Source organism: Entelurus aequoreus, linkage group LG25 (assembly GCF_033978785.1).
Source record: "Entelurus aequoreus isolate RoL-2023_Sb linkage group LG25, RoL_Eaeq_v1.1, whole genome shotgun sequence".
Taxonomy (NCBI): Eukaryota; Metazoa; Chordata; class Actinopteri; order Syngnathiformes; family Syngnathidae; genus Entelurus; species Entelurus aequoreus.
Genome location: NC_084755.1, coordinates 18,810,785 through 18,954,963, shown reverse-complemented (window position 1 = coordinate 18,954,963; position 144,179 = coordinate 18,810,785). Strand labels below are relative to the sequence as shown.

The 144,179-nt window shown below is 39.6% G+C and overlaps 5 protein-coding genes across 7 annotated transcripts in view; 3 read left to right on the top strand and 2 right to left on the bottom strand.

Moving 5' to 3' along the window:
* LOC133642613 (adenylate cyclase type 9-like) overlaps window positions 1-16,006 on the top strand; it is a 99,009-nt gene extending 83,003 nt beyond the window's left edge. For both annotated transcript variants that reach the window (XM_062036908.1, XM_062036909.1), the window contains 8 exons: window positions 1,493-1,665; window positions 3,206-3,316; window positions 5,541-5,797; window positions 5,927-6,029; window positions 8,363-8,571; window positions 10,468-10,627; window positions 10,711-10,853; window positions 13,684-16,006. In XM_062036908.1, the coding sequence (XP_061892892.1) occupies window positions 1,493-1,665; window positions 3,206-3,316; window positions 5,541-5,797; window positions 5,927-6,029; window positions 8,363-8,571; window positions 10,468-10,627; window positions 10,711-10,853; window positions 13,684-14,950 (2,423 nt within the window). In that variant the 3' untranslated portion in view covers window positions 14,951-16,006. The remainder of the gene's footprint in view (window positions 1-1,492; window positions 1,666-3,205; window positions 3,317-5,540; window positions 5,798-5,926; window positions 6,030-8,362; window positions 8,572-10,467; window positions 10,628-10,710; window positions 10,854-13,683) is intronic.
* Window positions 16,007-27,227: 11,221 nt separating this feature from the next.
* On the top strand, window positions 27,228-104,756 carry crebbpb (CREB binding protein b). Of its 2 annotated transcripts, none has more exons than XM_062036760.1 (32): window positions 27,228-28,115; window positions 28,192-28,277; window positions 72,323-72,936; window positions 82,489-82,632; window positions 82,705-82,957; window positions 83,177-83,290; window positions 83,818-84,069; window positions 84,155-84,254; window positions 84,607-84,744; window positions 84,834-84,951; window positions 86,647-86,818; window positions 86,902-86,958; window positions 87,157-87,278; window positions 87,422-87,610; window positions 87,692-88,057; window positions 88,135-88,314; window positions 91,957-92,131; window positions 92,210-92,328; window positions 92,413-92,652; window positions 92,739-92,827; window positions 95,609-95,689; window positions 95,777-95,833; window positions 97,955-98,032; window positions 98,129-98,196; window positions 98,299-98,449; window positions 98,545-98,691; window positions 98,770-98,883; window positions 98,969-99,134; window positions 99,475-99,642; window positions 99,766-99,927; window positions 101,134-101,415; window positions 101,497-104,756. In XM_062036760.1, exons 2-32 carry the CDS (start codon window positions 28,193-28,195, stop codon window positions 103,825-103,827), a joined length of 7,332 nt encoding a protein of 2,443 aa, XP_061892744.1. In that variant the 5' UTR covers window positions 27,228-28,115; window position 28,192; the 3' UTR covers window positions 103,828-104,756. The 2 variants fall into 2 exon arrangements, with proteins under 2 accessions (XP_061892744.1, XP_061892743.1); XM_062036759.1 differs by having other exon boundaries at window positions 87,689-88,057.
* A 2,531-nt stretch (window positions 104,757-107,287) lies between these two features.
* On the top strand, window positions 107,288-130,861 carry trap1 (TNF receptor-associated protein 1). Its single transcript, XM_062036721.1, has 18 exons — window positions 107,288-107,519; window positions 110,391-110,561; window positions 110,647-110,729; window positions 114,760-114,900; window positions 117,798-117,869; window positions 117,956-118,116; window positions 118,215-118,324; window positions 119,127-119,200; window positions 122,418-122,573; window positions 122,659-122,779; window positions 122,869-122,938; window positions 123,237-123,384; window positions 126,533-126,718; window positions 126,788-126,926; window positions 126,998-127,083; window positions 127,149-127,294; window positions 127,366-127,438; window positions 129,736-130,861. Exons 1-18 carry the CDS (start codon window positions 107,402-107,404, stop codon window positions 129,835-129,837), a joined length of 2,157 nt encoding a protein of 718 aa, XP_061892705.1. The 5' UTR covers window positions 107,288-107,401; the 3' UTR covers window positions 129,838-130,861.
* LOC133642500 (MAPK regulated corepressor interacting protein 2-like) lies at window positions 129,995-140,112 on the bottom strand. Its single transcript, XM_062036722.1, has 5 exons — window positions 139,725-140,112; window positions 139,566-139,635; window positions 139,168-139,307; window positions 133,290-133,394; window positions 129,995-130,334 (listed from the first exon to the last, which is right to left on the bottom strand). Exons 1-5 carry the CDS (start codon window positions 139,777-139,779, stop codon window positions 130,264-130,266), a joined length of 441 nt encoding a protein of 146 aa, XP_061892706.1. The 5' UTR covers window positions 139,780-140,112; the 3' UTR covers window positions 129,995-130,263.
* A 1,935-nt stretch (window positions 140,113-142,047) lies between these two features.
* The window catches only part of LOC133642498 (dynein axonemal assembly factor 5-like), a 56,527-nt gene continuing 54,395 nt past the window's right edge, over window positions 142,048-144,179 (bottom strand). The window contains exon 13 of the mRNA XM_062036720.1: window positions 142,048-142,321. Within this exon, the coding sequence (XP_061892704.1) occupies window positions 142,170-142,321 (152 nt within the window). The 3' untranslated portion in view covers window positions 142,048-142,169. The remainder of the gene's footprint in view (window positions 142,322-144,179) is intronic.

Sequence of the window (144,179 nt, the reverse complement as noted above, 5' to 3'; positions counted from 1 at the left end):
GTAAAGTTCTTACTTATATCTGTCAGTAAACTTGCCATGAAAGCGCTAAAACATACCGGTGTAGTGAGTTTACATTATTCACCCTAGGAACTTTAGTTATTAGAGTTCCGGTCGGACGGAGATGCTGCTCCGTTATTGATGGAAGTAAAGTCTGAATGTCATTAAAACGGTTAGCTCCGTCTTTTGACACTTCTTCCACTCCCGTCCTTGCACGCTACATCGCTACAACAAAGATGACGGGGAGAAGACGCTGCCGAAGGTGAGCCACGTACCGTATTTTTAGGACTATAAGTCGCAGTTTTTTTCATAGTTTGGCCAAGGGTGCGACTTATACTCAGGAGCGACTTATGTGTGAAATTATTAACACATTACCGTAAAATATCAAATAATATTATTTAGCTCATTCACGTAAGAGACTAGACGTATAAGATTTCATGGGATTTAGCGATTAGGAGTGACATATTGTTTGGTAAACGTATAGCATGTTCTATATGTTATAGTTATTTGAATGACTCTTACCATAATATGTTACGTTAACATACCAGGCACGTTCTCAGTTGGTTATTTATGCCTCATATAACGTACACTTATTCAGCCTGTTGTTCACTATTCTTTATTTATTATAAATTACCTTTCAAATGTCTATTCTTGGTGTTGGGTTTTATCAAATAAATTTCCCCAAAAAATGCGACTTATACTCCAGTGCGATTTATATATGTTTTTTTCCTTCTTTATTATGCATTTTCGGCCGGTGCGTCTTATACCCTGGAGCAACTTATAGTCCGAATAATACTGTAAATAAGACCGCCCACAAAACGCTGCATCCGGAAGCTTGAAGATGATCTGTAAAACATCATCTATGCAACATTTTGACCAAATAACCACCATTGCAAGGAAGTGTTTTCCATTTATAAAAATAATATTAATATGAATCCTTTAATGAGCCCTATAATCCGGGCGCGTAATATATGAAAAAAGATCAAAAATAGACCATTCATTGGCGGTGCACCCTATAGTCTGGAAAATACGGTATACCGGTATATATTTTTTGACTTTTTTTAAAAAATAAATTAAATGTCATGTGTTTTTTTAGGACATGTGTGCATGTATTTTAGCTGAAACTGCGAGGTGGTACCAAAAACCGCAGTACTTGAAAGTTTGAAAAGAATTAGCATAAAGTATTCAACTATTTTTTTGCCCATCCAGGATGCGTTAGGACTACAAATATTTTGATAGCTTCTCTCCTGACAGAATGTGCTTGTGCTGTTAGCTGTTGTGTGATTCATATATGGATATAAAGTGTTTACGGGTGGGCGTGCAAACTTGAGTAAATCTTGCGATCGTGTATATTTATAGACTACACTACATGGCAGTGAGACCAAAGCTGCGTTGGATTTATGAGAGCCTTGGGTCTGAACAACAATGCAGTTCTGGCCTTTTTCCATCCAAGATCGATCTCTCAACATATCTTCATCTTATTTGTTGCATCCAGGGCTCAGAACCTACCTCATTTCTGTAAGGAAACCGGAGAAGCTCCCTCAATGTAGCTGCTCCCAGTTGGCCTTGTCCGGCTCTGAGCACACGAATGGCAAGTGTTGCATGCAGAGAGCGCACACCCCCGATGGAGCGCCTTCCGCCTGCAGCATTCCCCCAGATAGGAGCAAGGTGAGTTGAAAAAAAATAAATAACTCAACATGCAATGAAGCATCTGCCTTACAGGGTGAGGAAGTATTTTTTTCCAAGATTATTTTCACTCTTTGTTGAACTATCGCCTGAGGTAGAAAACTAAGCTGCATGTGCTCTTATGGTCTTTTTTGATAGTCATCTGTTTCTTTTTGTTTTTCTGTGGGTGTTGCAGAGGCTTTAATCATTTTTTTCTGCATACATATCTTGCATATCTCTTGTCTTGAGGGTGTGAAGAAGAAATAATTGGCATTTGTATTACCAGATGTCTTAAGTTATGCACTTCTCACATGTTTTTTTTTCATCAGGAGCCATGTGTGACGCATAATGTCACAGCACATTCTTTAATTCATGTTTTCCTCGATGAGCCGCTACTCCCCAGCGCTGGCAGCACTCATGCATCCCCGGACCATGATGCTGCCACCTGCATGCTTGGCATTTTCAGTGGCTAGTAAATCTATACTGTTATATAAATTGTACTGTATCCTATGTGGTTGTTTAGGGCAGTGTTTTTCAACCACTGTGCCGCGGCACACAGGCGTACCGTGAGATACAGTCTGTTGTGTCGTGGGAGATTATGTAATTTCACATATTTGGTTTAAAAATATGCAAACCAGTAATTATAATCTGCAAATAAAGTGCCGTTGTTGAGTGTCTGTGCTGTCTAGAGCTCGGCAGAGTAACCATGTAATACTCTTCCATATCAGTAGGTGGCAGCAGGTAGCTAATTGCTTTGTCAACGTTGTATCTATTGCTTAAAAAATAAACAAAAGGCGAGTGCCCCTAAAAAAGGCATTGAAACTTAGGGATGGCTATAGAAAAAAGAAACTAAAACTGAACTGGCTACAAAGTAAATAAAAACAGAATGCTAGACGACAGCAAAGACTTACAGCGTGTGGAGCAGATGGCGTCCACAAAGTACATCCGTGCATGACATGACAATCAACAATTTCCACACAAAGAAGGATAGCGTCCACACAACTGAAATAGTCTTGATTGCTAAAAGAAAACAGGTGCGGGGAATGTTCAAGGAAGACATGAAACTGACCTTAGTTACACAGTGATGGTTTTATTCAAAATTGATAAGTGTCATTCTTTAAGCAGGACGGAGTCTGTCTACATTTAAAACAAAATCCTCTCCTGAGCACCTACATTATTAAGCAAGCCCCCTCTGTCTTCTATGGCTCCTCTTTCAAGAGGCTGGTCTTTCTCATTAACATCCAAAGTGCAAAATCTCAAAAAATCTTATCCTTTATAGTCCCCCTAGTGCATCGAGTGCACACTATGGTGCCTCTTTTCAACTTTCTGACACACCAGGGGGCTGCAGTATGGATAGCTGGGTGGGGAAAAAAAGATCACTCATGCAGTAAAAAAAGTGTTTCTGCTTCAAAGCATTTCATTTTCTGTAGGGCCAATGCCCAAATACATATAAAGTTAAATACATCCAATGTTGTTTATTAATTATTTTTCACCTCTCCTACTGCATCCACACTGCACCCTTTCAACCTTTACCTCTCTGCAGCCGACGTGTCCATCTTGCAGTGTCATCCTAAAATCAGGGGATGATCAGGTTGTGGAGGAAGGCGAAGTGAACCATCGCTGCCATGAAGACATCAAGACAAGTAATGCCAAGGTCAGACATCATTACCTTGTTGTGAGCAAGAACATGGTGCTCCTATTAATTCTGGCTGGTATACCCATTAGTGTATGCCATTAAAAATATAACAAAAAATGTGTACAAATGATGATGATTATCATTATTGTTTCATATTTAAAAACATCACTTTGTATATTTATATGTATACATAGTGTGTATATGTATATATAATGTATATATGTAATGTAAAATGCATATATATGTATGTATATATGTATAAATATCAATCAAAGTCTCAAAGGACCGCACAAGCCACAACGACATCTATATTGTGTGTGTGTGTGTGTGTGTGTGTGTGTGTGTGTGTGTGTGTGTGTGTGTGTGTGTGTGTGTGTGTGTGTGTGTGTGTGTGTGTGTGTGTGTGTGTGTGTGTGTGTGTGTGTGTGTGTGTGTGTGTGTGTGTGTGTGTGTGTGCGTGCGTGCGTGCGTGCGTGCGTGTGTGTGTGTGTGTGTGTGCGTTTGTGCGTGCGTGTGCGTGCGTAATATATATATGTATGTATGTATATATATATGTATGTATATATATATGTGTATATATGCATGTATGTATATATGTATATGTATGTATATATATACATGTGTATGTATGTATGTATGTATGTATGTATGTATGTATGTATCTATGCATGTATGTATGTATATATATATATATATATATATATATATATATATATGTATATGTATGTATGTATTTATATGTATGTATGTATATATATATAATGTGTGTCAAAACGCATACACAAAGCGTATAAAAACAATAACATTGTGGAGAGGAAAAATGGCAAAAAACGGCACTTCTACTGTATAACAAAGGAGGCGAGTGACGTGCAATATGGAGGTATTTGGGCTTCAAAACTAACAATAAAGCTGACACTTTAAACAGGGAGGCGCCGCTCTGCAAGTGTTGCTTTGAAACATAACTCACCAAACGTAGCAATTAGGTAAACATTTAGATAATAAGCATTCAGATTTGCACAAGGATTTATAAAGAGTGACAGGTAATGATGTAGTTGTTAGACTTTTCCAGCTGTTCGGCTCCTATGCAGTCTGTAGTCGAGGAGCACAGGGCAGACGTTGGGGGTAACACCCTTCACTTTACCCGGCAATGGGTCTGTTAAGCTTTGCTTTTGGGTCACAGTGACGAGGCCGCCGAGTCATGATTATTATTAGTTTTGTAGGACACAACCTCACCCGTTCTTCACTCGACTGCGCAGTGCACAGTGCACGGGTTACCTCTCTCTCTTTACTCGCCCAATCGTTAACTGACATCACTAAGCCAACACGTTGCCATTCTCGCAAACACACATACGCTACTCTCATAAGTTAACAAGCTCTCCTGTTGTGCACATGTTTGATTGTTTGATTGAAACTTTTATTAGTAGATTGCACGTATGTACATACGTAGACATGCACACAGCTGCTTGGCCTGATATCAAATATTAGCGGAGTTAAAACCGCCCAATTAGGTTCAACTAATGCAAGTGAAATAACTGAATTTTGTAACAAACTCCTATAATTTATGTTTTATCTTTAACAATCTGTGTTATACCTGCTACATGGCTTATGTGTGTACTTTTATTCATAGTTTTGTTTTTAGTATTTACTATAATTGTATTTTTCTTAAATTCACAGACCAGGAGTGGCTACCATTAATCATGAATAATTTAATATAATGTCAAAGCTTTTTATTCTATTCTAACCTAATCCTTGATTATGGCAGACTATATGTACAATTGTAAATTGTTCTTTGAGTGCAATAAGAAAAGCAATAGGAAACTTATGTTTAATGTATTGTAAGATTGTATGTTAAAATTAAGCCAATATTGAAATTGTTTGTATTTCCCTTAATTTTGAAAAGTATCAATATACATAGAATATATTTTGATAATGATAACCCTAATGTCAAAGGGGAAGAAGGAAAAAAAATGCAACTGCAGTTGATTTGCTTTGGCAAACTTGAAGGTCAAAATCTATTCTATTCTTGTATTTGTTTAATGACAATCTATTCCTTTTAACTTATACTCTCTACAGCCTACTCTATTCATAGCCTATTGTATTCATATTATTATGTACACACTATCGTTTTTGTGGTACTCATTGGGCTAAAACTGGGACTTTGGGGACAAAATTCCATGCCATCTCATGTTTGCTGGTATGACACCACAGGTCCTTTAATCCTAGAATATACTTTTCTTCTCAGGACTCTTCTGGTCTGAAGTGTTCCCCGGTGGTCTCTGCCGGCCGCGGCCCAAAGGCCCAGAACGGTCTGCTGAGTCCCAGACTGGAACCTCTGAACAACAGCCAAACGTCGCTGTGCGAGATGCTGCAGGAGAAGGAGAAGAAGACGTGGGCCGGAGGAGCTATGGGCATGGATCACTCTGCCCTCATCCCTCTACGCTCTAAAAACTTCCGAGAGCGAAGCGATGCCCACTTTGTGGACGTCATTAAAGAGGACAGGTGAGACTTAACAAGAGCAAACGACGGTTGGAAGAGGCTGTTGAATAAGTGCATGTTATTATCCTCAGAGTGCACATTTTAATGGAACGTTTTAAGATCATTTTCAGTGATTTCCCCTCTCTTTGTCAGCCTTATGAAGGACTATTTCTACAGACCGCCTATTAACAAGCTGTGCCTCACCTTCTTGGATAAGAGCCTGGAGTCCACCTACCAAATAAGCTTCCAGGAGGAGGTGTGTATGTATTAGGGTTGTACGGTATTAAGTATCAATGATTGTCACACACACACTAGGTGTGGCAAAATTATTCTCTGCATTTGACCCAACACCCTTGATCACCCCCTGGGAGGTGAGGGGAGCAGTGAGCAGCAGCGGTGGCCGCGCCCGGGAATCATTTTTGGTGATTTAACCCCCAGTTCCAACCCTTGATGCTGAGTGCCAAGCAGGGAGGTAATGGGTCCCATTTTTTATAGTCTTTGGTATGACTCGGCCGGGGTTTGACAACCTACCGATCTCAGGGCGGACACTCTAACCACTAGGCCACTGAGTATACCGGTATTGGTATAGTACCGCGATACTAATTAATCATATTCTGTACTATACCGCCTCTAAAAAGTACCGGTTCCCCACCTCCCCGCCCCTCCGTCGTTGTCACGTCATGACATTGCTGGTTTACGAGCAGACGAGCATGTTCGGCAGCGCACAATCACGGAGTACTTACAAGTAGAGAGTGTGTAGACAGAAATGGGAGAACGGACGCATTTTGGCTTAAAAACTAACGATAAAGGTGAAGTTATAACACTGAAACACCCTCAGGAAGAAGTGCTTTAAGATTCAGCAGTGTTTTAGCTACTTCTAAATCACTAATCCTTGTCTCCATGGCGACAAATAAAGTATGTTTCTTACAAGTATCATCCCTGCAGGACGAGGAATAGCTAAACATGCTTCACTACACACCGTAGCTCACCGGTATCAAAATGTAAACAAATGCCTTTGGTGGATCTACACCTAACATCCACTGTAATGATACCAAGTACAGAAGCGTATCTAGTTGATACTACTATGATTACATCGATATTTTTTAGCATCACAAAATATTTTTTCGATTTTTATTTTTATTTTTTATTTATATTATGTTTATAAACTTAGTAAATATGTCCCTAGACACATGAGGACTTTAAATATGACCAATGTTTGATAATAAAGGTAAAGTATTGGTATTGTTTATTATCAATAGCACTATTTCTATTGGTATTCATATTGCTCCATTTTTAGTGTAATAATGCTCATTGTCATTTCTGTATTTTTATTTTTTTTATTTTCGCTAACTGCTTATTTGCTATTACCGTACTTTTACCATCATATTTGTACATGTCGTATTTGCTGATGTGGCTCTGTTGTTGTTGTTGTGTTTGCTGTTGTTGTTTTTGTCTCTCTGTCTAATCCCCCTCTTGTCCCCACAATTCCCTCCTCTGTCTTCCTTTTTTTCTCTTTCTATCTCCTCCTGCTCCGGCCCGGCTGCACCAAATGATAATATAAATACATTTAATAAAGTCAAAATACAAGTAAGGCAACAAGAGAAGTATCCTACACTTCTCTTTTGTAAAGTAAATCTGAACAGCCGATATGGGCAACTACATCTGCTATATGATTTGCCCGAGAAGCTGGGCAGGACATTATAAAACAATAAAATTAAAAAAAATATGACCAATGTATGATCCTGTAACTACTTGGTATTGGAACGATACCTAAATCTGTGGTATCAACCAAAAACTAATGTAAAGTATCCAAACAACAGAAGAATAAGTGATTATTAAATTTTAACAGAAGTGTAGATATAACATGTTAAAAGAGAAAGTAAGCAGATATTACCAGTAAATGAACAAGTAGATTAATCATTCATTTTCTACCACTTGTTCTTAATCATTTTGGACAAAATAATAGAATGATAAATGACACAATATGTTACTGCATACGTCAGCAGACAAATTAGGAGCCTTTGTTTGCTTACTTACTACTAAAAGACAAGTTGTCTTGTATGTTCACTATTTTATTTAAGGACAAAATTGTTCTTCGATTGCAATAAGAAACATATGTTTATGTACCCTAAGACTTTTTGTTAAAATAAAGCCAATAATGCACATTTTTTGTGATTCCCTTTTTTTAGAAAAGTATCGAAAAGTACCGAAAAATATCGAAATACATTTTGGTACCGGTACCGGTACCAAAATATCTGTATCGGGACAACGCTAGTATGTATCTGCACATATAAGCGTAAAATGTATGTTAAATGTGTTCCAGGACTGAATAATCTGACGGTTGTCATAGAAACATATGTGTTCTATTACCTCATTTTACCCCTGTATGTTTTTTTGTTTTTGTCCCTTTGTGTCTGATGGTGTGTGTCCTTTAACACCAAGACTGCAGCACAGAGATATCCCTGCAGGACTTAAGGCGCACAGTTTTTATGAGGTTGTAGTGCCCTCTGCTGGTGGAACATCAGAAAGGCGGTTTAATACATATGTTTCCTCATTTTATTTTGTATTCTGCTCCCGTTCTTCATCTAGGTCGAGGCCAAAGCAGCAGTGCAGACGTTTGCCAGCCCGATGTTCAGTTCCTTCCTGGACATGCTGCTGTGTTCTTCAGTGTTTCTGGCTTTGTCACTGGCCTGTTTTCTTCGCCCCATCGTTGCCCAGTTTAGTCCACCCGCACCAGCTCTCATTCTGACCGCTGTGGCCGCCTTGCTGGAGGCTCTGGCTCTTTTTTTTGCAATACGGTGAGGAAATATTACTCTGTTCTAGGTTTCTTCCCTCGAGGGAGTTTTTTTTTCTCGCTTCCGTCGCCAAATGATTGCTCATGTTGGGTTCAGTTGGTTCTCTTTAATGTATGAGGAGCGTGGTTCTATATCTGCTTTGAGATAACATACACTATATTGCCAAAAGTATTTGGCCACCTGCCTTGACTCACATATGAACTTGAAGTGCCATCCCATTCCTAACCCATAGGGTTCAATATGATGTCGGTCCACCTTTTGCAGCTATTACAGCTTCAACTCTTCTGGGAAGGCTGTCCACAAGGTTGCGGAGTGTGTCAATAGGAATTTGCCACCATTCTTCCAAAAGCGCATTGGTGAGGTCACACTTTGATGTTGGTCGAGAAGCGCTGGCTCTCAGTCTAGGTTCTAATTCATCCAAAAGGTGTTCTATCGGGTTCAGGCCAGGACTCTGTGCAGGCCAGTCAAGTTCATCCAAACTAGACTCTGTCATCCATGTCTTTATAGACCTTGCTTTGTGCCCTGTTCCCACAAGGTTGGGAGCATGGAATTATCCAAAATGTTTAGGTATCCTGGAGCATTCAAAGTTCATTTCACTGGAACTAAGGGGCCAAGCCCAACTCCTGAAAAACAACCCCACACCATAATTCCTCCTCCACCAAATTTCACACTCTGCACAATGCAGTCTGAAATGTACCGTTCTCCTGGCAACCTCCAAACCCAGACTGGTCCATCAGATTGCCAGATGGAAAAGCGTGATTCATCAGTCCAGAGAACACGTCTCCAATGCTCTAGAGTCCAGTGGCGACATGCTTTACACCACTGCATCCGACACTTTGCATTGGACTTGGTGATGTACGGCTTGGATGCATGAAGCTCTCTGCGTACTGTACGTGGGCTAATTGGAAGGCCACATGAAGTTTGGAGCTCTGTAGCAACTGACTGTGCAGAAAGTCGGCGACCTCTTTGCACTATGCGCTTCAGCATTCACTGACCCCTCTCTGTCAGTTTACATGGCCTACCACTTCGTGGCTGAGTTGCTGTTGTTCCCAAACTCTTCCATTTTCTTATAATAAAGCCGACAGTTGATTTTGGAATATTTAGGAGCCAGGAAATTTCACCACTGGATTTGTTTCTATGACAGTTCCACGCTGGAAATCACTGAGCTTCTGAGAGCGGCCCATTCTTTCACAAATGTTTGTAGAAACAGTCTCCATGCCTAAGTGCTTGATTTTATACACCTGTATTTTGATCATTTGGATGGGTTGCCAAATACTTTTGGCAATATAGTGTATGTTATGAATTGCCAACCATTCATTTTCTACGGCTTGTCCCTCTCGGGGTCGCTGGAGCTTATCCCAGCTGCATTTGGACACCCTGGACAAGTCGCCACCTCATCGCAGGGCCAACACAGATAGACAGACAACACTCACACACTGGGGGCCAATATAGTGTTGCCATTGGCACTATATAAATAAAATTGACTTGACTTACTTACAAGGCATGCTTGCAGTTTTGCAGACAATCATGGCACCCACCTGTTTTCAATTAGCTTGTTCCCCTGTGGGATGTTCCAAATAAGTGTTTGATGAGCATTCCTCAACTTTCTCAGTCTTTTTTGCCACTCGTGCCAGCTTTTTTTGAAACATGTTGCAGGCATCAAATTCCAAATGAGCTAATATTTGCAAAAAATAACAAAGTCTTCCAGTTTGAACGTTAAGTATCTTGTCTTTGCAGTCTATTCAATTGACTGTAAGTTGAAAAGGATTTGCAAATCATTGTATTCTGTTATTATTTACGATTTTACACGTGCCAACTTCACTGGTTTTGGGGTTTGTAGTAAAGCGCTAATGGTTAATCCCTACCGAAAACCCTGCATCCTGCTCTTCTCCAACTCAGTATGGCGTTCTACTTGGACAGTGCTCTGAACTGCACACGGACTCTGATGAAAGCGGTCTCGGGCTGGATACCACGTCACCTAATAGGTGCCGTCATGGTGTCTCTGCCTGCTCTGACCGTCTTCTCTCATGTCACCTGTGACATGCATCACTCCATTCAGGTTGGTTATTTGATTTCTTTGCTCCACTTGGTAGGTTTGTGTTCAATCTCCAGAATAATCATTATTGAAGTGTTTTCCCGCAGTTCACCATGTTCATCTGCTGCGCTGTCATCATAGCCATCATTCAGTTCTGTAACTCCTGCCAGCTCAGCCACTGGATGCGTTCGAGTTTCGCAACTTTAGTAGGACTGACGCTTCTTTCACTGCTCTTCACGCCTCTCTGCAGGTAGGACAACATTGGCAGACAAAGAAAACAGTGAAATTGCCGTAGATTTTGAACATATTTCTGTTGATATTGATAGTACTCAATGTATACTCAGATGAGATCCAATACCACACTGCAAAAAGTCAGTGTTCAAAAACAAGAAGAAAAAAAATACAAAAATTAGGGGTATTTTATTTGAACTAAGCAAAATTATCTGCCAATAGAACAAGAAAATTCGGCTTGTCAAGACTTTCCAAAACAAGTTAAATTAGCTAACCTCAATGAACCCAAAAATACCTTAAAATAAGTATATTGTCACTAATAACACTTTTCTTGGCAGAAAAAAAGAGACCTTTTTGCTCTTCACGTTGATAAATATTCTTAAATTAAGTAAATGCTAGTGTTATTATCTTGACATAATGATATGCGCTCGGCATCATGATTTTTTTTTCATGCTTGAAGTAAGAAATTATTACTTTAAAAAAGGAGTTTTATACTTGTGAGTGTTAATGACACAGCTTTGCACTAGTTGATATTCTAGTTTCAAGCATGTTTTACTCAATATAGGTCATCAAATCTCAGCAACAAGCTGTAATATCTTACTGAGATCATTTCGGACCAAAACCCTTAAAACAAGTAAAACACTCTAACATAAAATCTGCTTAGTGAGAAGAATTATCTTATCAGACAGAAAATAAGCAAATATCCCCCTTATTTGAGATATTTAATCTTACTTATATTTCAGTTTTTGCAGTGCAGAGCTGATGTAACTCGTATACGGTATAATTAAAGCCTGGGGGATGCCTGGTGGGATATACTGGAGTCATCTACAAGCGTGTAGTCTTAATTTAACAAACCAAAACATTAGTAAGGTCTCGCCTTGTACTATGCATTGCACTTGCATTGTAGGCCACATTCACCACAATAAACAAAATATTTATATTTAGATTGTAGAGTTCTACCATTGTTGTGTTTATTATGTTTTATTTATTCTAGTTTTGCTGCAAATCGGTTTTCCTGGTAGGTTTTATTTTCCCTGCTATTACCATAATTACAGTATTATTTAGAATATAGTTATGTAATTGTGTTGTATTTACTTATACCGCAACTGTGTGTGATTTAGTTTTTTAAATATTTAAAGGCCTACTGAAATGAATTTTTTTTATTTAAACGGGGATAGCAGATCCATTCTATGTGTCATACTTGATCATTTTGCGATATTGCCATATTTTTGCTGAAAGGATTTAGTAGAGAACATTGACGATAAAGTTTGCAACTTTTGGTCGCTGATAAAAAAGCCTTGCCTGTACCGGAAGTAGCGTGACGTCGCAGGTTGAAAGGCTCCTCACATTTCCCCATTGTTTACACCAGCAGCGAGAGCGATTCGGACCGAGAAAGCGACTATTACCCCATTAATTTGAGCGAGGATGAAAGATTCGTGGATGAGGGTGAAGGACTAGAGTGCAGTGCAGGACGTATCTTTTTTCGCTTTGACCGTAACTTAGGTACAAGGGCTCGTTGGATTCCACACTTTCTCCTTTTTCTATTGTGGATCACGGATTTGTATTTTAAACCACCTCGGATACTATATCCTCTTGAAAATGAGAGTCGAGAACGCGAAATGGACATTCACAGTGACTTTTATCTCCACGACAATACATCGGCGAAGCACTTTAGCTACGGAGCTAACGTGATAGCATCAGGCTTAACTGCAGATAGAAACAAAATAAATAAACCCCTGACTGGAAGGATAGACAGAAAATCAACAATACTATTAAACCATGGACATGTAACTACACGGTTAATGCTTTCCAGCCTGGCGAAGCTTAACAATGCTGTTGCTAACGACGACATTGAAGCTAACTTAGCAACGGGACTTCACAGAGCTATGCTAAAAACATTAGCTATCCACCTACGCCAGCCAGCTCATTAACACCCGTGCTCACCTGCGTTCCAGCGATCGACGGAAGGACGAAGGACTTCACCCGATCATCGATGCGGTCGGCGGCTAGCGTCGGTTAGCGCGTCTGCTATCCAGGTCAAAGTCCTCCTTGTTGTGTTGCTGTAGCCAGCCGCTAATACACCGATCCCACCTACAACTTTCTTCTTTGCAGTCTTCATTGTTCATTAAACAAATTGCAAAAGATTCACCAACACAGATGTCCAGAATACTGTGGAATTTTTCGATGAAAACCGAGCTTTTTGTATTGGATACAATGGTGTCCGAGTACTTCCATTTCAACGATTGACGTCACGCGCATACGTCATCATACATAGACGTTTTCAACCGGAAGTTTAGCGGGAGCACTTTATAAGTTAACCCGGCCGTATTGGCATGTGTTGCAATGTTAAGATTTCATCATTGATATATAAACTTGATATATAAAATCAGACTGTGTGGTCGGTAGTAGTGGGTTTCAGTAGGCCTCTAAGTACTTATTAATGCCTTATTCGGCATGGCCTTATTATAACCCTAACCCTGGCCCTAACCCTCTAACCCTAACCCTAACCAAATAACTCTAAATTAAGTCTTTATTACTTAGAATATGTTCCCCATACTAAAGTGTTACCAAAAACATACAACTTTGTCTTGAATTTAAAAAAAAAATGTTTTAATTTTTCACTAAAGAAGGGTTCGGTGAATGCGCATATGAAACTGGTGGGGTTAAGTACCTCCAACAAGGTTAAGAACCACTGGTCTACTGTGTACGCGCAACTGAAAAGCAACAGAACCAATAATAGCAGTAAGGAGCAAACTGTTCATTCAGCATTAATACCGTTGATGGGTTCACTGTAGAACGACAGAACAAATGTAACACGCATGAGTTTCACACCAACACTCTCCTACCAGGTCAGACAACCAGAGCAACCGCAGCAGCTCAGTCCTCATATCGGACAGCCAGACTGAGCCGCACCCGAAAGACCAGCTGGCCCTCGAGGCCTGCGTGGCTTTCTTCCTGCTCCTTCTCCTCGTCTGGTTCCTCAACCGGGAATTTGAGGTGAGTTACCGCCTCCATTACCGCGGCAACGTAGAGGCCGACCAACACCGCATCAAGATCCAGAACATGCGGGACCAGGCCGACTGGCTGCTCCGCAACATCATCCCCATCCACGTGGCCGAGCAGCTGAAGGTCACCCAGAGCTACTCCAAGAACCATGACAACGTGGGCGTCATATTCGCCAGCATCGTGAACTTCAGCGAGTTTTATGAAGAAAGCTACGAGGGAGGCAAGGAGTGCTACCGGGTCCTCAACGAGCTCATTGGCGACTTCGACGAGCTGCTGCGGAAGCCCGTCTTCGGCAATATTGAAAAGATCAAGACCATCGGCGCCACGTACATGGCGGCGGCGGGGCTGAACGCCCAACAGTGCGCGGAGGCCACCCACCCTCACACCCACCTCCGCGCCCTCTTCGAGTTCGCCCTGGAGATGATGCGCGTGGTGGACGACTTCAACAAGAACATGCTGGGCTTCGGCTTCAAGCTGCGCATCGGATTCAACCACGGCCCGCTCACCGCCGGCGTGATCGGAACCACGAAGCTCCTGTATGACATCTGGGGCGACACGGTCAACATCGCCAGCCGCATGGACACGACCGGCGTGGAGTGCCGCGTCCAGGTGAGCGAGGAGAGTTACTGCGTCCTCAACGGCATGGATTACGAGTTCGACTACCGCGGCACTGTTAACGTGAAAGGCAAAGGTCAGATGAAGACGTTTCTCTACCCCAAATGTGGCGACAACGGTCCCGTGCCTCAGTACCAGCTCTCGGTCTCACCGGAGATACGAGCGCAGGTCGACGGCAGCATCGGGCGCTCGCCCACCGATGAAATCGCCAGCATGGTTCCCGCAAGCGGCGCAGCTGCCAGCAGCACCATGGTCCCCAGCACCAGTGCTGGCTCCTCTATCAGGGCGGGGCCTCAGCGTCACCCCTCCACGCGGACGTGCCCCGCCAGGCGATCCGTGTCGCACAGCGGCCTCACGTCCATACACGCCGCCAACCCGGAGGGGCCGCCCCGCTTCGCCAATAAGAACCAGCTTGCCGTCTCATCGGCGGCGAAGCCTCCCCAAAATGTGACGAGCAGCATCCAAGAAGGACAGAGTGAATATGGTCCTAAGTGACTTTTAAGTGGCAGCACGGTGCCTCACAATACGAAGGTCCTGAGTTCAATCCCATGTTCTCCCCGTGACTGCGTGGGTTCCCTCCGGGTACTCCGGCTTCCTCCCACCTCCAAAGACATGCACCTGGGGATAGGTTGATTGGCAACACTAAATTGGCCCTAGTGTGTGAATGTGAGTGTGAATGTTGTCCGTCCATCTGTGTTGGCCCTGTGATGAGGTGGCGACTTGTCCAGGGTGTACCCCGCCCTCCGCCCGAATGCAGCTGAGATAGGCTCCAGCGACCCCGAAATGGACAAGCGTTAGAAAATGGATGGAAATAGATGGGTGACTTTAAAGATTTTTTTATCATACAAGCTTTTTAGTGCTGTGCAAAAGGCCAGATAGACCACAAAAAGGGCAGAAGAAAGAGAGCGACCCCATCGTCTCTCCCGCTGACCTACTTGATTATCTCTACCTTTAATCATTCTTTAGAAGTGCCTTTAGAGTAGAACACTGTCTAGACTCCTGCCTTTTCCGAAACACTTAAAAAGGGAACTGCTTTTTGTGGGCTTTACATTTTTTTTCCACCACTTTGCTTACCTTTGCCTTTCTGTGAACAAACAGACCTGACGTTGCTGGAAGCGCTACATCGCCACGGTTCTCGTGTAAGTACAATCTGCTCTTAAATTCAGCTTGTTGATGGAGAAAAGCGCCAAAGCCGTTTGTAAAAGCGCCGCGTCGATGGAGGAGGCGGAGCTGCATGCTTAATAATGTGTGATTGCATGTGTACGTACACGGCGTGGGGGTATTTGTGTCCGTCTTAAACAATACCAGCAGTAATGGGAAGCAATGTCAAGTAGTCAATTAACATGAAAAGAGACTGGATTGTGTTTTTAGTCACCTTGGGACTGAGAAAGCTACTCTCAGCTAACTTTAGCATGCTTGAAACAACACTATCCTAACCGTTTGTCGTCTGTGTAATCTATTTGATCAGGAACTTGAAGCTACGTTAGGAGTAGCATCATTTGGATCAGTGTTTTTCAACCACTGTGCCGCGGCACACTAGTGTGCCGTGAGGTACAGTCTGGTGTGCCGTGGGAGATTATGTCATTTCACCTAATTGGGTTAAAAATATTTTTTGCAAACCAGTACCGTATTTTTCGGACTATAAGTCGCAGTTTTTTTCATAGTTTGGCCGGGGGTGCGACTTATATTCAGGAGCGACTTATGTGTGAAATTATTAACACATTACCGTAAAATATCAAATAATATTATTTAGCTCATTCACGTAAGAGACTAGACGTATAAGATTTCATGGGATTTAGCGATTAGGAGTGACAGATTGTTTGGTAAACGTATAGCATGTTCTATATGTTATAGTTATTTGAATGACTCTTACCATAATATGTTACGTTAACATACCAGGCACGTTCTCAGTTGGTTATTTATGCCTCATATAACGTACACTTATTCAGCCTGTTGTTCACTATTCTTTATTTATTTTAAATTGCCTTTCAAATATCTATTCTTGGTGTTGGGTTTTATCAAATAAATTTCCCCAAAAAATGTGACTTATACTCCAGTGCGACTTATACATGTTTTTTTCCTTCTATATTATGCATTTTCGGCCGGTGCGATTTATACTCCGGAGCGACTTATACTCCGAAAAATACGGTAATTATAATCTGCAAATGTGCCGTTGTTGAGTGTCTGTGCTGTCCAGAGCGCGGCAGAGTAACCATGTAATACTCTTCCATATCAGTAGGGGGCAGCAGGTAGCTAATTGCTTTGTAGATGTCGGGAACATGGTTTGTCGTGATCACAATATGCGGGAGGCAGCATGCAGGTAAAAAGGTATCTCACGCTTAAACCAAAAATAAACAAAAGGCGAGTGCTGCTAAGAAAAGGCATTGAAGCTTAGGGATGGCTACGCAAAACGAAACTAAAACTGAACTGGCTGCAAAGTACCGTATTTTTCGGACTATAAGTCGCAGTTTTTTTCATAGTTTGGCCGGGGGTGCGACTTATACTCAGGAGCGACTTATGTGTGAAATTATTAACACATTACCGTAAAATATCAAATAATATTATTTATCTCATTCACGTAAGAGACTAGACGTATAAGATTTCAAGGGATTTAGCGATTAGGAGTGACAGATTGTTTGGTAAACGTATAGCGTGTTCTATATGTTATAGTTATTTGAATGAGTCTTACCATAATATGTTACGTTAACATACCAGGCACATTCTCAGTTGGTTATTTATGCCTCATATAACGTTTTATTTTAAATTGCCTTTCAAATGTCTATTCTTGGTGTTGGGTTTTATTAAAATAAATTTCCCCAAAAAATGCGACTTATACTCCAGTGCGACTTATATATGTTTTTTTCCTTCTTTATTATGCATTTTTAACATGTAAAGCGACTTTGGGTACTTAGAAAAGCGCTATATAAATCCCAGTTGTTATTATTATTATTATTATTATTATTATTTTCGGCCGGTGCGATTTATACTCCGGAGCGATTTATACTCCGAAAAATACGGTAATTATAATCTGCAAATGTGCCGTTGTTGAGTGTCTGTGCTGTCCAGAGCGCGGCAGAGTAACCATGTAATACTCTTACATATCAGTAGGGGGCAGCAGGTAGCTAATTGCTTTGTAGATGTCGGAAACATGGTTTGTCGTGATCACAATATGCGGGAGGCAGCGAGCAGGTAAAAAGGTATCTAACGCTTAAACCAAAAATAAACAAAAGGCGAGTGCTGCTAAGAAAAGTCATTAAAGCTTACGCAAAACGAAACTAAAACTGAACTGGCTGCAAAGTAAACAAAAACAGAATGCTGGACGACAGCAAAGACTTACAGCGCATGGAGCAGACGGCGTCCACAAAGTACATCCGTACATGACATGACAATCAACAAGGTCCCCACAAAGAAGGATAGCGTCCACACGACTTAAATAGTCTTGATTGCGAAAACAAAGCAGGTGCGGGGAATAGCGTTCAAGGAAGACATGAAACTGCTACAGGAAAATACCAACAAAAGAGGAAAAGCCACCAAAATAGGAGCGCAAGACAAGAACTAAAACACTACACACAGGAAAACACCAAAAAACTCCAAATAAGTCAGAGCGTGATGTGACAGGTGGTGAGAGTACACCTACTTTGAGACAAGAGCTATATTGATGCATGCTTGGTTATGGTTTAAATTCCTATCCAACAATTGCGGGAACGACTTTTTACTGTCAATATCAGCTACTGAGTTTCATTTTTTAAGGTTTTCTGCTGGTGGTGTGCCTCAGAAAATTTTCAATGAAAAAAATGTGCCTTGGCTCAGAAAAGGTTGAAAAACACTGATTTAGATTGACGAGAGAAAAACAGAACTGCCAAAGTTTTTTAGGGGTGATGCTGTGTGCTAGCTGACATAAATGACATGATCATTGTTATTGTAACAATATTGTTAGAATGGCTTTATACTTGTGATTAACACTGTAAATGCAAAGATGGTCTACCAAAATGTTTTTTGGAGTGTGGCAAAATATTATTATTATTATGATAAACAAAGCTAATTCAATGAATTGTGTGCTCTGAGGCAAAACAGTTAAACAGTTTTCCCTATTAAAATAGAAATCACTCTTTTTAACAAGTAAAAAAAAAAAAAGCTAACACAAAAAAATAAAAAAGCTCCTTCTTGAATTGAATAAGCGTGTAAATCCAACTGTAAGACGACCCTGACTATAAAATGGTATCTCAACTTAACCTGCGATGAGGTGGCGACTTGTCCAGGATGTTCCCCGCCTTCCGCTCGAATGCAGCTGAGATAGGCTCCAGCACCTCCGCGACCCCGAACGGGACAAGCGGTAGAAAATGGATGGACCTCAACTTAAAAGAGTCATACCAAAGACTATAAAAATGGGACCCAATACCTCCCTGCTTGGCACTCAGCTATCAAGGGTTGGAATTTGGGGTTAAATCACCAAAATGATTCCTGAGCGCGGCCACCGCTGCTGCTCACTGCTCCCCCCATCTCCCAGGGGGTGGAACAAGGGGATGGGTCAAATGCAGAGGGTAATTTCACCACACCTAGTGTGTGTGTGACAATCAGTGGTACTTTAACTTTAACTTTAACTTTAGGACAACAGCTGTCTCTAAGTTGCAAGCAAAAATTTGAGTCACAAGCATCCCCTCCATTAGTTAACGTAGCGAACCCAAAGCCAGTGAAGTTGGCACGTTGTGTAATTCGTAAATATAAACAGAATACAATGATTTGCAAATCCTTTTCAACTTATATTCAATTGAATAGACTGCAAATATAGGATATTTAATTTTTGAACTGAGAAACTTAATTTTTGCTTGCAAATAATCATTAACTTAGAATTTAATGGCAGCAACACATTGCAAAAAAGTTGGCACAAGCGCATTTTTACCACTGTGTTACATGGCCTTTCCTTTTAACAACACTCAGTAAACGTTTGGGAACTGAGGAGACCAATTTTTGAAGCTTTTCAGGTGGAATTCTTTCCCATTCTTGCTTGATGTACAGCTTAAGTTGTTCAACAGTCCGGGGTCTCCTTTGTGGTATTTTAGGCTTCTTAATGCGCCACACATTTTCAATGGGAGACAGGTCTGGACTACAGGCAGGCCAGTCTAGTACCCGCACTCTTTTACTATGAAGCCACGCTATTGTAACACGGGGCTTGGCATTATCAAGCTGAAATAAGCAGGGGCGTCCATGATAACGTTGCTTGGATGGCAACATATGTTGTTCCAAAACCTGTATGTACCTTTCAGCATTAATGGCACCTTCACAGATATGTAAGTTACCCATGCCTTGGGCACTAATACACCCCCATACCATCACAGATGCTGGCTTTTGAACTTTGCGCCTATAACAATCCGGATGGTTCTTTTCCTCTTTGTTCCGGAGGACACGACGTCCGCAGTTTCCATAAACAACATTTGAAATGTGCACTCGTCAAACCACAGAAAACTTTTCCACTTTGCATCAGTCCATCTTAGATGAGCTCGGGCCCAGGGAAGCTGGCGGCGTTTCTGGGTGTTGTTGATAAATGGCACCAATTAAATTAATTTCAACAAATTTCGTAAGTGTTTTGAGATAAGAGCATAGAACCAATTAAACTCATAAGTTGAGGTACTTCTGTAGATCTCTAAACAACTTGAACATTAGATGTCTCACCTTTTTTTTTTTTTTTGTAAATAAATGTTTTCGTTTTATATTTGGGTCAATACAGTATGTATTGCTGTTCAGTCCACTCTAAACATTTCTATTACACGTCTAAAGTTGGTGCCTTTCTGTTCATATATTTTAATTTGGACTCATCATAAAAGCAAATTCCACGCATATTTTGAACAATATATGTACTTGAGTAGTGCCTTTAAAAAGTCAAATGTGTTTGACATTAACTAGCATTGTAATTTCCATTTTTTCTGCCTCCTTGTTAAGTAGTGTATTTTTGCGCCTATGTTTTTGAGTGCAATAACACGATTGGGGTGAAAGGGAAATTTGACTTTTTGCTTATGAGCACACGATTCTTGGAGTCAAGTGTGTATTTTATACCACATCGCAGTAAAGGTATGCTTAAGTAATAATACAGAACATCAAGTTCTATATGAGGTTGTGATAAATGGGCGTCCTTAGTAAAAAATAAACAAAAAAATAAAAATAAAAAAACATCAATATTGTGTTTTTTATTCAATCTGATTCTTCTAAATTGCTATTATTGTTATCATCCTTCATTATGATGTGAAAGAAAGGGAATTTCTATGTTCCAATGTGTGTGTTTCTTCTTGCACATTTAAATGCGCCGAGGTGTGTGAACCAGCAGAAAGAAAAGCTGGGAAATGTTGATGCCAAAGAGTGTCATTTCGTCATTTTCCATGTACTTTTTCAAAATCCGCATTTCTAATTTCTTTGAGCACGTTAAAGGTGGCTCATCTATAGATTCCCTCGACACCTGTTTGCACAAGGCACTCCGTTTTATGTACAGCATTGTATAGCATTTTCTATTTAGATGTGCATGTGTTGAGTAGTGTAAAGAACAAGCTCATTTATAAAATAATACTCGTGTGTCCTCTTTGCCTGCATACAGTATGTGTAAAAAATAATGTTGTAGTTGGAAAGAATACATTTATTTATCCATACTGTTTTTTTTTATTGTTTTTATATGCTTGATCAGAAGGTAATAGTCATTTTTCTAAAGCGCCAGACTAGCCAAATAAAGACACTAATAAATGTTTACTACTAGACAGTATGACTAGTCTGCCGCACTTATGTTTTAATGAATTATTGCTGTTTGAAATGTTTTTTTGTTGTTGTTGTTGTTGTTGTTGTTGTATTTAGCGTGCTTAATAGGTACACAAGTGAAGGCAACCTTCAAATAAAAGTCATGTGCACTACATTCATTTGTATATTGTACTATAACTAGATGCCAAGTTATTTAATTGTATGTGTCCTTACACTACATACACATAACACAACTGTTTAAATGTGTCATATAGCAGTGAAAATCAGGGCTATTCAATTTGCGGCTTGTGGGCCAAATCCGGCCGGTCAATTACAGACTGGACTGACCATTGCTATTTTTTTTATCTTAAATTGCAAAAGACAGCAGAGTGCTTTTGTCTTACAAAACCCAAAACCAGTGAAGTCGGCACATTGTGTAAATGGGAAATAAAAACAGAATACAATGATTTGCAAATCATTTTCAACTTATATTCAATAGAATAAACTGCAAAGACAAGATACTTAACTTTCGAACTGAGAAACTTATTTTTTTTTGCAAGTAATCATTAACTTAGAATTTAATGGCAGCAACACATTGCAAAAAAAAGTTGGCACAGGCGCATTTTTACCACTGTGTTACATGGCCTTTCCTTTTAACAACACTCAATAAACGTTTGGGAACTGAGGAGACCAATTTTTGAAACTTTTCAGGTGGAATCCTTTCCCATTCTTGCTTGATGTACAGCTTAAGTTGTTCAACAGTCCGGGGGTCTCCGTTGTGGTATTTTAGGCTTTATAATGCGCCACACATTTTCAATGGGAGACAGGTCTGGACTACAGGCAGGCCAGTCTAGTACTCGCACTCTTTTACTATGAAGCCACGCTATTGTAACACGTGGCTTGGCATTGTCAAGCTGAAATAAGCAGGGGCGTCCATGATAACGTTGCTTGGATGGCAACATATTTTGCTCCAAAACCTGTATATACCTTTCAGCATTAATGGTGCTGTCACAGATGTGTAAGTTACCCATGTCTTGGGCACTAATACACCCCCATACCATCACAGATGCTGGCTTTTCAACTTTGCGCCTATAACAATCCGGATGGTTCTTTTCCTCTTAGTTCCAGAGGACACGACGTCCGCAGTTTCCAAAAACAATTTGAAATAAAGAAATGTGAGCTTTTTTGAAACATGTTGCAGGCATCAAATTCCAAATGAGCTAATATTTGCAAAAAATAAAGTTTTCCAGTTCGAACATCAAGTATCTTGTCTTTGCAGTCTATTCAATTGAATATAGGTTGAAACGGATTTGCAAATCATTGTATTCTGTTTTTATTTACCATTTACACAACGTGCCAACTTCACTAGTTTTAGGGTTTGTATAAAGAATCTTTCATATGTGTTTTGCGTTATTGGTCGTTACAGACAGCAGGGCATTACTGTCAAATAGAGCATATTTGACTAGTGTAAACTAGTGCTGTCAAATGATTATTTAATCAGATTAAGCTCACTTTTTAATTTAGATTGAAGATTAATCACAGTTATTAATTGCTTATATGACTTAAATTAACTTAATAAAGGCCTCAATATGTAGATACACATGCAATTTTATTATCATAATGCCATTTAGGACTATTTTTTATTACAAACTACTATTACAAAGACTATAAAAATGGGACCCATTGCCTCCCTGCTTGGCACTCAGCATCAAGGTTTGGAATTGGGGGTTAAATCACCAAATGATTCCCGAGCGTGGCCAGCGCTGCTGCTCACTGCTCCCCTCACCTCCCAGGGTGTGGAACAAGGGGATGGGTCAAATTCAGAGGGTCATTTCACCACACCTAGTGTGTGTGTGTGTGTGTGACTATCGTTGGGACTTTAACTTTTTTTTAAAGTGTTTTACTTGAATGCACTATATTTATTTGCTGAAAAATCTGGTAAAGATATTATACTATCTTGTCATTGTGTATTTTGGAGTGAAACTTGCCAGCGGGCACACCAGTCGGCATCATTTTTTGCACTGACGTACACACTGACCTGATCACTGACCACCCGCCTGTACAGTCAAAATACATTTTGTGATTAATCTGCGTTTATACATGATTATCCCAATAGTTTTTATGTGACTAATCGCATGAGTTAACTCGTTATTTTTGCCAGCTCTAGTGTAAACATAATGCAGGTGTGTGTTCATTATGACAATATTATCTGGTGAAAATAAAATGTGAAGCTATGGCAGATCACTGCATTAACATTAAATGATAATAATAATAATATTAATAAGCATAACTTTTTATTTAAGAAAATGGTAATGAATAAAACATGAACATGCAGTGAATACCCGAGTAGTTATTTTAATAATTATTCTGAACCACTTTTCAGCTTGTATAATTGTGTGAATGCTCATTTGTTTTTGTTTTTCTTCTTCTTCTTCTTCATCTTCTTCTCCAGATGTTGGCGCGCTCTACCTTCCACATTTTTCATCCGGTTCAAACCGTTCCAACTTCAAACTGATCAACCTATTCGGGGATCGCGGGCTTTACCTTGACAAATTCCAAACATTACCAGATTTCCCCGAATTTCAGGTTTTCCGGGACATTTTTCCCTTTCAAAATGAATTGGCCATTTTTCAAACTTCCACCATTTTCACATTTTTCAACTGATTCAAACCATTGCACCTTCTACACATTCCACCATTCTGGAAATTGAAACTGCCTTTTTTCCAAGTTCAAAAAATCTCCAGAATTTTCCAGAATTCCTGGTTTCCAAAACCCTATTTCCACCCTTTTTTCTGGCGACTACTCCTTCCACATTTTCCAACGCATTTCAACCGTTCCACCGTCAAAAAATTCCTCTTAATTAGGTTAAAAAAGCAAGTTGTTTTTTGGACTAGACAAAATTTCCATATTTACCAAAATTCCAGGAATTCCGTAATATTGAATATATGAAAAATTCCAACACCGACCATCTCAACACATTCAGACCATTCAAGTTTTGTTTTTTTTACCATTTTCAAAACATTTCCTGCTTTTCCCGAAACTCCCAAATTTTGGGGAAATTCCCATTGAAGTCAATGGGACATTTTTCAAAGTTTCACAACTCCCACATTTTTCATCTGATTCAAACGGTTCCAACTTCAAAATATTCAGCCTGTTTGGGAATTGTGTGCTCCACTTCAACAATTAGAATAAAATTCCAGGATTTTCCAGAATTCCTGGTTTTCCAAAGCCCAATTTCCACACTTTTTTCTGGCGACTACTCCTTCCACATTTTTCAACGCATTTCAACCGTTCCACCGTCAAAACATTCCTTTTAATTAGCATAAACAAGCAAGTTGTTTTTTGGACTAGAAAAATTCCCAGTTTTCCCAAAATTCCAGGAATTCCGTAATACCATTTCTCAATTCATTAGTTACTACTTCAACATTTCTCGACCGATTTTGAAAAATTCCAACACCGACCATTTCAACACATTCAGACCATTCAAGTTTTTGTTTTTTTTACCATTTTCAAAACAATTCCCGCTTTTCCCGAAACTCCCAAATTTTGGGGAAACTCCCATTGAAATCAATGGGACATTTTTCAAAGTTCTCCTACATTTTTCATCTGATTCAAATGGTTCCAACTTCAAAATACTCAGCCTGTTTGTGAATTGTGTGCTCTACTTCAACAATTAAAATAAAATTCCAAGATTTTCCAGAATTTCTGGTTCTCCAAAGCCCTATTTCCACCCTTTTTTCTGGCGACTCCTCCTTCCACATTTTTCAACGTATTTCAACCGTTCCACCGTCAAAACATTCTTCTTAATTAGGACAAAAAAACAAGTTGTTTTTTGGACTGGAAAAATTCCCGGTTTTCCCAAAATTCCAGGAATTCTGTAGTACCATTTCTCAATTGAACACGTTACTACTTCAACATTTCTTGACCGATTTGAAAAATGCCAACACCGACCATTTCAACACATTCAGACCTTTCAAGTTTTTTTAGTTTTTTTACCATTTTCAAAACAATTCCCGCTTTTCCCGAAACTCCCAAATTTTGGGGAAATTCCCATTGAAATCAATGGGACATTCTTCAAAGTTCCACAACTCCCACATTTTTCATCTAATTCAAACGGTTCCAACTTCAAAATACTCAGCCTGTTTGGGAATTGTGTGCTCTACTTCAACAATTAAAATAAAATTCCAGGATTTTCCAGAATTCCTGGTTTTCAAAAGCCCTATTTGCACCCTTTTTTCTGGCGACTACTCCTTCCACATTTTTCAACCGTTCCACCGTCAAAACATTCCTCTTAATTAGGACAAAAAAAAACAAGTTGTTTTTTGGACTGGAAAAATTCCCGGTTTTCCCAAAATTCCAGGAATTCTGTAATACAATTTCTCAATTGAACATGTTACTGCTTCAACATTTCTCGACTGATTTGAAAAATTCCAACCCCGACCATTTCAACACATTCAGACCATTGAAGTTTTTTTTTTTTTACCATTTTCAAAACAATTCCCGCTTTTCCCGAAACTCCCAATTTTTGGGGAAATTCCCATTGAAATCAATGGGACATTTTTCAAAGTTTCACAACTCCCACATTTTTCATCTGATTCAAACGGTTCCAACTTCCAAATACTCAGCCTGTTTGTGAATTGTGTGCTCTACTTCAACAATTAAAATAAAATTCCAGGATTTTCCAGAATTCCTGATTTTCCAAAGTCCTATTTCCACCCTTTTTTCTGACGACTACTCCTTCCACATTATTCAACGCATTTCAACCGTCAAAACATTCCTCTTAATTAGGACAAAAAAACAAGTTGTTTTTTGGACTAGAAAAATTCCCAGTTTTCCCAAAATTCCAGGAATTCCATAATACCATTTCTCAATTGAACACGTTACTACTTCAAAATTTCTCGATCGATTTGAAAAATTCCAACACCAACCATTTCAACACATTCAGACCATTCAAGTTTTTTATTTTTAGTTTATTTTGTTTACCATTTTCAAAACAATTCCCGCTTTTCCCGAAACTCCCAATTTTTGGGGAAATTCCCATTGAAATCAATGGGACATTTTTCAAAGTTTCACAACTCCCACATTTTTCATCTGATTCAAACGGTTCCAACTTCAAAATACTCAGCCTGTTTGTGAATTGTGTGCTCTACTTCAACAATTCTTTAAAAAATTCCAGGATTTCAGTTCAACTTCAGCACTGGAGCATTCACACGCAATTCCTTCAGGAATTGTCTCATCTAGTTAACTACTGTATCATGCTTACTTTTTACTGATAATTGGAATTAAAAAATATGACCATTGATTAAGACCCACTTCTTTTCTTTGGATTTTAACACTACGTGAGTTGTGTGGTCTTCTGTCCTCTGTTGTCCTCTGTTTTTTGTTTTGTTTTATATATATATATATATATATATATATATATATATATATATATATATATATATATATATATATTTTTTTTTTTTTTTTATTTCGATTTACTGTTTTAATTGGTTTTACCCTTTAAAATCGTTTTTAATCATATTTATTTTTATATTGTTTTTATATTGTTTTTATATTTATTTATTTTTTGTTTTTATTCAGTCATTAGTGGAGCATAATATTGTTTTTAATATTGTTTTTAACATGCCTGTGCAGCACTTTGGAAACATTCTTGTTGTTTAAATGTGCTATATAAATAAAGTGGATTGGATTGGATTAATACTGATTTGTTATGTGCATAGTCTTTTTTATTTTTATTTTTATTTTATTTTATAAAACTTTATAATATGCAACATTTACATACAATCAAGAAATAATAATAATAATCAAAACAAGAACAGAAATAGTACAAAAACAGTACAAAACAGCGCCAGGGGGTTGTAAACTCAATAAAGTAACTAAAATAGAATGCAAAATATATATATATGTAACAAAATGTAAAGCCATAGGCTCACACAAGTTCCATATATAATCCAAATTTGGAACACAGCATGATTTAAAGTAGAGTTCTAATTCTTTTTTAAAGGCACAAAAAACAGGCAAACTTACTTTTATGAATATAAAACTAAGCCAATGGTGTAATGACTTTGCAAAGGTAAAAAATCCTTTAAAAATGTTTTAATGTGCACTATCATATTTTATATTGTTCTTCATTTTTGTCCTAAAAATATATTGTATTACGGCAGCTATTTGCTGTACGTCCACTTGACGCACAGGTTTACGTCACTACGTCACTACGTCACCGTCCCCCGCTCCTCCTCCCCCTCTCAGTCTAGCTGGGAAGAAAAAAAAAAACTTTTTTGTATCGTAGGAATCAACAGCCGCCATCTTGACGCGGCTCGGATTCGGGATTTCTGGGCTAGCATTAATTGTAAAAATACCGAGCGGGGCCACCCGGACACACCCCGGACGGCATTTTCTCGCCCTCAATCGAAGCCTGAGCTCACCCGGCGAGGATTAATGCAAACATGTGAGGGCTTCTCGGGGTTTTGTCGTGCCGTACATTTGATTTCCCTTTTAGCGAGCACCGCTTCTCGCCGTAGCTCCGCGTCGAGACGCTGGATTTCCTCGGACGACAGCGACGATAAAAATAATCCGCCTCATAGGAAATATTTGTCGATTTTTGCTCTTTTTATTTGAGCCGGTGGTGGATTTTAAGGAGGCTCGATTCGACGGCGAAAAAAAATGACTCCGCGCCGACGTGAAACCGGCGATCCCCGGAAAAATGGCTTCGCTTTCGCTTTGTGTGATAATTCGTAGTTGAGTCGGTATTTATTTTTCCCGGGACAAAATAATTTTGGATGCAGTTATTGAGGATAATTATGTGGGTGTTGGGTGTTGGATTATCATGGGGTGATCTTCCGTGGCGAAGCGTGGCGCTGTTGCCTTTCTTTTGAAATCCTTCTCTCCGGGCAGAGAAAAAATACTTCCACTGAGCCTTGAACGCACTGTCATACTAAAAGTAAGCTTTTTTTTAAATTATAATTTTTATTTTTAAAGCTTTGCATCCTAAAGTTTTTTTCTGCCACAACTATCAGAATGGCCGACAATCTGCTGGATGTTGGACCCCCCACTGCGAAGCGACCCAAACTGAACTCTCCTCTCTCAGCATCGGATGGTCCAGGTGAGTCCTGCCTCCTGACACTCCAACAAGCTCATGTGTGCACTTTTGATTTGTCAACACCCCTCTCATAATGTCATGCAGCCTCTGTACTTAGTCTTGTTTGTTGATGCATTGTTGCAATTCGTGCAGTGGGAAAGCGCTCTAGTTTTCCCTCCACTGGTCCCAAAGATACACTATATTGCTAGAAGTATTTGGCCACCTGCCTCACATTAGAACTTGAAGTGCCATCCCATTCCTAACCCGTAGGGTTCAATGTCATGTCGGTCCACCTTTTGCAGCACTTACAGCTTCAACCCTTCTGGAAAGGCTGTCCACAAGGTTGGGGAGTGTGTTTGTAGGAATTTTCCACCATTCTTCCAAAAGCGCATTGGTGAGGTCACACACTGATGTTAGTCGAGAAGGCCTGGCTCTCAGTCTCCATTCGAAATCATTCCAAAGGTGTTCTATCGGGTTCAGGTCAGGACTCTGTGCAGGCCAGTCAAGTTAATCTACACCAGACTCTGGACCTTGCTTTGCACTGGTGCACAGTCATGTTGGAAGAGGAAGCGGCCCGCTCCAAACTGTTCCCACAAGGTTGGGAGTAGGGCTGCAGCAACTAATCGATTATAAAGATAGTTGGTGATTAATTTAGTCATCGATTCGTTGGATCTATGCTATGTGCATGCGCAGAGGATCCTTTTTTTTTTTTTTTTTTTTGTAATAAACCTTAATTTTTAAACTGCAACATTTACAAACAGCTGAGAAACAATAATCAAAATAAGTATGGTGCCAGTATGCTGTTTTTTTTTTTCAATAAAATACTGGAAAGGATAGAAATGTAGTTTGTCTCTTTTATCCGACTATTAATCGAAGTAATAATCGACAGATTAATCGATTATCAAATTAGTTGTTAGTTGCAGCCCTAGTTGGGAGCATGGAATATTCCAAAATATTTCGGTATCCTGGAGCATTCAAAGTTCCTTTCACTGGAACTCCTGAAAAACAACCCCACGCCATAATTCCTCCTCCACCAAAGTTCTCACTCGGCACAATGCAGTCCGAAATGTACCGTTCTCCTGGCAACCTCCAAACCCAGACTCGTCCATCAGATTGCCAGATGGAAAAGCGTGATTCATCACTCCAGAGAATGCGTCTCCACTGCTCTAGAGTCCAGTGGCGACATGCTTTACACCACTGCATTCAACACTTTGCATTGGACTTGGTGATGTATGGCTTAGATGCAGCTGCTCGGCCATGGAAACCCATTCTATGAAGCTCTCTGCGTACTGTACGTGGGCAAATTGGAAGGTCACATGAAGTTTGGAGCTCTGTAACAACTGACTGTGCAGAAAGTCTTTGCACTATGCGCTTAAGCATCCGCTGACCCCTCTCTGTCAGTTTACGTGACCTACCACTTGGTGGCTGGGTTGCTGTTGTTCCCAAACTCTTCCATTTTCTTATAGTAAAGCAGAGGAATATTTAGGAGCGAGGAAATTTCACAACTGGATTTGTTGCACAGGTGGCATCCTATGACAGTTCCGCGCTGGAAATCACAAATGTTTGTAGAAACAGTCTCCATGCCTAAGTGCTTGATTTTATACACCTAGCAAGGTGATTAGGACACCTGATTCTGATCATTTGGATGGGTGGCCAAATACTTTTGGCAATATAGTGTACTTTCTGAAACATTTTGCATCAGTTTTTCCAGGCTTAATTTTCCTGCTGGGCGAAACAAGGTATAAGGTTCAAGTCAATGTACTTAATCACCCAAAAATAGAGCTAAAAACCCCTTTATTTATTAAATCACAATTATTGAAATTCAACGATTTTGGTGCATTTGCAAAAAGCTACAATTATGTACAAAGCAAAGTATAAACTGCTACCCAAGAATGTACAACAACTCTTCTCAACAAAAGAGGATAAATATAACCATAGAGGAAAATCTAATTAAAACATTTGTATGCTCGTACAACACTTAAAACCTTTAGTATATCAGAATGTGGAATTAAATTATGGAACGGATTAACCAAATAAATCTAACACAGCACCAATATGATTCAGTTTAAAGGCCTACTGAAACCCACTAGTACCGACCACGCAGTCTGATAGTTTATATATCAATGATGAAATCTTAACATTGCAACACATGCCAATACGGCCGGGTTAACTTATAAAGTGCAATTTTAAATTTCCCGCCACACTTCCGGTTAAAAATGTTTTATTATGCTGACATATGCGTGTGACGTCACGAGGGCAAGGGAAGTATTCGGAGCCCGTAGAAAAAGATCTGTTTTCATTTCATAATTCCACAGTATTCTGGACATCTGTGTTGGTAAATCTTTTGCAATTTGTTTAATGAACAATGGAGGCTGCAAAGAAGAACGTTGTAGGGGGGATCTGTGTATTAGCGGCTGGCTGTAGCAACACAACAAGGACTACTTACTTGGATAGCAGCGCCTAGCCGATGCTAGCCGCCCACCGCACGGATGATGGGTGAAGTCCTTCGTCGCGCCGTCGATCGCTGGAACGCAGGTGAGCACGGCTGTTGATGAGCAGATGAGGGCTGGCTGGCGTAGGTGGAGCGCTATTGTTTTTATCATAGCTCTGTGAGGTCCGGTTGCTAAGTTAGCCTTAGTGTCATTAGCAACAGAATTGCTAAGCTTTGCCAGGCTGAGAACTATTAACCGTGTAGTTACATGTACATGGTTTAATAGTATTGTTGATCTTCTGTCTATCCTTCCAGTCCGGGATTTATTTATTTTGTTTCTATCTGCATTTGAGACAGATGCTATCACGTTAGCTCATGCTAAAGAGCTTCGTCAATGTATTGTCGTGGAGATAAAAGTCACTGTGAATGTCCATTTCGCGTTCTTGACTCTCATTTTCAAGAGGATACAGTATCCGAAGTGGTTTAAAATACAAATCCGTGATCCACAATAGAAAAAGGAGAGAGTGTGGAATCCAATGAGCCAGCTTGTACCTAAGTTACGGTCAGAGCGAAAAAAGATATGTATTTCACTGCATTCTAGTCCGTCACTCTAACGTTCCTCATCCACAAATCTTTCATCCTCGATCAAATTAATGGGGTAATCGTCGCTTTGTCGCTCCGAATCTCTCTCGCTCCATTGTAAACAATGGGGAATTGTGAGGAATACTAGCTCCTGTGACGTCATGCTACTTCCGGTACAGGCAAGGCTTTTTTTTATCAGCGAGCAAAAGTTGCGAACTTTATCGTCAATTTTCTCTACTAAATCCTTTCAGCAAAAATATGGCAATATCGCGAAATGATCAAGTATGACACATAGAATGGATCTGCTATTCCCGTTTAAATAAAAAAAATTCATTTCAGTAGGCCTTTAAGAGACGGTTCAAACTACAAGTGTTCACAAAGTACACAGAACAAGAATTATGAACATCTTGAACCCTATTTTTTTCCTTTTTTTTTAAATTGAGATTATTTATGTATTCAATATTTGTGTGCTTACTAAGGTATATTATTTATGTATTACTTATTTGTTCACTGTTCTGTTACAGAAAACAAGGAAATTGGATAAAATTGCTATGGTATGAAAAGGGGTAGGATTAAATAAGCTCTACTTCTTCCTACTCCTTTTCGGACGTGCTGTAATGAAACTGGAATTGTGTGATGCATTACATTGTATCGTATGCCATATCGAAATAAATTGAAACTGAACTGAAAATATTTAAAATCAGATGAACTGAAGCCAACCCATGGTCTTGCAATGTTGAATAAATTGGGTCTAAATGCAAGGTTTTATGCTGCATATGCCCACCTTCCACTAGTAAGTATGCATTAACTGTATATTTTTAAATATATTTATGGCAAGTGCTATTGACAGTGTAACAATATTAACACGATATTTAAATTATTTCCTTATTCCCTTTTATTACATGCAATTGTTTGATCAAAACAAAGCCAATAGGACACTTTAACTAAATAAAAGCAAAAACTACTGTATACAACTCTATTTTAAACCCTTTGGGTTTTGCCTTCAAAGTCCTCCTGTGTCCAGGGAATGATTCCAAGCTTGTAAACATTACAAAAAATGATTTTGAGAAAACAAAGATATTGATCTGATTACTTTAGTATCAATCATATACTGACTAGGGTTGTCCTGATACCAATAATTTGGTACCTGTACCAAAATGTATTTCGATACGTTCTATACTTTTCTAAATAAAGGAGACCACAAAAAATAGCATTATTGGCTTTATTTGAACAAAACATCTTACGGTACATTAAACATATGTTTCTTATTGCAATTTTGTCCTTAAATAAAATAGTGAATATACGAGACAACTTTTCTTTTATTAGTAAGTAAGCAAACAAAGGCTCCTAATTTGTCTGCTGACATATGCAGTAACATATTGTGTCATTTCTATTCTATTATTTTGTCAAAATTATGAGGGACAAGCTGTAAAAATTGATTATTAATCTACTTGTTCATTTACTGTTAATATCTGGTTATTTTCTGTTTCAACATGTTCTATCTACACTTTGTTAAAATGTAATAATCACTTATTCTTCTGTTGTTTGGATACTTTACATTGGTTTTGGATGATACCACAAATTTGGTTATAGATCCGATACCAAGTAGTTACAGGATCATACAATGGTCATAATTTAAGTCCTCATGTGTCCGGGGACGTATTTCCTGAGTTTATAAACATAATATGACTTTTTTTTTAAAGGTGATGCCAAAAAAATATTGATGTAATCATAGTAGTATCGACTAGATACGGTCCTGTACTTGGTATCATTACAGTGGATGTCAGTTGTAGATCCACCCATGGCGTTTGTTTACATTTTGACGCCGGTGAGCTACGGTGTGTAGTGAAGCATGTTTAGCTATTCTTCATTCTGCAGGGATGATACTTGTAAGAAACGTACTTTATTTGTCACCATGGAGGCGAGGATTAGTGATTTAGAAGTAGCTAAAACATTGCAGACTACGGATGGATTTTAGCTGCAAGCTAACTCTTCCTGAGGGTGTTTTAGTGTTATAGCTTCACCTTTATTGTTAGTTTTTAGGCCAAAATGCGTCCATTCTCTCTTTTCTGTCTACACACTGTGTCTGCTTATAATTACTCCGTGACTGTGCGCTGCCGAACATGCTTCTCTACTCGTAAAACCAGCAATGTCACGATGTGACGACATGCCCTCTTAAAAAGGGGTGGGAGCGGGTGGACCGGTACTTTTTAGAGGTTGTATAGTACCGAATGTGATTCATTAGTATCGTGGCACTATACTAGTACCGGTATACCGTACAACCCTAATACTGACACTACTACTAATATCGACGCTACCAATTTATGGATGGATCCGGTCCTTTTACGTGTCATGTACTGACCATGACAATGCTGACACACCTACAGTTGCTTTTATATTATCCTCTAATTCAGGTGTACCCAAAGTGCGCCCGGGTGGCCAAATCTTTTTGTTTTCCAAATTCTATACATATTAGGTGTGTAATGATTGATTGATATGTTAATAGATCGATTTATAATCCTAAATTTCAAGTACAGTCGTGGTCAAAAGTTTACATACACTTGTAAAGAACATAATGTCATGGCTGTCTTGAGTTTCCAATAATTTCTACAACTCTTATTTTTTTGTGATAGAGTGATTGGAGCACATACTTGTTGGTCACAAAAAATATTCATGAAGTTTGGTTCTTTTATGAATTTATTATGGGTCTACTGAAAATGTGACCAAATCTGTTGGGTCAAAAGTATACATACAGCAATGTTAATATCTGGCTACATGTACCTTGGCAAGTTTCACTGCAATAAGGCGCTTTTGGTAGCCATCCACAAGCTTCTGGTTGAATTTTTGACCACTCCTCTTGACAAAATTGGTGCAGTTCAGCTAAATTTGTTGGTTTTCTGACCACATAACTTTCCTCCAGAAGTTCTTATCTTTGTCCATGTGATGTCAGATAAAACAACAATTGAGCTGTTTGACCACAATACCCAGCAATATGTTTGTAGGAGAAAAGGTGAGGCCTTTAATCCCAGGAACACCATTCCTACCGTCAAGCATGGTGGTGGTAGTATTATGCTCTGGGCCTGTTTTGCTGCCAATGGAACTGGTGCTTTACAGAGAGTAAATGGGACAATGACAAAAGGAGGATTACCTCCAAATTCTTCAGGACAACCTAAAATCATCAGCCCGGAGGTTGGGTCTTGGGCACAGTTGGGTGTTCCAACAGGACAATGACCCCAAACACATGTCAAAAGTGTTAAAGGAATGGCTAAATCAGGCTAGAATTAAGGTTTTAGAATGGCCTTCCAAAAGTCCTGACTTAAACCCCATTGAGAACATGTGGACAATGCTGAAGAAACAAGTCCGTGTCAGAAAACCAACACGTTTAGTTGAACTGCACCAATTTTGTCAAGAGGAGTGGTCAAAAATTCAACCAGAAGCTTGTGGATGGCTACCAAAACCGCCTTATTGCAGTGAAACTTGCCAAGGGACATGTAACCAAATATTAACATTGCTGTATGTATACTTTTGACCCAGCAGATTTGGTCACATTTTCAGTACACCCATAATAAATTCATAAAAGAACCAAACTTAATGAATGTTTTTTTGTGACCAACAAGTATGTGCTCCAATCACTCGATCACAAAAAAATAAGAGTTGTAGAAATTATTGGAAACTCAAGACAGCCATGACATTATGTTCTTTACAAGTGTATGTAAACTTTTGACCACGACTGTAAATCGATCTGTGCTCGGCAAGTTGGCCTTCCGGAAGATACGTATCAAATCAAGATCGTTTTAAAAGGGATTCGATCGATTTTATCAATACTAGCAAACTATCTATTGGATTTAAGAACGGCAGAATTTATATGAACCTAGGCACTTTTAATGATAAAGACGGCGGATACCTGCAGTGGATGAGAAAGGTCATCGCAAACGCCACAAGACAATACCATGAATTACAACACAAACACTCTCAGCTACAGCACGATTGCAAAAGCCACAACAAAGACAGACGACACAACACAATAATATAAAGCCGCAACACAACTTTAAACCACAAAAGATGCGACCAACACAAAAGAAGTGACAGCAGAGCAGGTTACAGCGACACACTGACTTCAGTAACACAACATCTGGCAGCCCAGGAAAAGTCATTTCATCAGCGAGGGGCCAACACCATCAACAGGGTTGCGGGGGCATACATGTTTCCGCACACCTGGGACGCTGTCCTTCAACAGCAACGCCAGGGTAGAGAACAGAATACAGATATGGCCTGGTCGGGGAACTTTATTTAGCAGGTAGATCTACTGTTAAAATTTTGTTTACTGTCGTATTATTGAAAATTACTTTGCACTTTATTCAAATAAGACGTGAATGCATTGGCTATCAATTATTTACTTGCTTGTTTGTCTACATAATTCATTTATAACTAATTTCCTTAGAAGAAATAACAGGAATTGCTCGCAATCTGACACGTGACTTCTTCCCGGAAGCTTAAAGGCCTACTGAAACCCACTACTACCGACCATGCAGTCTGATAGTTTATATATCAATGATGAAATCTTAACATTGCAACACATGCCAATAAGGCCGGGTTAGATTAGTAAAGTGCAATTTTAAATTTCCCGCAAAATATCCTGCTGAAAACGTCTCGGTATGAGGACGTTTGCGCGTGACGTCATGGATTGTAGCTGACATTTTGGGACACCATTGTGGCCAGCTATTAAGTCGTCTGTTTTCATCGCAAAATTCCACAGTATTCTGGACATCTGTGTTGGTGAATCTTTTGCAATTTGTTTAATGAACAATGAAGACAGCAAAGAAGAAAGCTGTAGGTGGGAAGCGGTGTATTAGCGGCGGCTGCAGCAACACAAACACGTAGAGAACTGGGACAACAGAGACTCTTACGAGGAGGACTTTGAGTTGGATACACGCTATCGTGAGTACGCAGCTGCGGCTTCCAAACATTTGATCGCTTGTCCGTACGTGCGTGCCGCTATGTGCATGTCATGTACGTGACTTTGGGGAAATATATGTACTGTATGAACTTTGCGGAGGTGAACGGTACTTTGGGCTGTGGGATTGAGTGTGTTGTGCGGGTGTTTGATTTGTATTGGCGGGTTATATGGACGGGAGCGGGGAGGTGTTTGTGATGCGGGGTTAATTTGTGGCATCAAATATAAGCCTGGTTGTGATGTGGCTAATAGAGTATATATATGTCTTGTGTTTATTTACTGTTTTAGTCATTCCCAGCTGAATATCAGGTCCCACCCGCCTCTCACAGCATCTTCCCTATCTGAATCGCTTCCACTGCCCTCTAATCCTTCACTCTCACTTTCCTCATCCATAAATCTTTCATCCTCGCTCAAATTAATGGGGTAACCGTCGCTTTCTCGATCCGAATCGCTCTCGCTGCTGGTGGCCATGATTGTAAACAATGTGCAGATGTGAGGAGCTCCACAACCTGTGACGTCACGCTACTTCCGGTACAGGCAAGGCTTTTTTATCAGCGACCAAAAGTTGCGAAATTTATCGTCGATGTTCTCTACTAAATCCTTTCAGCAAAAATATGGCAATATCGCGAAATGATCAAGTATGACACAGAATGGACCTGCTATCCCCGTTTAAATAAAGTTAAAGTACCAATGATTGTCACACACACACTAGGTGTGGTGAAATTTGTCCTCTGCATTTGACCCATCCCCTTGATCACCACCTGGGAGGTGAGGGGAGCAGTGGGCAGCAGCGGTGCCGAGCCCGGGAATCATTTTGGTGATTTAACCCCCAATTACAACCGTTGATGCTAAGTGCCCAGCAGGGAGGTATTGGGTCCTTTTTTATAGTCTTTGGTATGACTCGGCCGGAGGAACAGTGTAACTCAGCCTGTCGCCATCACATCTCCACCTCATCGCTGACACCACAGCCTGGGGGGGCAAGAGACTACAGACTCTGATTACATTGAACACATATTTATTAAAAAATAACCAAATAACAATATCTTAGAATAAATACAAATATTTAGCCTTTCAAAATAACATCCATTTGCTGATTGGCGATATATGATATATATCTTGATATTTTTTCCGCAAAGTAAAAACAAAACACTCCTAGTTATCTGAGATACTAAGTATGTCATTATTATGACTTAGTAAGTCAATATTTTGACTTAGTAATTTACTAAGTCAAAATAATTACTTAGTATGTCAAGTTAATGACTTACTGTAAGTAAGCGTTTAAAAAGAGTTAAAAGTGGGGCCATGTGCTGACGTATGCTCAACTCATGCTTAATTTATTACAGCATTTGGGAAGCCTGTAGTTGATTTTTATTATGTAAATGTTATATTTTTATCAACATGTGATAGCAGGGACCCTGCCATTCAAAACTAGGCTGCTACATTACTAATGATTAATGTAACTATAGCTGAAAAGATAGTACAATAGCAATAGGAGAGACTATTCATCCCTGAACACCATGGAGTTCACTTAGGCTTTATGATGCAGTTACATTATTATATCAAGTATCAGAGACAGCTTCAGGAAACTCTTCATTTAACATAATGTCGTTTTTTGCTGCTTCAACACAGAAAAAGGTAAAGTGAAATAACTTAGTTGTTACCTTTAGGTCAGTAATGCTTGTCTTTCTCTCAGACAGGGCTTTGCTGTCCGTTTCATGTGCGGCGCACACACACACATGTGCACGTGCGCACACACACCGCACAGTAAGCGAACGTTACGCTAAAAGTTTATTAGCCTTCACCTCAAGGACTGCGAGCGAGCTGGGCTGCCGCTTATGTTTCTAGAACGTCAACAGGCTCATAGTGATGTTACTAGTAGTTGAGTTGTAGAGGACTGGGAGGTGTTTATTATCATTTGGGGAGAGTCCGCTGCCTTATGCTTCCCTGCAAAACACCTATCTGCTCACCCCACCGTCTCTCCTCTCTGCCTGCCTGTGCCGTGAGCACTGACTCCATGCGCTCTGAATACGCACAGCTGATTGGCTGTTACCGCTCTGCGTGTAATCAATCAGATGGTTCTGTGGGTGGGACAATGCTGGGGGACAGCAGCACAGCAGAGAGACATACTGACAGGGGAGGTAGAACGAAGCGGAGCAGCTTGTTAAGACGTTAGTTTAGGCGGTGGCTCTTTGTTGTTAAGGCGGCCTCCTTAACAACAAAGCGCTGCGGGAAACCCTGAAATCCGTAATTGATAAACTCACGGTGTGTTGACGCGAGAGCTGGGAATATTTAGGTACCTCATGGTTAGGTTACGCTTTAAGGGCTATGATGCAATTTTAAAATCGATTATTTATACATCTTTAAATATTACATTGTATATATACTGTATATTATATTATGTGGTATTGGTATCATACGGTGGCCTAGTGGTTAGCATGTAGGCCACACAGTCAGGGGATCAGGGTTCGAATATCCGTTTGGACATCCGTGTGGAGTTTGCTTACTCTCGTGCAAGGGTGTTCTCCGGTTTTAATATGTATGTGTGTGCATATGTGTGTGTGCATACCCCGCTTTCCGCCCGAGTACAGCGGGGATAGGCTCCAGCACCCCCCGCTATCCCGAGAGGGACAAGCGGTAGCAAATGGATGGATGTATATATACAGTATATAGTTGGACTTTCTTTTTTTGAAAGCCGCCATAGTCCTCTTATTTTTGCACATTTTGTAGGTGGCTGTCCGTGCGTGTATATCTGCAATATATATATAAAAATCACGTCCACATCGCAGACATGCTGACTACGCTCCAGACAATGGCCTGCGTTTTGTTTATATCTGGTTTCGGTAGCACGATTTTCGGTGGTCAAGTTTTCAATACATCACTTGTCAATAGTGGGCAAATAATAGGCTATATATATAAACTCATAATGTTATGACCAGCTAATAATAATGTTTTATGTTCGTGTGGTTTGGATTTGATGTCTGTTCTGCCCATGTTTGCAAACACACTGTCTGTGCCTGAAAGGTGATTAGCGGAGAATGAGGAAGCGTTGATGTGTGTCCGGCGGGGAAGCGAAGACCCAAAGAGACCAAAGTGTTTTAATGGGGGGGTAAAACCTGTTGGAATTGTGCCGTTGTTTGTTATTATAGGATTGGTGCTACAATATATTATTACTTTAATTTGTTTTCAAGTGGTGGTAAAAAAAAATGCAGTGGTGGCATGCCACATTCAATTACATTAAGGGGAAACCCTGTATATATATATATATATATATATATATATATATATATATATATATATATATATATATATATATATATATATATATATATATATATATATATATATATATGCATATGTACAGTCTTGCTCAAAAGTTTACATACACTTGTAAAGAACATAATGACATGGCTGTCTTGAGTTTCCAATAATTTCTGCAACTCTTATTTTTTTATAATAGCATGATTGGAGCACATACTTGTTTGTCATAAAAAACATTCATTAAGTTTGGTTCTTTTATGAGTTTATTATGGGTCTACTGAAAATGGGACCAAATCTGCTGGGGCAAAAGTACACATACAGCAATGTTAATATTTGGTTACATGTCCCTTGGCAAGTGTCACTGCAATCAGGCGCTTTTGGTAGCCATCCACAAGCTTCTGGCAAGCTTCTGGTTGAATTTTTGACCACTCCTCTTGACGAAATTGGTGCAGTTCAGCTAAATGTGTTGGTTTTCTGACATGGACTTGTTTTTTCAGCATTGTCCACATGTTCTCAATGGGGTTTAAGTCAGGACTTTGGGAAGGCCATTCTAAAACCATTCCTTTACCACTTTTGACGTGTGTTTGGGGTCATTGTCCTTTTGTAACACTCGGCCGACTGCGCCCTAGACCCAACCTCCGGGCTGATGATTTTAGGTTGTCCTGAAGAATTTGGAGGTAATCGTCCTTTTTCATTGTCCCATTTACTCTCTGTAAAGCACCACTTCCATTGGCAGCAAAACAGGCCCAGAGCATAATACTACCACCACCATGCTTGACGGTAGGTATGGTGTTCCTGGGATTAAAGGCCTCACCTTTTGTCCTCCAAACATTGCTGGGTATTGTGGCCAAACAGCTCAATTTTGGTTTCATCTGACCACATAACTTTCCTCCAGAAGGTCTCATCTTTGTCCATGTGATCAGCAGCCAACTTTAGACGAGCCTTAAGGTGTCGCTTCTGGAGCAAGGGCTTCATTCTTTCATGGTAGCCTTTCAGTCCATGGCGATGCAAAACACGCTTGACTGTGGACACTGAGCAGACCTGCTTTTTGGTGGTTCTCGGTTGACTCTTGATCATCCTGACCAATTTTCTCTCAGCAGCAGGTAATAGCTTGCATTTTCTTCCTGATCGTGGCAGGGAAAAAACTGTGCCATGCACTTTATACTTACGAAAAATTGTCTGCACAGTTGCTCTTGGGACCTTAAGCTGCTTTGAAATGGCTCCAAGTGACTTTCCTGACTTATTCAAGTCAATGATTCGTTTTTTCAGATCTGTGCTGAGTTCCATTGTCGCGTTTGTAACCAAGTCTAAAGACTGCATCGCATGAGCCCTATTTAAATGGGCTCAGAGAAGTCAACAGGTGTCATCAATCGTAATCACTCACATGAGGTTAAGAGGCCATACCATGAAGCTAATTTGATTTTAATACTTTTCTACATCACCAAAATTGATGGCTGTATGTTTACTTTTGACCCAGCAGATTTGGTCACATTTTCAGTAGACCCATAATAAATTCATAAAAGAACCAAACTTCATGAATGTTTTTTGTGACCAACAAGTATGTGCTCCAATCACTCTATCACAAAAAAAAAAGTTGTAGAAATGATTGGAAACTCAAGACAGCCATGACAATGTTCTTTACAAGTGTATGTAAACTTTTGACCGTGCGTGTGTGTGTGTTAATGTGTATGTACATGTGTACATAATGGGCTGTCAAGTGATTATTTTTCTTTATCAGATTAATCATGCTTATAAATTGTGATTAATCATAATTAATCCCAGATTATTACACCCTTGCTTGATTACAATTTGCTTAACATAATACCCCATAATATACATATAACATAATATAGCAAACAAGGTACAGACAGTGAACATACCCATAAACAACTTAGTGCACCATTTACATCTGCATTTACTTTTCCTTTAACCAGTTGTTTAAACAAACAAGCCTTTTTAAGTTTTTAGATGATAGTGTTGATCTCTTTTTTGGTACAATGCTAGTAGAAGTGGTGATATGAATGACATCTTCTTACAGAACTTTGTCTTTGCTGATGTTAAGTATCTTACATGTGCTGGCTGTCCATTTTGCAAAGTCATTATTTAACTTATCCTTGCTACTTTTGTTGACAACATTGATTGACGCAGGTAAACTCCATCGGCATTGAAGTTCTTTGTCTTTCTTCGCTTGATCAAGTTAGTGTCGATGTAGCATTCATGCTAGCGACATCCTCATGTATGTGCTTTGCTTTAAGATGTTATTTTAAACTCGTGCAATGATGAGAAAGTTTGTTGCTGCGATGCAAACAAATTACCACAAGTTTTATCTGAAGTTCCATCGGAGTGTGTTTTGAAGTGAAATTGGCTGCCTTTCATCGATCATCTTTGCACCGTGTAAAAATAGGTGCCGACTTTTAAACAGACAATTTAATAATTTTGAGCAAAGCGATTCTTAACTTTCACTTTTGCTTAGATTGTATGGATGGTATGAAGGAACATTTTTGTGGTTTTGAAACCATTGCTTTTTGATACCGGAGTATTCTCCAAAGGTGGACCTACTAGGCAAAACCAACTTGTCTTACCTATTGGTACCTGTTTTTGTGTGTTACTATAGGGATCTGCATAAGTCCTGAAATTTGAAATCAAACCACGGTGGCATTGTGGAGATATTTGTAAAACAATCTTGCTTTCCTTCATACTTTCTCCCAACCAGCAGTTTAGAATTTGCCCAATTTGTGAAATTTTTCCCAGTTTGTCCATACATGGTAGAAATTTACCCCAAGATCTTTGCACCATTGTAGTTCGACTCTGTAGTGCACATGCATCCTCCGCTGTTGCCACTTCTAATACAAAGTATGGCTGGGCGATATATTGAGTTTGTAACATATATCGATATATTTTTAAACAAGATATGAATTAAGAAAATATCGTAATACCGATATTTATTTCACGTCAAAATTACCAAACGCCGCTTATTTGTTGTGTTCCTTGATTCTCCCCCGCAACACTCCATGGGCTACTAAACCCCTCCCCTTCCTCTAAGCGGGCAATTTATATATTAAAAAACTATTGGAAGATGGCAAAGGGATTCTCTTCCTTCACATTTTTTTAGCGATGTAGACAACGTCCAGGAAACCCACAATGCGTCTACTTGGCCACATTTTGAAAAATATATGCATCTGGATAAAACAATGTCCAAAACAGTCATTTGAGTTATTTACCATGTGAGTCCAAATCAAAACTGCTCTCGACACGGAATAGACATTTAAGAACACACATGATTGTGGCAAACATGTGATGACTTTTGCTACATTATAGCCCAGGGGTGGGCAATTAATTTTTACCGGGGGCCGCATGAGCAACCCGAGCACTGCTGGAGGGCCACATCGACAATATTTCAATTAAATTTTGCTCAATATTATTTTTTATATATACCGTAAGATAAATAATAATAATAATAATAATAATGAATAATAATAGTAGTACTTCAACATAGTGTGTGTAACAGCATTCCATGACTAATATAAATAAATTAACATTAATAATAAATGACAGTAAAATAAGCACACGTATGACTGAGGAGTCATAGTGTAACTTTGTGTGGTGTTTGAGTTGTCCGACTTTTTGTGTGGCCATAAACGCACCAGTGGTTTAGTGCTATGCGTGTTGGTGACAGATGACAAGTTGGTTTTGGCCTGGTTTGTACGGCAAAAAATGACTAGTTTTTCGAGATAGAATTGTTTTACTCATGTTTTTGGTGTGGTTATGTCCGAATATAAACAGTTTTGCTCAATAAAGTGATCGATATAATTCCTGTCCTCGAAGCATCTCGATAGACGTTACAATAATTGAACGGTGTTCAATTGAACGGTGTTGACGAACACCGTTAGGGCCGCTTGTTGTCACTGTCACTCAAAGTTGCATTGCAAAATTACATAGAATAAATATGTTTATTTTGTTTAGAATTCAGATGGGATTTGATTTGGAGCGCGGCATATATTTTCTGCGCGCAGCGGATGCTTGAGCAGTGCGCAATTGCGCAGGCACGCACCATAGAGGGAACGTTGCTTTGCAGTCCATGTCTTGTTGGAAACACGTCATTCGTCATCAACTTTTCTCTTTTTAGCGTCTCGGGTGTAAACCGTGCATCACTTGTCGCTGCATGTGCACCTTCACTCACAGGTTACACACGGACACACGGCCATAAATAATACTTTTCAAAATAAAAGCAGCACAGTTGTATTGCGCGCACGACATAGATGTTTTTTCAACTTTATTTTGTAATTTGTGATTGCAGCTGTTGACATTCACTCACAATCACGCACATGCATACGTCCACACGGAAGTAATACAAATAACGATTTTCAAAACAAAAGCAGCACTGTTGTATTGCACACTCGACATAGATACTTTTTAAAATTTATTTTGTAATTTATAATTGGCCTCACGCGGGCCGGAGAGGGACGCAGAATGCCCAGGTCTGGTAAAGCCTGTCTAAATGCTAACTTTGATTTTCACTGGTGTTTTACAACAAGACAGTAGCTGACATTTTGTTCATTATTTCTACTGTTTATATTTTGACATTGAATACTTGAATAATTTGAAAACAAACCACAAGGTCATAGTCGCACAATTAAGTCAAGTCACTTACTTGGCGCTGACCAGAATTATACATGTGCGACAGTGCATTACATCGTCGACTGGGAATTAAAAAGTGCCTGCCTGCAAATTAAATTTTTATCTGAGTTTGATGCATATTGTATTATTTGCACAGCTAAGTTATTTATTTTATGTAGGAAGAATATATAGAGTTTAAGTAAAAATATATCGAGATATACTTTTTCGTCGATATCGCCCAGCCCTAATACAAAGTAGCGTATAATTCATTGGGCGGTATAGCTCGGTTGGTAGAGTGGCCGTGCCATCAACCTGAGGGTTGCAGGTTCGATTCCCGCTTCCGCCATCCTAGTGACTTCCGTTGTGTCCTTGGGCAAGACACTTTACCCACCTGCTCTCAGTGCCACCCACACTGGTTTAAATGTAACTTAGATATTGGGTTTTCACTATGTAAAGCGCTTTGAGTCACTAGAGAAAAGCGCTATATAAATATAATTCACTTCACTTCACTTCATTCTGTCAATAGACTGAATATGGATGCGTCTAAAACTCCAACAAGGCTGACGGGGAGAAGACGCAGTAATATATCTCAAGGTAAAATATTAGGGATGTAACTTTTACTTTCTGAGAAGCAGTATATTTCTATTAGTCTGTAGTATGCTGTTTCACAGAAAAGTTTACTCAGTTTAACCTTTAATAATGTAAATACCTCACAAACTGATGTTTGGTTCGCTGGCTTCAAATATCTTTTCGGGATGGCGACTTCTCTAGGGTGTACGCTGCCTTCCGCCCGAGTGCAGCTGGACAGGCTCCAGCTAGCCCCCCCAGTGGTATCGAGAGAAACAAGCGGTGGAAAAATGGATGAATGGATTGAAGATTTATCAAGTAGTTTTTCAGTTTTGTCATATTTCCCTGTGGTGAACTTGTTTTTTTTGGTGATACGTCTGTGCAATGCGACGTGAAGGGCTGGCTCGAGACGAAATTGGCATGCATTGCCTTGCATAACGCAGATTTTCTTACCCTGCGCCAAAGATGTTATGTTTTCTCCAGGGTTTGTTTGTCTCTTTGCTAGTAACCTAACTCAAATAGTTATCAGGGTTTCCCCTTTATATAATTGAATGTGGCACGCCGCCACATTTTCATTACCGCCGCACATTGAAAATAAGGTTGTTTTTTTTACTTGAAAACAATTTAAAGTAAAATATATATATATCATGTTTTTAACTTTTATTAATATTCTTATGATATCAAACGGTGGATTTCCAACAGATTTTACCTCCTGTGCAAACACGTTCGTGTCCGTGAGTCTGCGCTTCCCCAAACACACAACACTTCCTCATTTTCCGCCAATCACCTTTCAGGCATGGATGTTTTTTTGCAAACATGGGAAAAACTGACATCAAATTCAAACCACACAAACTTAAAACATTATCAGCTTAGTCGTTACAGTATGAATTGATATATATACTGTAGTAGGACTGGGCGATATGGCCTTTTATAAATATCTCGATATTTTTAGGCCATGTCACGATACACGATATATATCTCGATATTTTGTCTTAGCCTTGAATGAACACTTGATGCATATAATCACAGCAGTATGAAGATTCTATGTGTCTACATTAAAACATTCTTGTTCATACTGCATTAATATATGCTCATTTTAAAGGCCTACTGAAAGCCACTACTACCGACCACGCAGTCTGATAGTTTATATATCAATGATGAAATCTTAACATTGCAACACATGTCAATACGGCCGGGTTAACTTATAAAGTGCAATTTTAAATTTCCCGGGAAGCTTCCGCTTGAAAACGTCTATGTATGATGACGTATGCGCGTGACGTCACGACGGCAACGGAAGTAATCGGACCCAATGTGTCACCATACAAACTGCTCTGTTTTCATCGAAAAATTCCACAGTATTCTGGACATCTGTTGGTGAATCTTTTGCAATTTGTTTAATGGACAATGGAGACTGCAAAGAAGAAAGTTGTAGGTGCGATCGGTGTATTAGCGGCGGACTACAGCAACACCAACACCAGGAGGTTGTGTTGTGTTTGAGCTGGATAGCAGACGCGCTACCGTGAGTACAGCTTTGGCTTCCAAACATTTGATCGCTTGCCCGTACGTGCGTGTCGCTATGTGCATGTCACGTACGTAACTTTTGGGAAATATATGTTTCTTGCCGACTCTGATGGCGGCCGAGGTGTCGTCGAAAGCTACAACGCCCGCCGCCGCTCCGTAGCTAAATTAGCTTCAATTGTTAAGCTTCGCCAAGCTGGAAATTATTAACCGTGTATTTACATGTTCATGGTTTAATAGTATTGTTGATCTTCTGTCTATCCTTCCAGTCAGGGTTTTTTAAAATTTTGTTTCTATCTGCATTTGAGCCTGATGCTATCACGTTAGCTCCGTAGCTAAAGAGCTTCACCGATGTATTGTCGTGGAGATAAAAGTCACTGTGAATGTCCATTTCGCGTTCTCGACTCTCATTTTCAAGAGGATATAGTATCCGAGGTGGTTTAAAATACAAATCCGTGATCCACAATAGAAAAAGGAGAGAGTGTGGAATCCAATGAGCCAGCTTGTACCTAAGTTACGGTCAGCGCGAAAAAAGATACACCCTGCACTACACTTTAGTCCTTCACTCTAACGTTCCTCATCCACGAATCTTTCATCCTCGCTCAAATTAATGGGGTAATCGTCGCTTTCTCGGTCCGAATCTCTCTCGCTCCATTGTAAACAATGGGGAATTGTGAGGAATCCTTCCTACTGTGACGTCATGGTACTTCCGGTATAGGCAAGGCTTTTATTTATCAGCGACCAAAAGTTGCGAACTTTATCGTCGTTGTTCCATACTAAATCCTTTCAGCAAAAATATGGCAATATCGCGACATGATCAAGTATGATACATAGAATGGATCTGCTATCCCCGTTTAAATAAAAAAAATTAATTTCAGTAGGCCTTTAAACTTTCATGCAGAGAGGGAAATCACAACTAAGTCAATTGACCAAAACTGTATTTATTAAACAGTTATTAAGCAGTGGCACAAACATGTAATTTCCAAAACAGAAAGTGCAAGATTGTCAGAGACATTTTAAAACAAGCTATTTGTGCACTTTTGTGCATGTCACTAAGCTGACATATCAAAACAACACTAAATTAAAGTGCACTTTTTGTACAGAACGCCACTACAATAGTTTAAAACAAATAAAGTGCACTTTTGTGCATGATGTCACACAAGATATTTCAATAAGTGTCCAAAAAAAATGAGCTGCATAATAGGAAATCAAATAGTGTATGTCCTTCGCTATGTGGTAGGTTCCTGCGGACGTTATCTCCTTCTGTTGTTGACTATTATTTTCATACGGTGTTGATGTGGAAATGGTTACTTGGTCATTTTATTGGTGTGGCACCGGCCGGAGATGTTGACATGCGGAGTTTCAAGCACTCTTCATTTTTTAGTGGGTGACTTTTCAAATGATGCTACAAATTAGCAGTGCAGCTACTTTTTGTAGCAGCGCTTTTGCTGCATACTTGACATTACGGTTGTCTGTTTGACATCTTCCCACTTGAAGCCGAACCACCGCCAGACGATGGACCCCCTGCTGTATTTCTTGGGAAATAATAATCCCTTCATTTGTTACCAGGTTCGCACCTTCTCTCTCTCATATTACCACTCGCATCGGTCCGCTAGCATCACAGCTAATGTTACCCATGCCGCTACCTGTCTGCTCCGCGAGGGCGTATGATGCAACAGTATGTGACGTATGTAAGAAGGTGCGCTTGTTTTATGTCTCTGTGAGAAGGAGAGACAAGAAAGAGTGATAAAAGCCTGTAGTGTAATGCCCGCAGCTAAAAGCAACTGCGTGAGAACATATACTCGAATATCACGATAGTCATTTTCTATATCGCACAGAGACAAACCCGCGATATATCGAGTATATTCGATATATCGCCCAGCCCTATACTGTAGCCTATTATTTGCGCACTATTGACAAGTGATGTACCGAAAACTTGACCAGCGGAAAAAGACTTTGATTACCGAAAACCGTGCTGCCGAAACCGGATGTAAACAAAACGCACGCCATTGTCTGGAGTGTTGTCAGCATGTCTGCAATGTGGACATAATTTTAATATATTGCAGATATACCCTACAAAATGTGCAAATAATAAGAGGACAGCTCGCCTCTTTCGTCTGGGACATCAAGGGACAGAAGTAAAGAGTCTCTAAACACGTCTACGGTCTATTTTAGCATCAGAAGAAGGTGCTAGATTTGTTGCTAGTTGTTTTTATTTAAGTAATTAAAAGTCTCTAAACACTTGAAAAAATCTCAACCAAGGACTCTGTACAAAAAGTAGCAACAATTGAAAATATGGCAAAACGATGAAAATATGTTGATACTGAATAACAGATTGGTTTTTAAACGTACACTACCGTTCAAAAGTTTGGGGTCACATTGAAATGTCCTTATTTTTGAAGGAAAAGCACTGTACTTTTCAATGAAGATAACTTTAAACTAGTCTTAACTTTAAAGAAATACACTCTATACATTGCTAATGTGGTAAATGACTATTCTAGCTGCAAATGTCTGGTTTTTGGTGCAATATCTACATAGGTGTATAGAGGCCCATTTCCAGCAACTATCACTCCAGTGTTCTAATGGTACAATGTGTTTGCTCATTGGCTCAGAAGGCTAATTGATGATTAGAAAACCCTTGTGCAATCATGTTCACACATCTGAAAACAGTTTAGCTCGTTACAGAAGCTACAAAACGGACCTTCCTTTGAGCAGATTGAGTTTCTGGAGCATCACATTTGTGGGGTCAATAAACGCTCAAAATGGCCAGAAAAAGAGAACTTTCATCTGAAACTCGACAGTCTATTCTTGTTCTTAGAAATGAAGGCTATTCCACAAAATTGTTTGGGTGACCCCAAACTTTTGAACGGTAGTGTATGTATACATTTTTTTAGGCTTTTTAGCAGATTATGCAAATTACTCTGGTGTCATGGTGACCACGTCCATAACCATGACCCTGACCACGCCCCCACCGCCACAGGTATCTTGGCAGTCTAGGGAAACCCTGGTTTTGGTTACATTTTGATGAGGTTTTTCAGGAAATTCCTTTCATCAACTACGAACACACTTCACTTCTTGCTTACGGCGTTCCACGCCCCCACCTTGGCGCAGAGGATTCTGGGAGATGTAGTTTATTTTCAGACCTGGCCAATACTAAAGTGCCGGAAAAAACTACACAATAAGTTTTTGTTTGATACCGTCAGACATCACGGTATTACTGTGAAGACTCTGAAATGGAAATACCGTGGTATCTACAATACCGTTACACTCCTATGAAATATGGTGTAGAAATGCATCCATATGCGGAAAATGTAGTCTTGGTTTTTAAAAAGTTCTTTCGGGGCTTGCGTGGCAGGATTTCATGCCGATGTTCCTCCTTTTTACATGAGTTTTGCGCTTCTTTTTTTTCTCAAAGGGTGTGCAAATGCATCTGATTGGTTATCCGTGATTATCCAAGGTGTAAAACTTGGGTCGGTTCATTTCTGCAAGGGCATGACAACATGATGTCCACTGGGTATATACAGATAAACACAAACATCACAAACCCATCTGCACACAAAGCGCTCATGGCTTTCTAGACTCTAATGATTTTGAAAGTCCTTCAAGGTGTAAAATGGGCTGGGTTGAATAATTAAGTATCTCACAAAGTCTGGGTATGAGACGGTGGAGAAGATGTTTTGGTCTCTGCTCCACTCAGACTTGCATCCAATCACGGTTGTTTTCTCCTTATAACAATGAAGTAACTTCTTATCTAATGACTCCATTTCTCCATTGTATCACAGCCGGTGTAATTTCCACTGAATAGTTCGGAAATATTAGTGTAGCGCTATCGTGAACGATGACTTTAGCCTTTCAATATGGCTTCTGGCAACACATTGTGGGATACTTTAGCCAAAAATCCGAAGCCCTCAATTGCTGGGATGTTACCGACGTCCCGGCCAATGAATCCTGGGGGTGATCAAGATAGCTGTGTTTTCAATGGGGATTAGGCGCCATTTAGCCTTTCTTGAAGAAAAAATGCCCTATGCTTGTGTTTTCGGTTGTACGAATCATTCAAATCGCGGAAAGGATAAAGGTTTCTTCAGAGTTCCCCAAGAGGTATAGTTATATTTTGATAACATGGGGAAAAGCACGCTACTCGTAAACGGTGCGTGCTTTAGGCAACAAGCATGTTAGACGCAAAGTTAAATCATGAAATGCAACCAACCTGAGCAAAAACGATAAATATTTATCCAGGAGAGTCTTGATACCAATTCCTTTGACCTAGCCACACACAAAGAAGTTGTAGACCTCCATGCTTTTCCAAGTCTCCCATCTGTTTTGTCGTGTAGAATTGCGTATGGAGCACAATCGTTCGATATTTCTGGCAACGCGACCGACGCAATCCTTGATATCACTCGACATTTTTAAATAAAAAAAGTATAGGGATCTATTCCTGCATAGTTGCTCGTATCTCCTTTTTGCAGGGAGATTTAAACCTATTTTGTACTTAACCCGGGCTTTTGCTCGGTCGATCACCACTGGTTTTCACTTCCGGGAAGAAGTCTCATATCGGAATCATACTTGCCATACCTGGGGGGGGGGGGGAGTTAGTGCTGGAATACCCGCTCTCCACCAACCTTTATGTAGACCATAAGAAAGTGTTTTATATGTAGAAAAATTCAATCCTTTTAAAACCAGTACCTCGCCCATGCCTAATTGCTCTAATGTGTTAACAATGTAACATTGGCGCATGGTTTTTGACCCTACACTGGAGCGCCAGCGTACGCTACTCTGGAATGCTCCTCCCCCTCCAAATCCTCCTAAAGAAAGTCTTAACCTTGCAACGTGGACCGTAAGGGCTGTTATTCGATTGCGTTCAGTAAATTCGATGTTTATACGACTTGTTTAGAGTGCATGCAGCCTACATTCTCAGCTTTCATATCAACATTTCCAATAAAAGTGACGGTTAACATATTGATTAGTTTCAGAAACTATGCTTACGAGGTAAATAGTCACGAGTGTCTCGGTTGCTCACTGAGTTGACTTTGCGGAAAACACTGCCCCTTTCAGCAAAGAATTGCATGTCATGAGCTATACAAGGATCAAGGAGGCGTCATAATGACTGCACAGAAGCATAATCTATGTCTTCGGAATAGGGGAGGTCACCTTAGCACTCGCATAGCTTTGGTATGTTAACAAGTTAGGCTATTTTCTGTAGAAGATAAAAAAAAGATCAAATTTAAAGATCACTTGTCTGTAACTGACTGGCTTAAATGGCAAGCTCTAGACTTACGATGTGTAGCGAAGCCTTTTTAAATATTATTAAGCATTTTTACTAATCTGCCCTTCATGAGGTGGTGGGCGTATGTATACACAGAGTGCGTTCATCTAGCTAGGGGTGGGTCATTGAGAAACACATTTTTTCTCCTTCATAAAAACTTGCAACTTCAAAAGCGACCTTTTGGTGGCCTCTTTGCACATTCAGCATGTTGGCCGTCCTCCTTCCTCCACTGTGCCAGTCTGTATTTGAAATTTCCCCAAACAGCCGATTTAATAATTTCAAACGGGGGGGGGGGGGTTCAGGGAACTAACTTCCCTCATCTGTCATGCAGCCTGCAGAGCTGTGTGCAGCGGGATGGGTCCTGATATTTCCGCTACAGCCTACAGGATTTCTAACTTTCACTTTCGCTTATACGGCACAGACAGTATGAAGAAAAATTAAAGTGGTTTTAATGGCGGTGTAACAATATTAATTACATATTTTATTTATATCATACTATTCCCTGATTTTAATTATTTGATTCCTGCCCTTAAAGGGGAACTGCTTTTTTTTTAAATGTTGCCTGTTATTCAAAATCCTTATTTAAGATAAGCCCTGAAGAGCATACGGGAGTCACTCTATTCTGTCTATAAAGCGCTTAAAAAAGATCCAAACACCTCAATCACTGTAAGGATGTACAAAATGTAGTAACAGGCACATTCATAACAACATGTAATATTTACGTATTTTGCTCGTGTAGGCTGTACGCTTAGCCTTTTCAATATGAGCACCGGTGACCCTAAATGAAAACTTTTAATACCACAGAAAATATTAGGAGCGGTATGAAATGTCCTAAATAACACAATTGTATTATTAACACTCAAACACTATACACAGTAGTGTTGTCCCGATACCAATATTTTGGTACCGGTACCTAAATTATTTCGATACTTTTCGATACTTTTCTAAATAAAGGGGACCACAAAAAATTGCATTATTGGCTTTATTTTAACAAAACATCTTATTGTACATTAAACATGATTCTTATTGCAAGTTTGTCCTTAAATAAAATAGTGAACATACAAGACAACTTGTCTTTGATTAGTAAGTAAGCAAACAAAGGCTCCCAAGGCTCCATTCTATTATTTTGTCAAAATTAGTAAGGACAAGTGGTAGAAAATGAATGATTAATCTACTTGTTCATTTACTGTTAATATCTGCTTACTTTCTGTTTTAACATGTTCTACCTACACTTCTGTTAAAATGTAATAATCAATCAATCAATCAATGTTTATTTATATAGCCCTAAATCACAAGTGTCTCAAAGGGCTGTACAAGCCACAACGACATCCTCGGTACAGAGCCCACATAATATAATAATCACTTATTCCTCTGTTATTTGATACTTTACATTAGTTTTGGATGATGCCACAAATTTGGGTATCAATCCGATACCAAGTCGTTACAAGATAATACATTGGTCATATTCAAAGTCCTCATGTGTCCAGAGACATATTTCCTGAGTTTATAAACATAATATAATTTTCTTTTAAACGAAAGATGTTGTCATGCCAAAAAATATTGACGTAATCATAGTAGTATCGACTAGATACGCTACTGTAGTTGGTATCATTACAGTGGATGTTAGGTGTAGATCCACCAATGGCGTTTGTTTACATTGTGACGCCGGTGAGCTACGGTGTGTAGTAAAGGGATTATACTTTAAACGTACTTTATTTGTCACCATGGAGGCGAGGATTAGTGATTTAGAAGTAGCCAAAACACTGCCGACTGGGGTTGGATATTAGCCGCTAGCTAGCTAGCCATGTCTTAAAGCACCTCTTTCGGTGGGCGTTTCAGTGTTATAACTTCAACTTTATGGTTAGTTTTTAAGCCAAAATGCGTCCGTTCTCCCTTTTCTGTCTACACACTGTGTCTGCTTGTAAGTACTCCGTGATTGTGTACTGCGAAACATGCTCGTCTGCTCGTATACCAGCAATGACACGATGTGACGACGACGGAGGCGGGGGGTGGCGGACTGGATACTTTTCAGAGGCGGTATAGTACCGAATATGTTTCATTAGTATCGCGGTACTATACTAATGCCGGTATACCGTACAACCCTAACGCATCCTAAGCTACACATTCAGTCACAAATCATGCTTGACATCACATCACATGCAAGTATATCACCGAACATAATGGTACTTCTACACATGCCACAAGTGACCAGTGATGTTGATATGTTTTCAATGTACAGTGGTACCTCGATCTACGAACTTCTTGGACATGGTTCACCGACCGAAATGTTTGTCAAGTGAAACCGATTTCCCCATAAGAAACAATGTAAATGTGAATAATTGGTTCTCGCCTCGACCAAAGTACCTATTTTGTATTATAAAAAGCACACTTTGAAGTAGGGCTGGGTGATATGGCCTTTTTTTAATATCTCAATATTTTTAGGCCATATCGCGATACATGATATACTGTATATCTCGATATTTTGAATGAACACTTGATACATATAATCACAGCAGTATGATGATTCTATGTGTCTACATTAAAACATTCTTGTTCATACTGCATTAATATATGCTCATTTTAAACTTTCATGCAGAGAGGGAAATCACAACTAAGTCAATTGACCAACACTGTATTTATTAAACAGTTATTAAGCAGTGGCACAAACATTCATGTCATTTAAAAACAGAAAGTGCAAGATTGTCAGAGACATTTTGAAACAAGCTATGAGTGCACTTTTGTGAATGATGTCACTAAGATGACATTTCAAAACAACACTAAATTAAAGTGCACTTTTTGTACAGAACGCCACTACAATAGTTTAAAACAAATAAAGTGCACTTCTGTGCATGATGTCACACAAGATATTTCAATAAGTGTCAAATAAAAATTAGCTGCATTATAGGAAATCAAATAGTGTATGTCCTTCACTATGTGGTAGGTTCCGGCGGACGTTATATCCTTATGTGTGGATTATTTTTTTCATACGGTGTTGATGTGGAAATGGTTGCCTCTGCATTTTGTTGGTGGGGCACCGAACAGAGATGTTGACGTGCGGAGTAAGCACTCTTCATTCTCTAGCAGGTGAGTTTTCAAATGATGCTACATATTAGCAGTAATGCTACAAAGAGTAGCATTACTGCTAATATGTAGCAACGCTTTCGCTCCACACTTGACAAATTACGGTTGTCTGTTCGACATATTCCCACTTAAAGCCAAACCACCCCGTGCTGTTTTTCTTAGGAATTAATTCTTCCTTCATTTGTTACCAGATTCGCACCTTCTTTCTGTCGTATTACCACTCGCACCACAGCTAACTTTAGCCATGCTGCTACCTCTCTACTCTGCGAGGGCGCATACGTATGTGACGTATGTAAGAAGGTGCGCTTGTTTATGTCTCTGTGAGAGGGAGAGACTAGAAAGAGTGAGAAGAGCCTGTAGTGTAATGCCCGCAGCTAAAAGCAACTGCGTGAGAACGTATACTCGAATATCACGATAGTCATTTTCTATATCGCAGAGAGACAAACCCGCGATATACCGAGTATATCGATATATCGCCCAGCCCTACTTTGAAGACACTAATGTGTATATATTATGTATATGTTTCAAAATAACATACACAAGTGAGTAACGGTCTCAAGAATCTCTTTTTTTATTCAAACATCACAACAGCCAGCCAGCTTAACTGTCAATGCGTCCGCTCGCACGCACGCACAAGTCCCTTTGGTGCACTTCAAAAAGTTACCAAACATGTTGCTACCATTCAAAAAATTAAAGACAAAAATCCTTTTACCTTGTGACTTTGAATATTTGTGACATTTGTTGACCAGTCTGGGAGAGGTAAACAAGCATAGTGTCACCTTGCAGCCACCACTAGCGTTGGCACAAGCGAGAAGTGTGAGGGAGTCTTCCATTGGCTGGAGTTTTGCTTCTGCATTCTCCTTCGCTGCATTTAAGGTTCCTTTGGCATGTTTTCTTTTTTTAAAGTCTGGTTTTATCACAGTTAAAAAGATTGGCAGAAATCCCACTTCACAAATAAAATCCAAGTTGACGCGTCAGCGTTTTCAGAGCGGTCTCGCCATCCTGCAGCCGACGTTGTGAAAGACGGCTCCTCTTTTTAAACTTTTCAAACACCCAAGGCTCGCCCTAAATTGTTCCTCTGTGCTGGTTCCAGCGTGGTCCCTTTTGGACATCAGGTCGCCATATAAATGGCAACCCATGTCTTGCTTCTCATTTATTAGCTACACTAGGAACAGCTTATCTACATTGTCTTGCACGTTCTCTCTGTTCTTTGGCAAAGTCGGCAACATTTAAAACATCCTTTTTGATAATTTTTGCAATTGTGGAATTGCCATACATGCGAGCCAATCTATGTCCTGTTGGCGACACTGCTAGGCTAGTACCCCGAGCAAAATGTAAACAGGATGTGACGCCTCGGGCCTGCCTTTTCAAAATAGCGTTTTACAGGAAGTGTTGTCTTCGAAATGGCAGCCCCCATGGAGTATCTGGTGGCAAACAAAATTAATAAATAAATAAACAAATGAATGAAATCCCCGTACACCGAGACATTGGTCGCACACCGAGGCATATTTGGCTCGATCTCAACGTTTGTAGACCAAAAAGAATGCAAACAGAGGCGTTCGTGAATCGAGGTTCCACTGTAATGAGTCCACAGGACCCACAGGTGTTGATTTGAGTGGGTCCTGGGAAAATTCAGTGGGTCCCCACTAAAAGGTAGGGCTGGGCGATATGGACGAAAAAGTATATCTCGATATATTTTTGCTTAAACTCGATATTCGATATATATCTCGATATATTTTTCGGTGAAAATATGCATATAAAGTAATTTTTCATTGATATTCACTGAAATTGAAGTGAATGACAACTGTACTGCAAACAGCCAGTGGCACTTTTATTAACCCAGTTAGTCAAGTTGGGTATTAATAGCACAGAAAATAAACTGTTTAAGTAGCACAGAATTATAAAATATAAAAATATTTCTACATAAAATAAATAACATAGCTGTGCAAATAATGCAACATGTGTCAAACTCCGATAAAAATACATTTGCAGGCAGGCACTTTTTAATTCCCAGTCGACGATGTAATGGACTGTCACACGTACGGTTCTGTGGTCCTACTAGAAGTGACTTTACTTAATTGTGCAGTTATGATCTTCCTCACTTTGTCGTACATTTCGCTTGAATAATAATTTTTTCTCTTCTCCGACTCTCTCGTCGTCGTTTGGGATTTCCCTTCCTGGTTCGATGACCCGCCCTATCTTGCCTCTGATTGGCCTGTCCGTAAATTTTTGCTCTAACCTTAACCAATCGTGACTCATCATTTTAAACCGACCGACCAATCATGGATTTTCTTATACGTAAACCGACCAATCATTGATCTTTCCCGTGTATTTTGTCCCCTGCCCGTGGAGTTGCACTAGTCCAGTTATTTTTCTGTTCTTTTGTAGCATGTAGCTTGGCTAACCGCTACATGGGTCAAAAAATAGCTAAACTACGGAAATCACTGCTTGTTTAAAAAGTGGTGAAGCTACTGGGAAATGTAGTTAAGCTACGTAGCTGGCAGTGTTGGGTTAGTTACTGAAAACCAGTAACTAGTTACAGTTACTAGTCACTTCATTTCAAAAGTAACTCAGTTACTTATACCAAAAAGTAATGCGTTACTGTGAAAAGTAACTACCGTATTTTCCGCACCATAAGCCGCACCTAAAAAACACAATTTTTCTCAAAAGCTGACAGTGCGGCTAATAACCTTATATATGGATTAATATTAATATTTATTTTCATAAAGTTTAGGTCTCGCAACTACGGTAAACAGCCGCCATCTTTTTTCCCCGTAAAAGAGGAAGCGCTTCTTCTACGGTAAGCAACCGCCCCTATAAAAGAGGAAGCGCTTCTTCTTCTACTGTAAGCAACCGCCAAGGTGAGCACCCGCCCCCGTAGAAGAAGAAGCGCGCGGATATTACGTTTCATTTCATTTGTGTGTTTCTGTAAAGACCACAAAATGTCTCCTACTAAGAGACACGCGTACAAGGTTCCACTGACTTTTGATATTCATGTGAACCGCACTGTGGATACAACGGGAACACGTACGGTGAATATTCGCACCACAGGGAATGAGAAGTCGTCCTACTGTGGTTCTAGCTTGCCATGCTAACGGCCAGAAACTTCCACCCACGGTGATATTCAAAAGGAAGACCTTGCCAAAAGAGAACTTTCCAGCCGGCGTCATCATAAAAGCTAACTCGAAGGGATGGATGGATGAAGAAAAAATGAGCGAAGAGACCGGGTGACTTTTTTCACGCAGCTCCGTCCCATCACAGATGGTGTCAAAAAACAAGTGAAGCACACCGAAGAAGAAGAATTCGAGGGATTTGTGGATGAGTAATAACTTCAGAAAGTGAGCTTTAAATGTTTATTTTGTGTGTTGTGTGACACTAACGTATGAGCAACGTTGAGTTATTGTTGTTGCTATTGCTCTGCACTATTTTGAGTGTTACTATTTTTGTGATTGCACATTTGCACATTACATTTTGGGAGTGAACAGAGTTGTTAGAACGCTGGTTTTTGATATATTATTAAAGTTTGACTGACCTATCTGACATTCCCTTTAGCGTAGCGTAGGTGCGGCTAATAACACGGGGCGGCTAATAGGTAAACAAAGTTTTGAAATATGCCTTCATTGAAGGTGCGGCTTACAACACGGGGCGGCTTATGGTGCAGAAAATACGGTATTTACTTCTTTTTTTCTTCTTTTTTTTTTTTAAAGCTCCCATTAATGCCCTTTTAGCCTTCATTTCAGTACTGTTATTGCACTGGAGAATAATACAATCTGTTGATCAACTTGACATGCATTTGCATCACTGAACTCTGCTAAGCAATGTGGTCTACATACAACACACAAAGACAAAGATATGTTTCAAAGGGCCAATTTGTTTCAGGCCAGAACAAATTGACAAAACTATTTTAAATAGCTGCAACATAACATACATAAGTAACAAACAGCATAATAACAACATAGCTGTAAAGCAAGGAAGGCACACACTACATACACAAAGCCTAACCAGGCGTTTTTTTCTCAAGGAATTCTGAAACAAAATCATGTCTGAAGCCCAGAACACTCTACACATTTCCCCAGTTTTAGTTTAGAGAAAAGGAAAGATTGGCCTGGCCCACTAGAATCCCTCTTTATGTTTGTGAACTTTATAGTCTATACATTTAGAGTGATGTGATAATCAAACACTCTAGAAGTCTAGAATGAAAGAGTATATAAGAGAATTGACAGCGTGTGTACTTTCAGTGATGAATGATGAGCAGAAGCAGAGTTAATCCTTAAGTGGTGGTGGTGGAGGGAAAGTGGCATCGGAGTCTGTGTTTCTCTTTACTAGCTTCGTCGAAGCATGTTGCTTTTGTAGGTGTTTCAGCAGATTTGAATTGCTGTTTTGGGCAGTAGGTGGGATCTTTGATCCAAGACACAACTTACATTTAACTAAAATGTTATGGTCTTTGAGCTCGACAAAAGAAAAGTAGTGACAATATCCACATATTCGACAAACTCGACGCAGCCTCCCCACACCCACACCCAGACACACACAGACCGCGCAGGCTTGTGACACAAGAACATTTCAGAAGGACGACACTACAGCGCTCCAATAAAACACACTCAGATCTTCTGTTTGTAGCCGATACTACATAAAAAATAACGCAGTAACGCATCATGTAGTAACGGTAACTGAGTTACTGAATATAAAAAATAATGCGTTCGATTACTAGTTACCGCCGAAACTAACGGCGTTACAAAGTAACGCGTTAGTCCCAACACTGGTGGTGTCACTGCTGGTGGCACAGTCAGGCTTCGTATTTGATTGTGTTGTTGTTGTTGTGGGTCAGTGCAGTGGGGGGGAGGGAGACGACCGCTTGGAAGGAGAAAGGGGAGGGGTTTCATTATTTTTATCTTAATTTCCCCTCGGGGATTAATAAAGTACTTCTGATTCTGATTAATAGCCCATGAGGTATTGCGGGGCAGAACAAGGAACACAACAAATAAGCGGCGTTTGGTCACTTTAACGTGAAAACATTTATATCGATATTACGATATTTTCTTAATTCATATCTTCTTTAAAAATATATCAATATATCTTACAAACTCGATATATCGCCAAGCCCTACTAAAAGGGTCTCTTTGCAACCTTTACGCAAATGCTTAGAGGGTGCCAACTTTCTATAGTATTTCAAACATTATATTCCGACCACTTATGGTTTTTAGCATGAAATGACGTAACAACTATTGGTAACATAAGCGCACACTAATTTCACAACCGCATCACTACGTTCGCTTTGATGACATCAATAATTACTACTCACTGCATACATCATGAGAGCCAACAAACATAATAAAACATCACTTACTGTGGACAGTAAGTGATGACTACCATGAATTGATTACGTGGACCCCGACTTAAACAAGTTGAAAAACTTATTCGGGTTTTACCATTTAGTGGTCAATTGTACGGAATATGTACTGAACTGTGCAATGTACTAAAATATAAGTTTCAATCAATCAATCAATCAAAACAGTAGTGGTGGGAATCTTTGGCCACCTCAAGATTCGATTACGATTCAGGAGCTACAATTCGATAAAAAAACGATTATTGATGTAGTTTAACATTTCTTTTCGTTTCACTAAATAAGCCTGGATCACAGTGCATTTGTAATAAAATTCCCATCACGTTTATTTAATTCATGGAAATGTGTGCTTCTAAAGGCCTTAGTGGGACAGCACCTTTTAGCTCTTATTTCCAAAATTGTGTACACTACTGAATTGGGGTCTTATGCCGACAAATGGACACTTATACTGCTATCTGCTGGTGTCAGAAGAGTATAACATACAATGGAATTTGGGAAAAAAAGTGTAAAAATAAAAATTAGCATGTCACTACACATGAAGTACACATTTGTGTACTTATGGACTAAGTACATCATAATTAGGGTCCAATAAGCCCAAATAGCAAAGATGAATTAAGAAAAAGCATGTAAACAAACAGCCTGGACCTTAAGAGGTTAACTGGAACATAAGTGCCTATAATAAAGAAGCTGGTTGGATCTCTGTGAGGTGGCTCGCTGCAGTCAGCCAACTTTTAAAACTGTCTGAATTACTTTATATACAATAAATAAATCGATTCTCATTTATTGACGGTTACTAATCGATTTTATAATTGTCCATGTCTAAATTGGGATGCATCTAATTGATTATTTCCCCCCACCTCTACTGTACGGGGCCTGCTGTCACCAGGATGCTGACTGTTAGGAAGTTGATATATTCCTGCTAAGATGAAGAATGACTCACTGAATGAAAACAGTGCATGTCTACTAGGAGTTTGGGATCGCACAATGGTTGCTACTTATTTGACACATCCCTAATATGCCTAATCAATAATCACTAAACTCAATAAAAAGTAAAGTCTATTAATTTCCACAATTACGTAACTGCGGACAAAGTCACATAATTGGCCATCCATCCATCCATTTTCTACCGCTTATTCCCTTCGGGGTCGCGGGGGGCGCTGGAGCCTATCTCAGCTACAATCGGGCCAATAAAACGAAATCCACTATTAAACGCAGAATATCAGGGACATTGACATGAATGTGATTGAATTGCTGTCATTGTGAGGAGAATGAACATTTGTTTGGGAGAATAATGTGTCCGGGACTGCTTATTTGTCCCTGACACACTCAAACAGCCTGTCCTGAACTAAACAATGTGGAGACGGCCATTTAAAACAGCAAGTAAACTTCTAAGCTAAAGCTAACAGAAAAAATCCATACACCCACAACACATCTCATTTGCTTGTGTTGTGAACAATATCATCGATGTAAGATCAAACAGCAGTCGCAATTTGAGAGGCTCCTCTTTATTTTTTTTACAACCACAAATGTTCTCCTTAGTCGTCAAGCTGAGAACAGCACAGCACACTTCCTTCCTTCACATTAACAGCGCGGCGAAGTGTCACTGGTCGTTGCCATTACTTGTTTGTAACGTCTTGCTGTTTGGTTACCGGGATGGTGACTTGTCCATTATTTAATTGCTAACTATCAGTGCTCCTAATAACATCAAATAGCTAAAATACTTTGTCTCTTCATTAAATTGAATGCTGGCTGTAAAGTGACGGCACACTGAGTTGTCAGTAAGTACGGTTCCATGCACTAAATTAGTATGATTTCTTAAGTAGTTTGTTTTTTTGTATTTTCACACCTATGTGTGAAGTCCAAGTGTCTATGCACTCTCTCAAATGCGACTATTGTCATACGCCATGTGCCTCCTGTACACTGGGGGGCGCTTATTTTATTTTAGGGCGGATAACTAAATTACTTTTCCGGTTGACTTTTGACGTCACACTAGGATTAGAGGATCCTTACAACTTAATTTAACTGATGTAATACACCCCCATACAAATATTTCGTCTCTAATTGCTATGCTGATGTTAAATAGCAGACAGCATCAACAAATGATCTTGGATTGCGCTACGGACATGACGCTACTACCAAGAATGTAAAGGGTCGGATGCAAAGAAAGGTGGCGGAAGAGTTTTTTTCGAAGGAATTTCCGGACGAAAATCATGGAAACAAAACTTTTTAATGTCTCAACGTTCATTCAAAAGGCTATTTGGATTGATGGAAGGGGTTTTAAATCCGAAGGAAAAGACAGTTCGTTCCCCGACTGATACCCAGAGGGAGGTTGCTATTTTTCTGAACTATCTTGCCCGTTGTGCGGAAAGGTAATTGCACAAATGCAGTGTGAAGAGTTTGTGTATGCTTAATTATTCGCCTATAATATATTTGCTTCATTGTCTTTCATTTCATTTGTATTATGTTCGGGAGTCCGAATTAAGCCGGTGTTTTCCATTTCTTTAGCTACCTTCCTAAATGAATCTGTTTCATTTTTTGTACTATCGATGCACTTCAATATGTTCTGTTCTTTCAATCTGTGAAACCACTAAACAGTCTCCTCTTCATTACAATTGTTGCTACGTATTTATTGAATGGTATCAGCTTCCGGGTTGTGTCCCGCACGTTGAGGCTGGCGCAAGAGCGATACGAAATGTCCTCTCCGGCCGCACAAAACCCCTTGAGAGATCTGGTTTCCAATCGCATAATGCAGGTGTCTTAGTCTCTGACTTTTTGAACGCGATTGGATTAAGGTGTTTCCATGAGTTGTAGGAGGCTTATTTAGAGTCAAACTATTTGAGAAATTGGATTGATTTAAACCACATAGTGTTGTTGGAAAAGAACAAAGCTTTTTTTCATTGGCCAAATTGCTTTGTTTTATATTTATAACTAAAAGTAAACATGTTTTTTTACATTGTGTGGGGTTTTTTACATGTCAGAAAGTTATTAATTTTAAAACAGTTCATGTGAAATAGCATTTTTTGTTTTTTTTTGTAGAATTTTGACATAACATATTGTGAATGTTTTGCGGTGTATAGTTAATTCCTTTATGACATTTCTGCTCAAACTCTATGGATCTGCCCAGTTACCATTACAGTATGTGCTCTTCCAATGTTAAAATCATCACGCACTTGGACGCTTCCACAACACGCTGCTCTGCTTGTCTCCTTGGAGTCGCAATAGCATCTAGCCATCGTGCTAAATAGAGTCTGAAGACACTTTTCCATCTAGAGCCAACATTTTTGGCCGATGTTCTGATGTAATGTGCCCCCTGCATATGCGCCTGCATATGAATATAGGGAATGTGAAAGTGTAAGTGTGCAATGATGGACTCTCTCATATGATCGTTACACTAAATAACTATTTTTGTATTTTGTCATTTATTGTACAAACCCCGTTTCCATATGAGTTGGGAAATTGTGTTAGATGTAAATATAAACAGAATACAATGATTCGCAAATCCTTTTCAACCCATATTCAGTTGAATATGCTACAAAGACAACATATTTGATGTTCAAACTGATAAACTTTTTTTTTTTTGCAGATAATCATTAACTTTAGAAGTTGATGCCAGCAACACATGACAAAGAAGTTGGGAAAGGTGGCAATAAATACTGATAAAGTTGAGGAATGCTCATCAAACACTTATTTGGAACATCCCACAGGTGAACAGGCAAATTGGGAACAGGTGGGTGCCATGATTGGGTATAAAAGTAGATTCCATGAAATGCTCAGTCATTCACAAACAAGGATGGGGCGAGGGTCACCACTTTGTCAACAAATGCGTGAGCAAATTGTTGAACAGTTTAAGAAAAACCTTTCTCAACCAGCTATTGCAAGGAATTGAGGGATTTCACCATCTACGGTCCGTAATATCATCAAAGGGTTCAGAGAATCTGGAGAAATCACTGCACGTAAGCAGCTAAGCCCGTGACCTTCGATCCCTCAGGCTGTACTGCATCAACAAGCGACATCAGTGTGTAAAGGATATCACCACATGGGTTCAGGAACACTTCAGAAACCCACTGTCAGTAACTACAGTTGGTCGCTACATCTGTAAGTGCAAGTTAAAACTCTCCTATGCAAGGCGAAAACCGTTTATCAACAACACCCAGAAACGCCGTCGGCTTCGCTGGGCCTGAGCTCATCTAAGATGGACTGATACAAAGTGGAAAAATGTTCTGTGGTCTGACGAGTCCACATTTCAAATTGTTTTTGGAAACTGTGGACGTCGTGTCCTCCGGACCAAAGAGGAAAAGAACCATCCGGATTGTTATAGGCGCAAAGTTGAAAAGCCAGCATCTGTGATGGTATGGGGGTGTATTAGTGCCCAAGACATGGGTAACTTACACCCCTGTGAAGGCGCCATTAATGCTGAAAGGTACATACAGGTTTTGGAGCAACATATGTTGCCATCCAAGCAACGTTAGCATGGACGCCCCTGCTTATTTCAGCAAGACAATGCCAAGCCAAGTGTTACATCAACGTGGCTTCATAGTAAAGAGTGCAGGTACTAGACTGGCCTGCCTGTAGTCCAGACCTGTCTCCCATTGAAAATGTGTGGTGCATTATGAAGCCTAAAATACCACAACGGAGACCCCCGGACTGTTGAACAACTTAAGCTGTACATCAAGCAAGAATGGGAAAGAATTCCACCTGAGAAGCTTAAAAAATGTGTCTCCTCAGTTCCCAAACGTTTACAGAGTGTTGTTAAAAGGAAAGGCCATGTAACACAGTGGTGAACATGCCCTTTCCCAACTACTTTGGCACGTGTTGCAGCCATGAAATTCTAAGTTAATTATTATTTGCAAAAAAAAATAAAGTTTATGAGTTTGAACATTAAATACCTTGTCTTTGTAGTACATTGAATTGAATATGGGTTCAAAATGATTTGCAAATCATTGTATTCCGTTTATATTTACATCTAACACAATTTCCCAACTCATATGGAAACGGGGTTTGTATATACGCATACATATACACATATAAATATACACATATGTATGACGTATGTTATGTATGTATTAGGGAACGGTATTATGATAAACCACGGTAAAATCCCCGACTGTTAGTAATACCGTCTAAATTTGTAATTACCGAAAAACTGTAATTTATTAATGCATTTTAGGCAACACTGCTTACTTCCTGAAAAAGAAGTCACAGCAGCTCTGGCGCATGCGCACTAGCGTCGTCCAACTTGAAGAAACATGGCGGAAGACAACTACACAGACTTTGCTCCGGAGATTTCCCCTCAGAGTAAACAGAACCGAGCGCTTGATTTAACTTCATTTTCCCTAACTTCTAGGCGTGCGTTTAAAAGCGCACAGCTGCATTTAGATTGAGACAGGTGTGGACAATATTGGAGACAGACACACTTGTCCCACACTAAAAGGATACAGCGAAGGAGTAAACTATTTGATGTTTCTTTCATTTTCTCAATACAGCGTCCATCAGCTGTAACTGAGAGTTACTTGACGTGAGGAAACATGCAGCAGCCGATGTGTCGGCAAAGTTGCCACAACTTGTATATAAAGTCTTTAGTTTGTTTACTGGGATGTTCACTCCTTTACTTAACTGCACACTGTATCAGTGTTAAAATAACATCAATACTAGCTATAATTTTTTGTCACCTCATCGAACAGAACGCAGGCTGTGAGATTGTATATTTAGTGTAAGAGGCATTACTCCTGGCCAAACTGTTGCACTGAACCAGTAGGAGGCATTCAAGAAGAACATCCATCCATCCATTTTTTACCGCTTGTTAAAGCTTGTTTTTTTGACTTCATCTTCATTAGCCAAACTGCTTTGAGTTTTATATTGATATCAAAAAGTAAACACCATGTTTTTGTTTTTTTACATTACTTTTTTACATTATTTGTTTTTTGAGGTATATTATTTAAAAAAATATTCATGTGACATAGCATTTTGTTAGTTTTATTGTGTATAGTTAAGTCTTAATTAGTTAATTCTAATTATTCCTATACGACATAACTCTTAATGGATTTGTCCCAATACAGCATCTATATGTACATATAGATGTACATACCTTTAAAAAAAAATAAAAAATACGTCCCTCTATTAAAGATTTAAAAATAAAGACATCATGTAATGGGGAAAAGCTGACATGTTGGTGTTATTATTGAACAAAAAAACAAATACTTGTCTTTAGATGTATAAATAAATGATAAATGGGTTATACTTGTATAGCGCTTTTCTACCTTCAAGGTACTCAAAGCGCTTTGACACTATTTCCACATTCACCCAGTCACACACACATTCACACACTGATGGCGGGAGCTGCCATGCAAGGCGCTAACCAGCAGCCATCAGGAGCAAGGGTGAAGTGTCTTGCCCAAGGACACAACGGACGTGGCTAGGATGGTAGAAGGTGGGGATTGAACCCCAGTAACCAGCAACCTTCCGATTGTTGGCACGGCCACTCTACCAACTTCGCCACACTGTCCCGTTTAGCTATAGCCTTTTTATTAGACATTGCATGTTCTCCCGTGACAGCGTGGGTTCCCTCCGGGTACTCAGGCTTCCTCCCACCTCCAAAGACATGCACCTGATTGGCAACACTAAATTGGCCCTAGTATGTGAATGTGAGTGTGAACGTTGTCTATCTGTGTTGGCCCTGCGATGAGCTGGTGACGTGTCCAGGGTGTACCCCGCCTCCCGCCCTCCCGCAGCTGAGATAGGCTCCAACACCCTCCGTGACCCAGAGAGGGACATGCGGTAGAAAATGGATGGATGGATGGATGATGGTATTGTGTTCACCTTAACACTGCTTTACCTAACAGTCAGTAATCAGGATTTCAATATTGATAACAAATAATCTTAATTATTATTTTGGCCCTTGGGTAAAATATTTCAGTATACATTTTTATTTTTTATTTTTAGCACATTTAAAAATACCGTGATAATAATAATAACCGTGATCATTTATAACCTTATAACCTGGAGCAATTTAAGGCGACGCACCTACTTCTGGAACACAACAACCTGGCACCCAGGGAAAAGTCATTTAATCAGAAACTAAACACAAGAGATGGCTAAAGGAGTTTATGGACATTAGGAAGCAAGGGGCCAACACAATCAACAGGGATGAGGGGGCATACATGCCTTCGCACACCTGCGGCACTTTCTGTCAATGGCGCTGCTGGGCGGAGAACTTTATTTCGCAGGTAAATCTACTGTTAAAATGTTGGTTACTCAGTGTTGGCGCTAGGAATTTTTTCCAAATGGAGTCCCAGGGACCCCATCAAGTCATAAAAATGGGGTCCCACAGTAAATTTTTGGGGTCCCACTTTTTTGTAAGCGTTTTGAAAACAAATGATAAACGTATGCATTATCTATCCTGTTATGTCTCACATTCTATATTGTGTTTTGGAAAAACGTTGTCAAACGTTACTTTTTAATTCATTAAAAAAAATAATACAAAAGAAAACACATTTTTATTCATATGTAAATGTATTCAGTTATAAACATTCATTCACTTTCTTCTTTCCTTCATGGATGTAAACTTTACTGCTACCGGTAGTTTTTTCTATATTTGTATTTATTAAGTTGTAGGTGTATTTATTTCAGTATAAAAGTGTAAAAAGTTTTTTGCTTGGTTCATGAAATGATGACTGGTGTGCCAGGGCATACATAAAATATTTATACCTCTAGAGTCTACATCAACTTCACATCTATCCGTCAATTCTTAATTTGTTTGTTTTTTAATGTTTTTGTTTGTTTGTTTGTTTTCTGCCCTTTTTGTCAAAGAAAACTGTTTTTTTTATATATATATATATATATTTTTATGATAAACACAAAATATGCAAAATCTTCCACAAAAAATATTTTTCAAAGAGGAATATTTGATGTGAAGTGGATAGGTCAATAATTCATAAATACATTAATTTTGATTCAATATTATTTTTTGAGCAATGACAGTTTTTAAAGAAAATAAAACTGCTTTGTTTTATTAGTCAACATTGCAAGTTTTTCTAAATTACATTTCACCTGTATTAGGGCTGGGCGATATGACTAAAAAATGTATCACGATATAAGTGTTTCATATCAGTCGATATCGATAATTATTGATTAAAAAAAAAAAACCTATTCTAAATAAAGACCAGGAGAAAAAAGGCTGAATTTAAATACTTTTATTTTAAATATAACCTTTAACCTTTAGAACGAGGTCAGCATTATGAAAAACAGTCAGATAAAAGAAAATACTGGTCGATGTGCAAATATTGACATTAAATAAATGCTTAATCCAACAAAATGTGCAAAGTATTGTAATTAAGAAATGAGTAGTGTACAACTCAGGCTTTAAAGCCATATTGGTAACAATATATGCAAATAAATAACAGTCACATTAAGCAAGCAGAAACAAACATGTCTTACAGAATATATTAAACATCGGAATAAACTTGCGTCTGAACATCTGTGACAAAACAAACCTGTTACTCTCTTCAGTCATTTATGGAAAAATCAAACCAACTTCAGTATCTCCTTTTCCACGGATTCCCTGCACATTGTGTAAAGCTTAGGAATAGCTGTCTTGGAAAAGTGCTTTCGGCCAGGTAGAACATAACGGGGGTCGAGCACGTGTATGAGATTCTTGTACCCAGACTTCTCAACTATGCTAAGCGGTAGCATGTCCTTCGCTAATTGATACACCACTGCATCCGTTATTTCTTTATAACGTTTTGAATTTGTGTCGTATGGCACTGCTGCCGAGTAATACTGTCTGCGGCAACAACAGACCACCATCGAGACGATGGTGGTCTGTTGTTGCCGCTTCGGTGCTGTTCCACTTGCACCGGCTGATGTAGATGGTTGTGGCTGTTTGATACTGCTGTACTCCAGCGGGTGAGAACGGCTCAGGTGGTAAAATAAGTTTGTCGTGTTCCCAGACTTGGTCGGGACGACGACCTTGCAAAGTTTGCAGACAGTATTACTCTGATTCGTATCGGATTTTAAAAAATCCAAAATACTGCCAAACTGGTGACGTGACGTTTCCTTTTTTATTTACAATTTCCTCTCGTGATGCCGCGCTCATATTCCCGTTTGGTTTCACTCCTCGTCGTCAGCTAGCCGTTGTTGCTTTTTTTTTCTTTTTTCTTCCTATTAGCATTTCCCAGAACGCCTTGCGGTTCAGGCTCGGCCGTGATAGGTCGAGAGGCCTTAGCCCTTCCTCTGCCTACACCCCCCAGAATGCCGTGCGGTTCCGGCTCTGTCTTTCTTCCTATTTTTTTGTAAAGAACTCAGTGAAATTATCGAACCTTCTATCGACCCCATTTTCTATTGATATTGATCACATGTCTATCGCGATATATATTGTTATTGTTTTATCGCCCAGCCCTAACCTGTATGCTTTTTTATTCCACTTTTGTTATGTTTTTGTTTATTTGAATAGTATTTTTAGAATGTGCCATGGGCCTTTAAAACATTAGCTGTGGGCTGCAAATGGCCTCCTGGCCACACTTTTGACACCCCTGCTACAGATGATGAAAAATGTAATCTGATAAATCTATCGATAAAAAGCAGAGCCTGGCAACGCACACTTTTTTTTTCTTTTCTCCCCCCCACAGTCAGCATCTCTGCTTCAGTAAACGATGACGTCACTGTCAGCGATGCGAGCGACACTTGCTAACTTGTCAGCCACTTCTCCAAAAGACTCCTTTAGAACACTCCTACATTAACACTTCAAAAGGCACATGTGTTCCCTGTTTGTTGACCTGAAAAGTATGTTTTTGGGGTGGAGGAGTCTGGTCGGGTGCTGGTTAGCTTGAAGCTAACAGCTAGCATGTCTCCATCCTCGAACGATGTTGATACAGCGGGAGATAAAAGTGAAGTTTCCATGTACTCACAAAGACTAAAACAAGTCATTTACTGGAGACATGGCACAGGATAAAGTTAAAAAGGTTGACTTTACACTCATCTTTGTGTTTACCATGAAGTCTTTCTTTTGACAGCCACTCGCGGTAAAGTTGTCCCGAGTGCAAACTGAGGCAGTATTTGTCATTGATAAAACTTTCGGCGAATCAAAATTTACGACCAATAAAAACGCCATAAACGGGGACAGAAATTTGAGCCGGCAAATATAAACTAAACAAAACTCAGGCGGAAAGCGATAATCGATAAAATAAAAAATACAAGCAAACCCTGGCGGTGTAAAAAAAATAAAATAAAAAATCCGGGCTTCCGGAAATGCGCGTCCTTTTTTATTTCAATGCGTAAAAAGACACAAAAAGTGTGTTAACGCCAACACTGGTTACTGTAGTTATATTTAAATTGATGGAATGTTGATAATGAGAGAAGAAAAGGTAATTCAAACTTAAGTGTTTGTTGCATTTTATTCTAATAAGATGTGAAGGCTTTGGCCATTAATTGTTGTTTACTTGCTTGTTTGTATCCATTAATCATTTAACTATCTTACAAGAAATAACAGAACTATATTAAATTTCACCTGCAGTGTCCAATATCCAGTATTTATTTCACAGTCACACTGGTTGATTATTTTTACAAAAGAGTTACTGACTCGATTTAAACTCACTGAATCGTTTCGGATCGAATCATTATAAAAAATGAGATTGTCCTGAAATTGTATCGGCAACCACCAATATCGAACATAATTAAACTAATGGTTACCCTCCCTAGCATGTAGAATTTTCTTGCTCTTCACACAATCCCATACAGCTAAATAAGATGAAATGACCACAATCGCCCCAGCCTACAGGCAGCACACATCATCTGGTCAACGGTTGGATTAGAGAGAGTGCACGTTAACCGGGACTTCACATACAAATGTGAAAATAGAAGAACCCGATTCATTCGGAAAAATCAGGCTAACTAACTGGATGTAAACACACTGACTGTATGTTTGCTTCAACAGCCACACGCCAATATCACGCTTGTTTTCATGTGTTCAGTTGAGTGTGCGTGTCAACACATGGGCTGAAAAAAGGCTCAGACGTTTTCCAGCTAAAAGGCTAACTTTAAGGCAGTATTAATCAAGTGGCGGCCCGTGGGCCACTTCCGGCCAGCCAAAGGTTTTCATTTGGCCCACCAAACATCACCCAAATAGACTTGATAAAACCATTAAAACTAGGGTTGATCATGTATGCAGTACTCCCGCCACCCCGCATGGGGAAACAGCGAGGCATATGTGTCACAGTGAAGCAGCAGTGGGGTGAGTAGACCATTTCAACCCTGGGGAAAAAAATCTAAATAAATGGTAAAAATCAGACTTAACGACTGGACAACAAAGTATTCATGTTCTACCTTAAACAAGTGCTTGAGTCATTGTTTTCTGGCAAACCTTTTAAGCGATGGACACATTGATCCAGACAAGCAGCAACAATGATAGAAATCCCACCTTGTAAGCTTCATCACAAAACTTGGTCAAACATTTGTAAGTAGATATAATTTGTCCATAAATATATTTAATTTGTTTTGTATTGAAATTGCTGACTTTGTGATGTATTTTGTATTTGTGGTTGTGTTTTTTGTCTGACAGTAACGGTACCTCGTTTAATACATGTTGTGCTAAACTTGACCAGTAGAGGGTGACAACACGTGTAGTGATAAGTCCCATACAATGTTTGGTGTGTGAATGTAGTGTAATTTATATATGTGTCAACATTTGTTGTTTATTGTGTGTATATATTAACAATAAACCTATTTTATTTAAAATACACAATGGACATAATACTTTTTTGTTTATTTTAAGTTTACATTTTCAGTCTTACAAACCTAAATGAAGGAAGAAGTGTAAAGAAATAAAACCAAGGAAGGAAAATAATTCAAAAGAAGGAACATCAATCCTCAACAAAAACTAGAGCTTCTTTTTATTCATATTGTTAACTAGCTGCACACGCTGGAAACGAGAAGCGATAGCAGAATAATGAATATATCAACCGTGCAGTGTGAAAGCCGATGTGTTTACTTTGCACTTACGTAAACACAGTCTCAAAGAAATATAACCTGAGGAGGCACTTTCTGACGAAACATCCACACTTCGACGTCCAGGCCCCTGAGCCCTTGGGCTCTCGAAATTGCGGCCTTCTTCATGATGTAGTTGAATAGCCCTGCCTTAAGGCTTTCATTCAAGACGCTCTAAGTGGCGTGTATCATCGCCATGCCCTCGGGCAAGCATTATTCGTCAACATGTACAGTATTTGAAATTCATTGACGCGGTATGAGTCTTGGCTCCAAACATGGCATTGGGAAATCTGTCTTCTGATAATGTTTCCGCTGATGTGGAACAGATGGCCCGAGGAACTGGTTAAAGACATAGATTACCTGACTCGTTAACTGTGCTGAAGCTATGTTTGTCATATCTCACACTTCCATTTACAGCCTGTTCCAAAAATACCAAATTGTTGAATCTTAATTTTTTTCTCTCCATACTTCTTTGTAGATCTTGTGTCCCTTTTTGACCTGGAAAATGACCTTCCAGATGAGCTCATCCCAAATGGAGACCTCTCTCAGATGGGAATGTCCTCCAACGGTGGCCCAGGTGGAGGAGGGACCCCAAATCTCAATTCCATCGTCTCGGACGCTGCCGCCAAACACATACAACTGTCGGAGCTTCTGCGACCAGGTAGCTCCTCCATCTTGGGGAGTTCAATCAACTCTGCCAGTCCACAACAGGGAGGCATGATTGGAAGCCAGCTTGGAGCTGTCCTTGGTAAAAGTCCACTGGGGCAAGGTTCTCCAAATCATCAGTCTCCCCAGGCCCAGAAATTAGGCTTAGGTACAGGACAAGGCAACGGAGGCGCAGGCATGGGCTACAATCAGGCCCTGTTGAACAGTGCACAGGGTCACGGAGTCCTGGGCCCAAGTGGACAGGTAATGAATGGAGCTCTGGGACCAGCAGGCCGAGGGAGACCTGGCATGCAGTACCAGAGCCAAGGTATGCCGGTAGGAGCGGGCATTGGAGGAAGCGTGCTGGCTGAGACACTCACGCAAGGAGGGTCACAGTTGGGTGGACATAACACATTGACTGCTCAGCAAGCTGGACACATGAATAAGGTGAGGTCTAAATTAATACCACATTCAGGACTTTAAACCTTGACTGACATGTTTGCATATACTGTACGGTATGGATGTCAATCCTAAAACAACTCAAAATCAAATTTAAATTCAGATTCTTGGGTTGACAATTTTAATCAGGACCAATTTTCAATTCAACGCAGATTTTCCATTCTAATCGAATCTTGCAATATATATTAGGTATAAAAATTAAATATAAAACCAGTTACAGTTTACAACCGCTCCTATTGGCTGCTGTTGATGACAGTATTGCTTAAAAAATGTCTTTAGAAATTGATTCTTGAAAATGTTGAATCGACTCAGTCTTAATAAATAAGAATAGCGATTCGGATGTGAATCAAATTGTTTTCCAGCACCCCTAATATGCGATACAACTTTGAGAGTGAGTGACTGAAAAATAGGCCTAATCTGGCTCTCTCTGATAGTCTCGACTCACCTTTTTTGCTCCCATGGTTTAGTCTTTATAAAATGTAGAATTTTCCTTTTTTCTCTTTCTATGACCCCATTCCCTATTTCTCCTTGTCTACTATATGTTTCTTTTGCTCCTCTTAGTCTTAGATAATAGAGCTGTAAATCAAGTTTAGAGGGGTTGGTTAGGGTGTAGCTGGTGTGGGGGATGCAATAGAAAACCGGACAAGTAGAAGAAGAGAAATGGGGGTTATTCCAAGAGAAATCCAAACAGCAGAGTCTCAATGCCATCCTCTAGCTTGACAGCTTTTCACACAATAAATGGAGCTCATTAAGTCTGGAGGACCCCGGTATAAGATAAAGTGAAAGTCATGCTCTGGCGTGCCGTGAATGGGAGTGAGACATCAGGCAAGCTCTGTGTGCTCTGGAGGGGGAGGGGCAAGCTGCAACCCAGTGCTCTGCTCAGCTGTCAAGCAAACTAGTCCTTCCCCCTCTATGTCCCCTCCCACATCCCTGTTTTCCAGGCTGGCCTTGCTCATTCCGCGGGAGCAGTGCGGACAGTGGGCATAAGGTGTGGGAATAAATACTGTGTAGTCACAAAATCAGAATGGTAATTGTATGACATGTACTTAGCTTTTCAGGGTCTACGTCAGTCATTAAAAAGTCTTAAATACATATTGCGGTTTTTATGCCTTAAAAAGCCAAATAGTTACGAATGTCTGGAATTTTTGAAAGGGAAATCGTTCACAATCATTATGAAAGACATGACTGATTAATTTTTTTTAATGCATTATAAATATTAAATAAATGCGATCAAAAGTCTGCTTACAATGGAGCCTATAGGAGCCGTTCAATTCTGCCTACAGAGCCCTGGAAAAAAACATCCAAGCACCTCCATTAGGGTTTTATATACATGATGTAGGTATGCATGTAGTGTAGTAATGGGGACATTTATAATAACATTTAATATTTACGTGGCGTAGGGGTTAGTACGTGTGCCTCACAATACGAACGTCCTGGGTTCGATCCTGGGCTCGAGATCTTTCTGTGTGGAGTTTGCATGTTCTCCCCGTGACTGCGTGGGTTCCCTCGGGGTACTCCAGCTTTCTCCCACCTCCAAAGACATGCACCTGGGGATAGGTTGATTGGCAACACTAATCTGGCCCTAGTGTGTGAACGTGAGTGTGAATGTTGTCTGTCTATCTGTGTTGGCCCTGCGATGAGCTGGTGACTTGTCCAGGGTGTAGCCCGCCTCCCACCCGAATGCAGCTGAGATATGCTCCAGCACCCTCCGTGACCCCGAGAGGGACAAGCAGTAGAAAATGGATGGATGATGGTATTGTGTTCACCTTAACACTGCTTTACCTAACAGTCAGTAATCAGGATTTCAATATTGATTAAAAAAAAATCTTAATTATTATTTTGGCCATAATTGGCAGCCCTTGGGTAAAATATTTCAGTATAAATGTTTATTTTTTATTTTTAGCACATTTAAATCTATCTGTGTTGGGCCTGCGATGAGGGACAAGCGGTAAAAAATAAATAGATGGATGGACGGACGGATTTACGTATTTTGATCAAACGCATCACAACGTTTTTTTTCCCTTCATCACTGATTTCTGCCCACTGCAGACGTTGAGAGCCAACAAACATTATGAAACATCACTTACTGTATAAATTCCGCTGTCATTAGGATGCCGACTGTATAATTTATAAATATTACCATTTAGATGAAAAATGTCTCATAATCTTCGCAAAGAAACATAGTGGTGCGGGATGGGGGCGCCGGGGGTTGGAGGACAAGTGCTTTTCATGTCGTCCTCGCCAGTTCCAGGTCCGAAGCGGCTGTCAAAGTGTCCCAACTTGTCAGATTATATTCTCAGCCATCTATTTTTCAGTTGAGATGCATGATTTATGATATACAATCAACTTGCAGGGAAGCAAGGAGCAGCAGACCACTCTATGATGTAAACATAGGCACACCTGGAAGTGATCACGGCGTCGCTCTAAATAGTTTGTTTGCGTTAGCGCTTATAATAATAATATCACTAATATTTGGTTAATACTCAAGTCACAAAATGTAAATTGAGTATTGTTAGCTCTTTTTGAATAGTTATTTATCGGATTTTATGGGCGGAATAGTGGAGCCCCGTCCATCCATCCGTCGTCATGTCTTTCATAATGTTTGTGGCAATTTTTTTTTTTTTAAAGTGCAGTTTCCCTTTAAATTTGATATGGGGCTGCACCTGTGAAATGTTTTCCTCCATATTTGTGATTTTGTTAACCGCAATTTTAATAGTGGTAGCTTAACAAAGCAAAATGTAAGTGACTGCTGGCTGGGAATGGTTTCAATATGGTTTCCAAAGGACCCCTCGGGAAAATGGAAACACAGCTTATAAGAGCAAAGAGCCTCATATTCAGATTTTCACCAACTGCGTGAACCACATACCAAAATTGTTTTGTGCTGAATTCTGTGAATCAAACAGTTGGAGATGTAACAATAAACAGTAATTGTAATTACTGTGATAAAACTCCCTTTCGTAGTTAAATGCAGGCTTTTTTCACACATCTTGGCGGTTTGAAGAGTGACTGCTTCAGTGATCGTTCTTCACTGCGCTTCTTTCTCATCATACATGATATCATCTTACATATCTGGTGTAAACTATTCTACCACAGTAAGCTGCTTTTTAGTTTTTTGTTGTACTCCACTGAAGGCTTCGGTTTCAGATGCTGTAATAAGTTTGTTGTGCTGGTGCCTTTTTTAAACAAACAAGACTGCGTGCTGTCATTTGTTCCACGCCTGTTGCTGCAAAACCAAAGTACCGTATTTTTCGGACTATAAGGCGCACTTAAAATCCTTTCATTTGGTCAAAAGTCGACAGCGCGCCTTATATCCCGGTGCGTCTAATGTACAGAATAATTCTGGTTGTGCTTACAGACCTCGAAGCAATTTTATTTGGTACATGGTGTAATAAGTGTGACTAGAAGATGCTAGTCACACATAAGAGACACGTGTAGACTGCAATATGACGCCAGTAAACAACACCAAAACTTAAAATGTTCCATTGAAAATAAAGAACATTACACACGGCACTCAAAAATCTGTCAAAAAGTTATTGTAAGACTTTGAAGCCGCACCGCTTGATGGATTGTCAGCCCATTACGGCTACCGTAGTCAGAGATACAAGTATTACTATGGTGTGTGTATAAGGACCGCAAAATTTCACCCATTAGCAGACATATTATCTGGCGTTATGTTTCACAATATTATGCAAAACCAACTTTTCTTACCTTCTGGTACCTGCTGATGTGTACCGTATTTTTCGGAGTATAAGTCACTCTGGAGTATAAATCCCACCGGCCGAAAAATCATAATAAGAAGGAAAAAAACATATAAATCGCACTAGCGTATAAGTCACATTTGTGGGGGAAATTTATTTGATAAAACCCAACACCAAGAATAGACATTTGAAAGGTAATTTAAAATAAATAAAGAATAGTGAACAACAGGCTGAATAAGTGTACGTTATATGACGCATAAATAACCAACTGAGAACGTACCCAGTATGTTAACGTAACATATTATGGTAAAAGTCATTCAAATAACTATAACATATAGAACATGCTATACGTTTACCAAACAATTTGTCACTCCTAATCGCTGAATCCCATGAAATCTTATACGTCTAGTCTCTTACGTGAATGAGCTAATTAATATTATTTGATATTTTATGGTAATGTGTTAATAAATTCACACATAAGTCGCTCCTGAGCATAAGTCGCACCCCCGGCCAAACTATGAAAAAAAAACTGCGACTTATAGTTCGAAAAATACGGTATTTGAGATCTGCGCAAGTCCTGAAAATGTGTGCATGTCCGCCACTGTAGTCCGTGCCAATACCGTAGTCAATAAGCTTCTTCTTTTTCACTATCTTCTTGTTATGGGGCATTCATACTCCGCTGTTGCCATTTCTAATATAAAGTAGCATAAAGTTCTAACTTATATCTCGCTATGGAAGCGCTAAAAACTACCCGTGTAGTGGGTCTACATAATTCACCCACGGAACTTTAGTTATTGGAGAGTTCCGGTCGGACAGTTTTTCACGGGACACATTTCTGGCGTTGTTGTTTTCGGATGAGGAGATGCTGCTCCGTTATTGATTGAAGTAAAGTCTGAATGTCATTAAAACAGTTAGCTTCTTCCACTCCCGTCCTTGCACGCTACACTGCTACATCAAAGATGACGGGGAGAAGACGCTGTCGAAGGTGAGCCACGTAAATAATACCGCCCACAAAACGGCGCATCCTGAAGCGACTGTCAGAAAGCAACTTGAAGATGATCTGTAAAACATAATCTATGCAACATTTTGACCAAGGAACTACTATTACATGTTATGTAGACCACAAGGAAATGTCTTCAATTTAGAAAGAAGTCATAATATGACCCCTTTAATGCGCCTTACAATCCAGTGCGCCTTTTGTATGAAAAAAGACCTGAATAGACCCGCTCATCGGCAGTGCGCCTTATTATCCGGTGCACCCTATGGTCCAGAAAATACGGGTAATGACAACAATGTTCTTTTCTTTGGAACAAACGTTTCGTAAGGGTTAGCATTAGCCATGATTTTCTAGGTGTGTGAATTTCTGCTAAGAAAGTAAGGGGGAGAGTGGAAGCTACGGAAGCTCCTTGGGGCAAAAAGTAAGGGGTAAGAGGAGAAAAAATAGATTTGTGTTTTTTTTCTTTTTCCCTCGACTTCTTCCGATGGTTAATTCCTCTTCGCCATGCTGGCGCAGACCAGTCAGGTCGTGGGTCTTGTCCGACAGGAGCTAGCTGGACTCGGCTTTGCTCTGCTAACTTGCTACCACAGCTCTGTCCCAAGAGCGATCTGTGAGCTAAGAAGCGCCAAAATAATGCAGGGGTAGTATTCCAATAAAGCAATCAAGAGTGCTCGTAATCCAAAATCGAGGTCAATAATCCAGAAAAATATGTTGTTCTACAAAAAGCACATATAGCAGCTTGACAGCGTGACAGTGTGACAGGAAATAGGACTTTTTTGTTATTTTCTAAACCATCTGCAACAAAAAACTAGAATTTATTGGTAAAATCAATGTATCGCCCAGGCCTGGGACATTATATGATTTTTTTTTTTTACATTTAAAACACTTCCTTGTGGTCTACATCACATGTAATGATGGTTATTTGGTCAAAATTTTTGCATAGAATATGTATTACAGAATATTTTTTAAGCCGCTTTCTGACCGCCTCTTAGGGTTGCGCCGTTTTGTGGGTGGTCTTATTTATGTGCCGCCTTTTCGACTGCGTTTGCTCCCTGTCAGCCATGTTGTAGTTTTTAGCGCTTTCATATGAAGTCTACTGACTAGAACTAGGGTTGTCCCGATACCAATAATTTGGTACTGGTACCAAAATGTGTATCGATACTTTTTAAAATAAATGGAACTACAAAAAATGGCAACATTGGCTTTATTTTAACAGAAAATCTCACAATAAATTTAACATGTTTCCTATTACACTCAAAGAACAATTTTAGATGGTTAAAATAGAAGTTAAAAGGCATTAAACACATTGGGCTTTTCTTGTTCTTTTTCTTGGGGGACGGCGTGGCAAAGTTGGTAGAGTGGCCGTGCCAGCAATCGGAGGGTTGCTGGTTACTGGGGTTCAATCCCCACCTTCTACCATCCTAGTCACGTCCGTTGTGTCCTTGGGCAAGACACTTCACCCTTGGTCCTGATGGATGCTGGTTAGCGCTTTGCATGGCAGCTCCCGCCATATGTGTGTGAATGTGTGTGTGAATGGGTGAATGTGGAAATACTGTCAAAAGCGCTTTGAGTACCTTGAAGGTAGAAAAGCGCTATACAAGTATAACCCATTTATCATTTATTTATCATTTGTTGCACTCAAAAAACAATTTACAATGTTATATATTACATATAGGTCTGCAACTAACGATTAATTTGATAATCGATTAATCTGTCGATTATTACTTCGATTAATAATCGGATAAAAGAGACAAACTACATTTCTATCCTTTCCAGTATTTTATTGGAAAAAAACAACATACAGGCACCATACTTATTTTGATTATTGTTTCTCAGCTGTTTGTACATGTTGCAGTTTATAAATAAAGGTTTAAAAAAAAAAAAAATTGCCTCTGCGCATGCGCATAGCATAGATCCAACGAATCGATGACTAAATTAATCGCCAACTATTTTTATAATCGAAACCGGTGCCGATATTTTTCAAAAGCAGTACAATACCGTTTTCAATTGATTAGTACCGCAGTACTTCATTAATACCGGTATACCGTACAACCCTGGTTCGAACTACATGCTACTCTGTATTAGAAATGGCAACAACCAAGGATGCATTTGCATGTACGAGCCATTTTGCGCCACAACAAGAGAATAAGGAAAAAAAAGGAACTTATTGACTAGAGCGTCAGACTATAAAGGGCGGATTCGCGCAAAGATCTTCGGGTACATTTTTACTATAATTGGAGATATATTTGATGTCACAGGGCAGAAAACGTCACAGGACAGAACACATTTTAAATGACTGGTTTGGAGGAAGTATAAAGAAAGGCAAAATTATTTTATACATATATCCATAATGACTCCACGGCTTGTTTTCAAATTTTTGAGACTTATAGGGATCCCAAATACCGTATTTTTCGGACTATAAGTCGCAGTTTTTTTCATAGTTTGGCCGGGGGTGCGACTTATACTCAGGAGCGACTTATGTGTGAAATTATTAACACATTACCATAAAATATCAAATAATATTATTTAGCTCATTCACGTAAGAGACTAGACGTATAAGATTTCATCGGATTTAGCGATTAGGAGTGACAGATTGTTTGGTAAACGTATAGCATGTTCTATATGTTAGTTTATTTTGAACCTCTTACCATAATATGTTACGTTAACATACCAGGCACGTTCTCCGTTGGTTATTTATGTATCATATAACGAACACTTATTCAGCCTGTTGTTCACTATTCTTTATTTATTTTAAATTGCCTTTCAAATGTCTATTCTTGGTGTTGGGTTTTATCAAATAAATTTCCCCCAAAAATGTGACTTCTACTCCAGTGCGACTTATATGTTTTTTTCCTTCTTTATTATGCATTTTCGGCCGGTGCGATTTATACTCCGGAGCGCCTTATACTCCGGAGCGATTTATACTCCGAAAAATACGGTACACAAAATCAGGAACCATCAGGTAAGAAAAGTTGGTTTTACGTCATAGGTTCCCTTTAATGTATTTCCCCATTAGGAAACGTCATACCCCAATTTAAACTTCAGTTCAGTTTATTTCGAACATGCGTACAATACAATGTAATGCATCACATATTTCCAGTTGTTTCATTACAGCATGTCCGAAAAGGAGTAGGAAGAAGCAGCGCTTATTTAATCCTAGCCCTTTTCTTATCGTAGCAGTTTTATCTAATTTCTTTGTCTGTTGGTAACAGAACATGGATTAAATAAATAAAAACATACCATAAATAAGTCAACAAATATTAAATACATAAATAATCATTATCAATTTAATTTTATTTTTAAAAAGGTTCAAGATATTTATCATCATTGTTCTCTTTTGTACTTTGTGAACACAATTTGAACGGTCTCTTAAACTGAATCATATTAGTCTTTTGTTTAATTTCATTGCTTAATCCAGTCCATAATTTAATTCCACACACCAAGATAAAGCTTTTAAGTGTTCTACATGTATAAACCTGTATGAACATATTACCGTCCAAACTACTAAGATACAGTATTGTCTTTGCACAAAGTGATCCATCGATACTCGACAGCGTTGAGTTGAAACAGACAGAGGTGTCTTCAACTAGAAGTGAACTTGCGTGACGTCACAACTGAATGTGCAGTGATCACCCAATTTCCATTTACAAATTAAAATGCACGTAGATAAAAAATATTCAAACATACAAATAAAAATAATATGATTCTACTGAAGCCAGAACAATATTTAATGTTTCCTCTACCTAGAAAGTATATTATGTCTATTCTTTTTAATTAATAAAAACAAAAACTTGGTGAAAAGATTTTAGTGTGTGCTAGTATTTTTTGAGCCAATTCAAAAATAATATCAATCAATCAATCAATCAATGTTTATTTATATAGCCCTAAATCACAAGTGTCTCAAAGGGCTGTACAAGCCACAACGACATCCTCGGTACAGAGCCCACATACGGGCAAGGAAAACTCACCCCAGTGGGACGTCAATGTGAATGACTATGAAAAACCTTGGAGAGGACCGCATATGTGGGTAAACCCCCCCCCCCCTCTCTAGGGGAGACCGAAAGCAATGGATGTCGGGTTGGTCTGACATAATATTGTGAAAGTCCAACACATCAGCGAAAGTCCAGTCCATAGTGGGGCCAGCATCCCGAGCGGAGACGGGTCAGCAGCGTAGAGATGTCCCCATCCAATGCACAGGCTAGCGGTCCACCCCGGGTTGGGAGCAGAGTAGAAAAGAAAAGAAAAGAAACGGCAGATCAACTGGTCTAAAAAGGGAGTCTATTTAAAGGCTAGAGTATACAAATGAGTTTTAAGATGAGACTTAAATGCTTCTACTGAGGTAGCATCTCTAACTTTTACCGGGAGGGCATTCCATAGTATTGGAGCCCGAATAGAAAACGCTCTATAGCCCGCAGACTTTTTTTGGGCTCTGGGAATCACTAATAAGCCGGAGTTCTTTGAACGCAGATTTCTTGCCGGGACATATGGTACAATACAATCGGCAAGATAGGCAGGAGCTTGACCGTGTAGTATTTTATATGTAAGTAGTAAAACCTTAAAGTCGCATCTTAAGTGCACAGGAAGCCAGTGCAAGTGAGCCAGTAAATGATGATAATCGTGATAGTTTTGGTTACAAGGATAGCGATATGAAATGTTTATATTGGTACATCCTACAACCAGTGAACTGCAATCAAAACATTACCTTTTTTATACCAGAACATCACACGAGGACATAACTGAAAATGTCCAAAATCAGAACATTCATACATCTCAGTAATTAACTGATGGTATCTTGCAAGATACACAAAGGTTCTGACCTGCCTTTGTTCCATCTTTCTGTACTAGATGGGTATGTCAGGGGCTCCGTTTGGACAGCAGTATGGTCCAACAGGGGTCAGCGCCCAACAACTCCAGAACAAGTCGGCCCTTTCCAACAATCTGCCTCAATTCCCATCTGAAGTAAAAGGAGGTGGGAGTGTTTCAAACATGGTGAGTGTCACCAAGATCTGGAAATGTATTTTGGCATCGATGACAAATGACCGCAACGTCACTATGTTGCAGTCTCAGATGCAGCAGCAGGTAGCGTCTGTGGGCATGGTCCCCGTGGCCGGCAGTGTATCCACCGGTCCGACGGCCGATCCTGAGAAGCGCAAACTCATTCAGCAGCAGCTGGTCCTGCTGCTCCATGCACATAAGTGCCAGCGGCGGGAGCAGGCCAACGGCGAAGTGAGGGCCTGCACTCTACCCCACTGCCGCACCATGAAGAACGTCCTCAACCACATGACCCACTGCCAGGCTGGCAAGTCCTGCCAGGGTGAGTTTGTTTAGTGTACGGCCGTTTGTTTGTGTTCTTTGCTGATGGTTTTACATGTAGACGTTTACATGTTGCACACATCTGTTTGGCATAAGGATCTTGGTTTACCTCTCGTCATCACCATAAGATTGCTGAAGTCTGTCCTCACTGAATCAACACACATTTCAGTCATTCACCTAATTGTATGCTTATGCCTCCTTTTTATTTCTTCTCCCACAGTGGCCCACTGTGCGTCATCCAGACAGATCATCTCCCATTGGAAGAACTGCACACGGCACGACTGTCCTGTGTGCTTACCATTGAAAAATGCAAGTGACAAGAGAAATCAGCAGCGTGAGTGCAGTTTATTTCAATTTATATATGTGGAGCTCAAAGGTCTGTTTAACTCTAAAGAGCGGCTTGGTTTTTTTGGTTGGAAAACTATGTCGGCGTCAAGTTGGGTCTATTATATGAGGTGGTGCCACCTGCAGGTTGTAAAGTGCTGAGGTTGTAAGTGCTGGAACTGAGGGAGGATTCCTCAAGAAAGGCTGGGCCTGTAATGGGACACCCAGGGGAGGAGCTGTGTTGCTCTGCTATCTGTGGGGGCTGGGACTCTGGACCAGGCTACTTTCTGATAGGTCAAAAGACCCTGTGACGGATTTAAATCCCCCACAGAGGCAGCATGCTCCCTGTCAGCAAGCAACACAGCGGGAAGCTGTGTTCACAGACGCGACAAATAAAAAGTGCTGAATTTAAGATTGTGTTGGGGGGAAAAAAAAGTTTTGTATCAGAAAAATACACAGAATCAAAACTGGCTTTGTTGTGTGATTTAATTCAATATTTCCTTAACCCACTAATTATTTTTTCCTCTACCCCTAAAGCCATGCTAGGTTCCCCTGGTGCCAACCTGCAGAACGCAATCAACACTGTGGTGGCAGGCCAGCCCAGTACCCCGACCATCAACAGTGCTGCCACACATATAGACCCCAGCTCCATGCAGAGAGCCTATGCTGCTCTTGGTCTCCCCTATGGCAACCAGTCCCCTGCTCAGGTTCAGGGCCAGACCCAGGGCCAGGGTCCTTCCCTACAAAACCCCCAGGGGCACCAACAGCTACGTAATATGAACCCTCTAGGTACAGAACAAATAGTAAACACATAGTTATACATTATTTTTCTTGTCAGCTTTGTTAATTATTTCTGTCTCTAAATGATTATCAGGCACTAATCAGATCACCCAGATGGCAGCAGGCATGGGTGTCCCCTCTTCAGACCAGACTGGCTTGCACAGTGGCGACTCTTTGCCCTCCACACTCAACAAGTGAGCATTCAGAGTTTTAGCCTGTTAATTATTTTTTAAAATCCTGTTTGTTTTCTGGGTTTGGATTCATATTGTGATAAATGTAAATTACTGTAGTACTGTATACGATTAATACAACACTGTTGCCTCGTCCAAGATGGTTTTGATGAAATGAATGACCATTCCTTCTGGATTTTCTGCTGAGTTTGGTAACTTCAGTCCAAATGATAACACTTAAATGCAGTCTGTCCAGATATCTCTTTTCTATATTCAATTAAATCTTATGTATTCCAGTAATCTACGGAAACCATGTGTGCAAATGAATTAAAGAATATATGTAATATAGCTATCCCCTTCTTCTTTTGTCATACAGTCAGTTGTTGCCAGATGGATCATTGGCAGGAGCTATAGGAAACCTGCCCGCTGCCACCCCTCTCTCTGCTTCGGGAGTTAGGAAATCCTGGCATGAACACGTCACTCAGGACTTGCGCACCCACCTAGTGCACAAACTGTACGTTGGAGTAAAAAGATCATAGACATATATTTCTATGCCATATGAGTATGTGACAAATTCTTTGTTTTCCCTACCTGATTATCCAGAGTACAAGCCATATTTCCCACACCAGACCCTGCAGCACTAAAGGACCGGAGAATGGATAACCTCGTAGCGTATGCACGCAAGGTTGAGGGTGACATGTATGAGTCGGCGAACAGCAGGGTAAATAAAACCTGTCCATTCATTCTCTTTTGTACAGTTAAACTAGTACTTTTCAAACAGTGGAGGCTTGTGACACATGCTTTATCCGCTTCAGAAGCTTTGCGCTACAAAACTTGCTTATTGTAGCCATTAATCCTGACTTCCTCATTTTGATGAAGAGAAACAAATTGTTTAATTAATTTTTTCATGTTTTGTTGGATTAAGGATTTTAAAAAGTGTTTTTACATATTGTGCTCCTGAGTTAATGTTGCTGATTCAATTGGAATTCATTATTATTTATTATGTTTATTTAATTAAATTTTTCAATATCAAATGGTCTAAGTCGGTCAAGAAATGTTTGTACCGTATTTTCTGAAATATAGAGCGCATCTGTATATAAACCGCACCCGCTTAACTTTAAAACCCCGCCTCATATTATCAATCAATCAATCAGTCTAAGTTTACTTATATACCGGTAGCTCTTAATCACAATTGTCTCAAAGGGCTGCACAAGCCACAAAGACATCCTCGGCTCAGGGCAAGAAAAAACTCAACCCACTTTGGGTGACCTGTGCAATGGATGTGAGTGGATACAGTTAATAATGTGAGAGTCCATTGCATAGTGGAGCCAGCAGGGGATCCCTCACTGGTCTATAAACCGCAGATATATACGTAGTGAAATGAGTAATTTTCACAGAAATATTTTATAAATGTTTATTTACATACCTTAACTGTTTCCAAACTGTGTCTGTAACACGGCAACTGATCAAATAAAACAGACGTAGTCATGGACCCACTAGCTGCAAAAGCTAGCTCTCCAATCAGCTAAACAGACTCAATAACTCCACGGTGACGTCTTGGTGAATTTACTGAGGAATTTGTCAAACTGGAACAATAAAAAAAAAGAATGCCTTTGTAATGCAATAATGCTAATACAGACACTCGTAAACGTGTTAGTATATTAGCCAATGCTAACGTTACTATCTTCATTACATTACGTTAGCACGTCCAAATATGCATGAAAACAGTCCCACACACATCACACATGTGACTGTTTAGTAAGTAAGAACTGTTTTAGTTATACTGTTAAACTTACAAACTTTGCAAATACTTTGTCTTTCATGACCGCTTGTATATGATTAACGAATAAATGCTTGACTTAACTTAGAGACATAGATTTCCTTTTATTATCATTCAAATTTGAACTTTACAGTACAGATAAGAACGAAATTTCGTTGCATTAAGACACTCCACTCAAGTCTTTCTCGTTTCCCTTTTAAGGTGTGATAAAGTGGCAACACAGATTCCTTCTGCTGCTGTCTTTCTCTAGCAAGCAGGTGTTTAGTGAAGCGTACAACACAAGTTATGATGCATACAGCCACAGAGCCATTATGATTTGTTTGAGTCAAGGCGAAATGGAAGCACAAGATCTGCATTTGTGCTAGGCTGACATAAATAAATATATAGGAAACATTGTTTTTTGTTGATGACTAAATCAGTGCTCATATGCCAACACTTAATGTAGATCGCAGAGGAAGAAGTGTTGTACAGTCTTCATTACTAACGATACTGAAAAAACCTGGTATGGTTAACATATTTGCATGTTGTTATCAACTTGGTATCGATACTTTTGACAATCCTCGTTAGAGGAGATCATTTAAATTGTCACACAGTCATATGTGAAAAATGTTTTCCCTTTTTTTTTTCTGTGACAAGGATGAGTATTACCACTTCCTGGCAGAGAAGATCTACAAGATCCAGAAGGAACTTGAGGAGAAGAGGCGCTCGCGGCTCCAACAGCCAAGCATGGTGGGCAACGCCGGGCCGCAGCAGTCGCCGATGAGTCAGACCAACCCGATGGGCCCAGGACAGCCTGTCCGACCTCCCAGTTAGTAGCTAAAATCTCTAGCTGGTGGATGTTTTACTTTGGCTGTTAAATAAACGATTAATTAGCATTTTATTCCGCCTCAGATGGACCTATGCCTATGCCAAACATGCCAAATCAAATGATGAACCGTATGCCCCAAGGTATGTGTGTACTCTAGAGCAATCGTCTTCTTTTTGACTATTCTTTTGGAGTTTGTAAATGCACTATTAAATTAATATATCCGGCGAAATTCAGATTTTATTGTAAACTGGTTTATTACCTGTGCAAACCCCAAAATACCTAAATCTATTCAAAAAGAACTGTGAAGTATAATAAACCAAATTTTTGTATTCCTACAGGAATCAATCAGTACAACCCAATGGCGATGCAGAATGCGCAGATGTCACAGACATCATTGGGGGCGCGGGCTCCCTCACCCATGAACCATCCGCAGCAGTTAAACATAAACTCTGTTCCATCGGTGAGCTCTATCTCCTCTCTGTCTTTTTGATTAATGTTAACAATTAAAAATGATAAGCTTTTCTTAAACAGGTTAGGTTGTCTTGGAGTAAACATAGTGCTATGCAAATGAGATATTTATGTATGTCGCCTTTCACTTCCTAGATGGCCATGTCCCCTTCAAGGATGCAGCAAAATCAAGGAATGATGGGTAATCATGCTAATAGCATGGTTCCTCAGTCGGCCAACCAGAGTCAGTTCTTACCACAGGGGCAGTTCCCTGCAGCCTCTGGAGGAGCCATGAATGTGAACGTCGGCATGGGTCAGTCGGTACTGCAAGGTGCTGGCACACCGGTGAGATGCTTTGCTATTTTAAATTGTATTTGTTTTTCTGTGTTTTGGTTTACTTACAATTTGCTCTTGTTTTTCCAGCAGCCACAGAATTCCAACCTCCCTCTAAATGCGCTCGGCAACCTTAGCTCACAATTGCCCTGTGGCCCTGCAGCCCAGCCAAGTTTAGGCAGCACAAATCCTCCCAACTCCTCCACCAGCCTGCAAATGCAGCAGCAACACCATCCCCCTGGACAGGGCCCTGTACAGACACAGCCCTCCACACCTGTGTCCACAGGCGGGCCATCCTCCAATCAATCCCACATACCAGGCAGCCTCCCTCGTCCACCCTCTGCCATGAGCACGACATCAGACCCTTCCCAGCCGCTCACACCCCTGCAACCCCAGCCTGACACATCCAACCCACCACAGCAGCCCACCTCAGTGCCGGCACAGCATCCCAGCACACCAGTGAGTTTAAAATGTTTATTTCAACTGGGCTAAATTATTCTGTGTATAATCATGATGCACTTTTTTTTACCCTCAAGATGTCACAGGCTGCTGCTAGCATTGACAACAGAGTGCCTACCCCGGCCTCTGTGGCCGAACTTAACTCTCAGCAAACCATGCCTGACATGACTGCCACTGACGTCAAGGTCAAGTCTGAAGTAAAAAGCGAAGATGATGACAGCAATTCTGGAAACAAGGATATCAATATAAAACAAGAGGTATGTAGTACATTGCCTATCTATGTTAATAACTGTAAAAAGGAAACTTGCCTTTTGGCATCTGCCTCTTCTTGACTATAACAAAATACTCAGGGCCTGATCTGCTAAAGGTTTGCATTAGAGATGTCCGATAATGGCTTTTTTGCCGATATCCGATATTCCGATATTGTCCAACTCTTAATTACCGATTCCGATATCAACCGATACCGATATATACAGTCGTGGAATTAACACATTGTTATGCCTAATTTTGTTGTGATGCCCCGCTGGATGCATTAAACAATGTAACAAGGTTTTCCAAAATAAATCAACTCAAGTTATGGAAAAAAAAAATGCCAACATGGCACTGCCATATTTATTATTGAAGTCACAAAGTGCATTATTTTTTTAACATGCCTCAAAACAGCAGCTTGGAATTTGGGACATGCTCTCCCTGAGAGAGCATGAGGAGGTTGAGATGGGCAGGGTTGGGGGGGTGTATATTGTAGTGTCCCGGAAGAGTTAGTGTTGCAAGGAGTTCTGGGTATTTGTTCTGTTGTGTTACGGTGCGGATGTTCTCCCGAAATGTGTTTGTCATTCTTGTTTGGTGTGGGTTCACAGTGTGGCGCATATTTGTAACAGTGTTAAAGTTGTTTATACGGTCACCCTTAGTGTGACCTGTATGGCTGTTGACCAAGTATGCGATGCATTCACTTGTATGTGTGAAAAGCCGTAGATATTATGTGATTGGGCTGGCACGCAAAGGCAGTGCCTTCAAAGTTTATTGCCGCTCTGTACTTCGCCCTACGTCCGTGTACCACTCCGTACAGCGGCGTTTTAAAAAGTCATACATTTTACTTTTTGAAACCGATAACGATAATTTACGATATTACATTTTAAAGCATTTATCGGCCGATAATATCGGCAGTCCGATATTATCGGACATCTCTAGTTTGCATGTAATAAAACATTCGCAAACATGCAAAGCTGAATTACTAAGCTCGTGCACAGAGGATTGCGTCTCTTAAATGAGCAAAATAGAGAGCACAATCCATTCAGTTTGTCTTGTCTTCATGACTATGCAGATTACATACTGATTATCAGAATGCACACAGCGCTAGGAGGAGAAGATGCAAATATAATCATTTAGCGCTCGCAATGTGATTTATTAAGACTGAAACTGTTCTGTGGCCGCTGTATTGCATCTTTATTTAGCTCGTTTGAAATGTGCGTGCAAACTGGCACAATTACGCACACGTGGCTGTGAGAAATTAGGTGCTCGTGCTGCAAAGACAGACTATGGACAGAGCCTACCGGTATATCTCAACATATTTGGACTGTCAAATATAAAAAATAATAGACATATCAGCCACTCAGCAATATAATTTTATAACTGCTAGGTGACTGAAGGGGCTGATTAAAAATAATTCAACTGATTCATTGTGTGCTATTAGTTTTTTAATATAGTATATCTATTAATATCTCTTATAAAATAAGACAAACATTTTAACACACATTTTTGCATTCATTTCGACTCACTATCACAACAACGGCGCCACCCAGAGCGCACCTATGGATCACACTTCTACAGTACTGTATTTGCCAAGAAAAGTTGGTGTGTTCTGCATATTCCACAACATAATGAAACGGCACAGGTTAGGCCAGGGTTCCCCAAACTTTTTGACTTGAGGGCCACATTGGGTTAAAATAATTTGGGTGGGGGCTATCTGTCTGACTGGCTGGCTGTCTGAATCTATATGTATATTATTATATATACAGTCATGGCCAAACATATTGGCTCCCCTGCATTTCTGTCAGATAATGCACCTATTCTCTCAGAAAATAGTTGAAATTACTAATGCTTTGGTATTCACTTGTTTATTTCTTTTGTTTGCATTGGAACAACACAAAACACCTCCCCAAAAAAGCCAAATCTGATATTATTTTACACAGAACTCCCAAAATGGACTGGACTAAATTATTGGCACCTTTTCAAAATTTTAAGAAATAGTTGTATATGCATGTTTAATTTGTAATTAAACTCACCTGTAGCAAGTAACATGTGCTGGCAATATAGAAATCACACTTGCAGCCAGTTAAAATGGAGAAAAGTTGACTCAAACTTTGTGTTGTGTGTACCACACTGAGCATGGAGGAAAAAAAAGAAGAGCAAAGAACTCTCAGAAGATTTGAGAACCAAGATTGTGGAAAAGCATGGACAATCTCAAGGCTACAAGTCCATCTCCAGAGATCTAAATGTTCCTGTGTCTACTGTGCGCAATGTCATCAAGAAGTTTAAAGCCCATGGCACTGTAGCTAACCTCACTGGACGTGGACTGAAGAGAAAAATTGATGAAAGACTGCAACGAAGGATTGTTAGAATTGTGGATAAAGAACCTATATTCAATTCAAGCTGACCTGCACACACAGGGTACAACAGTGTCAGCTCGCACTATCCGTCGCCATCTCAATACAAAGGGATGCTATGGTAGGAGACCCAGGAGGACCCAGGTGCTGACACATAGACATAAAAAAGCAAGACTCGAGTTTGCAAAAACTTACCTGAGAAAGCCAAAATCTTTCTGGGGGAACGTCCTGTGGACAGATGAGACTAAAGTGGAGCTTTTTGGTAAAGCACATCATCACACTGTTTACAGAAAACAAAATGAGGCCTTCAAAGAAAATAACACCATCCCTACAGTCAAACATGGTGAAGGTTCACTGATGTTTTGGGGTTGCTTTGCTGCTTCTGGTACCAGATGCCTTGATTGTGTGCATGGCATCATGAAATCTGAGGACTACCTAAGAATTTTGGGGCAAAATGTAGGGCCCAGTGTCAGAAATCTGGGTCTCTGTCAGAGGCCATGGGTCTTCCAGCAGGACAACGACCCAAAGTATACTTCAAAAAGCACACAAAAATGGCTTAAGACAAAGCGCTGGAGAGTTCTGAAGTGGCCATCAATGAGTCCAGATCTGAATCCTATAGAACATCTGTGGAGAGATCTAAAAACCACATTTGGGAGAAGGCACCCTTCAAATCTGAGAGACCTGAAGCAGTTTGCAAAAGATGAGTGGTCCAAAATTCCAGTAGCAAGGTGTAAGAAATTAATTGATGGTTACAGGAAGTGATTGATTTCAGGTATTTTTTCCAAAGGGTGTGCTGCCAAATAATAAGTTGAGCGTGCCAATAATTTTGTACAGTCCATTTTTGGATTTATGTGTAAAATAATGTCAGATGTTTTTTGTTGTTGTTCCAATGCAAACAAAAGAAATAAAAATGTGAATGCCAAAGCATTTGTAATTTCAACAATTTTCTGGGAGAAGTGGTGCATTATCTGACAGAAAAGCAGGGGTGCCAATATTTTTGGCATTTTGGGCACCAATGTGTTAGACTGTTTGATCATATGGTGTAATGAATGTGGAGGGAAATAAGTGTTTCTTTGGACATAGCCGGTTGTACACGCTAAATCCTCATTTAAAAAGGGCGGTCTGCTACCACTTTTGCACTTGCTACCGATTGCCGACACAATCTTAGATCACCTGCAACACGCCCACTAATGAGTATACATACTTTTATAGTTTGCACACGCTGTGCTATTTGGATCTTAGTAGATCAGGCCCCTTTTTCCTAACTCATCCATAATGAGTCTGTTCTGTAACCAGGACGATGAAATCAAACCCTCATTGGTGAAGAAGGAGGAGCAAGATGCAACCGAGCCAAAGCAGGAAGCAATGGAAACTGAGGAAAAGAAGCCAGAGATAAAGGTTGAACCCAAAGAAGAGGGTGAAAGCGGAGCCAATAGCGCAGCCACTCCTCCTGCTCAGAGCCGCAAAAAAAGTAAGAATCCAGGTGTCATTTGAGTTGAATGTAAAGATGTTGATGTTTGCATACTTACGTTTATTGTTGCATTCACAGTTTTCCGACCTGAAGAGTTAAGACAAGCCTTAATGCCAACACTTGAGGCCCTCTACAGACAAGACCCGGAATCGCTGCCGTTCAGACAACCTGTGGACCCCCTGGTGTTAGACATTCCTGTGAGTGGACACTTTTCACTAACCAGTGCTAGGCATAATTTGGCAATTTTTTTATATGAAAATGTACATTTCTTGCCTCTTCAGGACTACTTTGACATTGTAAAAAATCCCATCGACCTGTCTACCATCAAGCGCAAACTGGATACAGGCCAATACCAGGAGCCGTGGCAATACGTGGACGACGTGTGGCTCATGTTCAACAATGCATGGCTGTACAACCGCAAAACATCACGTGTTTACAAAAACTGCACCAAACTGGCAGAGGTGTTTGAGGTAGAGATTGAGCCTGTCATGAAGTCCCTAGGCTACTGCTGCAGCAGAAAGGTAAGATGACACACCACACTTATCTTTTTATGACATGGATACATGATGCTTCACATTTTTCTTTTTACCTTTTAATGCCTTCACAGTATGAGTTCTCCCCCCAGACGTTGTGTTGCTATGGTAAACAACTGTGTACTATCTCAAGAGATGGCATCTACTTCAGCTATCAAAACAGGTAGGACTTAAAATTGGGGCAAACACAAAGGATACCGCACTTATTGATAAAACATTCTACAGCATTCATTTCTCAAAAAATTCAGAACTTCTGTCCTAAATTAGAATCAGGCCTTTAGTTTCACATCTTTTTCAAGTGTACGAAAAGCACCCAGATTCCTCCGTGCTGGATAAAATGTTACTGTATTCAAGAGCAATTTATGTTTGCTACTTGCCTAAATTAGTTTTATCCCATTTAGTTTGAGTACCAACAACGCTGTGCTAAATATGTCATAATTATCAATCAATCAATCAATCAATGTTTATTTATATAGCCCTAAATCACAAGTGTCTCAAAGGGCTGTACAAGCCACAACGACATCCTCGGTACAGAGCCCACATACGGGCAAGGAAAAACTCACCCCAGTGGGACGTCGGTGAGTGACTATGAGAAACCTTGGAGAGGACCGCATATGTGGGTAACCCCCCCCCTCTAGGGGAGACCGAAAGCAACGGATGTCGAGTGGGTCTGACATAACATTGTGAAAGTCCAGTCCACAGTGGATCCAACACATCAGCGGGAGTTCAGTCCACAGCGGGGCCAACAGGAAACCATCCCGAGCGGAGACGGGTCAGCAGCGCAGAGATGTCCCCAACCGATGCACAGGCTAGTGGTCCACCCGGGGTCCCGGCTCTGGACAGCCAGCACTTCATCCATGGCCACCGGACCTATGCAACTCCCCCTCGCAAGGGACAGGGGAGAAGAGGAGAGAAGAAAAGAAACGGCAGATCAACTGGTCTAAAAAAGGGGGGGGGTCTATTTAAAGGCTAGATTATACAAATGAGTTTTAAGATGGGACTTAAATGCTTCTACTGAGGTAGCATCTCTAACTGTTACCGGGAGGGCATTCCAGAGTACTGGAGCCCGAATAGAAAACGCTCTATAGCCCGCAGACTTTTTTTTGGCTCTGGGAATCACTAATAAGCCGGAGTTCTTTGAACGCAGATTTCTTGTCGGGACATATGGTACAATACAATCGGCGAGATAGGCTGGAGCTAAACCGTGTAATATTTTATACGTAAGTAGTAAAACCTTAAAGTCGCATCTTAAGTGCACAGGAAGCCAGTGCAAGTGAGCCAGTATAGGCGTAATATGATCAAACTTTCTTGTTTTTGTCAAAAGTCTAGCAGCCGCATTTTGTACCAACTGTAATCTTTTAATGCTAGACATAGGGAGGCCCGAAAATAAAACGTTACAGTAATCGAGACGAGACGTAACGAACGCATGAATAATGATCTCAGCGTCGCTAGTGGACAAGATGGAACGAATTTTAGCGATATTACGGAGATGAAAGAAGGCCGTTTTAGTAACACTCTTAATGTGTGACTCAAACGAGAGAGTTGGGTCGAAGATAATACCCAGATTCTTTACCGAGTCTCCTTGTTTAATTGTTTGGTTGTCAAATGTTAAGGTGGTATTATTAAATAGATGTTGGTGTCTAGCAGGACCGATAATCAGCATTTCCGTTTTCTTAGCGTTGAGTTGCAAAAAGTTAGCGGACATCCATTGTTTAATTTCATTAAGACACGCCTCCAGCTGACTACAGTCCGGCGTGTTGGTCAGCTTTAGGGGCATGTAGAGTTGAGTGTCATCAGCATAACAGTGAAAGCTAACACCGTACTTGCGTATGATGTCACCCAGCGGCAGCATGTAAATACTAAAGAGTGCAGGGCCAAGAACCGAACCCTGGGGAACTCCGCACGTTACCTTGACATAGTCCGAGGTCACATTGTTATGGGAGACGCACTGCATCCTGTCAGTAAGATAAGAGTTAAACCAAGACAAGGCTAAGTCTGACATACCAATACGTGTTTTGATACGCTCTAATAAAATATTATGATCGACGGTATCGAAAGCGGCGCTAAGATCAAGAAGCAGCAACATAGATGACGCATCAGAATCCATCGTTAGCAATAGATCATTAGTCATTTTTGCGAGGGCTGTCTCCGTAGAGTGATTTGCCCTGAAACCGGATTGAAAAGGTTCACAGAGATTGTTAGTCACTAAGTGTTCATTTAGCTGCTGTGCAACAATTTTTTCGAGAATTTTAGAAATAAACGGAAGGTGGGAGACCGGTCGGTAGTTTACCATGAGGTCAGGATCGAGGTTAGGTCTTTTGAGCAGAGGATGAATAACCGCTTTTTTGAATGCTAGGGGAACAGTGCCGGAGGAAAGTGATAAGTTTATAATATTTAACACTGATGGACCTAATAATACAAACAGTTCCTTGATAAGTTTCCCAGGAAGTGGGTCAAGTAAACATGTTGTTTGTTTTATCCCACTTACACGCTGTAATAATTCCTCTAATGTTATTTCATCAAAAATAGAGAGACTATTTTGGAGGGCAGTGTCCGTCGTATATACAGTCGTATTTGTGTTAATAGATTACGGCATTTTATTGTATGTTCATTAATATGGACTGCCCTTTCCAAATAAACATCAATATTCAGTAAATTGTTATTATTTCTCCTTGTAATGTCAACATCATACATTATACCTAGTGCATGTTATGTGTGTAAAACATGTTTTTTTTTATATTCAGCTTGCAGTTAAACTCGGGTGTCTTCATAGTAGAAGCTCCCATTATAATAGTAATATAGCATTTTAGTCCTGATGACCAAATCATAAACAATCATCCACACATGCCCAGTGCGCGCTAATTAAATCTCCATTCTGCTGCTTGTGTTGTCAGTGTGTATGCGCTGGTTGCAGTTAACCCAAATATGACCTTGTCATTAACAGGTATCACTTCTGTGAAAAGTGCTTCAACGAGATCCAGGGTAACAGTGTGACCCTTGGGGATGACCCAGCACAGTCGCAGACGTAAGTTACAAGAAACACATCCAGGAGTTCTTTAAATAAGAGTAAGTCTACATGATTTTTTTTGTTAATGTTCCTTTTTTTATTTAGAATGATATCCAAAGAACAGTTTGAAAAGAAGAAAAATGACATGTTGGACCCTGAACCGTGAGTACTACTTATTAATATTGGGTGATTTATACGATATACATAATATACATTTGTCTGACAAGCATTATATAATTTTAAAGAATGTTGATGACACATTGGATTCCGCACATTTGACAAGTGAACGACCGCGTCCTCAACACAAAGTAGTGTTTTCGCTAGGGAGATGGTGGCTAACTAATCCTCGCCTTTGTGGCAAAAAATAAATTATGTTTTTTAATAGTGTCATTTTTGCTGGAGGACGAGAAATGGGTAAACATGCTACACTACACACCATAGGAGGATACAAGAAGCCATGGTAACAGCTAAGCTAGAGCTCTAAAGTGTAAACAGGGGTGGGCAGGTTGATACAAATATCAACAGTAACGAGACCCAGTTTTGTTTCGGTATGTGGTCGATAAAACAGTGATCAGATTATTTTTTGTTATCACAAAATAAATTTTTAGGCGTTTTTATGTTATTGTTTACAAACTCAGTACGTTCTTGGACTAAGGACTTGCAGTGGGGGGAAAAAAACTAAGCATTTAAATAAAAATGTTTTGCTTCTGTTTAGTTATTTTGTACTATTGACTTTAATTTGCTAATAAAGGAAATAATTTAAATATTTCACTGCCATTATGTGTTTTGTCTTATTATAATTGTGATCAAAACTTGAATCATTCAATGATGTTGAACATTTGAAGCAGGGGTGTCAAATTCATTTTAGTTCAGGAGCCACATGAAGGAAATCATATGTTAATAATTATATATATATATATATATATATATATATATATATATATATATATATATATATATATATATATATATATATATATATATATATATATACATATACATATACATATACATATATATATATATATATATATATATATATATATATATATACATATACATATACATATATATATATATATATATATATATATATATATATATACATATATATATTTATATATATATATATATATATATATATAGATATATATATATAGATATATATATATGTATATATAGATATATATATATATATATATATATATATATATATATATATATATATATATTTATATATATATATATATATATATATATATGTATATATATATATTTATATATATATATATATGTATATATATATGTATATATATATATATGTATATTTATATGTATATTTATGTATATGTATACTTATATGGAGCATCATCTACAACAAAACTCATGAATTTGGAGTCATTTCAATACTCACAAGAAGTTAGAAGGGGTACATATTATTTCAGCATATTTATGTGCGCTCAGAAAATGTTTCCCCATGCACTAATAAGTACAACACAAAATGTACAGATTATCAACAGCATTTTTTTGGAAGGGGGCTGGGGGTAGAAAAGTCACAGGTTACATTACCAACAACATATTTCACAATCAAGGCATGAACGTAACAGTCCAAATTTTGTAATGGTATCACTAATAAGCAGTGTATGTACGTAGTGTCCAATCTCGGAAGTGTTGCCTCTATTCTCCTATCTTAAAACGGCTGGGAATACAAAGAATTGCTATTGCGACATCCAGTGGACACATTTAGAACAGCAGTTTCTTTAATTAAAAAATGTCAGCTCATTTGTATATTTTGCAAACTCATCTTGCGGGCTAGATAAAACCTTTTCCCTGGCCTGATGCGGCCTGCAGGCTGTACGTTTGATACCCCTGATTTGAAGTATTAGTATCAGAATCGGTATGAAAAACTACTTGGTATCAGATGCATACCCACATTTTTTAGTACCGCCCAAAGCTAATGTAAAGTATCCAAACAATAGAAGTAAATGTTCCTATTATATTTTAACAGAAGTGTTACAAGAATCGTGTTACAACAGAAAGTAACTAGCTATTAACATTAAATTAACAATAGTTTTGAGAAAATAATCATTGTATTTTTTATTTATTTTTACTATTTACACAACGTGCAAACTTCACTGGTTTTGGGTTTTGTATATAATAGATTTTAGGCCATATCGCCGATCTCTACTACCTGTACCGTGTCTGATCGTCTGATGCTGGCGTTGATTTGTGAATCCCTTTATAAGATTGAAACATTGTTATTACAAATGTGTTTCCTTGCAGGTTTGTAGAATGTAAAGACTGTGGACGCAAGATGCATCAGATCTGCGTGCTACACTACGACGTCATTTGGCCGTCGGGGTGAGTCTCAACCTGGCCACAACAAAAATAAACTTAATCAACCCTACCACAGAAATGTCTTTCTTAACACGCTTTGATATCTTTTCTGCCCTTTAGCTTTATCTGTGACAACTGCCTGAAGAGGGCTGGGAAAACAAAAAAGGAAAACAGATTTTCAGCCAAAAGTAAGTTGAATGTCGACGTGAAACACCTAAAAGAGATCTACTGATGGACAGAAGTCGAAATGTTAGTTAGATTTATTAAAAATGAATTTGTTTCGTGTGTAGGGCTGCAGTCTACGAGGTTGGGGACATACATTGAGGACAGAGTAAATAAGTACTTGAAAAGAAAGAACCACCCAGAGGCTGGTGAGGTGTTTGTACGAGTTGTTGCCAGCTCTGACAAAACAGTGGAGGTTAAGCCTGGAATGAAGTCCAGGTATTTTCCTGTTTCAGTGCTTTGAGCCATTTTATCTGTGTGGATTATGATTGAGATTTTTTTTGACACGTTAGTTTTGCTTTTGTGCTCCTCAGGTTTGTGGACTCGGGTGAGATGGTGGAGAGCTTCCCTTATAGAACCAAAGCACTTTTTGCATTTGAAGAAATCGATGGGGTGGATGTCTGTTTCTTTGGCATGCATGTCCAGGAGTATGGCTCAGATTGTCCTTTTCCAAATACAAGGTAAAGCAAAGCAACAAATAATTCAAATATTTGTCTCAAGGCATCTTTCTGTAAAAGTCTTTATATTTTGTCCTGTAGGCGGGTTTATATATCATACCTCGACAGTATTCACTTCTTCAAGCCACGCTTGCTCAGGACTGCAGTTTACCATGAGATCTTAATAGGATACTTGGAGTATGTTAAGAAACTGGGGTATGTAAAAATATAGATCATCATACATTATTTAATTTGACTGTGGAGCAATTTAAATCTAAAAAACACAATGGATCCTCTTCAGGTATGTGATGGGTCACATCTGGGCCTGCCCTCCCAGTGAGGGAGACGACTACATTTTCCACTGCCATCCTGCGGACCAGAAAATCCCCAAACCCAAGAGGCTCCAAGAGTGGTACAAAAAGATGCTGGAAAAGGCTTTTGCTGAGAGAATCCTACACGACTTCAAGGTCGGCAAATTATGTCTTTGTGAAGAAACTCCTCTTCCACCATTTTGCGAATTTTTTTTTTTAGTCATGTGGTTTTCTGAGTGAAAAGGTGTGAAGTCTAAGAGTAAAGGGTTACTAACTTACGAATAACATACTAATTTTTTGGGGGGTTTGTAAATGCCTATTATTAAATATGAATTTTTGAGTATTATACATTGCTTTTGAATATGAATGTCCTTTAGTAGTGGCTGTTTGATTTATATGGCTGCACTATTTGAATTGTTTCTGTCTGTAAACATTTCTGTTAAACTTGCCAGCATTTTGTTACTATTTGATGCATATTCTTTGTGTCTGCCTTTAGGACATTTTCAAGCAAGCAACAGAAGACAGGTTGACCAGTGCGAACGAGTTGCCGTACTTTGAAGGGGACTTTTGGCCTAATGTGCTGGAGGAGAGCATCAAAGAGCTGGAGCAGGAAGAGGAGGAGAGGAAGAAGGAGGAGAACACGGCCTCCTGTGAGACGCCAGAGGTGAGTGAAGATATGATGGGGACTGGTCAGAACAGTCCTTTCAACAGACATTTTTGTAGTCCTTCTTTGCATGAACTTCTCATGCTTGCTGTGCCGTTTTTATTCATGTGCATACATTTCAAGGGAGCCCAAGCTGACAGCAAGAATGCCAAAAAGAAGAATAACAAGAAGACCAACAAGAATAAGAGCAGCATCAGCCGTGCCAACAAGAAAAAACCCGGGATGCCCAATGTGGCCAATGATCTGTCCCAAAAGCTCTACGCCACCATGGAAAAGCATAAGGAGGTGCGCCATACTCATAATGTCTATTTTACATGTTGATTTGTTGTTGTCATTAGCGAAGCAACAATTAACAGGTTTTACTATTAACTGTGATTAAAAACATCAAGGTTGTTTAATCACAAAGGCTCTACTACACTGTGTGTTTCAGTCCCCTTCACTCGCTATAAAACAGACATAAAGTTAGTACGTTATTTTCGGCACACTCTGCACGGAATAAAAACAAAGTTACACCAGCGGCGCACACACACTTTTATGCACATATCGAGAGACACTAATATGTCTAGTAGCATACTACATTAACGGTATCTTAAAAAGGGCAGCAGGACAAAGCAGCAAACTTTGCAAAGATTTTGCGTACTTAAAAAATTACCAGGGAGTCACAGAAGACCATGGCTTTCTTGTTTGCTTAAACTAGCAAAAGAAAGTTGCAGCTAAAGGGTCTAGTGCGTTTAATATGGTACAGCATTTGCGGGATCATCACCCAGCTTTACATGCCCAAAATACATAATATGAGGTAAATTATGTTAGTGGCAAGTTACTTAATGAAGAATTGGGTCGGTAAAAATATAAATATAAGCAAGTCATTTACAATCAGTAGCTTAGCGTTGAGTCAGTTCAATGTAAACAAACAGCAACAGGTACACCTTTCATTCAGTCACAATTTACCGCTAGATTGTTTCTTTCTGTCTGTGTTGAATAAAGTATAGGCGTTTTAAGTGAATATAGCAAGTGTAAAACTAACATAACATCAGGAGCTTGTAGAATAACAGATGGGATCTGATTATGTGCATTCCAGTTAACGCAGCATAAAATACATTATTGAAAATAGGCATGGATGACCGTTGATGACAATACCACTTGTTTTATTACTCACATGACATTTCCCCTCAATAAAGTACATTTTAATTACATATTATCAATATAAATATCAATAATGTATTTATTATTAACAAAAAGACATGCACTTGGGGATTGTCTGATTGTCAACACTAAATTGGCCTGAATGTGTGAATGTGAGTGTGAATGCGTGTCTATATGAGTTGGCCACTTGTCCAGGGTGAACCCTGCCTTCTGCAACAGAGCCACACCGTGCCAATCGACGCATAATAATTGTGAAGCTGTGATTATTATTCAGACTATAATGTACAGTCCAAATCTATAATTATCCTTAGTTGTTAAATCCCTAAAAGTATTTTCTTCTCCCACCAGGTCTTTTTTGTCATCCACTTTTATTCTGGGCCAGTCATTAACACCCTGCCACCCATCATGGACCCTGACCCTTTGTTGTCTTGTGACCTGATGGATGGCCGTGACGCCTTCCTGACTCTGGCCAGAGATAAGCACTGGGAGTTCAGCTCGTTAAGACGATGCAAGTGGAGCACCATGTGCATGCTGGTGGAGCTGCACAACCAGGGCCAGGATCGCTTTGTTTACACCTGCAACGAGTGCAAGCACCATGTGGAGACACGCTGGCACTGCACTGTTTGTGAGGTAGGGAACCTTTTTAAGGAAAGGTTTGAAATGTACAAGTTTGATTTCTGATCTAAACGTTGTCTTGTTTTCCTGTCACAGGACTATGACCTATGCATCAACTGCTATAATGCGAAGGGCCATGAACACAAGATGGTGAAATGGGGCTTAGGTTTAGATGATGACAGCAACGGCCAGAATGCAGAGGCCTCCAAAAGCCCCCAGGAAAGCCGACGTCTCAGCATCCAACGCTGCATTCAGTCCCTCGTCCACGCCTGCCAGTGCCGCAATGCCAACTGCTCCCTCCCGTCATGTCAGAAGATGAAAAGGGTGGTTCAACACACTAAGGGCTGCAAGCGCAAAACTAATGGTGGCTGCCCTGTGTGCAAGCAGCTTATCGCTTTGTGTTGCTACCACGCCAAGCACTGTCAAGAGAACAAGTGTCCTGTTCCCTTCTGTCTCAACATCAAGCACAAACTCCGTCAGCAGCAACTACAGCATCGACTCCAGCAGGCTCAATTGATGCGACGCAGAATGGCCAGTATGGCTGGAAGGGGTATGCCCATGCCATCTCCACCTACGTCATCTGCCCCAGACACTCCAAACTCTGTGCAGCAACCGAACACGCCGCAGACCCCACAACCCATGCCTATTCAGCCCCAACAACAGCAACAGCCACCGCCGCCCAACCATGCCAATGTTGTCCAAGTCTTCCCCAACAATGGTCGCATCAGCCAGCCCCCAACACCGATTCCACAGGGCAAACCAGGGCCGCAGTCGTCCCCGCTTCATCAGCAACAGTCTCCATTGCCCAGCTTACCACATCAACAGCAGCCTCTGCCTCAGATGGTACAGCAGCAGCAGCCGCAGCATCAGCAACAGCAGCCCCTGCTGGCGGCGCTGAAAGTGGCCAAACAGATTGAGAAGGTAGCTAAGGCAAAGCAGCAGCAGCAGCAGCAGCAACAACAACAACAACAAAATTACCCCATGAATGGGATGCCTATGAACCACCCGCGCATGATGGGATCCATGCAAAGTCAGATGCAGATGATGCAAGGGCCGCGGGGGCCTCAGGTGATGCAGGCCATGCAGCAAGGCCAGTGGGGTCCTGGAATGCAGGGTGCAATGCAGAAACCCCAGGGCCATCCGCAGCAGGTCCCTCCACAACAAGGGGTCATGGCCGCTCAGCAGGCCCAGGGAGGTCCCATGCCTCAGCAAAGTCAGCTCATGCAGAGGCCAATGTTGCCCCAGCAACAGGGACTCCAGATGCCTGGAGTCATGCCACCCCAGGGGCCCTCGCAGCAGGGCATGACACCACAGCAGCAGAACATGCCCCGGGGTATGCCTGCCAACATCGCGCCCAACGCTTTGCAGGAGTTACGACGCACCCTCAGATCTCCCAGCTCTCCCCAGCAGCAGCAGCAGGTCCTGAACATCCTCAAGTCAAACCCCCAGCTCATGGCTGCTTTCATTAAACAGAGGACAGCGAAATATCAGGCTAACCAGCCACAGCAGCAGCCATCGCAGCAGCAAAACCATCAAGCCATGCAGGGATCTACGGCAGGATTGCAAGCTATGATGCAGGTGCAGAGACCTGGCATTCCCCCCCAGCAGCAACCTCCACAGCAGGTGGGTCTGCAGAGCATGGCCCCCATGGGACCCCAAGGCCAAATGATGAATGTGGCTCAAAACGGGAATCCTCAGCTTTACCGCAGACAGCAGCTGCTCAGGATGCAGCAACAGGCGCAGCAGCAGCAGCAGCAGCAACAGCTGCAGCAACAGCAACAGGCAGGCATGTCTCAGCAGCATGGTCCGTTCTCCCAGCAGCAGCCAGGGCCAGCGAGCTACTCCCAGCTCCGCATGCAGCAGCAGATGGCTATGCAAGGAGGTGTGTCTATGGGCCAGCTTCCTCCCTCTTCCCAAATGGGCCAAGGTGGCATGGGCATGGACGGGACCCAGAACCTGCTGCAACAGCGGATGCTACAGCAACAGCAGATGTTAAAACAGCAGATGGCGTCTCCAATGCAAGCTAATTCCATGAGCCCTCAGCCACACATGCTGCCTGGCCAAGCACAGGGCAGTGCTCACTTACCTGGCCAACCGATGGGAAACTCCTTGAGCAACCAACGTTCGCCAGCCCCGGTCCAGTCGCCTCGGCCGCCTTCGCAGCAGCAGCCGCCGCATTCCAGTCCATCTCCACGGATGCAGCCTCAGCCCTCACCCCAGCATGGTGCCCTTCTCTCAAGCTCCCCTCATCCCAGCCTGGGAGGACCTATGTCAGGCCCAATGGAGCAGGGACATATGGGAACACCAGAGCACAGCGCCATGCTCCCACAGCTTAACACACCAAACCGAGGGGGGTTAAGTACTGACATGGGCATGGTGGGGGACCCTACGGGAGATACGCTGGAGAAATTTGTTGAAGGATTGTAGCAGAAGAAAGGTCTTGGCAAAACAATAGGGCCTACAAACTGTGAACCTTCTGCTAACCAAGGGACTGCTTTTTATTCCAACACACAGTGATTTACCAGTCACTGTTGCAAAGAAGACACAAAGGATATTTTTTTGGTTTGGACCAGCCATGCAAATTTTGCTGTGGTCTTTGTGTTGTTTAAACTTGATTTGCATTTGTTATGCTCTGGTATTGGTATTTTTTAAACAAAAACTTCCCAAAACAAAAAATATCTTGTTTCATTTTATTTGTCTTTTCTTATTTTTTTGTATCTTTGCAAATAAGTATTTTATTTGTGTTGACCGACTGTAAAGATAAAACTGGGATTATGTTTTTCTTGCCAGGTTCACCTATTGCTCAGTTGCTCTTGTTCCAGGCTAATTTATTCTAACATGCCATTTTTCAAAAGGACTGCCTGCCTTTGGGAAAGCCTTAATTTTCCTTCCTGCTTGCAGAATCTACGGAAGATTAAAGTATTTGTTTAGCTCTAGGAACTATTGCACACATACAAACACAACACGCAGGCGTTAAAAGAAACCTGCATTGAAGCTTGTCGAGTTTTCCCCCATGCCAGTATGTTCTTTTTGTACTGGCCTAGGCTCGGCATTTGTCTTGCATATGTACAAATAATCACTTTTGTCTCTCTTTCAGTCCGGATACATTCTCTCCAAGTCCTGTTCTCCTTTTGCCTGTGGTGAGAAATGAACTTGTTCAACTGCTGATTTGTGTTATAAGTTCTGCGCATCATTTTCTATCTTACATTAAACTTGAATTGATGAGGAACTGTTCTCTGTCATGCAGCTCAACGGCACTGTAAATATGCTGAAAATAAGAAAGAAATCACTGTACAAACTGGTTCAAAATGGCTCATTTCGTACTTATATACCATATTGTTTAATAAACCTGTGTGCCACAGAATCTTGGTCCTGTTTTGACTGACACTTTTATTCATGATGTATTTTACCAGATTCTCTAGGTCAAAAAACATTGCAACCCTCTGTGGACATTAATTCAATTTTAATTATCTTTAAAGCAAAGAGGACATAAAAGTCTGAAGTTTTTAAAGTCGATAAAACATTGGATTCTTTTGAATTTACCATAAATGTATCAATTATCTTCACTTTGTTTTGGTTTTTTTACCCTTTTGAAGGCTTTCTGATCAAATGTCAAATTTAAATAAAGAATATCACTAATTTTAGGCACGTGTGTCATGTCAACAATGACGTCAATTGTTCAAAATACCCCCAAAGGGTTAAAATAAACATTTGCTATTTGGTTTGGGCTTTTTTTGTTTAGGGTTGATGTTGAACAGATTTGAGAAAAGTTAAAAAAAAAAAAAAAGACTTTCATGTCCTCTGGCTTTGAAAATACACTATATTGCCAAAAGTATTTGGCCACCCATCCAAATGGTCAGAATCAGGTGTCCTAATCACTTGGCCTGGCCACAGATGTAAAACAACAAGCACTTAGGGATGGAGACTGTTTCTACAAACATTTGTGAAAGAATGGGCAGCTTTTAGGAGCTCAGTGATTTCTAGCATGGAACTGTCATACCATTCGTGAAATTTCCTCGCTTCTAAATATTCCAAAGTCAACTGTCGGCTTTATTATAAGAAAATAGAAGAGTTTGGGAACAACAGCAACTCCGCCACCAAGTGGTAGGCCACGTAAACTGACAAAAGAGGGATCAGCGGAAGCGCATAGTGCAAAGAGGTCGCCGACATTCTTCACAGTCAGTTGCTACAGAGCTCCAAACTTCATGTGACCTTCCAATTAGCCCACATACAGTACGCAGAGAGCGTCATGGAATGGGTTTCCATGGCCGGGCAGCTGAATCTAAGCCATACATAACCTAGTCCAATGCGAAGCGTCGGATGCAGTGGTGTAAAGCACGTCACCACTGGACTCTAGAGCAGTGGGGACGGGTTCTCTGGAGTGATGAATCACGCTTTTCCATCTGGCAATCTGATGGACGAGTCTGGGTTTGGAGGTTGCCAGGAGAACGGTACATTTCAGACTGCTTTGTGCCGAGTGTGAAATTTGGTGGAGTAGGAATTATGGTGTGGGGTTGTTTTTCAGGAGTTGGGCTTGGCCCCTCAGTTCCAGTGAAAGGAACTTTGAATCCTCCAGGATACCAAAACATTTTGGACATTTCCAGGCTCCCAACCTTGTGGGAACAGTTTGGAGCGGGCCCCTTCCTCTTCCAACATGACTATGCACCAGTGCACAAAGCAAAGTCCATAAAGACATGGATGACAGTCTGGTGTGGATGAACTTGACTGGCCTGCACAGAGTCCTGACCTGAACCCGATAGAACACCTTTGGGATGAATTAGAACGGAGACTGAGAGCCAGGCCTTCTCGACCAACATCAGTGTGTGACCTCACCAATGTGCTTTTGGAAGAACGGTCGAAAATTCCTTTAAACACACTCCGCAACCTTGTGGACAGCCTTCCCAGAAGAGTTGAAGCTGTAATATCTGCAAAAGGTGGACCGACATCACATTGAACCCTACGGGTTAGGAATGGTCATGAGCTTTGGGTTATGACCGAAAGGACAAGATCTCGGGTACAAGCGGCCGAAATGAGTTTCCTCCGCCGGGTGGCGGGGCTCTTTCTTAGAAATAGGGTGAGAAGCTCTGCCATCCGGGAGGAGCTCAAAGTAAAGCCGCTACTCCTCCACATCGAGAACAGCCAGATGAGGTGGTTCGGGCATCTGGTCAGGATGCCACCCGAACGCCTCCCTAGGGAGATGTTTAGGGCACGTCCGACCGGTAAGAGGCCACGGGGAAGACCCAGGACACGTTGGGAAGACTATGTCTCCCGGCTGGCCTGGGAACTCCTCGGGATCCCTCGGGAAGAGATGGACGAAGTGGATGGGGAGAGGGAAGTCTGGGCTTCCCTGCTTAGGCTGCTGCCCCCGCGACCCGACCTGGGATAAGCGGAAGAAGATGGATGGATGGATGGATGGGTTAGGAATGGGATGGCACTTCAAGTTCATATGTGAGTCAAGGCAGGTGGCCAAATACTTTTGGCAAAGTGAATTGCTCCAGTGAGTAACTGGCAGTGTATCGTACATCTGTGAAAAGTATTGGAAATTATTATTATTTTTAATTTAACATGAAAACAACCCTCTTAGGAAAGATCATGTACAATTGAGCAACACAACAAATATGATGATAAAAAACACAGCCAAATGTAGTTAAAGGAGTCTTTGGAAAGGTGTATCTTATCCCCTTCGAGTTATTTGACCACAATTTGACCTTGGCAATTCATCATGTAAAAAATATTCGTAATTAAAAATAATTCTACATTTAAAATAATTACACTACATTGCTACATACACAATCGAAAAAAATAATCTTAACATTTTATCAATCAGCGTTTTATCAGTCACATTTACGAAGCTGACCGACGCCATTTTAAATCAGGCACTTGGATGAACACCGCACTTCCGTCATTAGGACCGGTGTAGTTCAGCGTGTCCAGTGACAAGTGTCCTCCTGTGGCAACTTGACCGCAATTGTCCACCGTCCTCTTCTCTGTGGCTATCACCATGTCGCGCTGTCTTTCTTTGGCCCGGTTCGGTATCAATTTGTCTGCCAGAACCCCTTCAAGAGTACCACCATTTACACGAAGGCTGAGCGGTTCTGTCTCGCCATCCCTGACACGGGGTAAGTGTGTTAGCATAGCCAGGCTAGCATTTTAGCATTGTGCTACTTCAAAACATTACGCTGCACATTCTTAAAACTCGAAATGTACTGAGAGTAGGTTACGACAAGGTCACTTACAAAAGACTAAAATTACTGGAATGTGGTTTACAGTGGGGTTTCAATGTGACGCAAGAGCGAGACTCGCCGGCCACAACATTAGGTACATCAATTTAATATATGGTTATGGAATTAGTTTATTTCGGTCTTATAATCAACCATTTTGTGTGATCAGTTTAACGGCACATATTATACATATTTACAATCATACACATACACACACAAAAAGAAAAAGAATGAGCGAAAAAGGAATAGGCTGAAGCCAAGGCTTATATTTGCCTATGCTATACATTCACTGAAAATTAGATTGCCTGGAACATCAACGTTTAAAAAAATTAATGGGATGAATGTAATCGTGCTATATTTTTACAATTTTCCATTATTTCACCTTTCATGGTTTTCTTAAACCTAAACAAAGAACTACATGTCTTCAACTCATCACTGAGCTTGTTCCACCATTTAACTCCTAAAACATATTATTTATTAATTCTGGTTTATTGAAACTACAGGAGCTAGTAAAGTTAGACATTTTGTGTTTCATGTTTAAGGCTAAAAGTAAAACTTTACCAGCAAATTTACAAAAAATGTTTGTCATCACTTCTGAGAATACAGAGCATAGAAGAAAAGGTCATTTCAAACATCAGTATTCAAGGTCAACTTTAAAACAAATGTGTATATCAGTGGTGGGGGTTAAACTATGGAATTCTCTTTACAATGAGATAAAAGACTGTAAAAATATATTCCAATTGAAAAAAATATATAAAGACAGAACAATAAGATCATATGGACAGCCATAAGTGTTTACATTTTGCTTTATATTTATTATTTTACTTACTTTTGGCCTGGTTTTGTATTTGTTTTGTATCATCCCGTGAGGTGTATATTGCTTTTTTTTGTGTTCGGTTTGTACTTCATGAAGTTTTGCACGTGTTGTGTTTTTTTGTGTGTTTTTGGTTTGTTTTCATTATATATGGATGTAATTGTTGGTTTATATGATATCCATTAAGTAAGACTACGTATTATGTTGAAGGGGGCAGAAAAATATAAACATTTTCTTCATCCTGCTCCTCAGGTATTGGTGTGTAAATGTATAATTGGATAATTGAGGTATAATTTTCTATCGATCAAAGATGCACATCAATGGAGGAGATAAATAAAAAATTAGTGAATGAAAAAACGGAAATACATTTGTATTTTATGTTCGTTCTTACTTTACTTATTTCAAAAATCAATATCCCCTGTAAATTATAGTTTTCTCCTTAATTTAAATAACCTAAGAATACAAGCTGGAAGGCTGTTGTTCTTTACTCGAAACACAATTTTTAGAGATGTCCGACAATGGCTTTTTATTGCCGATATTCCGATATTGTCCAACTCTTAATTACCGATTCCGATATCAACCGATACCGATATATACAGTCGTGGAATTAACACATTATTATGCCTAATTTTGTTGTGATGCCCCGCTGGATGCATTAAACAATGTAACAAGGTTTTCCAAAATAAATCAACTCAAGTTATGGGAAAAAATGCCAACATGGCATTGCCATATTTATTATTGAAGTCACAAAGTGCTTTATTTTTTTTAACATGCCTCAAAACAGCAGCTTGGAATTTGGGACATGCTCTCCCTGAGAGAGCATGGGGAGGTTGAGGTGGGTGGGGTTGGGGCGGGGGGTGTATATTGTAGCGTCCCGGAAGAGTTGTTGCTGCAAGGGGTTCTGGGTATTTGTTCTGTTGTGTTACGGTGTGGATGATCTCCCGAAATGTGTTTGTCATTCTTGTTTGGTGCGGGTTCACAGTGTGGCGCATATTTGTAACAGTGTTAAAGTTGTTTATACGGCTACCCTCAGTGTGACCTGTATGGCTGTTGACCAAGTATGCAGACATTCACTTGTGTGTGTGGAAAGCCGTAGATATTATGTGACTGGGCCGGCACGCAAAGGAAGTGCCTTTAAGGTTTATTGGCGCTCTGTACTCCTCCCTACGTCCGTGTACACAGCGGCGTTTTAAAAAGTCATACATTTTACTTTTTGAAACCGATAATTTCCGATATTACATTTATTTTATTTATTTTACATTTAAAGCATTTATCGGCCGATAATATCGGCAGTCTGATATTATCGGACATCCCTAACAATTTCCAATGTTTTTAAAAACACTATCTGAAAATTTTAACACATTAGAACTTATGAATAATGGATTGGTAGGTTCATAGTAGCACGCTTTGTGTATTATTCCAATGACCCTTTTTTGAAGTTTAATTATTGGGTCTGTTTGTTTTATAAGCATTTCCCCAAACTTCAACACAATATGTTAAATATGGAAAAATAAAAGAATATAACATATGCAGACCTTTCTTATTCAGCATGTCTTACTCTATAAAGAATAGCAATGGATTATTCCCTTTATATATTCATTATGCGGTTTCTAACATTTATGATCAATTATTATTCCAAAGAATTTAGTTTCATATACTCTATCAATTTCCACTTGATTTAATTAAAATTTTGCTTCACAATTTGTCCTTGCACCACTAAACACCATAAATTTAGTTTTCTTTTCATCGGTTTATTTCAGTTATATAAGTTTATTTCGGACATGCATACAATTACAAGATGATACATCACAATTTCCAGTTTCTCCTTTCACTAACAGCTGGCCTACATGGGAGCAAGCAGCATAATTGCTGTAGTTTCTAAATAACCATGTTTTACATCAAAGTTGACGTACGAGAGCTTCATTTACTTTTTGGACTTGCTTCCATGTCCTCAGACCTCCAGGTGGAACCCCAGCAGAGGCGGAGCAGTCGGCCCAAACTGTGGCGCTCTCAGCAGGCGTTTCCTTGGATCAGCCAGCAGTCATACTACAGCACGCAAGAAGCTGAAAAGGAGCCTGAGGAGGAACCTTTGCACACCATCATCAAAGATTCTGAGTCTGTGCAAGGTGCAGTGTGTACATTTTTGACAGTTATTTTTACTTGTGCCACTGTTTGTTAGTATATAACTGTTCTCCTATTTGATCCACGTAGGCACCTTCTCTAAACATGAATTTCAGGCCGAGACGAAAAAGCTTCTGGACATTGTTGCCAGGTCTCTGTACTCGGAGAAGGAGGTAATATGTTTAGGAAATGTGAGCGTATTTGCACTACACCATTGCGAGTGTCCCTCCCAATTTCTCTGAGTTTGTAGATTATTATTTGTGGTCATAGTTTAGGTCTTTGTGATTATTTTTTGTTACTGTGGAAGTTGTCATTAAGGGCTTGCGAGATGAGAAATTGCATTTATAAAATGACAGGTCTGTATTAAGCATGCAAATGTAGTCACAGGTGAGAAAACATGCTGGGGGTTTTGACTTTTGCCATGTTTTGATTCATTTGATATTTAGTAGAACTTCGATTTACTAATTTAATTGGTTCTTGAACAGGGCTGTTTCCCCATAAGAAAAAATGTAAACATGAATAATGGGTTCTAGCCTTGACAAAAGTCTAGTAGTAAAAGTATAGAACAATATAAGGCGCTATACAGTACTGTATATCAAACAAATATAACAAATGGGTGATGGATCAACTATCCTTTTATAACAAAACCAAACAACGAGCTGAACTGTCCTCATTTGGAGCCACCCTGCCTACTCGCACACACATTGTCTTTAGCCCTCTAGTGCGTTCACAGTTTGAAATCACATCACGTCATAATTTTAACAGCTAGGTCGCTACAATGATTAGGAATAAAAAATAAAACTCAAATTATTGGGGGAGGAAACACTTTGGATAATTTCTTAATGTGTTAAACCACACACTGCTTGTCAGTTGCTTTCTTTGGACTCACATCGAGCTAGCAAAACTGGAAAAAGGCTAAAAAAACCCACTTACGCTTGCAACACAGCTGACTGAATGAGCGCCGGAGATTAATCAGCCCGCCCTCAATAGCTGTGCTGCCAGACACAAGTGGTGGACAGAACTTTTGTACACTTTGACAAGTCAGGGCTTCCCCCAGATTGCCAAAACACTTGTGGCGGTGGGGGCGTGGTCAATATGACATCATTAAACAAATTGCATATTCGGTGCCGATTCATATATTTCCTTTTAAAAAGGCAAAAAAAAATGTATACATATACAAACTTGGACTGTCAAATGATTAAAATATTTGATTGTGGTTAATCGTGGTTTGTTCATAATTAACTCGCAATTGACAATTAATTGTAGATAAATATAGTTTTTCATCATTAAAAAGTGTACCTTAGACAGATAATTTTCAAGTTTTTATTACCATGAATTAGGGCTGGGCGATATATCGAATATACTCGATATATCGAATATACTCGATATATCGCTGGTTTGTCTCTGTGCGATGTAGAAAATGACTATCGTGAGTATTCGAATATACGTTCTTTGTTTTTAGCTGCGGGCATTACACTACAGGCATTTTTCACTCTTTTCTTGTCTCTCCTTCTCACAGAGACATAAAACAAGCGCACTTTCTTACATAGGTCACATACTGTCGCACGTGCAACGTCATACGCCCTCACCGAGCAGAGAGGAATGTACCATAGGTAAAGTTAGCTGTGGCAGCTAACTTCTGTGGCAGGTGCAAGCAGAGAGGTGCAAGTGGTAATACGAGAGAGAGAGAGAGAGAAGGTGCGAATCTGGTAACAAATGGAGGAAGAATAATGAATTCCCAAGAAAAACAGCACAGGGTCCATTGTCTGGCGGTGGTTTGTCTTCAGGCGGGAAGATGTTGAACAGACAACCGTAATGTCAAGTATGCGGCAAAAGCTTTGCTACAAAAAGTAGAAGCACTACTAATTTGTGGCATCATTTGAAAAGTCACCCGCTACAGAATGAAGAGTGCTTGAAACTCCGCATGTCAACATCTCGGCCGGTGCCACACCCAACAAAGCACTGACCCAATTGAGCCTGGCATCTTCCATTTCCACATCAACACCATATGAAAAAAATAGTCTACAACAGAAGGAGATAACGTCCGCAGTAACCTACCACATAGCGAAGGACATACACTATTTGAATTCCTATTATGCAGCTAATTTTTATTTGACAGTTATTGAAATATCTTGTGTGACATCATGCACAAAAGTGCACTTTATTTGTTTTAAAATATTGTAGTGGAGTTCTGTACAAAAAGTGCACTTTAATTTAGTGTTGTTTTGATATGTCATCTTCGTGACATCATGCACAAAAGTGCACTCATAGCTTGTTTTAAAATGTCTCTGACAATCTTGCACTTTCTGTTTCGAAATGACATGAATGTTTGTGCCACTGCTTAATAACTGTTAAATAAATACAGTTTTGGTAAATTGACTTAGTTGTGATTTCCCTCTCTGCATGAAAGTTTAAAATTAGCATATTTTAATGCAGTATGAAAAAGAATAGACACATAGAATCATCATACTGATGTGTTAATTCAAGTGTCAATTCAAGGCTAAAGCAAAATATCGAGATATATATCGTGTATCGTGACATGGCCTAAAAATATTGAGATATTAATAAAAGGCCATATCGCCCAGCCCTACCATGAATGGACAATTAGTTCGCGTTAATGATTTTTTTTTTTTAAACATTATGCTTTTTTTTAACAGCTCAACACAGAAAGGACATTAACCATGTTTTTAATGACAATAAAACAAAATACCTAAACTGCCTTAGTGTCTTGCCAGATTTTGTTTTTTGGAGGAATACAGAATTTGTATTCTTGCTGTATGAGCACTTTCATTCAGAGAAGGTGCGACACCATATTTAGATACAAGTTTCACACATTAATAACATAAAATGTGGATTGTTACGACCATGCTTTGATTGTCAAAGATTTTTGGTAATCCATCCATCCATCCATTTTCTACCGCTTGTCCCTCTAGGGGTCACGGGGGAGGCTGGAGCTTATACTAGCTGCATTCGGGCGGAAGGCGGGGTACACCCTGGACAATTCGCCACCTCATCGCAGGGCCCACACAGTCACTCACATTCACACACTAGGGTCAATTTAGTGTTGCCAATCAACCTATCCTCAGGTGCATGTCTTTGGAGGTGGGAGGAAGCCTGATGTAATCTGTAATATTTCTAACTGAATACATGCTTCTGATACTCTGTACATTACATGTTGTAGAAGCTAATGGTATTCATATCTCTGCATGATAATAAAATGTAATATTCAACCTGCTAAACATTCCTTAATTGAGGACTATCAACCAGAACATTTTATAAAAGAATATAAACTTGCTTTCAATCTGCCAGAAAATGTCCTATTCCTCAATTGATGTACAGCATTTATTTAGATAGAAATATCATGTCATTGCATTACAAAAAATCTTTGACAAAGCATGATCCTAGTGTAAGACATTTTTCATTTTGTTATGTAGTTAGACCGATTGTAATAAGTAATGCTATTGTGAAGCCGGAAGTTTGTGATTGGTTTGAGAAGGTGTCTTGACGGTGTGAAAGTCGCAGATAAAGTGACCCTGGACTTCCTGCCCACTGTTTTTACTTTTTGCTGAGCTTTTATGCCATTTTACCAAAACCGTTTCAGTAACAATCTACATTTTATGTTATTTATGCGTTAAACTAATCCAAACACGGAAGTGAAGCTCGGCACTAGCTGTTAACGTCTCACAGCGATCATGGATTTAAAAAATGGTTTTGTCTTGTCGTGAGGACAACTTGTCATGGCTTTAGACCTGGTATTTCCACAATGTATCCTTTTCTTTGTCCATTTCTGATCGCTTTTTGCCCGCTTGTGGCTCATCAGTAACTAGTGAAAGCAGCCAATTTTTCTACGCTACGGACTGGCCCAAGAGTCAAAAAAGAGTCAGGACGCATGTACGTTAATCACAACTTAAGAAATTGAGCGCTTAACTTGTTATCGGGTTAATTTTGACAGCCCTACTAAAAACATATTAATTGGTATTAACTTATATTTTTTTATTATATTGTTTTGCTCTATTTTGTAACAGTTGCTGCTTTTTGTACAATGTAATTAATATTTTAAAATGTTTAATCGTGTAATTAATTGTGATTACAATAATAACCAAAATAATCATGATTGTTATTTTTGCCATAATCGTCCAGCTCTAGGTGATACTTATTTCAACCTTGGTTTAGACTAAACTTCTCTGGCTTCATCTCCTCTAGGTGTTCATCAGGGAGCTGATCTCTAACGGCAGTGATGCTCTGGAGAAGCTGCGCCACAAACTGATCACAGCAGGCGGCGAGACCGCTCCTATGGAGATCCATCTGCAGACTGACGCTGCTAAAGGCACCTTCACTCTACAGGTACATTCAATCAACTGCAATCCAATACAAGAGTTGTATTAACAATTGTTCCTTTACAACGCTGACAATGCTAAGTTTTTCGGGACACTGTCAGAAAGCTATTCATTTAATAATATTTATTTTTGTCCCATCAGAGTGTTGTTGTAGTTAAGGATGTAACGATCGATCAGTATCCGCCGATTTTCATGAAAAAGTATATCATCGCCATTGTCGATTAATGCTTTTCAATGCCGATCACAAACGCTGATCCCCTCTGGCTCACACTGTATGTATTTTTTGTACCCCGGTTTACAAGCTAGCAACTAATTGTGTAATTCCATACACTAAGTGTGGAGCCGTTCCCCAAATTAATAATAATAATCTCAATTGCGGAAAATTAGGTATCATTAAATAAAGTATCATTATCACTGTACAAAAAGGCTAAACATGTTACACACACACAGTGCAAGCCAGGAGCAGGCATGCTAATAGCTAAGCTCGCCGCTAAGATAGCTTGAAACAACACCAAAAAAAAGTGCCCAGTAAAGTTTAAGAAGTTTGGATGGAAGCGTGTTAACTTAAATCAGAAAGTAAGCAGCTATTAACAGAAAATCAACAAGTAGATTAAGAAGAGTCTAGAGCAGGGCTGTCAAACTCATTTTAGCTCAGGGGCCACATAGACAAAAATCTATTCCCATGTGGGCCGGACTGGTAAAATCATGTCATAACGTAAAAATAAAGACAACTTCAAATTGTTTCCTTTGTTTAAAAATAGAACAAGCACAATATGAAAACATACAAATCATAATGTGGGTTTTTTTACATTTACATGTTGCTGCTCTTAGTAGTCTGTCTTCATTTGTCGTGATTTATAATTTCTGAATAAATGATGTGATAATGTTCATCAGTCAAATAGGTGCGAGTCTGGCAGGGTTTTAAAATGCTCTCATTGGTGTAAAATTGTAATCTATCAGAAGATGTACACTGCAAAAACTGAAATCTAAGTAAGATTAAATATCTCAAATAAGGGTGATATTTGCTTATTTTCTGTCTGATAAGATAATTCTTCTCACTAAACAGATTTTATGTTAGTGTTTTACTTGTTTTAAGGGTTTTGGTCCTAAATTATATCAGTAAGATATTACAGCTTGTTGCTGAGATTTTAAGACCTATATTGAGTAAAACATGCTTGAAACTAGAATATCAACTGTTGCAAAGCTGTGTCATCAACACTCACAAGTATAAAACTACTTTTTTAAAGTAATAATTTCTTATTTCAAGTATGAAAAAAAAAATCATGACTTTGTTACAATTGTCTCATAATTAAAACAGATGACAGCCAAATGGACGTTGCTGTTTTATTTTCAATGAAACAATACAAAATACGTACTCATATAGTAATACAGTTGTTATTAGTTAGAATATACTTATTTTAAGGTATTTTGGGGTTCATTGAGGTTAGCTAATTTTACTTGTTTTGGAAAGTCTTGACAAGCCAAATGTTATTGTTCTATTGGCAGATAATTTTGCTTAGTTCAAATAAAATACCCCTAATTTTTGTATTTTTTTTTTCTTGTTTTTGAACACTGACATTTTGCAGTGTATTAAATAGTATTATCAAAATCAAATTACAGCATGATATTTATGTAATTTACTCATTTTCCTCAACTGATGTACTAACATCATGTGGTTTATTCTGTACATATGTAGAATCACCTACAACAAAACCTGTGAATTTGGACTCATTTCATGAATCACACATGAAGTTAGAAGGGGATATATGTTATTTCAGCATATTTATGTGCGTCCAGATAATGTGTCCCCAGTCCTCTATCCTCTATCCGCCCCCTCTGAAGTCATGGGGATACAAATAATTGCTTTTGCGACACACAGTGGACATATTTAGAAGAGCAGTTTCTTTCATTCAAAAATTTCAGCTAATTTCTGTACTTACCATAATCTTCTCGCGGGCCGGATAAAACCGGTTCGCGGGCCTGATCTGGCCCATGGGCCGTATTTTTGACACCCCTGGTCTAGAGAGAGGATAATATAACAGAAACTGTTGTTGTGTCAGTGTTATTTCTGCCAGAAATACACATGTAAGCAGTGGGGTCAATCCATAAATTGGTGGAGTTGCTTCTAAGGGTATATTTTATAAAAAAACCAAAACCTTTTACTCTGTTTTTCAAGGACCATCGCACAGCCAGGACCACCTGTGTAACATATTTTTTCTTCACATATTCAATGACCTCACTAATTTTACTCTGCACTGCTATATTTTACTTTCAGTAAATGATTCAGTTTCACAGAATATTCAGCATGCACGTCAAGCCTGTTGGGTCTGTTGGTTTCTATACATTTACTTAATCTTCTAGAAACGTACTTGCTGTGTAGATGTGGAAATTCTAACAAAAACAGTGATTTATCTTGCTAGTGATGTGGGACTTCTATTATTTTGATCACAACTGTATAAATAATCGGTTTATAATTTAATCGTAGCCCCTAAATCGAATCATAATCAAATTGTGAGGTGCCCAAAGATTCCTACCTTTCGTACCAGACTATGTCACTTATAGATGATCGGTATCGGAATCGGCAGCCTCAAACCCTGATCAGAACGTCCTTAGTTGTAGAAGTAGTGTTTAGTAGATTTTGTAATGTAATGTAATGTACAAAAGTGCACATCTTTTTGTCTTACAAACTTTAATTGCTCCAATTTTTTTTCTTTTTAATGTCCTTAATATTCTGTATTTATTATGAATGTACAGTACTTTGAAGAGTGACTGCTAAAAGTCCCAGATTGTGGCACCTGCGCTACAAAAAGCAGTTGTATGAGCAATTATGCCACCTAGTGGACGTACATGTTACTATATGCCATGCTGACGTTCTTAATTTTTGAATGGGTTTTTTCTTAACAGGACACAGGAGTGGGTATGAACCAAGAGGAGCTGGTTACCAACCTGGGAACTATAGCACGTTCTGGGTCAAAGGTAGCGCTTTCCATTTATTCCTTCTTTTTATATCCTTCATTTCTAAGAGCTAACAATCTTTGTGTCATCTTCTATGTTTTTTGCAGGCATTTTTGGATGCTCTGCAAAACCAAGCAGAGGCCAATAGCACCATCATCGGGCAGTTTGGCGTCGGCTTCTACTCTGCCTTCATGGTGGCTGACCGCGTGGACGTCTATTCTAAATCAGCTGAGCCCGAAGCACCTGGATACAAGTGGTCCTCTGATGGGTGAGAACATGCTTTTACTTATACTAGTACACAATACTGTACAGCTCGTAGAAACCGTTAAAACTACAATAAGTTCACTTTCTATTTCTCTCTTCAAGCTCTGGACTCTTTGAAATAGCAGAGGCTAATGGCGTTCAGCAGGGCACAAAGATTGTGTTGTACCTCAAAGATGACTGCAAGGAGTTTTCCTCTGAGGACAGAGTTAAAGGTAAAGAACTGCACTTTGCACAGTACACTTCCTTCCGGTACAATACCGATATTGGAGCCTTCAGTATTGACTGATGCCGCTATTAGTACATTACAATATCAGCACAAATCTTAGTACACACTTGAGTACATATTTTGTAGTATGTAATGTTAGAAAAGGCTTGATCAAGCGACATGACTCAGAAGAATGGTAGGTATGAAACACATTGACCTAATGACAGACTTATGCTTCTTGAAGTGGAGTGGTGCTTAGTTTGTTGGCAACACTTAGTGGTCACAATAATTCATTAAATTAAGCTCATGACGCAGGAAGTTGAATGATGCAGACACGTTTGTAACTGCACACTTTGGAGACTTTGTATCTGTATGTAATATGCAACTTGAATTATTTGATGATGTTTGTTTATATTGACAAATGATGTAGACTGCAACATTTTTCAATTACGAACACTTATTATGTTCGTGTAAACACTCTGCAGGACTGCTTGTATCGGAGCTTACTGTAAATAGGAGACTTTTAAAGGCAAGCTAATAGCCTCCGATACTTTTTTTGTTGGTATCGAAACAATATCAATATTGAATCGGAGTTTGTCTACTCACCATACGACAATAAGCTGTTCTTTGAAGTCTTTAACTGGCTGTTAAGCTTTACACAAGTAAACACGCTGCTAGACTATTTGTATTGGAGATTTTAGTTGCAAGCCGATATCATCCGATTTTTGCTAATATCCGAACGATATTAATATTGAATCAGGATACTCCTCCTTGCCGTTTGACAATAAGGCAATATGTCTTTTCTGCAGATGTTGTGACAAAGTACAGCAACTTCGTCAGCTTTCCCATTTTCCTCAACGGACGGAGGCTGAACACTCTTCAGGTGAGTTAGTTGTGTGGATTATTGTGATCGCTTGACTGCCATTCTTAGTAGGGCTGAACAATTAATACAATTTTAATCTCGATTTTGGGCATCACAACTGGCAGGCAAATTCCTGAGCTTGTAACGGTTAAGTGGATGAGGAGCCAATGAGTGAAAAAAGGACAATGTCTACAAGGAGTTTGGGATCTCACCCTAAACTAACACCATAACCATGGTTATTACTATTTATTTGACACAATGCTAGTATGCCTAATCAATAATCACTAAACTCAACAAAAAAAAGTAAGGCGTATGATTTCCACTTAACATAACCGACGACGGAATCACACAATTGGCCAATAAAACAAAGTCTGCTGTTTAACACAGAATATCACGTAAATTAACATAAATGTGAGTGAAATGCTGTCATTGTTAGAAGGAATTTTTTTTCGGTGAAATGTGTCCATCCATCCATCCATCCATTTTCTACCGCTTATTCCCTTCGGGGTCACGGGGGGCGCTGGAGCCTATCTCAGCTACAATTGGGCGGAAGGCGGGGTACACCCTGGACAAGTCGCCACCTCATTGCAGGTGAAATGTGTCAGGAACGCTAATTCATCCCCAAAACATTTAACCTCCATGTCCTGAACTAAACAATGTAGGGATGGTCACTTAAAACAGCGACTAAACTATGAAGCTAAAGCTAGCAAGAACAATCCATACACCCACAACACATCTTAATCTGCTTGTGTTGTTGTGTACGATATCATTGATGTAAGATCAACGTACAAACAGTACAGCAGTCGCAACTTGAGAGGCTGGTTCTTCTTTTTGTTACACAGCCTAAAGTCTCTACACTCGTCACACTCAGAACAACAGCACACTTGCCCTCTTCACAATCACAACTGTGTGCAACATCCGGCCTGACTGCACTAATAAAATAAAGGTTTCAAAAAAGTACCTTACACAAGTCAGGGATTCCCCCAGCTTGCCAATGTACTGTACATGTGGCGTTGGGGGCATAACTAGGGGCATGGTCAAAGTGATGTAATCATATACAGTAATTTGCACAATTGTTGATGATGCAAATATATATATATTTTTGGAATAATAAAAATAATTTACATACATTTAAAACAAGTCTGTGTTATAAGTAATTAGTATTAACATATTTTTCTTATATAGTTTATTTTTTTACAATTGTTATTATTGTACAATGTAACACAGGCTGTATACAAGTAGCAGCTGCTGGTCTTTTAAGTAGGGGAAGCCATATTTCAGCGACACTTCAAACATGAGTACAGTCTCCAATAACAGATCAAATATGTAAACATGCTAGATTTTACGAGGAAAATTTCACTTAGAAAATTATAAATTTCTCCATATCAACAGGAACAACGGAATGAAAGTTGAAAAATGCTTTGGTAGTGTTTTATATTTCAAGATGGCTGATTCGCTCAGTTTGCTGTCCCTGTGATTCAGGCCAGACAGGTCATCCAATCACGTGGAGGCCCGGCGCCCCACTTTCAATCACTCTTAGTCATTCGCTCCGTAGGCGGGACAAAGTCAAGCATTTATCCAATAATTGTCTAGTTTGGCTGCAGCACTTTGACGCTAACACAACGATGAAGTAAAAATCGCGCCAGCTGTCGCTAAAGTAGCTATTTCTAAGCAAAAGTTGAACGCATCGTAACACATTTAGTCAAATGCAAACACAAAAGAACACATTTGACCACTTTTTGATATTTTAGGGGAAGCTGAACTTCCCTTGCAGTCTTTAGCAATCACCACTGCTGTATACCTGGCATGTTACAAAAAGGCGAGTAAGAGAAGTCGGCAAGTCAGAGCCGTAACTTTGGATCTAAGGGCTGGGTGGGTCTGGCTGGAGTGCCGTGGTTGGAAGAGCTGCCAGCCCGCTGCCGAAGCCAAAGTGTTGCAAAGCGGCCGCGTCCTACCGCCGAGACTCCAGACACTTGCGTGCGTCATCACTAGTCAATAGTGCGTAAATACAGTGGGTACGAAAAATATTCAGACCCTTCTAAATGTTTTTCTCTGTTTCATTGCAGCCATTTGCTATATTCAAAAAAGTTATTTTATTTCTAATTAATGCAAACTCAGCACCCCATCTTGACAGAAAAAAACAGAGGTAGAAATTTTTGCAAATTTATTAAAGAAAAACTGAAGTATCACACGGTCATAAGTACTCAGACCCTTTGCTGTGACACTCATATTTAACTCACTTGCTGTCCATTTCTTCTGATCCTATTTGAGATGGTTCTACTCCTTCATTGGAGTCCAGCTGTGTTTAATTAAACTGTTTGGACTTGATAAGGAAAGGCACAATTCTGAGTTTCACAAAATCAACTATCACTGCAGCCTTCCTTGGGGCCTTATGGCAGAGTGGCCCGACAGAAGCCTCTCCTCAGTGCAGGACATAGGAAATACCGCATAGAGTTTGACAATAAACACATGAACGATTCCCAGATTATGAGAAACTTTTTTGCGTTGATTCCAAGCGGTATGTGCGGAGAAAACCAGGCACTGCTCATCACCTGCTCAACACAATACCAACAGTCAAACATGGTGCTGGAAGAATGATGGAATCGGGATGTTTTTCTGCTGGAGGGACAGGACGACTGGTTGCAATTGAAAGAAAGATAGATGCGGCCAAGTACACAGATATCCTGGAAGAAAACCTCTTCCAAAGTGCTCAGGACTTCTGACTAAGCCGGAGGTTCACCTTCCAACAAGACAAGACAATGCACAGCTAAAATAACAAAGGAGTGGCTTCAGCACAACTCTGTGACCATTCTTGACTTGCCCATCCAGAGCCCTGACCTAAACCCATTTGAGCTTTTTTGATTTTATCAAATGGCTCTGACACCGCACCACGATCAGATACAAGCATAATGTACTTACAGCACTTTTTGATACATTAACAAAATGACTGATTTGACTATAAATACTGGTCAAAATTGACCGTAGATGTATTGCACCAATAAATGTGAGGATTTTTGCATTTAACACAAAGATTATTAAACTGTGTTTATGACCCCCAAAAAAAGTGTCAAAGAAAATCGAAATAATTGTGATTATTATTTGTGCCATAATCGTCCAGCTCTAATTCATAGAAAACTGACTAAAGAAAGCACTCATAGCGTCATAGAAATCGGTTATGTTGTTCTTGTATTTTCTGCTAACTCCCCAACAATCCGAATCCTGTCCTCTTTGCCACAAGGCCTTGTGGATGATGGAGCCCAAAGAGATCAGTGACTGGCAGCACGAAGAGTTCTACCGCTACATCGCGCAGGCGTACGACAAGCCGCGCTACATGCTGCACTACCGCACCGACGCTCCGCTCAACATCCGGAGCATTTTCTACGTCCCTGAAACGGTAAGAAATTTTGGTTTTCATTTCTATGCAGCAACGTCATGTGAGCATTATTTAAATTTAAAATTTTATTTTATTTTTTAAACAGAAGCCGTCCATGTTTGATGTGAGCAGGGAGATGGGCTCCAGCGTGGCTCTCTACAGCAGGAAGATTCTCATTCAGACCAAAGCCACCGACATCCTGCCCAAGTGGTTGCGCTTTCTCAGGGGTAAATGTTCTCTTGAACACCATCCCTCTGTACTTATGAGCACATCTTGTCTTATCATGCTCAAACCTCTTTGATCTGCTTGTGTGCAGGGGTGGTGGACAGTGAGGACATCCCTCTCAACTTGAGCAGAGAGCTGCTACAGGAGAGCGCCCTCATCAGGTACATTGCATGGAAGAAGAGCTAACTGAGGGAAATTCTGTTTATATTAAAGTAGGGTTGCACAATATATATATACGTTATGAATTATTTAAATTGGGCTGACAAAAGAGCTTTGAATACTATTGTTATATTGTGATAATGCATGTTGATAAAACATTCTATTTGTGTTCCGCAAATTTGACAGCGATCAAAGGCGTCTGCAACGCAATGTAGCGTCTTTGCTAATGTCCCTCCTTTTAATCACTAGTTCACGCCTGCATGGCGGCAAATATGTGTGTGTTTGTCTTCCCTCCTCCAGGAAGCTTCGCGACGTCCTGCAGCAGAGGGTGATCCGCTTCCTGCTGGACCAGAGCAAGAAAGAGCCTGAGAAATACAACACGTTCTTTGAGGACTACGGCCTCTTCATGCGGGAGGGCATCGTCACCACCCAGGAGCAGGACGTCAAGGTGACTGTCAAGTGTTTTGCTTCTATGCTGTGCTTATCCCACACTTGAAAGGGGTGTACCAATGCTGAATGTGGACTCTGGATTTCACTCAAAAGACCAGACCGTTGTTATTTCTTTCCTTTTATTTTTCCTTTAGTTTGCAACAGTTTCTCCAAAGGAAGAAACAGCTTATTTTTTCTTTTTCCAGTCTTGTTTAGCAATCTTTTTAGCAGTCATTTTAGGTGAAAAACCTTGAAAGTAAAAAAATCAACCAATTATCAATCCCATAATAATTTACAATTATTAATTAGTAGGGATGTCCGATATTATCGGCCGATAAATGCTTTAAAATGTAACTTCGGAAATTATCGGTATCGATTTCAAAAAGTAAAATGTATGACTTTTTAAAACGCCGCTGTGTACACGGACGTAGGGAGAAGTACAGAGCGCCAATAAACCTTAAAGGCACTGCCTTTGCATGCCGGCCCAGTCACATAATATCTACGGCTTTTCACACACACAAGTGAATGCAAGGCATACTTGGTCAACAGCCATACAGGTCACACTGCGGGTGTCCGTATAAACAACTTTAACACTGTTACAAATATGCGCCACAATGTGAACCCACACCAAACAAGAATGACAAACACATTTCGGGAGAACATCCGCACCGTAACACAACATAAACACAACAGAACAAATATCCAGAACTAACTCTTCCGGGACGCTACAATATACATCCCCCCAAAACCCACCCACCTCAACCTCCTCATGCTCTCTCAGGGAGAGCATGTCCCAAATTCCAAGCTGCTGTTTTGAGGCATGTTAAAAAAAAATAATGCACTTTGTGACTTCAATAATAAATATGGCAGTGCCATGTTGGCATTTTTTCCATAACTTGAGTTGATTTATTTTGGAAAACCTTGTTACATTGTTTAATGCATCAAGCGGAGCATCACAACAAAATTAGGCATAATAATGTGTTAATTCCACGACTGTATATATCGGTATCGGTTGATATCGGAATCGGTAATTAAGAGTTGGACAATATCGGAATATCGGCAATCGGCAAAAAAGCCATTATCGGACATCTCTATTAATTAGGCTATCAAACCCTTAACCATTAAACAAGTGCAAGAAAATAGACAATTTTTTTCCCTTTTAAGTTAAAGATTTTAAATAAATTGTCTCAATGTTAATGCACCAAGATATATATCAAATACATTTATCCCCAGAAACACAATGGATTAATGCAGCAGATAACCCAATACGTAAATACATAACCAATCAACCACCTATTTCCCCTGATTTAGATACACATTTAAAACCCATATCCAGAGTAAATGTATTATTAATTTAGCAGTGAAACACTCAATCTTAAATGCTGTCTACCAGTAGAACAATGCCCCGTTTATCCTATGCCCTCACTAGCAGCCAACAGTTATATCCAACACTTTAAATTGGGTGACTTCACCCTCCTGATGAAGCAAACTGCTACAACATTTATCAGACCAACCAAAGAATATACACCAAGCCTTCCTTACCAGCCAAGTTACACAAAACACTGAGTATTTAGCTTCCAGACTAAGCACGCTACATGCACACAACTCCCCCCACATCTCACCTGCGCAACCGATGTCTCGCACCCACAAAGAGAAACAAAGCACGATCTCTCCGGCTGTCCGTTCAGCTTTTGGTTTTGGTACACTTTTGGCACAACTTTCTCTGTAAGGAAGTCAACTTTTTTCCGCTCTGCGCTGCGGTGGCCTCTTTCGTTCGCGCAACGACAGATGAGATGGGAGCGCACCGACAGCGTTAACGTAAATAGATTGGCTCTGACTGGCCGAATTAGGGCTGGGCGATATGGCCTTTTTTTAATATCTCGATATTTTTAGGCCATATCGCGATACACAATATATATTTTGATATTTTGAATGAACATTTGATACATATAATCACAGCAGTATGATGATTCTATGTGTCTACATTAAAACATTCTTCTTCATACTGCATTAATATATGCTCATTTTAAACTTTCATGCAGAGAGGGAAATCACAACTAAGTCAATTTACCAAAAGTGTATTTATTAAACAGTTATTAAGCAGTGGCACAAACATTCATGTCATTTCAAAACAGGAAGTGCAAGATTGTCAGAGACATTTTAAAACAAGCTATGAGTGCACTTTTGTGCATGATGTCACTAAGATGACATATCAAAAAAACACTAAATTAAAGTGCACCTTTTGTACAGAACGCCACTACAATAGTTTAAAACAAATAAAGTGCCCTTTTGTGCATGATGTCACACAAGATATTTTAATAAGTGTCAAATAAAAATGAGCTGCATAATAGGAAATCAAATCGCTATGTGGTAGGTTCCTGCGGACGTTATCTCCTTCTGTTGTTCACTATTTTTGGTTGCCTCTGCATTTTGTTGGTGTGGCACTGAACGGAGATGTTGACATGTGGAGTAAGCACTCTTCATTCTCTAGCGGGTGACTTTTCAAATGAGGCTACATATTAGCAGTAATGCTGCTTTTTGTAGCATCGCTTTTGCCGCATACTTGACAAATTACGGTTGTCTGTTCGACATATTCCCACTTGAAGCCAAACCGCCGCCAGACTGTGCTGTTTTTCTTGGGAATCAATTCTTCCTTCATTTGTTACCAGATTCGCACCTTCTTTCTCTCGTATTACCTCTCGCACCACAGCTAACTTTACCCATGCTGCTACCTCTCTGCTCCGAGAGGGTGTATACATATGTGACGTATGTAAGAAGGTGCTGCTTGCTGTCTGTGAGAAGGAGAGACAAGAAAGAGTGAAAAAAGCCTGCAGCTAAAAGCAACTGCGTGAGAACGTATACTCGAATATCACGATATAGTCATTTTCTTTATCGCACAAAGACAAACCCGTGATATATCAAGTATATCCCCCAGCCCTAGGCCAAATTATATACCTTACCTGGGCTCGCCGAGGTGAATAGGGGTGTGGATGTGCTCTACAATAAAATACCATTTTATTAAGTGGGGTTTGGCTGGTTGCCAGGCCGTCGCAGTTTCGAGCTCGCGCATCCCCTGACGAGACAGCTGTTTGCCACTACAGTGACTTTTTAATAAATAATTTTGACATAAAACATCTCTCCTAACCTCTGTGCTTTTTCTGTTGCAGGAGGACATTGCCAAGCTGCTCCGCTTCGAGTCGTCTGCACTGCCGGCGGGCCAGCACACCAACATGATGGAGTACTCCTCCCGCATGACGGCGGGAACACGCAACATCTACTACCTGTGTGCACCCAACCGCCATCTGGCTGAAAAGTCCCCCTACTTTGAGGCCATGAAGCAGAAGGACATGGAGGTTCAGAGGCTGCGAGCGCTTCCAGCTAGAAATGTCACATTTCTTCATGTGTTTTTGTCTTTCCGTCAGGTGCTCTTCTGCTATGAGCAGTTTGACGAACTGACCTTGCTGCACCTCAGGGAGTTTGACAAGAAGAAGCTCATCTCCGTGGAAACGGACATCGTGGTGGACCACTACAAGGAGGAGAAGTTTGAGGACAGCAAACCAGGTGATCTGCACTCTTTTTGTTCTCTTTACTCATGCCCGCCTTATTTGACCCCAACTTTTATTTTTGGGCAGCGTCGGAGCGTCTGACGCAGGAGCAAGCCGACGACCTGATGGCCTGGATGAAGAACTCCCTGGGCCCCCGCGTCTCCAACATTAAGGTAAAGCAGAATAAAGCGAAGAGGAAGTGGAGGCTCTCAATTAAAACGGCCGCCATTTTGCTTAGCTCACTCCCCGCCTGGACACACACCCTGCCATGATCACCGTGCTGGAAATGGGCGCGGCGCGACACTTCCTGCGCACACAGCAGATGGCCCGCAGCGCCGAGGAGAGAGCTCAGCTCCTGCAGCCCACTCTGGAGATCAACTCAGGGTGAGAGCAATGTGATACACCCCTCGTCCGTGTTAGTGTAAGCAAGCCTTCATGATGTTTGTTTGTTGTAGACACGATCTGATCAAGAAGCTCCACACCCTGAAGGACTCCAACTCTGAATTGGCAGCACTGCTACTGGATCAGGTCAGGACTTATATTTTATGATTTATTCATCATACTTTTGCTAATTTAAAGTTTTCTTTTCATTCATATTTGAAACAATAGAGATGCTAAAGCTACTGGCCAGCTGCGTTTATTAAACATGGTATACTGTCAGAACCTGGACTCTTTCTGGAGGGCAGGAAGTCAACATTGGACTTAAAAAGTTGTCAATGAGAACTGTAAATTCAGGACTTACATATGAGTGAATTTTATCTTGAGATATCAAGAAAAATATGGTTTTCGTAGTCAAACTCAGAATTCAATCAATTTTCAAGGAACACATAATCCAAAAGTCAAATAAGAAACCAGCCCAACGATCTAGAATTCCAAATCAGGATTGGACATGAAATTTCAATTAAGATAGCCCCATAATATCAAATTGGGTTGTTCCAATTGTTTGACTTCCATGAGTGTCCGACAATGGCTTTTTTGCCGATATTCCGATATTGTCCAACTCTTAATTACCGATACCGATATATACAGTCGTGGAATTAAACACATTATTATGCCTAATTTGGACAACCAGGTCTGGTGATATAAGGTCCTTTTTTAAAAAATAATAAAAAAAGATAAATAAATTAAAAACATTTTCTTGAATAAAAAAGTAAGTATAACACTATAGAAACTAGTAATTAATGATAATGAGTAAAATTAACTGTTAAAGGTTAGTACTATTAGTGGACCAGCAGCACGCACAATCATGTGTGCTTACGGACTGTATCCCTTGCAGACTGTATTGATATATATTGATATATAATGTAGGAACCAGAATATTAATAACAGAAAGAAATAACCCTTTTGTGTGAATGAGTGTAAATGAGGGAGGGAGGTTTTTTGGGTTGGTGCACTAATTGTAAGTGTATCTTGTGTTTTTTATGTTGATTTAATAAAAAACAAAAACCCGATACCGATAATAAAAAAAACAATACCGATAATTTCCGATATTACATTTTAAAGCATTTATCGGCCGATATTATCGGACATCTCTAACCAATACCGACATTAATCCCATACAATATCAGCACGTTTATTAGGAAAGGCCTGATCAAGTGAAATTACTCATAGAATAATGGCAGCATGAAAAACAATAACCTATTTATTAACTGTTTTAATTAAAGGGAAGTGGAACACCTGGTGATCACAATAATTAATTACGTTAAAGGGGAACTGCACTTTTTTGGGAATTTTGCCTAACATTCACAATCATTATGAAAGACATGACGGATAGATTAAAAAAAAAAAAAAAAAGCATTCTAACTATTAAAATATACGTAAATAAAAGTCTGCTTATAGCAGCTCCATTATTCCGCCCATAAAATGCAATAAGTTACCATTCAAAAAGTGCCAACAATACTCCATTTACATTTAGTTACTTGATTATTATCCAAGTATTAATGATATTATACTGAACAAAAATATAAACGGAGCACTTTTGTTTCTGCTCTCGTTTTTCAAGAGTTGAACTCAAAGATCTAAAACTTTTACTATATACATAAGACCTATTCCTCTCAGATTTCTAAATCTGTTAGTGAGCACTTCTTCTTTGCCAAGATAATCCATCCCACCTCACAGGTGTAGCCTATCAAGATGCTGATTAAACCGCATATTTGCATCTGGGGAGGACGCGTTTTGTTGTGGATGACTATCACATGACAGCATAGTCATTTCACTCACTAATTACCATATTTGATTTCTGTCCTAGCATACTTAATCTGACACATTTGTTTACAAAATAAACTAGAGGGCAGACTTAAAAGTAATTTTCCTAACAAAGTATCATTGACACTGACTTTCTGGTAGTTAAAACATAAAATACAAACCATATCAAGACAATACTTTGACGGTAAATACTAAACAAGTAAAGTACATTAAAAATGTATCAAACAAACCTTTAACAAAGTGGTTACTATGCTGCCTGCTCCCTTTGACTGGAGTTGTGTGCCACTTTTCTTTTGTAAAATATTGCACTGTCCCACCCTTCTTGAATACTTTGAGGAACTCTAAAGAAATGTTTATCCTTTTTGCGATTTGAACGGTTCGCATAGCTGAAAACAATGCAAGCATTGGGTATTTTTCTTGGAGAAAGGTAATTGATGACCCATTAAGAATAGATGCTGCTTGACCACTATGTTTAATTCATGTAACATCCCAAGCAATCAAACTGATATCAATATTGTAGACTATGCCTAGTAAGTATAATGTAACCATATTATGTATCATATGGTCCTAAAACTTTGCATTGTAAATTATTACTTATTTTTTTATTATTTTTGTTCAAGATTTATGACAACGCCATGATCGCAGCTGGCCTAAACGACGATCCTCGACCAATGATTTCCCGCCTCAACGACTTGCTGACTAAAGCTCTGGAGAAGCACTAAGTGACTTGTTGACTGAAATATTTAGATGGCAGGAGCTCATGCTGAACATTTCCAGCCGTCAATCACATCTGTTAGCGCTCCCTAGTGGTGTGAAGGTGGACAGCAAGCAGGTTTGAAAAGCTTTTGTAAATATGTGTGCTCAAAGAACTTTGGTATAAAATAAGTAAGAAGCCTCTTGAGAATTCTGTAGAATCTTTTACTGCATCTGAAAAGTGTGCTGAGCAACGTGGTCCAGTCTTCCAGTCTGAAGGCTTGTTATGGCTGCAGTTTAAGTCTGTGCTTTCTGCGCCACCGCTGAACATCTCAGTGCCATCAGTCTGTTTGAACCACAGCAGGGTGCCTGGCCATGCTGTCTCTTCTGCCAGCGACACTTCCTGCTTTGGGGCTGCTGACCTGCCTTGCCAAGATCCACACCCCTTACAAATGTCAGGATAGTTTGTCTATGTTGGCGAGGAAGCGTTGGGCCCACCACTCATCCAGATCTATGGGCACGAAGTCTGAGAGGATGACAAGGTACACCAAACATTTTGAACATGCAGTAAAGACACATTCAGTACGCCTGCAAATGTTTTTTTATAAACTCAATCCTGGCAGTGCTAATGTCTTTTATGTATTATGAGTCTCCTTTACCATTAGAAAAATTCATGGCCATTGTACACCAATGCTAGAACCTTCAATTACTACGAATACCCCTGATATCATGGCAAACAACTTTGAAAGGACTTACCAATGAATAAACAACAACAAAATTCTATTTTGTTTTAATACTCCAGTCAGAAGCATATTCTATTTAAAAGCCTTGCTTGGGACAATAGTTGGAAATGACCATTAGCTATAAAATCTCTGTACAGCACAACAGTTGCAATAATTGTTCTGGAACTATGTTAAATTGTGTCATCTTATTCAAATAAAAGTGTATTTAATAACCAAATTTTTAATTGAGTTTTACACATTCAGAAATGGTAATAAGTATACAATATTGTGCATGCTTACATTATCACATCTTTCCCTGCAGATAGCACTATTGAAGCTACATATAAAAGCTGATTCATTTTAAAGCAGAGAAAAGCTGCAACCATACAAAATATACTTTATATCCTGTAAAATGAGTGGTTTGCTGATACTTTTAACAACTCAAGTCTTATTTTCCCTGAGTAGTAATAGGAAGACACTTCCAAAGCAATGTGATCATGAACAAGATCCTTAAGAATCATAAAATACAGTAAAGCAAAACTTAAATCTAATTAGTTTTTTTTCCCTATCACATTTTTTGAATGAATTAAAAAATCTTAAAATGATTTTCTTCAACTGATTATTTTCCCAGCCTGTACATTTCCTATGAGAGATGTCCTGCAGAGTAGTCATTTTAAACTGATCACAGATAAGCTGATCTTGTGAAGCCACAGCAGTCTCACACAATGCTAATGTTAGCTTCCAACAACTGCCTGTCCAGAGCTAAACTACAGAATCTGAGAGACTCGCTAGCATTAATAAACCATTAGGGCTGCAACTAACAACTTGACTAATTCTATTGTGTAGTTTACGCCTATTCAGTGGTTCTTATTAAGCCATTGGCTTTTACATTTACTTTTAAGATATTTTAGGCAGGTGCTAACTTACAACTTCATTTAAAAGTATTTATTTATACTGTTACTGCTCATAAACGTTTGTTCTTGTTTTGGCAAGGGGCAGGTAAAGTGCCAATAAAAAAGTAGAGTGTACCTTTAACTTACGAATATACGAGATGTTTCTCTGCTTTGGGGCCGCTGACCTGCCATAATGATTTATTATGTTTGTGATGTAAAGCACATGCTTTACATCACAAACATAATTTGAGTTACAAGCATTTCCGCCGCCAGTTGTAGTGTCTGATCACAGCTGTTTTTAGATTTAATCAGTTATTCTAAGAAATTGAATCACTAAATGTATTTTTAACCTGCTGTCACTTTGTCCTTGCCTGGGGACAACAGATGAAAATAAGCTTGTAATGTTAAATCTGCTCTGTGCAAAACATGTATTGAATAAACAAACCTCTTATAATAAGTGAACTTTGCAACACTGATGGAAGCAGCAGGCTTATGGACACGTGGCCGTTGTCCTGTTCCAAAGTAAATGTTGTACAATATTTTATATTGCATTTTTGTCAAATATTTTTTCACATACCGTATTTTTCGGACTATAAGTCGCAGTTTTTTTTCACAGTTTGGCCGTGGGTGCGACTTATACTCAGGAGCGACTTATGTGTGAAATTATTAACACATTACCGTAAAATATCAAATAATATTATTTAGCTCATTCACGTAAGAGACTAGACGTATAAGATTTCATGGGATTTAGCGATTAGGAGTGACAGATTGTTTGGTAAACGTATAGCATGTTCTATATGTTATAGTTATTTGAATGACTCTTACCATAATATGTTACGTTAACATACCAGGCACGTTCTCAGTTGGTTATTTATGCCTCATATAACGTACACTTATTCAGCCTGTTGTTCACTATTCTTTATTTTAAATTGCCTTTCAAATATCTATTCTTGGTGTTGGGTTTTATCAAATAAATTTCCTCCAAAAATCCGACTTATGTATGTTTTATGCCTTCTTTATTATGCATTTTCGGCAGGTGTGACTTATACTACGGTGCGACTTATACTCCGAAAAATATGGTACATATATTTAAGCTTATTGTGCCTTTTTAGTATTTTTCCCCCCTCCTAAACCTTGCATGCCTACCCTTGTAAAGCTACTGGAAACGTAAAATGTATTTTGGAGCTGTATTAATAATCAAACATTATTTCTTATCTAAAAGGCACACATGTTAAATTGTGCGGTTTGAAAGCACAAAACAAATGGATTTAAAATCATTTCAATGGGCAGGGCTAATTGGAGTTGAGTATTTTGAGTTAAGAGCTTCGTCGTGGAACAAATTGTGCTGGTAAGTTGAGGTACCACTACCAGTCTCTGTTATGATCATACACTTTAAACATTGGACTGAAAATGATTTTATATTTGTATCTGAGTCATGTACGCCAGACGCTGGTATGATGTAAGTTCACTAAGAAGAAAAGACAGCTGTAACTGGGTAAGTACTTTGGTTTACACAGCACTGTCGTCAAGTGCTCCAAAAAACGATGAGCACACTTCTGGCCTTCACAATAAAATCACCGAGCGTTACATCCTGTCTGACTGCACTGTCTACCATCTTTTAGAACATCATGTGGAGAATGTTGTAACTCCTCTTTCTAAAATATTTAACTGAAGCTAACTTATGTCTCTATACAGAGTTGTTGGGGACATTCCTAATTTTTATTATTAATATTGTATTGTTAATATCTTTGAAAAATAACCATCTTTAAAAAAATCCCAATGTAATTTTAGCTGGTTAAAATATAAATCTTAACTACATAGAAAAAATAATTTAGAGATTTAAATAATGATCTCTAATGAACTTACTGTCCAGGTTAAAGTTTGGAGTGTTGTCTTCATAGTGGACCACTCCACATGTCTCCTCGGTTCCCCGGTTGGACCCCTGCTCCTGTTGCACCACTTCCTGCCAGGCTGCAAACAGAAAACCAGAACAATAGCAACTTTCCTCTGGGTATCAGTCAGGGCACTAACAGTCTTTTCCTTCGGATTTAAATCTCCTTCCATCAATCCAAATAGCCTTTTGGATGAACTTTACAACATTTACAAGTTTTTTTTCCCAAGGTTTTCATCCGAAAATTCCTTCGAAAAAAAAACTTCCGCCTGTCTGTCATTGCATGGTAGTAGCATCATGTTTGTAGCGCAATCCAAGATCATTTCTTGATGCTGTCTGCTATTTAACATTAGCAAAGCAATTGGAGACCTAATATTTGCAATATATGCCAATATTACAGTGGACATCAGTTAAATTAAAGTTGTAAGGATCCACAAATGGCTAGTGTGACGTCATAGGTCAACCGTAAAAGGAAATAGCGCCCCCCAGTGTACATATGACCAAAAGTTGGACTTCACACACAGGTGTGAAAATACAAAAAACGAAACATTTCAGAAATCAGACTAATTAGTGCATATAAACGTGGTGAGTGGACCCCCTAAGATCCAAACAAAACATCCAATCTTACTTGCTAGTTTTAACTTGTAGCTAATACATTAACATGACTTTAAGAGCTACATACCCCCGGGGATAGGTTGATTGGCAACACTAAATTGGCCCTAGTGTGTGAATGTTGTCTGTCTATCTGTGTTGGCCCTGCAATGAGGTGGCGACTTGTCCAGGGTGTACCCCGCCTTCCGCCCGATTGTAGCTGAGATAGGCTCCAGCGCCCCCCGCGACCCCGAAGGGAATAAGCGGTAGAAAATGGATGGATGGATATCACCATACATTTATGTTCCAACCATTGTAAGGAAGAAAGTGAGTGTTAAGTACAGTGTCAAAAAGAAGAAGCGAATTATTGTCGTGTTTTTAATGATTTATTTTATTCGATGAATGTGTGTAGCTAGCTAACTGTGACACAATTTGAGCACAGCACAGAGCGCCTAGAGGGTTGTTTTTCTTTCTAAAAGGCATGTTACATGTTAAAATGGTGCTGCCAATTGAATTAATTTCAATGGGAGAAGTTGATTTGAGATACAAGTGTTTTAAGTTAGGTGCTCCGTCACAGAACCAATTTAGCTCGTACATTGAGGTACTACTGTGTATAGATTACCGATCGACTGATATGTCAGGAAGGCTGATAACTGATATTTGGAACTAGTATTCAGCTGACCATTAACTATTGAGTAATCTCAAATAATTATATGTAATTATTAATGTATTGACCACTTTACGATCTAATTTCATACATTCAAATATTTCTCTTTAAAACATTTTATCATTTAAATTAATAGGGATTTTATTACCTGTTAATTATGTGCACAAAAAAATCCATAGATTTACAAGATTGAAAACAAAGAAGCAAAATAAATCAGTTTACTTAAAAAGCCAATTTTGAAAGAAAAAAGCTCAATGCTGCTGATGCAATGAGTGTTGTTGGAAGAAAACATAATTAATTAATTACGTCTGTTCTGACACGATTTAATGGGATCTTTGTGCCAAAAGTAATAAGCTGTAGCTGTGTGTACAAGTGTGCAATGATGAGACAAACAACCCGTCACTGAGAGTTGTCAATATTGTGTGTGCTAGTCTGCAACATACTGAAGCAGAATGAGTTTAACACCAGCCAAATACATTAAATATCTTAACGGCAGACATTTATCCATGAAAATGTGGAAAAGCTGCTGATGTGTTTGACTAAGAAACAACTGGAAGAAGATACAGTAGAAGTCCACTCTCCAAGGTGAATTCTGTACATTACTTTATAAAACGACTGTAGTTAGTAGTACATTCCATTGTATTGTTTTGATAGTGTTATTTAAAAGGTTGTTTTTCTTTCTAAAAGGCATGTTACATGTAAAAATTGTGCTGCCAATTAAATTAATTTCAATAGGAGAAGTTGATTTGAGATACAAGTGTTTTGAGTTAAGTGCTCCGTTACAGAACCAATTTAATGATAAGCTCATATCAAAATTAGATTTACAGCCCCGAAATCTTTTCATTGTTTTCATTTTGATGCCCCGCCCTCTACCATTTGACCAATTAGAAAGTCTCTGAGTGTGTCACATCCAGGTTGCCAGTTACACACCGCCATCTTCGTCGAGCTACTGCCACTGGTAAAGTTACTAAACATGTCAGACCTTAGTAAATCTAAAAAGCGTTGTTATGATTCTCAACTTATTCATTACAAAGCCAGGAAAAAAACGAGGATCGGGGATGACTTTGAAAGATGGAGACGATTGAAGGCGGAGAAGATTTTTTCATCTGACGCCAAACTTGCTAATTTCCCCCTTGATATGTAAGTCAGGCGTTTATGTTTTCTTATTACTTGTAATAAATGGAAATTTACATTTTGCCTTATGTTGATGTGTATTCCAACTGACAGGACAAAATATCTTTACGACAAATAAAACCTATGTGGATTTGGGTAGTGTCAGTGCCTATTTCCTTCTCAGTATGCTGACACGCTGAGGTAATGGGTTCCAACATTAGCACAGCTGTGTTGGCAATGTGAAATGTATGGAGACTGCCAAATAACATGATAAAATCATTCCTGCAGCCTATAGACATACCTTGGTAAAAGTCTCCTTTGTTTTTGGGCGTACATTAGGCTGCTAAGCGTGCTCTTCTTATTTTCCACTAGTATAACCATTGCTAGCGTTGGTTGTAGTTTGTTTTAGTCTTTGGTTTCTGATAGTACTGACAATAACCATATGATTGCCATTTGTTGTGATATTGTACGCAGGCATGACGTACTTCTTCCTGAAAATAGCTGAATTTCTGTGTAAAGTGTGTTGGTTAGAGATTTGTTATTGACAAAACGCTTTAGTCAGCTATTATGGTCCCAGCACCTTGTAAGAGGCAGTGGAAGTTTGAAGTTTCTTGGAGTAGTCCAGTCCATCCAGCTGGATTCAGCTGCGTATCTGACAACCTCAATCAGGGAGAGAGGGAGGGGACTACAGAATTTTGACCAAGATTGCAGTACCATTTCTGGCCACATTATTACATATGGCACCTTTAAACATGAATCTTATTCGTCAGTAGATGGATGGACTGGACAAGGCTTGAAGTTTTTTTGAATAATTAATTAATTTAGCTAATTTAGTTAATAGTTAATTTAGCAGCAAAAAACATCAGGGGATTTCACAAACACTATACACTATTACGTGTGTCTAAGAGGAGCATCAACATTTGTGTTTACAAATCTGGGAAATTAAGTAAAATTTGGGATTTCTCTACATCACAACAACGCGCCATCTACTCAGTTTTATACAATTGTATAGCAGTTTATGGATTTAATACCTTGTAAGATTTTCTCGTGAGAAACTCTGTAATATCGCCAACTTGTCAATAAAATCAATTCTGGGTTCTTATAGAGAGAGGACATTTTTTAAGCTGGCTGACATATTTTTCCTAAATGTTACAGAAAGTATAAGAATGCTGCCTCTTCTTGTTTTTTTATATAATAAGTCTACTATTTTGTTAATATATTTACACTTAGTTTGGATTTTTGGCAGGGATATTTTTGTCCAACCATGTACGTCACGTTATATTTGATTGAATCACATAACATGAAAACTACTTTAAGACACTACGAGTGTTGCGGACGGAGGATCATTTGTTGCAGTAGCAAAAAAACACCCAAAAAACGGAACAAATAAGGACAAAAACTAGATTTCCTGACCAAAAAATGAAAGTTTTTTTAAACCTAAGCCGAAGAGATATACTGTGTAAAGGTGACCAATATTGTAGGAGGAAGAGAATGTGCGGGTGGGGTGGGTGTGGCCACGAAAGCTGCTGTGAAAAAAAAAGAAGCTACTTTTCACATGTATGTCAAACTGTCTTGAGCAATGTTTATCTATTATAACATATAGAGATGTCTGATAATGGCTTTTTTGCCGATATCCGATATTGTCCAACTCTTAATTACCGATACCGATATCAACCGATACCAATATATACAGTTGTGGAATTAACAAATTATTATGCCTTACTTTGTTGTGATGCCCCGCTGGATGCGTTAAACAATTTAACAAGGTTTTCCCAAATAAATCAACTCAAGTTATGGGAAAAAATGCCAACATGGCACTGCCATATTTATTATTGAAGTCACAAAGTGCAATATTTTTTTTTAACATGCCTCAAAACAGCAGCTTGGAATTTGGGACATGAGGAGGTTGAGGGGGGAAGGGTTTTGGGAGTAGGGGGTGGCGGGGGGTGTATATAGTAGCGTCCCGGAAGAGTTAGTGCTGCAAGGGGTTCTGGATATTTGTTCTGTTGTGTTTATGTTGTGTTACAGTGCGGATGTTCTCCCGAAATGTGTTTGTCATTCTTGTTTGGTGTGGGTTCACGGTGTGGCGCATATTTGTAACAGTGTTAAAGTTGTTCATACACCCTCAGTGTGACTTGTATGGCTGTTGACCAAGTATGCGTCGCATTCACTTGTGTGTGTGAAAAGCCGTAGATATTATGGTATTGGGCCGGCATGCAAAGGCAGTGCCTTTAAGGTTTATTGGCGCTCTGTACTTCTCCCTACGTCCATGTACACAGCGGCGTTTTAAAAAGTCATACGTTTTACTTTTTGAAACCGATACCGATAATTTCCGATATTAGATTTTAAAGCATTTATCGACCGATAATATCGGCAGTCCGATAATATTGGACATCCCTAATAACACATTTTCAAAATACCAAATAATGTTGTACTGTATTTTTCGGAGTATAAGTAGCACCGGCCGAAAATGCATAATAAAGAAGGAAAAAATAATTTATAAGTCACACTGGAGTATAAGTCGCATTTTTTGGGGAAATTTATTTGATAAAACCCAACACCAAGAATAGACATTTGAAAGGCAATTTGAAATAAATAAAGAATAGGCTGATTAAGTGTACGTTATATGAGGCATAAATAACCAACTGAGAATGTGCCTGGTATGTTAATGTAACATATTATGGAAAGAGTCATTCAAATAACTATAACATATAGAACATGCTATACGTTTACTAAACAATCTGTCACTCCGAATCGCTAAATCCCATGAAATCTTATACGTCTAGTCTCTTACGTGAATGAGCTAAATAATATTATTTGATATTTTACGGTAATGTGTTAATAATTTCACACATAAGTCGCTCCTGAGTATAAGTCGCACACCCGGCCAAACTATGAAAAAAACTGCGACTTATAGTCCGAAAAATACGGTAGTTGTAAAAAAAAAAAAAAAAAATACATACCGATAAGTAGGCTGATACAATATAGGTAAAAATGTCAAATATTGGCGTCGATAATCAGCCTAACCAAAAATCAGTCGATCTCTAACTTAGATATAAATAACTTGTTTTCTCAAAAGTATTAATTGAGTAATTATGATACAATTAATTTATGACTATTTTTTAAATCTTGTCATATTAATAATTAAAAAAGTAGAAGTTGATGCACTATTGTAGTTGGCTGGTTGATTTTTAACCTCCATGCTGTGACTTTGATTCAAGTCAAGCGTGGGAAGGACACGAGGAGGAGGCGTGTGTGTCCTTGCACACTTTATTACTCAAGGTTAGTGCTTTTGAGGGGGGCTGACAGAAACACGGAGGAACGAACAGAGGGTCTACCAATGCAACTTAAAAGTTAGGCTGGGGGGTGCATGCCTGGCTATCAGGGTGAGAGCAGCTGTGAGGGTGCGGCGTCACGGGGGTGTTGTGTACGCTGATAGGACAACACTTCTGGTCTTTCCAGTCGGACGGCGTTTCCCTCACCTTCATGGACAAACTGCACGTTGTCCTCGTGGGCGGCCGTTAGTCCCCCGTCCTGCTGGGGTTCTGCGGGTAGACTCGGGGGAGGCTGATGGTACCTCTTGCCGTTGGGGCGGTTAAACACAATCTTGGGTGCAGGGAGCCTTTGGATAACAATAAAAACAGCCACATTTTGGTCTTCTTAAAAATGTCAGAAAAGTCAAAGCAAGGTTGACAACAGCTGTGTGAGGGGGAGCACGTGGTGCCTTTGCACAAGGTCACGCGTGAACGCGCACACGCACAGTTGTAAAAAAGATAGACATGAACTTAACACCAGTGATAGTCACTCATTCACAGCCCCCGGCTGCATTTAAAACAACACCTTTGTGTTTTTTCCCAGTTACACTGAACGCAACACTTACTCGGGCAAACTCCAGGACGTTTGCTTGTGCTTGAAGTCGTTGCTTTTGTTGTCGAGCAGCTGTGTGGGCCCTTTAAAAGACGACACACACACACTTGACGCACATTACAGTAGCGGTGTGTGTGTGTGTGTGTGTATATTTATATATATATTTACTTACCTGTGCGGCGCTGGGTGACCAGTTTGCTAGGACCTCTAGTGATGGTGTACATCATGCGCAGGCAGACACTTGACAACAAGGAGGCAGCCCTCCAGGAAGTGGTCCTGATTTGAAATCTCGCGATGTTTTGAGACTCGGCTAACCGGCTAGCTTAAACTCAAAAAATTACCGAATAACGACTAATAAACAAACTAAAAGTTCAGTAGCAAAAACAGCAACAATACTCGCCTTTCTATCCGTATTTCAATGCTTAAAGGTCATTTCTGTGCTAAAATGTGTCCTTTGAGGGAGAGCGAGATAGCGGTAAGGACAGTTTCACGTAAGTTGTCATTCATATGAGCATCGAACGGTCAAAGCGCATCACTGGTCCACGTGCTCAACACACCCCCTCGCGCGCCTTAAAGAGACAGTGCACCTAAATACACAACACTAACAGTCTTAAAGAGACAGTGCACCTAAATACGCACCACCAACAGTCTTAATGAGACAGTGCGCCTAAATACGCAACACCAACAGTCTTAAAGAGACAGTGCGCCTAAATAGCAACACCAACAGTCTTAAAGAGACAGTGCGCCTAAATACGCAACACCAACAGTCTTAAAGAGACAGTGCGCCTAATTACGCAACACCAACAGTCTTAAAGAGACAGTGCGCCTAAATACACAACACCAACAGTCCTAAAGAGACAGTGCGCCTAATTACGCAACACCAACAGTCTTAAAGAGACAGTGCGCCTAAATACGCAACACCAACAGTCTTAAAGAGACAGTGCACCTAAATACGCAACACCAACAGTCTTAAAGAGACAGTGCGCCTAAATACGCAACACCAACAGTCCTAAAGAGACAGTGCGCCTAATTACGCAACACCAACAGTCTTAAAGAGACAGTGCGCCTAAATACGCAACACCAACAGACTTAAAGAGACAGTGCACCTAAATATGCAACATCAACAGTCTTAAAGAGACAGTGCGCCTAAATACGCAACGCCAACAGTCTTAAAGAGACAGTGCGCCTAAATACGCAACACCAACAGTCTTAAAGAGACAGCATTAAACCGGTCCGTGGTGCAAAAAAGGTTGGGGACCACTGTTTTAGGGGACATATGTCAATTTGACCAAACAATGCTGAGTAATATTATTACTTAATTTTACAATACTATACAAGTGACTGAAGGGACACCCTTAATAGTTTAGGTATTTGTATTTACAACCATAGTACTGTAGTGTAATTCTTCTCGGTTTTTTTGTATTTATTGATATATTTAAAATACAGAACACTATATTTATTGTGTTTGACAATTACAGTTGTATGTAATAACTAGTAATTCAGCAAGAAGGCAGCAATCCAACTTAATTAAGAACAATGCTGAGTAATATTATTACTAAATTTTACAACACTATATAAGTGACTGAAGGGACACCCTTAATAGTTTAGGTATTTGTATTTACAACCATAGTACTGTAGTGTAATATTTCTCGTTTTTTGTATTTATTAATTTTATATTTAAAATACAGAACAGTGTATTTATTGTTTGAAAATTAGTTTTATGTAATAACTAGTAACTCCACAAGAGGGCAGCAATCCAACTTAATTAAGAACAATGCTGAGTAATATTACTTAATTTTACAACACTATATAAGTGACTTAAGGGACACCTTTAATAGTTTAGGTATTTGTATTTATAACCATAGTACTGTAGTGTAATATTTCTTGTTTTTATTATGTATTAATGATATATTTAAAATACAGAACAGTATATGTATTGTGTTTGACAATTACACAGTCGTATGTAATAACTAGTAGTTCCACAAGAGGGCAGCAATCCAACTTAATTCCATTGGGTTGCAGTTGTAACTGAAGGGGTTATTTCACAACCTTCCTTTTGTTTGAGAAAAAAACCCGTTAAAAACAAACAAATTGGCATTTCAAGTTCACTTTTTGAGTAATATTTTTTATTTAATTAAATGATTTTATGTAAATTTAATACTACATTTCGACACAAAAAGCAACAATTAAATCATTTTAAATGTGAATTAATTCATTAAGCTGATTGAGTAATCTCAAATAATTATATTTCATCCATTCAAATAATTTTTCTCTGTTTAAAATCATTTTATCATTTAAATTAACAGAGATTTTTCTACCTGTTAATTATTGAATTCTGCTAAAAAAACATATTTTTCAATTATGTTCACAAAAAAAATCAATAGATTTACAAGATTGACAAGAAAGAAGCAAAATAAATCAGTTTACTTAAAAAGCCAATTTTGCAAGAAAGCAAACCCTAACTCAATGCTGCTGATGCAATGAGTGTTGTTGGAATCACTGAAGACAACATAATTAAGCCTGTTTTGACACGATTTAATGGGATCTTTGTGCCATAAGTAATAATATTAGCTGTAGCTGTGTATAAAAGTGTGCAATGACGAGAAAAAACAAACCGTCACTGAGAGTTGTCAGTATTGTGTGTGCTCACTGAGCAAATGTGCTCCAGGAGTTGGTCACAATATTGAGGACTGCGATGTTTGTCCCTCACGGCCTCCACTTCCTTCTTTAGGAGCACTGGAAGGATCGAGCTGCCTTCCTTCAAAACCTCTGCAAGGACAAAAAATGTAGGACTTGTCAATCAGACATTGGTTATTAAGGCCGTCAAACAATTAAGATATTTCAGCGAGAATAATCGCATTGTGCATAGTTAAATGAGAATTGTTTGCGATGATCGTAGGTAGACACATTTTCATAAGTAATAATTGTAAAACGGACATATGATTTTCAAGTTCTTTAAAACTATGACTGGACAATGTGTTCGCTTTAATGACCTGTTTTTAAACATTATGCTTTTTTAAACAGCTCAACACAAAATGGACATAAATATGCTTTTAATGACAATAAAAAAAATGACCTGCACAGCGTTGGTGTATCCCGACATAGTTTCAGTTCCTGCTGTATCAGAAGGAAGAGGAACTACACCATGTTTAGATACCAGTTTCACACATTATTAAGACAAAATGTGGATTGTGATGATCACGGTTTGATTGTCAAAGATGTTTGTTATTGTAATTTGTGATATTTCTACCTGAATATTCTGTTCTAGGGTTGTTATTTTGGTACCGGTACCAAAATGTATTTCAATTATTTTCAATACTTTTCAAAATAAAAGGAACCACAAAAAAATTGGCTTAATTTTAACAAAAAAAATCTTAAAATACGTTAAACATATGGTTTATGTTGCATTCAAAGAACAATTTTAGAAGATTAAAGTTAAAAGTTAAAGTGCCAATGATTGTCACACACACACTAGGTGTGGTGAAATTAACCTCTGCATTTGACCCATCCCCTTGCTCACTCCCTGGGAGGTGAGGGGAGCAGTGAGCAGCAGCAGTGGCTGTGCCCGGGAATCATTTTGGTGATTTAACCCCCAATTCCAACCCTTGATGCTGAGTGCCAAGCAGGGAGGTAATGGGTCCCATCTTTATAGTCTTTGGTATGACTCCGCCGGGGTTTGAACTCACGACCTACCCATCTTAGGGTAGACACTCTAACCACAAGGCCACTGATAAAAGCCATAATCTAGGATTAGGTTTACAATAGAATAAAAAGCTTGATTTACATTACCTTAAATAACTGCATGACAATGTCTTAACCTTTTCTATTTTTTAATTAAATATGGATTGATGCACAATTGATTCAGCCTGCTAATTATTCTGTAAATGATGATTATCAACCAGAACATGTTGCAAAGGAATATACAACATATTTTAGCCTGCCAGAAAATGTGTTTATGGTGAAACTGTATGCTTTAATTTTTTGCTGGACATGTGGTGGGCCTACCCTTGCTCTTTGAATGTATTTTATTTATTTTCTAAAACAAACAAAAAGAATACATTTAATTATAAAAAATGATTGCGCCCCAAAATGTAATACCTTTGCCAGGAGATTGTGTAAGCACGAGCAAAGTAGCTCAATAAGTTGTGGGCGTATTTCCAGCAAACCTTTAGGAAGTGTCTGAAATTGGATAAGGAACAAGTCATTACATTTTGGGGCTGATCCAGATCATTTCTACTGCATGACCTGACTTTTTTGTTACAAGCCTGAACTTCTGTTTGTGCGTATGCTAACGGTTTCGCTTCCACCCACAGAGACAAACATAGTGATTGCCTATAGTGATTCTACTCCCAGTCTGTGGAATGCTCTCCCTGACCACCTGAGGGCACCACAGACTGTGGATGCTTTTAAAATAGGTTTAAAAACCCTTCTTTTTAGAAAAGCATTTTTTTTTTGATATATGCATACTAGTTTTAGCTATTTGGCTGTTCTAGTTTTTGTTTTTATTTATTTTATATTATCTTTTTATTTTAATTTTTTTTAATACATTGTAGCTCTTTGAGGTTGTTTACTCAATGTAAAGTGCTTTTTACAAATAAAATCAATTATTATTATTATTATTATTGCC

Coding starts and splice junctions, on each gene's coding strand:
- crebbpb (XM_062036759.1), top strand. CDS start 28,193: ATGGCCGACAATCTGCTGGATGTTGGACCCCCCACTGCGAAGCGACCC. Junction 98,692..98,769: donor TGTCCTTTTCCAAATACAAG/GTAAAGCAAAGC, acceptor TTTGTCCTGTAG/GCGGGTTTATATATCATACC. Junction 99,928..101,133: donor CCATGGAAAAGCATAAGGAG/GTGCGCCATACT, acceptor TTCTCCCACCAG/GTCTTTTTTGTCATCCACTT.
- trap1 (XM_062036721.1), top strand. CDS start 107,402: ATGTCGCGCTGTCTTTCTTTGGCCCGGTTCGGTATCAATTTGTCTGCC. Junction 107,520..110,390: donor CTCGCCATCCCTGACACGGG/GTAAGTGTGTTA, acceptor CCATGTCCTCAG/ACCTCCAGGTGGAACCCCAG. Junction 114,901..117,797: donor AAGGCACCTTCACTCTACAG/GTACATTCAATC, acceptor TTTTCTTAACAG/GACACAGGAGTGGGTATGAA.
- LOC133642500 (XM_062036722.1), bottom strand. CDS start 139,779: ATGATGTACACCATCACTAGAGGTCCTAGCAAACTGGTCACCCAGCGC. Junction 133,395..139,167: donor CGTGCAGTTTGTCCATGAAG/GTGAGGGAAACG, acceptor TTCTGTTTGCAG/CCTGGCAGGAAGTGGTGCAA. Junction 130,335..133,289: donor TCCAAACTTTAACCTGGACA/GTAAGTTCATTA, acceptor TCATCCTCTCAG/ACTTCGTGCCCATAGATCTG.